Source organism: Malus domestica, chromosome 07, assembly GCF_042453785.1.
Source record: "Malus domestica chromosome 07, GDT2T_hap1".
Taxonomy (NCBI): Eukaryota; Viridiplantae; Streptophyta; class Magnoliopsida; order Rosales; family Rosaceae; genus Malus; species Malus domestica.
In genome coordinates, this window is record NC_091667.1 from 26,686,634 (window position 1) to 26,829,033 (window position 142,400).

Sequence of the window (142,400 nt, forward strand, 5' to 3'; positions counted from 1 at the left end):
ATTCAGTCCATGTGTAGGCCGAAGTAACAAGATGTCATCTTGAACTGATACTTGATATGAGGCGGTGCTCAAAGTGAAATGATGTTCAACTAGAAGTAGCACATGTTGCGAGGCTGCTCTGCTTGTGGCTTATGTTGCCTTGGTTGGCTCGGCTTATGGCGTTGATGGTGATAGAGTCCCTTTTATAGAATAAGGGCTCGCTTCTCAATACATAAATGATGGGCTAGAGTTGATGCTTGCGGCGAGTCGGTTGCTCAGTAGGCAGCGATGCTCTCTAATGAAGGTGAGTGAGTCCTTTTTGTAAGTCCCTTTTGTAAAATAAGGGTTTGCTCCTCAATACATGAATAATGGGCTAGAGTTGATGCTCTCTAATGATGGTGAGGGAGTCCCTTTTATATAATAGAGGCTCACTCTTCAATATATAAATAATGGGTTAAGTCCCCCAAGTATTTTTCATGAGGCCCAGTTGAGGCCCAATATATGGTACATAATATAGTCCCCCAAGTCTTCGATCAATAGAGTCTGTTGGCTGGAGACTTCAAATTGAATCCATGTATGGACCGAAGTGGCGGTTGCTTGGAGGCGGTATTTGTATACCCTATACTGAAGCTTTGTAGGTGAAGCTTTGCAAGTGAAGCTTTGAAGCTGAAGCTTTTGTAAATGAAGCTTTTGAAGCTAGAGCTTTGTAAATGAAGCTTTTGAAGCTACATTGTCATGAGTAATGCTCATAAATGTTTATGTTGATTGACATGAGTGATGTTCATGGATGTTGACATAAGTGATGCTTATGAATGTTGACATGAGTGATGCTCATGAATGTTGACATGAATGATGGTCATGAATGTTTATGTATGATTGTCATGAGTAATGCTCATGAATATTTATGTATGAATGACATGAGTGATGCTCATATATAATTTTGGAGTACTGGACGTACTTTTGATCACTTGGTTGGTGATAATAGCGACAGGCTGCCGAATAATTTTGGAGTACTGAGCATACTTTTGATCACCTGGTTGGTGATAATAGCGGTAGACTGCCGAATAATTTTGGAGTACTGGACGTACTTTTGATCACCTGGTTGGTGATAATAGCGGCAGGGTGCCGAATAAATTTGGAAGTACTGGACGTACTTTTGATTACCTGGTTGGTGATAATAGCGGCAGGCTGCCGAATAATTTTGGAGTACTGGGCGTACTTTTGATCACCTGGTTGGTGATAATAGCAGCAGGGTGCCGAATAAATTTGGAAGTATTGGTCGTACTTTTTTGGGCATATGGGCCTTTGCCCTCCACATAGCATTGCAGCCCATTATTTTGGGCTTGCCGTTTTTTTTTTAAATTTTATTTTATTTATTTTTTATTACCCTCTGATGGGTCCGAAAGATACGAAAAATAAATTACATCATTCAAAAATAAGGAAAGTAAATCACATCATTCTGGTGGGGTGTTTATTTCTTGCTTTTGCAGTGTGGGTGTTTATTCCTTACTTTTACAGTGTCGCCATGTGCTCTCGCAGAGGAAAGACTCTCTTTTGCTTTTTGTTTTTTCTCGGTTTTTTATGCTTTGCTTTCATTTTTGCTTTCTGCTTTTCTGCTTTTGTTTCCCACTCTTCCTCTTTTTCTTTTTTTGAAACATTCTCTCAACATCATGATTTTTTTCTTTTTCTATTATGTTCATTTATCCAGCAAGCCCACTTGACAGCGGATTGCACGTTACTCTCCAGCTCTTTCCTCTTTCCATTAGGACTTACAGTAGGCTGCATAATTCCCTCTATTGCAATAGGATTTACAGGAAGATCTCCTTGGCTCATACCATTTGCGGTCCCGAGAGATTTCCTTGGCTCATACCAGGCACAGCTTGACCCATACTAACACCACCTTGGAGGTTGTTCATTGGTTGTGACATCCCAAGGTTATTGTTGCCAGAGACATTAGAGGTACCTGAAGTGAATGAATTAAGACCTAGGTTCTGCGCAACCTGTGTAAGAGTGCCGGACCCTGAAGATGAAAATACATTTTGAGCGGCACCAACTGAAAATGCCATTCCATTAGATATCATGTTTGATACATGTATGGCCATAAGATTTTGACCCATAGTTGGGAGTCCTATAGAAGTTCCTCCAGTTAAGGCTGCTGCGTTCATCACGCGTGCTTGAGAGATGTTTATTGAGGATGCTACTGATAGAATGCGATGGATGTGTCACACCACTCACTACAGGTTTCAAATCTGGCACATTATCATTATTAGTGGCTATCTCTTGAGAAGTAGAGGTGGTGAAGAAGTCTGCAAGCCCGGGACTCTTTGGGAATGAGGACGGACAGACGGAATCTTAGGGTCGAACCAGAAGCGGCGTCCGTTGAAGGTAAGCCGTCGGTTGCCACTCTAAGCCTGCCCAAGCTTATTCGCCTCCTCCCGCCGCCGTCATGACCACCCATCGAAGTCAGGCTATAGCTGGGCTTGGCTAACCATAAATCCATCGGCTGCAATGCCCTAATACAATTGTTTTCCATCATCAGAACCCAGTGCAGCAAAGACATTGCCACCCTTGTTGTCATAGACAACAAAAGCAAAGCTTCTTTCACGATCTTTGACAACTTGATCAGCTGGGTATGGACCATGATCTCGAAGGGTTCTATAAGCTCTGGTGTTTGGAGTATGAGCCTTGATCTGGCTTAACATAAGTAAGGACAACAGCATCACCAAAATCCCATGGAAAGGGGGTTGTGAGGATGGCGGGAGAGGAAGTTTCTGAGAGTCTCTTCTGGGTAATACCCGCGACTAATACACCTTTTTTAGATCTTCCAATTCCTTGTAAATGAGGAAGCTTTTGATCGGTGAATAAAATGCAATTTCCTTTCCCTTTACCCAAATCTCCAGTCAAGACAACGAAAGACCCATCATTGCTCAAAATAAACACTTGATCTCCTAAGTTTTTCACATCAACCCACTTACCCTATTCTTGATCCAACTTATAAACTTTAAAATCCCCAGCTTCACCGTCAAAAGGAGCAGCGAGTGGATGAGCGAGAAAGCGAGCTGGAGTGGGAGTCGGAGACGGAGAAAGAGCGGGAACGCGATGAGGAGCGGGAGGATGAGCCAGATGGGGAGCCTGACGACGAGCGACGGGCTCAGGTTGGCTTCACCATGGCGGACAGAGATGGAGCCCTAGATAAACCCCCGCTGGTAAAGTGTCCAGAGAGAATGAGAAGGTGATGAATTTGGATAGAGAAATGGCGGACATGTTAGGACTCTGTTGTCATTTTACAATATTTCAGGAGTTAGATTTTAGAGAGAGAGGGAGAGAGGAAGTCCATGTAACTGGAATTACACAAAATAAAAGGGACATGATGTACTCGATGAATAAGGGATTTGCTCAGATCCAAAGGAAGATCCAGGTTTTGGATGTTGGGTTTCTGCAGATTGACTGCGGAGGTGAAAAAATGAAAGAGAACCGACATAGTTTTTTGTGTCGATTCCCATAGACGGCGCCAAATGTTGATGCACAAAATCGGAGGGGTCTTGGAATAACGTAAATCCAACCGTGAATCTGCAAGAAAGTCCATTTTATAAAATAAGGGTTCGCTCCTCAATACATGAATAATGGGCTACGTCCACACTGATTATTGTATTTCTCTGAGAGGATTGTGAGGGAGAGAGCTTCTGTAATGTGAGAGTGAAGCTTCTGAGGGTGTGAATCAGGCCTAAGAATTGGCCTCTCTTAATGAGGAGAGTGAGGGGTCCTTTTATAGAATAAGGGCTCATCACTTATTACATATTTGCCCCTTCATTTATTACATAATTACATTTAAGTCTCCCGAGTATTTATACGAGATCTAAATACGGAGGCCCTAAGTATGGTACAAACAGACTTCTTTATAGATAAAGAAAGAAAAGGAGGAAATAGAGAGGATGGGAGGGAAGAAGAATGAATTTGAAGTAGAGATAATCCTACTCCGAAACAAAAACTAAGAACGACCAATGAAAACACCAAACTATGAAAAATAAGGCATATAAGCCAAACTTTAGATTAAAATGGGAAAGTAGAAACTATTTTTTTTTTTTACTGATGATAGAATAATCTACATTAAATTTATCTAAACTATATGAAAGAGAGTTTTTGAACGCGAAACCCAATAAGTTGAAGAAGAAGACCATATTTTTATCATAGCAAATCTGCAAAAGAACATTAACTTTTTGAAATTTATCAGTATATATGCACATAAATTAATTAATCTATAGATTTTAGACAATTGTAACTGACACTCTAAAAATCTCATTTTGTATTCCAACATTTCTATAATTAAAAAGAAAAATACACTTACGAGTGCAGAATGAGATTTTTGAAGTGTTAGTAATAGTTCCCTATACTTTATGCTATATAAATTACACTTGGACTATTGTTTGAGTCAAGGATTTCCAAATCTCAAGAGAGTGATGTCAAGATATTAAAGAATGGATCGCAAAATGGAATATATCATATAAGTATTACAAAGATATGTTGAAGAAATTTGTAAATCTTTCTCATATGTCTTCGTTATACTCATGTGCAGCATTTTAAATCATTCTATCATACATTTTATGGTCCATGTTTTACTTAATAAAACAAAGCTAATAACGGTTATTAATAAGGGAAATCTTACTCCTATTGTAATTGACAATATTCTTTGGGTACTATTTTTCCCAACTTAGTGAAAAATGACCATGACAAATGAATATCAGTTGAGTGAAAAATATGAAAAAAAATTCCCACTCTCCTCCTTATCAGGTCCTGATGGAAAACGAGATACTAAGGGCTGGTTTGGAATTGTTACACTGTTGGTCACGATGATATACGTGGATTATGCGTTGTTAGACTGTTGATCACGATGATATACATGGATTATGCGTTGAAATGAATTTTCTTTGACAATGACATTAGTGTTATATAGACTTCTTCATGCCTCTTCACAAGAAGTTATAACTTCTCTGGTAGAGAGTATAAGTTCAGTTATATAATATATATCATTTTTTGGGTTTGAACCCACATCATTATGCAATGGCTCAACAACTTTCCACAACTGTGGTAAATGGTCACTTGCATATCATACATATCTTTTCAATATATTTAATTAATTAATGAATAATAATAATAAGGGAATTGTTATTGGTACTCCAAAATTCTCATTCTACACTCCAAACTTTTTATATTCAGAAAGAAAAATACACTTATGAGGAGTGTATAATAAGATTTTTAGAGTACTAATAACACTTCCCAATAATAATTATTATTTTTCTTATAAATTAATATATCTAGATACACTACAATAATGTATATGTAGGTACACCCTCAGTCCTTCAACCTCCTTCCATCGCTAGTGTCTTCGGGTTGGTTTGGAATGGTGGTGCTTTAAAAAAAAGCATATTAAAAAATGTGGAACATTAAATGTGTTTGGTAAAACAAAAAAAAAAGTTTATTTAAAAAAAAAACAACTTTTAATGAAAGTAGAAAAACATTAAAAACAGGATCAGAGTCTACCATGCTTCTAAAAAGGGAGGAGGATTCGCTCCTCTCCTAATCTCTCTCTCATTTCCTCCCCTCATACTTGAATGGTTACAGTTAAACCACGTCAACATCTTATATTGATTTTTTTTATAGAAATAATAAGACAAAAAACAAAATGTGAAAGGAGGGGAGGGAAGAAGATAGGAATATGAGGGGAGAGAATTCTATTCCTCTAAAAATAGTGTTTTTCTTTCTTTTCAAAACACAGTTTTCAATGCTCATTTAATGAATTTTTCAAATAGCAAGTATATCCCTACATGTTTTACAAAATTTCAACCTTTGCCATTAAATTATTGTCTTGGACAATTATTGTTGATGCACAAAACCGAAGGGGTCTTGGAACAACGTAAATCCAACTGTGAATCTGCAAGAAAGTAAAGAACACAAGATCTATCGTGGTTCACCCCAATGTTTGGGCTACGTCCACACTGATATTGTATTTTTCTGTTTGTGAGAGGATTGTGAGGGAGAGAGAGCCCTTTTGATTGTGAGGGTGAAGAGGCCATTTTATAGACTAAGGGCTCCTCCCCTTTTTACATATTTGCCCCTTCATTTATTACATAATTACATTTGAGTCCCCCGAGTATTTATACGAGATCTAAATACGGAGGCCTTAAGTATGGTACAAACAGTAGTCCCCCAAGTCTTCAGTCAAGAGAGTCTTTTGGCTGGAGACTTGAAATTCAGTCCATGTGTGGGTCGAAGTAACTAGATGTCATCTAGAACTGATACTCGATATGAGGCGGTGCTCAATCTAAAATGATGCTCAACTAGAAGTAGCACATGTTGCGAAGCTGCTCTGCTTGTGGCTTATGTTGCCTTGGTTGGCTTGGCTTGTGGCATTGAAGGTGAGAAAGTCCCTTTTATAGAATAAGGGCAATACATAAATGATGGGCTAGAGTTGATGCTCGCGGCGATGTGGTTACTCAGCAGGCGACGATGCTCTCTAATGATGGTGAGGGAGTCCCTTTTATAGAATAAGGGCTCGCTCCTCAATACATAAGTGATGGGCTAAGAGTTGATGTTCGCGGCGAGACGGTTGCTCAGCAGGCGGCGATGCTCTCTAATGATGGTGAATGAGTTCCTTTTATAGAATAAGGGCTCGCTCTTCAATACATAAGTGATGGGCTAAGAGTTAATGTTCGCTGTGAGGCAATTGCTCAGCTGGCGGCGATACTTTCTAATGATAGTGATGGAGTCCCTTTTATAGAATAAGGGTTTGCTCCTCGATACATGAATAATGGGTGCTCTCTAATGAAAGTGAAGGAGTCCATTTTATAGAATAAGGGCTCGCACCTCAATACATAAATGATGGGCTAGAGTCCCCTAAGCATTTTTCATGAGGCCCAGTTGTGGAAGCCCAATATATGGTACATAGTGTAGTCCCCTAAGTCTTCAGTCAATAGAGGCTGTTAGCTGGAGACTTCATATTTAATCCATGTATGAGCCGAAGTGACGGTTGTTCGGAGGCGGTCTTTGTATACCATGCACTGAAGCTTTGTAGGTGAAGCTTTTAAAGTGAAGCTTTGAAGCTGGAGCTCTGTAAATGAAACTTTTGAAGCTGGAGCTCTGTAAATGAAGCTTTCGAAGCTGATTGACATAAGTGATGCTCATGAATTTTATATGAGTGATGCTCATGAATGTTGACATGAGTGATGTTCATGAATGTTGACATGAATGATGTTCATGAATGTTTATGTATGATTGACATGAGTGATGCTCATGAATGTTTATATATGTTTGACATGAATGATGCTCATGTATAATTTTGGAGTACTAGACGTACTTTTAATCACCTGGTTGGTGATAATAGCAATAGGGTGCCGAATAATTTTGGAGTACTGGACGTACTTTTGATCACCTGGTTGGTGATAATAGAGGGCTGGCTCTTTTGGGTATATGGGCCTTGGCCCTTCACATAACATTCCAGCTCATTATTTTGGGTTTGCTGTTTTTTTTTTTGGTGTGTTTCCTTTTTTCTTTATTTATGATTACACTCTGGTGGATTTATACAGATGTCTGCAAAAGATAAGAAAAGTAAATCACATCATTCAAAAAAGCTGCTACGGAATGTGGGTATGGCAGATGGTTGGATAGTGGGATAGCATCTGCACAATTAAAGGAAATTTGAGCTTTTGCTTTTACTTTCTCTTTTCCACCGCATCTATCTCTGTCTCTCCACCTCCAAACATACTCACCTGTAGACTTGCTTTTGCTTTTTCTTTTCACTTTTGTGGGAGTGGTTGAGCTATCTGCGGGATAAATGCATGCTTTTTCTTTTCACCTACAGACATACTCACCTGCAGCCTTTCTTTTTCTTTTTTCTTTTCACTTTTTGCTTTTGCTTTTGTTTCCCCCATCTTGAGGTGATGGGCCACGAAGGCCGGTAGTTGTCATCGTCAGTAGCCGTTGCAAGTGTGGGAGATCATCTTATACATGCCCTTGGGTCCTAGGTTGGTTCGGACGGCATTGGCGAAGCGGGACAGGAGGTGTAGCAAAGGTCAGGGTAGAGGTTACCTTGGAACAGGTAGCTTCAGCAACTAGACATAAGATGAAGCAGAAGATGCCGTAGAGAATGGTTAAGACCATGATGACAACGCTTGTTTTGCTACCTAAACCGGTGGTTGGACGACTTGGTGAAAGGTCTGCATGTGTGATTGCCAGTCCCGATGATTGTCCAAGCTGCAAAACCGCTGGGAAGCCTTGATTTCACGTATTTTTTGAGGTTTTCAGTCTCCAGCACTTCTGTAGGATGAGCCGTCGCAACGAAAACCACTACCAAACGAGGGGCACGTGTGGCGGTTCCGCACACGTGCGAACAAGTCACTGATTTAGAGCCGGGAAATGAGGCAATGCTGGGCTTTTAAAAGGAAACGGACGATCGAGATAAACGGATGACGGCGACGACTGTTAGATCCTCAATACTACATCAATTACCGATCCTCACTTTCTTAGATCCTTTCAATTCATCGGCGATCATCGTGATGTACTCGCCGATCATCTTCAGAGCCTGGGCGCGATCGAGCTCCGCGCTTCGGAAAACGTCGTCGTCTTGGAGGCCGATGTGTCTCAAAGCAGAGGACTTGAGGCTTTGAGGCAGTGAGAGGTCGAAGAGGGATGAAGAGGCTTTGGAGACAGCGAGGTCCAGGACCTGAGCTCCCGTTAAGCTGGCGTCAGCTTCCGGCAGAGTGAGGTCGACAGCTCTCAGGTGGCTCCCGTTGAGGACCGTTAAAACCTCGTCCGACCTTTTCAGTTTAGAGTGAGAAAGATAGGAGAGAGAGTTTGGTTAGGGAAATGGTAAGGGAAACAAAACGGAATCCAACTGAATCTTTTTCTCTGTCACGCCTCTTTATTTTCTGTTAAGTTTTACTCTGATGAATCCTTGCTAATTTTGGAAGACAGAGAGAGGAGGAGGGAGAGGAGAGAGAGATAAAAGTGTTTAAGGGATGAGTTTATGAGCTTAATGAATCTTTTTTTGGAAAAGCCCAGTGAGGTTTTTGGGTTTCTTGCAGATTTTGCAGATTCACGATGAAGGTGAAAAAATGAAAGAGAACCGACATAGTTTTTTTCGTGTCGATTCCCACAGACGGCGCCAAATGTTGATGCACAAAATCGGAGAGGTCTTAGAACAACGTAAATTCGACCGTGAATTTGCAAGAAAGTAAAAAACACAAGATGTATTATGGTTCACCCCAATGTTTGGGCTACGTCCACACTGATATTGTATTTCTCTGTTTGTGAGAGGATTGTGAGGGAGAGAGAGCCCTTTTGATTGTGAGGGTGAGGAGGCCCTTTTATAGACTAAGGGCTCATCCCCTTTTTACATATTTGCCCCTTCATTTATTACATAATTACATTTGAGTCCCCCGAGTATTTATACGAGATCTAAATACGGAGGCCCTAAGTATGGTACAAACAATTATTATATCACATTAAATACTATAGTTTTTTAGTCATTTAACATATTTAAAACAATTTATATAAAAATTTACCAAACACTAAGATACAGTTTTTTATTTTATTATTTTTTTTATATTTAAAGAACTTAAAAAAAAAGGTTTACCAAACACTTGATTTTATTTTACAGTCGTTTATTCTCACATCATAGTAGAAACAATTTATTTATTTTTATAAGCACATCAATACCAAACTAGACATTCGTTTGTGACTCCCATATCCCATAACCTAGTAATGAACTCTCCACTGCCCCTAACACTAGGCGAGACCAGCAAGATCACTAACCTCTTAGTTGCCGACGAAAATGTGAAAGGAGAAGAGGAGAGCCGCAGGAGGTCGAGGGAGCAGATACGTGCATAATTAAATTGGCGTGAACAATATACTACTTTTTTTCTTTTTATTTTTTTATTTTTTTAAACAAATTATATTATTTACATTATGGGGTGAGAGAGTGAGCTAAGCCTTACAATAGTCTAGCAATAATGTGGTTCAAATTCGTCTTTGGTGAGAATCGAACCTAAGACCTCTCACTTATAAATAAACATGAATACTACTAGATCGTAGTATTAAGTTTTTATGTATCCCCTTCTTCATATTGAAGCTTGAATTGACTTTTTTTTTTCTTTTGATAGTTTCAAATTGCTTTCATCATAATTTGGATTTAAAATATAGTAAAATATTGCTTAAATAAAAAAAATTAATTGTTGAGCTTGAATGGGTAAACTTAACGTTAAATTTGTAAATAAAATTCGAGTTTCGACTGCAATTGTATGTACAACCGAGTAATATGAGTTTTATATAAGATTTAATTTTTGTAAAAAATTTATTAAATTCTTATATGCAAAATCTAACTGTTATATTTTTAAACCACTCAATAGCACACACCAAATGCGAATAGAAAACCTCAATTTTATTTACCTACAACCATGGAAGAAAATGCCGATATTATCGGTTTTTCGGGGGAGCGATATTATAAGTGGTATCCGAATGGTTTTCGGCCAAATATCGCGATATTATCGATAATATCGATAATATCACGATATTTTGGAAATATCGGCGAAATTTCCATGGGTTGGTGGAATCGGAATCCGAGGCGACGTCGGAGAAGAACGCCGGAGACGGTGTGCCTATTCCCGGGCCGGTTTCGTCCCAAAAACCTTGCAAAAACACGAATTTTAACATCAATTTCACATATATACTTCAGATTTCACGCATGCATAAACGATTCAAGGCAGGGTGAAGTCGGTTTAGGGTTTAAGGTTTCAATGGAATCTCACCTGACGAAGACGAAGACGAACGATCCTTGCTCAGCGGCGCACCGCCACAGACGACTGAGACAACTCTGACTTCGCCAGAGCCACGATCAACGGCGAAGGGAGAAGAGAGATCGAGAGATCTCTGTGTGTGTGTGTGTGTGTGTGTTTGGGAGAAGAGAGATCGGAGATCTCTCTTTGTATGTGGGTGTTTGGGAGAAGAGAGATCGGAGAAGGGAGAAGAGAGATCGGAGAATGGAGAAGAGAGATCGAGAGATCTCTGTGTGCGTGTGTGTGTTTGGGAGAAGAGAGATCGGAGATCTCTGTGTGTCCGATCTCTGTGTGTGCGTGTGTTGGATCCGATGTCAACCTGTGGAGCTCTCTGTGTGAGTGTGTGTGTGGGAGAAGAGAAGGGAGAAGAGAGATCGAGAAGGATGATCGAGAGAGAGAGAGACTGAGGAGCTCTCTGTGTGAGTGTGTGTGTGGAAGAAGAGAAGGGAGAAGAGAGATCGAGAAGGATCGAGAGAGAGAGAGACTGAGGTCGTGTCTGCGTGCGTGCGTTGTGTGCGTGCGATGTGTCATTTGTGTGTGTGTGTGTGTGTGGGTTCCTCCTGTGAGGAGGATACAACTCACTCAATATTCCCGACAAGTTTTACAATTATTTGGACAATTTCATGCAGCTTTTACAATTATAATTTGTATTCTTTTCAGACCATGAATGGTGGTCATTTGTGTGTGTGTGTGTGTGGGTTCCTCCTGTCAGGAGGACACATGACTCACTCCATATTCTCGACAAGTTTTACAATTATTTGGACAATTTCATGCAGCTTTTACAATTATAATTTGTAGTCTTTTCAAACATGGACGGTGGTTTCATTCAAAACCGTGTGCCGATATTGTTTTAAAAGGTGGAGTATCAGAGCTATTGTGATATTCTTTCAAAGTTGTCATTGTGAAAAAATTTCAAGAGGTGGAGTATCAGAGGAGCCTTTTCGATTATTTTATTTCCCTTACCCTTTTCAAAGTCATTCCAGATCCAGAGCTTAAACACAAAGGGTTCCATATTTAAAGTAAGTTTACAAACTTATATTTATATTCTTATAATTTATACAACAACAACAAAATTTGTGTGAACTCGTATGTTAAATTTTTAAGTAATTAATACTTGCATGTTAGTTTTTGTAAGTAATTAAGTAATGTTAACAATTGCATGTTAATTTTTTTAAGTAATTAAGTAATGTTAATACTTGCATGTTAGTTTTTGTAAGTAATTAAGTAATGTTAACAATTACATGTTAATTTTTTTTAAGTAATTAATACTTGCATGTTAGTTTTTGTAAGTAATTAAGTAATGTTAACAATTACATGTTAATTTTTTTAAGTAATTAATACTTGCATGTTAGTTTTTGTAAGTAATTAAGTAATGTTAATACTTGCATGTTAGTTTTTGTAAGTAATTAAGTAATGTTAACAATTGCATGTTAATTTTTTTAAGTAATTAAGTAATGTTAATACTTGCTTGTTAGTTTTTGTAAGTAATTAAGTAATGTTAACAATTACATGTTAATTTTTTTTAAGTAATTAATACTTGCATGTTAGTTTTTGTAAGTAATTAAGTAATGTTAACAATTACATGTTAATTTTTTTAAGTAATTAATACTTGCATGTTAGTTTTTGTAAGTAATTAAGTAATGTTAATACTTGCATGTTAGTTTTTGTAAGTAATTAAGTAATGTTAACAATTGCATGTTAATTTTTTTAAGTAATTAAGTAATGTTAATACTTGCATGTTAGTTTTTGTAAGTAATTAAGTAATGTTAACAATTACATGTTAATTTTTTTTAAGTAATTAATACTTGCATGTTAGTTTTTGTAAGTAATTAAGTAATGTTAATACTTGCATGTTAGTTTTTGTAAGTAATTAAGTAATGTTAACAATTGCATGTTAATTTTTTTAAGTAATTAAGTAATGTTAATACTTGCATGTTAGTTTTTGTAAGTAATTAATACTTGCATGTTAGTTTTTGTAAGTAATTAAGTAATGTTAATACTTGCATGTTAGTTTTTGTAAGTAATTAAGTAATGTTAACAATTGCATGTTAATTTTTTTAAGTAATTAAGTAATGTTAATACTTGCATGTTAGTTTTTGTAAGTAATTAAGTATTGTTAACAATTACATGTTAATTTTTTTTAAGTAATTAAGTAATGTTGTATAATTATTCCCTAGGATAATTTTAATATGTTTAATGTTATTTATTATTTTATTTCCCTTACCATTTTCAAAGCCATTCCAGATCCATTCCAAAGCTTGAACACAAAGGGTTCCATATTTAAGGTAAGTTTACAAACTTATATTTATATTATTGTAATTTATACAACAACAAATAAATTTGTGTGGACTCGTATGTTAATTTTTTTAAGTAATTAATACTTGCATGTTAATTTTTGTAAGTAGTTAAGTAATGTTAACAATTACTTGTTAATTTTTGTAAGTAATTAAGTAATGTTGTATAATTATTCCCTAGGATAATTTTAATATGTTTAATGTTATTTATTATTTTATTAATATTAGGTTTTATTATCAAATAGGATTATTATTCATTAATATTAGGTTTTTTTATTATCAAATTGGATTATTATTCATTAAATTAGATTATTATAAAATTGGATTATTATTCATTAAATTGGCTTATTATCAAATTGGACTATTCATTAAAGCCCACTCAATGTAGTCTCCAAACTTGACCTTAGGCCCAAATCTCAAATATAACCACACTTGGGTTGGGTTGGGTTGAACTAAAAGGTCCAAAACTTAGGAAAAAAAAAACGAATTATTCATTTTTATTCATTAATATTAGGTTTTTTTTTATTATCAAATTGGATTATTCATTAATATTAGGTTTTTTTTATTATCAAATTGGATTATTCATTAAATTGGATTATTATTAAAGTGGATTATTATTAAATTGGATTATTATCAAAAAGGAATATTATTCATCACTATGTTTTATATTAGGATTATTTTCATGAAACATAATTATCATCATTTATAGTAGGATTATTTATATTAGGATTATTATCAAAAAGGAATATTATTCATCATTTATATTAGGATTATTTTTTTATCAAATTGGATTATTATTCATTAATATTAGGTTTTATTATTCCATATAATTTTTTTAATTACTTAAATTTTTACAATCATTTTCTTTACTTCATATTGTATTCTTCTGTACAATAACTTTATTATTTAGGTTCTCTTAAAAAACTTTATTATTTAATTCTTTTGTCTAATTTTCATGAAAAATAAATGTAGGTACGTTTAAGATGTCTAGTGGAGCTACTAAACGTGATCCAGCTTGGGAACATGGCGATCCAATAGACGGAAACAAACATGGCACAATTTGCAAATATTGTGGTCGGGTAATGAAGAGTGGTGGAGTGACACGACTTAAGTACCATCTTAGTGGATTAGATCCAGCAAAAAATGTCCAACGATGCGATAATGTCCCCCCAGAAGTGAAGGCATTCATCAGCACATTATTAAAAAATAAAAAATAGCAGAAGGAAAAGATGACACAAGGAATGGAAAATATTCGAGCTGGGCTATGGGGAGAAGTCTATGGCCAAGCGGTTGACAGTGATGATGATGACGATGAGGACGAATGTGATGATGACATGGGACCTGAAGAACGACGCAGTTTGAAACAAGCATTACGTGCCTCCAAACAGTCAGCATGGGAAAGAGAACACCTTCATAAAATTCCTAATAGGGGACAAGGTTCCGGGACAAGTGGTGGTGCACAAATGAGACGGGGAGGCAGTCTTAGAGAATCATAACCAACACCACCAATAGCCCCAAGTTTATATAAGTCATCCAACGCACGTCAAAAGAGTGTTTGGAGTTATTTCAAGGGAGGTAATGTGAAGGAGGGAATGAGGCGTCTAATTAGCAAGTTCTTTATCTATGAAAATGTCCCTGCTGCGAAGGCATCATCACATCATTTCAAAAATATGGTAGTGGGATGTCAACAGGCCGGTGTTGGAGTACAACCTCCCACTCCCTATGAGATAAGAAACAAATATTTGGATATGGAGTATAAAGACATTGGCGAGTATGTTAACAAGTTGAGGTCAAAGTGGGAAACTAATGGTTGCACAATCATGTGTGACGGATGGACCGGCCCGACCAAATTATCTATCATCAACTTCATGGTATACTCCAAGGGAAAGACAATTTTTTTGAAGTCTGTTGATGCTTCAGACCATATAAAGAATTACAAGTATATTTACAAATTATTGAGGGATGTAATCATGGAGGTGGGAGAGCATAATGTTGTCCAAGTCGTGACCGACAACGGTTCTGCATTTGTCAAAGCTGGAAAAAAGTTAATGAAGCATCATAATGTGTTTTGGACATCATGTGCAGCACATTGTATTGATCTCATGTTTGAGGCAATGGGGAAGAGAGAGAATGTTGCTACTGTGGTCAAAAGAGCTAGAACGATCACAAATTATATTTACAATCACGGTTGGTTGTTAGCAAAGATGCGTGAATTTTGCAGAGGAGAAATTATTCGTCCAGCTACCACTCGATTCGCCACCAACTATATTGCATTAAACAGCCTACTCAAGAATAAAGCAGGGTTGAAGCAACTATTCACTAGTGACGATTGGGCCAACCACAATTTCAGCCGCTCAAATACAGGTCGTATGGTGGAAAGTATAGTGCTTGATCATGCTTTTTGGAGTCAAACAGAACATGTGTGTCAAGTGTTTGAACCTCTTTACAAAGTTTTACGGATCGTTGACACAGAAGTGTATCCTACTATGGGGGCAGTATATGAGTTGATGCGTGTAGTGAAGGATGAATTGGAAAGAAAACATGGTGCAAGGTGGGTCATAAAAATAATTGAAGACCGATGGTATAAAACATTATACCACGATTTGCATGCAGCAGGTATAAATTATGTCATAATTTGCAATTCATTTCTTTAGTTGCATAAGTATTATTTATCTTATTAGAGTATGTGTTTCTTTGAACAACATATTATTTGAATCCCCGATACCAATACAGACCCGGTGTTGGAGATGATGGTAACCTTATACGTGCTGTACATAATGTATACTCTAAATTAGACCCTGCATCACCAGCAGTTGGCCAATTTGGAAATGAGGTACACAATTACTTAAATTATAATAATTACTTTGTTGGATTAAACTAACACAATTTATTGTATTCAGCTAACATGGTTTAAAGATGCAAGAAGAACATTTGGAGAACCAACATCAGTTGCTGCTCGAACAAATATGTCTCCTAGTGAGTATAAACATATTTCACTATAAGTTTATAATAGAATTTGTTGGAGTTATTAGGCTTATCAACATTATTTTTCATTGTAGCTGAATGGTGGATCATGTATGGGACCGATGCACCAACTGTGAGAAAGTTAGCAATAAAAGTATTATCACAAACAGCTTCCTCATCTGCTTGTGAAAGAAATTGGAGCACATTTGCACTCATACACACAAAGCAAAGAAATAAGTTGGCTCATAGTAGCTTGGAAAAATTAGTTTATTGCTACTACAACATGAATCTTCAAATTCGAGATAAGGAAGCAGAAATCGATCATGTCGACCGTGGTGACCCACTAGATGTGTTTGATATTGTTGGTGAAGATGATGATACGGAGGGTAACCAACTTTTTCAATGGATTAGACCTCTTCATTTAGATGATGATGAAGGCAACCCAGCTTCCAGAGTTGCTGAAAAAGCACGTAATGAAGGGATAAATGTAGAAAGAGTATTAGAGGAGGAGGTGGGATCTAGCATCTCTGACTCTTTCGAAGAAATTTTGTACCCAAGACCAAGCAACACTGGAATTCCACCTTCTTCCAATCCTACACAACCACAACATCGTGCTGGTACTAATGATAGCTCTAGTACAAGATCAGGAGACTCACCTACCACCGGAGGTGGGAATGATGAAGGACATAGTGGAGCTGGAGGTAGTGGTGGTGGATATGGAAACTATTATGGACCACCACCTCCCGGATATATGAGCCCCTTCACTGGTGAGGCAAACTTCACGCATGCAACACAGGATGATGACCATGGCAGTAGGCGGGCAGGACCAGGAATTGGTGCCATAGGGAAGGACTATACTCGCAGAGAAAGAGGCAAAGGGATTTTGTCAAGTCAAGAAGATGACTCGTTATCTAGAACTTCAGACTCTGTTGGATTGGGAAGTAGTAACTATGGTTATACTCATAACCAACCATTTCCCTACTTTTCATATCCCATTCCTGTTGGGATGGAATCGAGCGACTCATGGAAACAATCCCAGCCTCAATCTTCAAATGATTTTTCTTATGGACAACCTCAACCAATCTCGGATCCATATGGGTGGCATATTAACAATTACATGCAAAACTATTTTGGGGATTTATCATTTGATAACTACTCTTCACAATATACTCATTCTACACATAGAGATGATGAAGATAGTGACAAATTTGAACCTCATAGGAACTCTATGTGGTACTAAAATGTAAAATATTGTACTAATTAATTATATATAAATGATTATGGTGTGTTTAGACTTCTTTCATTAATTACTACATATTTTCTACACTCATAATGTTTGTCAGATCGCTATATAATCAACTTGATAATGTTAAATCCATCATGCAATGCATTTCCTTCCATTTTTTTGTGATAAACTAATAGATAATTGACTAAATAAACATCCTACAAAGTTTCAATAAAAATTTCCAAGTTTTTCTTACAATTTCCGTGGTTTCCATGTAATTTTTATCGATATCGATATTTTACCGATATTTCCATCGATATTTCCGTATTTTCGGACTACCGATATTTTCTTCCTTGCCTACAACAAAGCGGTGGAAAACTATCATTTAAAAAAGGTGAGTTTTCAAAGATAAATTTAAACCACATGCCATTCGTATAGCAGTACCGTTAATAAGCCAAACACAAAGTCGTACTAAACCCGCAAACACGACCCAGGACCCAACCAAGACCCCCGGTCATTCAACCTCAAACCCTCCCTCCCTTCCTCCTCCTTTCTCTCTCATCTCTCTCCCTCTCTCTCTCTCTCTCTCTCTCTCTCTCTGCAATTTTCTTCCGCATATCACTATCGCTGTTCTCGCCAATCTGTCCCTAATAATTTTTATTAATTTTTCCTGCTTTTTATACAATTTCATTCGTGCTATTTGGTATTAAAATTTAGGTTTTTTCAGTACAAATTCTTGTTTTTCTGGTTCTTCTTGCTCGTTTTTGTTGTTGATCTCAATCTGTTTTCTGGGTTTTTCTCCACCCTCCGATCCCATTCATCAGCGTTCTCGTAAGTCAAACTGCGTTTCGATGTTGATACACTGCGCTTTGTCTGAAGGTACCGATTTTAATCAGCAATCAATTAGGGTTTTGGTATCTTGTTATTGAAGTTTTGTTTTGGGATTTTTACATTGGATTGAGTAGCATGTTTGGTTATTTTGCTTGTTTGGTTAATTTGAGTTTTGTTTTTGTTGTAGCAGGATGCTAAAGATACGATGAATCAAGGAGGTCATACTGAGACGATTGCCTCGCTGGACCCGAATTCGCTTGAGGTGATTACTACTATGTCAACTCTTCTATTACGATTTTTGTATTAAATTCCGATTAATAGTAGGAGATTCGATTTTAAGCAGATTTTGATGCCATATAGAATTTGTGTTAAATTTATTCTCATATCCATTCTCTAAGTATAGCCTTGTCCGCATTTGGTAGTTTAGTTGTAAAAAAAACTGAGGTGTTTAGTTTAGCTCGAGCGGTTATCTGGGTGCTGTTATCTTAGGGAAGAAATTATTTTACCAAGTGCCCTATACTGCTTTCCTACAGTGGATGCTATGTTGTCTCTGATTTTCCATTTGTTATATCCCGTTCAGTTTACTTGACATGTATACCACTTCGATGGTATCCATTTTCTAGTTGACTCTGTTTAATTTTTCTTATATATATTAATACTAATTGATTAGTGACTTTTGAATGGAAATGTCGATTAACACATTTTTGCATTTATGTGTGTTTTAGAATCGGTATATTGTTAATGCAAACCAAGGACAGACGCCTTCATATACTCTTTCAACAACTGGTTCAGAAGCTTCATCCTGGAACCTTCATAAGACGGACAATAGCTCGACAGATAATGGGGTTCATTCCCATTCAAATTATCAATATGATCAGCATCCACAGCCGCCTGGGAGTAGTACATCAAATTTGGGAACAGTAAATGCACCACAAGATTACAATAGCTATGCTTCGTACCAAAATTCTGCAGATCCATATGGTTATGGAAGTGCAGGGTACCCAGGTTACTATAACAACTATCAGCAGCAATCCAACCCTTCCTACTCACAGCCCGTAGGAGCATATCAAAATACAGGTGCTCCTTATCAGCCTATTTCCTCATTTCAGAATACAGGGTCTAATGCTGGGTCTGCAAGTTATTCAAGCACTTACTACAATCCTGCTGATTATCAGACAGCTGGAGGTTACCCAAGTAGCAGCTACAATAATCAGACAACTGCTTGGAGTGGCGGAAATTATGCAAATTATACACCTCATCAGTACTCACAGTACACCCCAGATACCACTGCTGCATATAGTTCTAGTACTGCGACTTCAACTTCACAAAATTATGAGCAGCACTATAAGCAATGGGCAGATTATTACAGTCAAACAGAAGTCAGCTGTGCTCCTGGCACTGAGAACATTTCTGTTACTAGTACACCCAATGTGGGATGTCCGGTTCCAGGTGCTACCACCGGGTATCAAACCTCGGACAGCCAGCTACCACCACCACCACCACTACCTTCATACGCTCCTTCTTGGAGGCCAGAACCCAGTCCATCTGAATTGTCATCAGTACAGGTTTGAATTTCCTTTCGTGGAGGGTTTTTTAAAAAGTTTCATGCCCTCCTATGCCTGCTCTTCTTGATATGCTGCCTTGTTCAATTCTAATAGTGATCTAAATCTTAGAATTCATAAGATTGAAACTGTCATTAATGTGTGATATAGTCATTAAAGAGTATTGCTAGTGCACATGGTAGTTATACCTCAGATTTGGTCTTATAGTGTGCATCATCACATATATAGCCTTTATTTTTGTGTTGTGTTTTGTTTCACCTTACAGTTAATCTTTACATTCTTAATCGAACCATTAGATCAAGTTCCATGATATTTCTGACAACTACAATTGATGGTTTATCTAATGATATTGATTTGATGTTAAATTCAAATATCTCTATAGTCATGACTATGCTGTAGAAATATGTTTGGTTAGTAAAATTATTGTCGTTATTTTTTGGTTTCTCAGTCTGGTGCTGTAGTTTTTGGTGCTCATGATGGTTACTGGAATCATGGGGCCCCGACTTCTCAATCTCAAGTTCACCACAATAGTTCTATGCAACCACACTTCCAAAAGCCTTTGGATGAGAAGACTTCTTATGATAGCTTTCAGGATCACCAGAAAACTGCATTTTCTCAAGCATCCAGCATGCAGTATCCTGCTTCTCAGCAGGTGCCCCATGCGACTCATACTTACCAATCACCCTCACAACCCGTTACATCCCATGCGTCTCATACTTACCAATCACCCTCACAACCTGTTCCATCCCATGTGTCTCATACTTATCAATCACCGTCCCAACCTGTTCCATATGGGTCTCATACTTATCAATCACCCTTACAACCTGTTCCATCTCATGCGTCTCATACTTACCAATCACCCTCCCAACCTGCTCCACCTGTAGGTACACAAAGAGTTAATAAGCTGCAGATTCCGACAAACCCTAGAATCACTTCAAATCCAACCTTTGGTTTACCAAAAAGCGACAAGGATAGCTATACAACCACTGCAGCAGCAAAACCTGCTTATATCAGTGTTTCACTGCCAAAGCCGGTTGAAAAGGTGACATCCAGTGCCACTGCTGATTCTCTGCTTAAGGTAGGTCGTCTTCTTTGATGGCTGCTGTTTTTTTTTTTTAAAGTATCAATACCCCATTTATTTCTTTCCACACTATACTAAAAACATAAAGATATGATGGTCGTTGCTTCCCATCTTTTCTTCCAAAAATATGTTAGGAGTGGATACTTTGAAGTTTGTTGCCTCTTATGATTCTCTTCTTAGGTTGCGAGCGTGCTATTCTGCTATGTTAACTATGCATTGGTTCTTAAATTGTAACATAACATAAATTGCCTTTCCTGTTACTAACCCTTTTTAAGTGCAAGCATGTACTGACATTTTACTACTTATAAGAAAACAAAAAGTTGATAGTGATGGGGCAGCATATAGTCCTACAATGAATAAGCAATTAAATAAGCAGTTGGCTTTGGAATGGGCGTGCTCTTATGAAGGGAAAAGTAAGGCAGTGAGATGACCTACACCTCTAAATATGAAGGATGATTAACTCTATAGCCGTTTGCAATTTCTCAGGGCTTGCCTTATGAAAGGGTTTGATAGCAATGAAATAAAATGTCATCCTTTCTTAAAATCCAAGAACTGATGCAAAATCTAGCGGACAGTTATACTTAAGCTATAGCTGCTCAACTCTTATTGTAGTTGATAGGTGCACTGCATGTTTTTAGCGTCTTAATTCATTTTGAATACTTAATTGTTTAAATTGATATATCAATGTGTTTTTGGAGATTACTGTAGCATCCTACCAACATGGTTTCCTATAATGTGTTTTTACTGTTCTGGATGTCGTGCATGTCGTTGTTCTCTCCTTGTATGTCATAACATTATGCACACAGAATGAGACTGTACTTCATGACTCTATAATCTATGCTGTAGCTAATGAATTTATATATTTATGCATCGTTTTTCATTTTCAGCCTGGTATGTTTCCCAAGTCACTGCGTGGTTATGTCGAAAGGGCTTTGGCTCGCTGTAAAGATGATACGCAGATGGCTGCATGTCAGTCTGTCATGAAGGAGGTAAGCCAAATTGGTTAGAAGTTTTTCTTTGCCAACTATGAAATCATACATGTTGATCCTCTTGCAAATTCCCTTTTCTGGCATGACTTTTGGCTTTTTTTTATCAGTTGTATCTTCTCTTAGTAACTGTTATCTAAGATGTTGTGATGATAATAAAACCACTATATACGTTGTTGTGAAGAGTTGAGTCTTGAGGTCTCTGCAAGATGCAATGTTTTTCTATGACTCAAAACCTGCATATTCTATGACTTACCTGCCACATAATACTTTATATGAAGTACCATGTACCTACCTATGAACATCAGTTTCCCGTTAAATGTCAGATTGCATCTTCTTCAAATGTTATGTTCAACTAATTGTATAAATCCAGTGCAATGTTTATGATTCATGGAAGCATTTTGCTTTCAAGTGTTTGTAAGTCATGAACTTTTGTTTGCAAATTGAGGCATATGCACATCTTGCTTGCTGCTCAACTCCATGTTAGTTTCATGGACATGAAGCACGCAATAGTCTATTTTTTTCTCTTTATTAACTCTATACTTCCCAGTGCAATGTTTCAAGGAAACATTTTCTTTTTGGAGTAGCAGTATGTCTTGGAACTTCTGTTGTAGCTGTATGTCTTGGAACTTCTGTTCACAAATTTGGTTTGCTGCTGAGCTGCTTAACTTTTTGTTAATTTCATGGGCATGAAGAACGCAATATATATTTTTCTCTATGCTTCTTTTGTGTGTGCTTTTTTATATGGGATGTACATGGTATGTAAAAGTACTTTATTTTCATTTCAGATTATCACCAAGGCAACAGCTGATGGTACACTTTACACACAAGACTGGGATACTGAGCCTCTTTTCCCACTCCCAAATGAAGACGCTGTTAATAAAGAGTCTCTCTCTCTCCCTCTCTCTCTCTCTCTCTCTCTCTCTCTCCCCCTCCATGGGCTTGTATGTTTACAATGCATTTATGCACCTTGAACTCATTTGTTGATGAATATTTTGGTAACCACTGTCTTTGTAGACCATGTTTTATGGACTATACGATGTGGTGGTTGATGGTTGACTTCTGTCTTTAAATCATTAAAGAAGGAATCCAACCATCAACCTCCACATCATATGGTCTACAAAATATGGTTTAAGTAGGTCTCTCCAGCATCACCCTTAGTTTAATGGTACAAATGATTGTTAAGTGTGGTTTCATGATAATATTTGTTGCAAGGATTTAGATCCCAGTGTAGACCATTGACCTTTAAGTGCTCTGGTTGTGCAGCGGTTTACATTCTTCAAACCTTGTTTCATCATTGCCAAAGTACAAAAGAAGTCCGAATAGACGATCCAAGAGTAGATGGGAACCTCTACCAGAGGAGAAGCCAGTTGAGAAACCGGCATCTGTCAACAATGACAGTTTAAAGTTTTCTTGGATGAATGTCAATGATAAGCAAAGAAAGGTAATTATTTTGTCAACCTGTCCTTTTTATTTATTCTTGGGAAGGAAACCCAATTGTCTTAATCTTAAGTACATATAGTTTTATGTATAGATGCATTTCCTTTTTACTTAGAATATCTGGATTATACATGATCTAAGCTTAAGCATAATAGTTGTCAAACATTTTTAGCTTAGCCTTATATAATGTGTGTTCACACATGCAGCCATGGATGGGGAGTGCTGGGTTCAAAGATGGTGATACAAGTAATGGAAAGTTTACTTCACAGGAGCAGAAAAATGGAAGTAAGATAACCCAGAAACCATTTAAGAAGCAGCGCCTTTCTTATGTAAGTACTGCTGAGAACGGTGATGCATCTAGTGATAGTGACAAGGAACAAAGTTCAACAGCATATTACACTGGAGCAATGGACCTTGTGGATTCACCAGAGGAAAGGAAGAGACGTGAAAATCGCTCTAGGCGTTTTGAAAGAGTGCAAGGACATGGGGCACAAAATAATCACTTCAAACCAAAAAAAGCTGGTGGTGGAAACTTGTATGCTAGAAGGGCTAATGCCTTGGTGCTTAGCAAAAATTTTGAAGATGGTGGCAGCAGGGCAGTTGAGGACATTGACTGGGATTCTCTTACTGTTAAGGGGACCTGCCAGGAGATTGAGAAACGTTATTTGCGCCTCACTTCTGCTCCTGATCCTGCCACTGTAATAATCTATATCTCATATCTTTCTCTTCTATGAACATTCCAATCAGATAAATCAAATGAACTGGTGGATTTGATGTGTGATGTGTGATGTAACTAATCTACTAAAGAATCTGTTCTACATGATAGGTAAGGCCAGAGGATGTTCTTGAAAAAGCTCTGGTTATGGTTCAAAATTCCCAAAAGAATTACCTATATAAATGTGATCAGTTGAAGTCCATTCGTCAGGATCTGACTGTGCAACGAATTCGCAATCACCTAACAGTAAAGGTAGATTTGATATCTTATGGTCTTTATTAATCCTTTATCATATGGGCTGTATTACCCTTTTTCTGCTGACTGACTACCATATCTTTCAAAACTGACTGATGACTACTTAAATCAACTTAACCAGGTCTTTTTGGCTAAGAGTCACTTACTTTGATCACCTATAATTTTTAACATTTCCTTCTTTAGATCCTAATACAATATTTAAACTTTAGACTTCCTGCTGAGGTTTTTGTTTTTGTTTTTTTTGTTTTTTCAAATTCTGTTGTCTTTAAAATTATCTTTTGTTTTCAATTCACATCAGTTTGTCATTCATTCTGCCTAATTTCATGACCAGGTGTACGAAACCCATGCTCGCTTAGCAGTGGAAGTTGGGGACCTGCCCGAATATAATCAGGTTAGTGATCTTAGTGTGATTGAAAACAATTTTGTCAATATTTTATGGCATGACCCAAATAAGATGACAGTGGAAGAACTTTATTAATACCTTGACAAGGGATGTGGTAATTCTCTGTGGGAATCAATAAATTTGATTAGTTTGGCTTCAATACTACTATTGTTTATAACTTTTTTTGTTTATTCATGGACATACGAATTTATACGATGCAGTTAAAAATATATATATACCTTTCTAGAAAGAAAAAAGAAACAAATATTGTTGAGCAATTTTAATATTTGAAGGTATTTATTCCTCAAAAGCTCGGGTGTCAAATAACAGTCTTTCATGTGGTTTTCAGTGCGCATCACAGTTGAAATCTCTTTATGCTGAAGGTATTGAGGGATGTCATATGGAGTTCTCTGCATACAACTTACTTTGTGTTATCCTTCACTCAAATAATAACAGAGATCTAGTATCATCAATGGCAAGGTGAGTAACTCTCAAGTAACGATGACTTTTCTTGTATGGATATTGTGGCTTTTTACTAATAATATATTAAAGTTTCTTCTTTTTTGATGATTAAAGTTCCATAAATATCGGAGTCGTGAGTGTAGTGAACTTTAGTTTATACAAAATACACATTTGGCAGATATTGATATCTGGACACTGTAAAGATACAAAGTTATGTTTTATTGTCTTCTACTTGACTACCAACAATGTTATTCTATATTTGAAATACTAAGTAGAAATAAATGTGTGTATGTTCACACTCTAGCACTCAAGCAAGTGTTAAGTCACATTTTTCATGTCCTATATTGCCTGGTTGTGTGAGATAACAAGTTTGGTGCGGAATCGAAATTTGAGAAATTAATGATTGATCACGGGATTTATGATAAGTTAGTAATGAACTCTTTCGCCAAAAAAAAAGAGATCATATTTGATGAAATATGAATCAAACCATTCTTGGTCTAAGGTTCTCGAATTTCACTACTTTTTTCTTGCTACTTTCCCCTTCCAGTTTATCAAACCATGTAAGGTAACCCTGAGATATAGTGTCAAATGTTGCTGAATGTAGCTTGTCAGTTGAAGCAAAAAGAGATGAAGCTGTTAAGCATGCTCTTGCGGTTCGTTCAGCTGTTACTTCAGGAAATTATGTTATGTTCTTCAGGCTCTACAAGACAGCTCCCAACTTGAGCACCTGCCTAATGGGTGGGCATCTCGTTCAAATGAAATGATCTTTTACTTTCTGAAATATAAATATATAAAGAAGGGATTATCTTATAACATTTTTCCTTCTGCAGATATGTATGTTGAAAAGATGCGGTATAAGGCAGTGAGCTGCATGTGTCGATCATATCGGCCTACGATACCTGTTCCTTATGTCGCTCAAATTCTGGGATTTACCACCTTTACACCCACAAATGAGGAAAGTGAGGAGAAGGATTCGGAGGGATTGGACGAATGCATTGAATGGTTGAAAGTACACGGTGCATGCCTCGTTGTAGATAACAATGGAGAAATGCAGCTTGATACGAAGGTGGGCTTCAATTACACCAACGGATATACACATTCGTAGTTCCAAATATATTTTCGATTGAATTGCGCATTAGCTGTTCAATATTTTGTATGTAGACAGTGGCTTGACCAAATGGTTATGTTTGATGTGCAGCCTACATCCTCGAGTCTCTACATGCCGGAGACTGATGCGGTGTCCCATGGAGACGCCACTCTTGCTGTTAACGATTTTTTGACGAGGACAAGTTTATAGCGAATTTGTTTGTACCCAGTTTTATTTCGAGTCGAGAGCAGCAGAAGATGATCCTGCCTTCGCAATCTAATGCGCAAGAAGGGAGTGGGCAACTTCCCAGGCTGGTAGGGCATTCGGGGTTCCCTGTAACATTAGAGAAAGGAAAGAAAAAGAAAGATAGATTGCTGATGTGTAATTGGAATATTTAGTGGAAAAGAATCCGAATTAGTTAATATCTAATATCCATTCTTTCTTTTTTGGGGCAAGTAAAGAATATGGTAAATATACAAAGAGAAGAAAGAATAAGAAATTTTAAAAACTTGTTTTCTTGGATTAATCCATTCTTTCTTTTGAGTGTGTTATTCTTGTGGGCAAATCCCTAGTGTCGGTTTGATTCGTTTTGGGCAAGGATAACGCGGAAGGAAGTGTCGTTACACAAATTCCATAAGAGGGAATTTTGTTTATTGTAACGTTGTCACGAGGTGATGCTGATGCACGTGTTATAACATGGAATATTGGTGTATTTTCTCAAACCCAGCTCTCGGATGAATGCCTGGAGAGTTGGGTTTGAGAAACATTCATTTCCATGTTTTACCTATGTTTAGACCACCATTTTAAACTTCTTGAACCCTATGCAGAATAGAAATCTGTTTTACCTATGTTTAGGACCTCGCTAGTAATTTTTATTTAATTTGGGGTTTTGCAAACTTAAATGTTGTATAAAAACAATGTTTATACGGCCTAATAAATGGTAAAACCGTTTCCAAATGGTTTATATAACGTATTCCTTAAGCAGCACGCAAAAAATATAATCTTAATTTTGAATGACTCAAACTCGAAGGATAATCTTAATTTTCAACGTTTAATGTTATAATCAAAGATTGAATTTGCATTACAAAAACAAATCCAAATTAATTAAAATTTAACAAATGAACAATCACATATATAATTTAATTTCTGTTCACTCTTTGGGCGGAGCGGACTGAGGCCATACACTCACCTTCTCTTTCTCATACTTAATATACACCGCCGCAACCGCCGCCACAAAGTAAACCTGCACCAGCACAACCGACGGCGTATGATACTTTAACACGCTCTTCCCAGTCGCCAGCTCCACCAGCAGCAACGCCGTTAGACCCAGAATTGCGATTCGCCCGTTTAACCTCTCGCTGTACGGGCTGAACCCGAAATCCACCTTCAACCCGCCAGACACCGGCTCCTTGAGCGGCACCGGTGGAAGGTACAAGTTGGACGCGGATGAGGATCCGGAACCGCTTTTGGACTTCTTCGTCTTCCGGATTTCCGCTTTCTTTCCGGTGCCGCTGCGGTATCGGAGTCGGACCTGGCTCAGCTTGCTGTCGAAGTCATCCGGGACGGAACCGGATTCGGACGATGGCTCGGGGGGTGGCGTTTCCGGGTCAGTGGCTCGGGTTGCGAAGTAGAAGGAGGGTTTGGGCGAGTGGGGTTTGGTCGATGAGGACGTGAGTGGGAATGGGTTGGGGAGTTGCAGGGAGGATGGTGGCATTGTCGCCATTTTTTGCTGCTGTAAAGCTTCAGCTTGTGGAGCTGTCTTGTTTTGGATAAGGATGTCTCTAGGAATTTTTGCTTTTTATTCAATTAAATAAATAAATACTTGAAGCTTTAATTTCTGACCTTTTGATTACTTTTTTTATTTTTGTTTTTAATTTTTTTTTTATAGATTTTTAATAAAATTTGTTTGCTTTTTAGCCAAAACGGTCTCTGAGATTTGTATAACACATCACTTTGATCTGTGAAATTGAAAATCAATAGAAGAAATAGTTCTGAGATTGTCCACCATTCATTATTTTGGTCATTTTATTAAAAATTCCGTTGTGTTCTACAGTTTTTTGCCTAAAATTTGGGCAATTTTCAAAACTTCGTAACTCAATCATTTCTTAACCAAATTCAACCCATAACATATCAAAATGAAGATAGGAACGTGTAGAACAAGATTATACCTATTTGGAAGCCCAATGATTGCCAGAGATGATCGGAAAATAACCTAAAAGGTGACTGATCTGTGGAAAAACTGGAAAATTCGTCGGAAACTGGATAAAATTTAAACGTTCATAACTTCTTCAATACTCAACTAAATCGAGTGATTCAATAATGAAAATTATACTTCTCGACGAGATGAAGAGAATGGTATCTTTCTTGATGGCTAACTATCTGTGATTTGACCGGAAAACGGCTCGAAAGTGGCTAACTCGATGACCAAGATAGCCAATTCTGAGCCGTTTTCCAGCTAAAAAACATCGATTTAGCCATCAAGAAAGATACCATTCTCTTCGTCTCGTCAAGAAGAATGATTTTCATTTTTGAATCACTCAATTTCGTTGAGTATTGAAAAAGTTACGAATGTTTAAAGTTTACCCAGTTTCCGATGAATTTTTCAATTTTTCCGCGAATCAGTCACCTTTCAGACTATTTTATAATCACTTCCAGAAACCATTGGGCTTCCAAATATGTATAATCTTGTTCTACACTTTCCTATCTTCATTTTGATATATTATGATTCGAATTTGGTTAAGAAACAATTGAGTTACGAAGCTTTAAAAATTCCCCAAACTTCTGGCCAAGAGCTCCGGGATACTTAACGGAGTTTTTAACAGAAGGACCAAAATAATCGATGGTGGATAATCTCAGGAACCATTTCTATTGATTTTCAATTTCATGGATCAAAGTAATGTGTTATACAAATCTTAAAGATTATTTTGGCTAAAAGGCCAAATTTGTTTTGAGTATTTTTAGTATGGGGCTCATGGGGGTGGCGGGAACCACTTGGGCTGCTAGCTTTTGGGGTTCGGTGAACGTATTTATGAAATGTTAGGGGCCCAATTTCCAACTCACAAGCTTTTGACACGTGCAATCTTTAGACAGAGAAGAAATCAAATTGAAGAACTCATACTAATGAATCTGAACCATACAATCAATTAAACAACAATCAAATTGATCAAACATTTACATTTACAATTTAACGACATAACATGACGTCATATAGTCTCAAGAGTGATATAGCCTTGAGATATTTTGAGTTTGATTTGACCATAGAGGTCTTTCAAGCCAAGCCTTCCTAAGTAAGTTCATTGAGTTAGCTAGTATCATAATTAAATGTACATACTTGCATACCTAACCAAGTACTCCTCATTGAAGTTTTGGTCCTTTTTTACTTAGGTACCTTCTACTCCTAGCTAGCTAAGTAAGATTGTTCATCACTATCACACTCTCTCTAATGCCCATTTCCTCAACTAAGGGGCACATATTCCTCTCTCTTTTTTCTCCGAGTCTCTGTTTCATAGTCGCATCGTCTAACCGAAGTATCAATATATTTTTGATTTACATGTTCAACCATCTTAATTGATTTTCTCTTATCTTATCTTCACATGATTACCTTTCTTGATTGAATTAATTTTGTGGCATAAAAGAAAATGACTAGAGATTTTGACAAGACAGCATCAACATGTGATTAGGTTTTCTGCATCGCTTAATTTTGGATGCCATTAGTTCTCTTCTGAGTCCCAAGTCCTACCCATACGGTTCTCAACATTAATTTGGAGATGGATTGTCTGCCCTCCCTTCTCCATACCCTTTCCATACTCTCATGTTTTATGCGGTCACGGTTAAGCTACGTCAATATTTGTTTTATATCTTATTATTTTTATAAAAAAATTAATATAAAATGTTGATGTTGTTTAACCGTGATCGCACAAAACAGGAGGGCATGGGGAGGGTATGAGAAGGGAGGGGCAGATAATCCATCTCCCATTAATTTAGCACGCCTTCTGTCTTGTATAATCCATGGAGAGAGGGACAGAGAAACAACTCAAGTACATAATAAATGAAACTTAATTAGCATGCACTCCGCTAACAGTAGGATCAAGTGATATTTCTTTTTACATATAATTTAGAGGTCTTAAGTTCAATTATATAAAAGAACAAGTTCGATAACTAACCAATAAATCTTAAGTTTGACTTTTATAAATAGCAAATTCGACATCAAGTATCTTCGGCTCATTGGTTACTCCAACCCCGTTCCCAATTTGATTAGTCCGTTAATATGTTGTTGTAGTTTCCCCTACTGTTTCCGCACTCAATTAGTGCATTAAATAAAAACTCTTAAAGAAAAACCCCAAACTTAACTAACAGGCTGAACTTAAAAGAAATTTTTTAATGTGTTCGAACACGGATGATACACTATATGTCAGTATATAAGTGTCCAAATACGAACGGTACACTGTATGTGTTCGTATTCTGAACACAGAGAAAAAATCTCTCGAAGTCAAGTGATGGGGAAAACAGAAAGCAATGAAGTCAGAAATATTAAATAACATGTACAGAAGTTGGCAAGAAATTTATTTCTTTTGTTCTAGATATTAATCCCCTAAAACCTACTAGCTCAGCTCAGCTGAAGTCCCTGACTTTTGAAGTGTATGCGATCAGAACAGGCTAGCTGCGATATCAAACCCATCACTTATATATACCGTTATGTGATAATGTCAATTGAACTTGAGAAATTTTCTAACCAAACGAAGAGAAACCACTAATACTACCGCTAAACCTGAGATAAGCCTCGCAGTTGTGTGCCTAACAACTGGTGTCTTCGTAGTTCAGACCTAACGATCTTGAACGCCCATGTTGAAAGGGGAAAGTAGTAGTACTCTCCTTAAAATTATGTGTCAAACATTCGCAAAATTAATTAAGGTACCGGCAGCTAGCGACCCAAATTTAATGAATTTACTAGACAATCTAGCAAACAATGGCCAGACAGAAAAGTTAAACTCTTCGGCCTCGTTTGATACAGAGGGTCGTACCCAGTGTACAAGGCTCCCGCTTTACGCAGGGTCTAGGAGAGGTGAATGTAGAAGATGATTACCGGCCCATTAAGAAAACTTATCAATATTTCGCACTCCGTAGCTAAAATAGTATGATTAACGAAAGGGAGAAGTTTCATTCATGTCTAATTCTCTTGTAATCGCCTCAAAAATAAATTAAAAAATGGTTCTCCTCTATTAACCTTCAATGGTAGACCAAACGAGGCATTGGTTACACTCTAGGATATGTGTTTCTTGAACAGATTTTGTTAATTAACATTATCATCAGAGATATAAGTGATCAGATTATGTATCACAATCGGCCAGTTATATGGTAGAATCTCTCTTTTTCTATGACCACTCTCAGATCCAAATATCTTGAAAAGCTTTTTACAGAAATTAAACTCTCCAACAATCAAATATGGATTCATTTAAAAAAAAATCAAATATGGATTATTGAATGGAGTAGTATACCAATTTATATATGCAATTAATCAGCTAGTTTTAAATTTTAATGACGCAATATATACATCATTTGAAGTGTATACTATCAGAACATGCTACACTGAGATTGACATAACTTCTCATTTCGTTCATTGTCAATAATTTTGGTCATTCCATAAAAAATATATTCATTGAATGGAAAAGCAAGTGGAGAGATTGATTGGACACAAATACCCTTAATTTAACCAAATTTTTTCACAGAATGACCAAAATTATTGACAGTGAACAAACTCATGAACCACTTCTATCAATTTTCAATCACAATGACCAAAGCGAAGAGTTATGACAATCTCATAAACCATTTTAACTTGAAAGCTTTATTTCAAACGAGGCCTTGGTTACACTCAAGGGATATGTCTTTCTTGAATAGATTTTGGTGACGTGATTATGAGAGATATCGATGATCAGATTATGCACGTATCGCAATCCGCCAGTTGTAAGATAGAATCTCTCCTTTCCTATGGCCTCTCTCAGCTCCAAATATATTGAAGAAATTAAAGTCGCCAACACTTAAATACCGACAATTGAATGGAGTAGTAAATACCAATTTATATGTGCAATTAATTATTCTGCAGAGCTTTTAATCTGCCATAGGACCAATACCCATATGAAACACCCACAGTTATTTTCTGTATGTGGGTGCATGCAATATTAATCAACCCCTCACCACCCACATACAACTGGTGGAAAAAGTAATTAGAGTTTGTATTAACTTACCTAATTACCTCCTACAAAAAATAATTAGAGTTTATATTAACTTACCTAATTACCTCCTATAACTTCCAGGTTTGTATTTCACACGACACGTCTGAGTTTGATTCCTGGTCCTGGTGAATCGCACTATGGTGGCTAGAGAGAGGCTAAAATACCTCAGTAAGTTTTTCCGGCTCCTTAAACAGCTACGTAGAGCCAAATCTTATAAATAAAAATAAAATTAGGGCTAATTTAGAACCAAAATGATATAGCTTAAACAAATTCAAATTAGGGTGAAAGCGTGTGAATATATAGATTAATTTGTGAAGGGAGAATAATTATGTGCTGGATTGAGTGTGGGTGAACCGATTAACCCCTTAAATATATGTACTGTTTGATTTTGGTCCCCTCCAAAAATTATTTGTCAATCATGTCCTCTGTGTGGGAATTAAATTTAGATAGGGTTGGTGAACAAAGTGGGGAAAAGTTAAAGTTTTGTTCTTATATAAGTTTCATGTTTTTAGACTTTGAATTCTAAAACATATGCATGAATGAAGCATGCCCGCATTTCACTTCAAAACTAAATCAATTATACAAAACCAATAATAGTTATATATACTGTCACACACAAACTTATTATATAAACCCTTAATTTCTTATACAAAATAGGATTAAGTATCCAAAACCTCCCAACGTTTTAATGTCATTTCAAATTGGTTTCAACATTTTAAACATTTTAAACAAGTACCCAACCTATTGAAAATATCGCATATGTTAGGTCCCAGATAAATTTTCCGTTAAATGTACATGTGACACCAATGGATCCCACTTATTTGCTTACTTGAACACTGAAATAATTATATAAAAAAAAATTCATAAAAGACATGAAGATGAAAAAATAAAAATAAATAAACAAATTCACAATAAAATGGCAAATAACAAAAATGAAGATCGGATAATCTCCTAACAAAGAAGAAGGTTGAGAATTATGATAGGGTTCAAGGATCTTGTTTCTACTCATGTGATTTCCTAATTCACCAATTTTCGGCAAGTAAAATTTCTAGTTCTTCTTTGTGGAAGATGATGGTAGCTGCATCATGGCAGTTCATGCCATTTTAGCAACATCCATGTGTCCATGACCTTCTTCTCAATATTGGTGGCTTGACTTGTAGGGTGGAGTTTGCGGTTATGCCCTTGGTTTGGAGGTGATGGCTCAAAAGAGTACGTAGTGAAGACCGTTACTTGGTGAAAGCCATGCTTCCCTGACTTTCTATTGATATTGGAGGTAAAGTGGACCCTAGTTAATTTAACAAAAGTTTAATTAGGGCTTAACGGATGTGATATTTTCAATAAATTAAATACTTTTTGGCAATGTTTATAAAAATTGAAACCAATTTGAATTGACATTAAAAATTTGGAGAGTTAGGTACTTAACGCTACAAAATATATGTTTATTAATCTAGAATACACTTACACTGATATAATATAGATAAAAGACGATTTTTTTTTTTTTATGATATAACATTAATAACAATATATAACATTTGAGTTATATATGAATGAAACATTATTTTAATTCTCGCGATTAGTATATATCATATGTAACAGTCGTACAATCTGCATGAAACACCAACAAAATCAAGACCTTCCGATACAGTACTTGGAAAACTCTAAAGTTAAAAAAAAAAGTAAATAAAATTTGACACAAGGATTTCATAGTTTCGCACTCACCAATCGTCCTCGCTCCCGCCAAATAACCAGAGCTTATTTTTTCCTTTTTTTTTTTTTTTTTTTTACCGCCTCTTGTTCTTGCTCCCAAGCAACAAGGCAAAGTAAAACAGAATCCTAAACAGAAACCCCCAAGCCACCGTCACCCACAGGCAGTTCCACTTGCTCAAGTCCGTCACTCCCTGCTGCTCCAAAATATCCGTCCCCGTCGTCAGACACGTGGACCGCGTGATCCGCATCCCCAGCGTCTCGCTCATGCTATCCAGCAGCTTCAGCTTCATCGCGTCCGGCACCGTCCCCAGCGGCGTGTTGTCGAAGATCTGTGTCCCGCGAACGAAGCATTTCGCGGTGTTCTGAAACTCGTTCTGCAGCACCCCCTCGTAGGGATACTTCACCAACGACAGGTAATGGAACCAAATCCAGTACGCCGGGATTCTATCGCGCGTGATGAAGAAGCCGCTGAAGAGGAGGAAGTAGGCGAGTATCGCCACTACGATTGTGTACCCGAGCATCACTTGTGGGACCACCCCGGAGAGAAATGTGACGAACGAACTCCCCGCCCAAAACGACGCGAATATTATCAGAAAGTAGAACAGAAACCCGGACAGTCCCCCGTCGAGTCCCACCGCCCAAAACGTCGTCACTGAGAACGCTATAGAGAGAAAAACCAGCGACGGCAGCACCACCAGAGAATGCGATAACACGTAGGAGGACCGGCGGTAGGCGTTGTAGGCGGTTTCGCGCATGAAGATGTAGCGTTCCTGGAGGAAGACGGGGAGGGCGTCGGCGCAGGTGTAGAAGGTTGTGGACATGGCGAAGGCGATGAATCCGAGGCGTTCTTGTACGCCTTTCGGGGAGTCGTCGAGGTTCCAGAACATGGTGGCGAGGATGAATCCGGTGACCATGACGGTGCCGAGCCGGATACCGAAGAGCTCCGGCATTCTTCTGGCGTTTTTCATCGAACGGTTGGCAAGCACCGCCATCTCGACCCAGATCGGGTTCGCGAATGTGGGAACCATCGAGTTCGGGCTCGGGTTGTTGTTAGGGGCTCCGGATACCAACTTCCCGCGAGAAATGCTAGCACTTATCGCCTCCTGGAGAGGAACGACATGTCGCGCGTCGGAGGCTCCTCTGTACGACGCGTCGTTAGGGTTGGAGTGCTTCCTGCTCTGCCAGGTTCTGCTGAACTCCACCAGGCTCTTGGTCCCTCCGGGCGAGCCTTCGAGTTCTCGGATTACGTCGAGGGCGAACTCGGTCCGGTTCTCGGACTCGGGTATCGGGTACCCGAACTCAGCGAAGTAGGAAGGTAAGTTGGCGGGGGAACCACTGTAAACGGTTTGACCCCGGGTCAGGAAGAGTAACCGGTCCAGGAGTCCGAGGATCCGGTAACTGGGCTGGTGTACGGACATCACGACAATGCTCCCGCTCTGAGCGATTCGCTGGAGGACTTTCACCACCATGAATGCGCTGGTGGAGTCGAGGCCGGAGGTCGGCTCGTCGAGGAAGAGGATGATCGGGTCGTGGATGATGTCGATTCCGATCGAAACGCGGCGTCGCTCGCCGCCGGAGACTCCGCGGTGGCCTTCGTCCCCGATGATCGTCTTCGCGGCGTTCCGGATGCCGAGCTGGTCGATCAACGCCTGGACGCGGGACTTCTTCTTAGATTTTGACAGCGCGCGGGGGAGGCGGAACTCAGCGGCGAACATGAGTGTCTCTTCGACTGTGAGCATCGGGAAGAGGAGGTCATCCTGCATGACGTAAGCGGAAATCACCTTCAGGAGCCGAGATTCAAGAACCTCGCCGTTTAAGCTGACGGTGCCTTTCAAGCTGCCCTTCGCTATCCGATTCGCCAAGGCGTCGATCAAGGTGGATTTACCCGAGCCGCTCGCGCCGAGAACAGCAAGAATCTCGCCCTCGCGCGCTTCTCCTGAGATGTCATTGAGCAGCGTCCTCGTCTTGGAGAAAAAATTCTCTCCACCGCTGATGGGGTCGGAAGCCGTGGCGGCGCTGAGTCGGTTATTGCAGCCGGATAACATCCCGGACAAGCTGAACTTGCGGCGGACCTTGACACTATACGTCAGGTTGTTAAAGGAGAGGACGAATGGCAAGGAGCGAGGCTCGAGGCTGGCTTCGGAGATGTCGAGTGCGTGGTGTGCCGGAGTCTCGCCGCCGTCGCCAGTGGCCTCCTTACGTACATCACCAACATGCTTCAGTAGCTGGCCGAGCGAGGGCGAAGCGCCGTGGGTGGCGCGTGGGAAGTCGTCTAGCTCCATGGAAGTGAAAAACGGCGATATCTGATTGTCCGCCACGCGAGACGACATCCGTATCGGTTTCTTTCTCTCCAAGTCTCCTGATACTTATAGTTTCGCAGAATGTGATGCAAGTTAGGAGTGAAAGCGGTTAACGGCGTGTTTGGAATGGGCTTAATCTCTCAGAAAAGTGCGTTAAATCAGAGCATGTTGTTTCGTCTGGCCTCTTCAACTCAACAATACTTTCTGTCTCTCTCTCTCTCTCTAAAACTCTCTCTCTCTCTCTCTCTCTCTCTCTCTAGAAGTGAGAGAAGTACGTGAGTGTTGGGCTTCTGCTTTATGGAGTTATGGAGAAGTGCTTTTCAATATATAGAAAGATAACAAACAGGAAAATGGGTGAGGTCTTGATGGTGTGGATGTGTGGGTGTAGGGTTTACTTACTTTCCTCTGTTATTTTTTCTGTTAGTAATCTGATTTTCTACCGGTTTATAGGGGGAGGTGAGAGAAAGGTGACCTACAACGCCTAATCCCATCTCCATACGTCTTCTCCTCCGATCCTCCAGTTCTGTTTCTTGAGCAAGGATCGGAAGACACGTGGGTATATAGGCTGCTGACACGTGGAATTATGATTTTTTTAGAGAAAGATTTTTCAAGGTTTTGGATCCTCGCCGGATCCCCTGGGATTCTAGGGATCAACGAACACGGACCGTTGATAAAAAATCATACGGCCACAATTATTTTTTATATATATTTTTTATGCAAAACGATGTTACTTTACTTTTAAAAATATAAAAAGTATTAATTGGGACCGCACAATTTTTTATCAACTGTCTGTGTTCATTGATCCCTAGGATCCAGGGAAGGGATCCGGCAAGGATCCAAATCCATTTTTCAATAGGATCAGAACACAGAGTAGTACACCACGTGTTACTATACAAGTGGTAGGATACTTGTGTTAAAAAATTAACAACTTACAAAATAAAACTTTCATCCACTTAAATAATGACACGTAATTTATCACTTGTGTTTTGAGTACAATGAAAATTTTCTCATTTTTAGCAGGGTTGACAAGTTTTTGGGGTCCATGCGGAAATTAGGTTGGGTGTTGATCAAGTTGTGCGTCAGCAAAGTAAGGCTGCATGTAATTGTATCCACTTAGTCCATAATCTATAATTGAGGATCGATGGCTTAAAGGACCACTGTGATTTAGCTGCCCACTTCATGGTGTTAAGCTATCGAGTCATATAAATTTGGAGAAGTAAGCAAGCGACAACATGATTGATACGTTTCATTTCTATGATTTTTTACTAAAACAACAAACACAATTTGTTATAATTTGACTTATGCAAAGCCTTTATCCACTTGGTATAAGGATTAGTTATGGGACTCATTATACATTGAACTTCAACTATTTGAATCGTCAATTTTGTAAGTCTTTATTCATATATCATCCTTGTAAAAAATCAATTTAATATGAAATTCTTTACTCATTTAATTATCATGATGAAGTTTCAATATTTCACAAGGTTGTAAGCAGTTTTAACAGAGAAGGTTCCATTAGTCGAACCCTGCCAGATATATCTATCATCATCAGAATCAATAAGTCCAGCAAGGATCCCAATAATCTCTTCCACAATATCATTAGGTAGCACCTCTCTCAGCTTGTTAACATTCCATTGGCCGTCGGATAGAAAAGAAAATAAGCAACTTTTTCCTCCTCATTTATCTGAGTATTGGGGATCAAGGCAACATCTCTCAAATTTATTTCAGAGAAAGAGTATAATGTGCATCAGTTTCTTTGAACTCAATTAGATGTCTCAAACATTTTCGATTTTGTTAATATTTTGCAAGTATGATCTCTAAATTGCAACTTGAAAAATAAACGGTTCAGATCATTGAAAAACTGCAACTTGAAAAATAAACGGTTCGGATCATTGAAGTTTGATGTTGAGTGAGTCCCACCACTAGTCATCCTCATTTTTCCCAAGTAAAGATCTTTTTTTTTTTTTTAACAAACGATATTATCTATACTAAGGAGTTGGGGGAGTAGGCTAAGCCTCATAATGAGCTAGCAATAATGTGATTCAAATTCGTCTTTGACGAGAATCGAACCTAAGACCTCTTATTTACAAGTAAAAAGGAATATCACTAGATTGTAATACATCTAGATACCCCGAAATATTAGTCGCAAACTTGGTCATTAAGCGATAGGGTTACAATTTATGAGGTGCATACATGTGGTTAGCTGGAAGCGACAGGTTACTGTTTTCATGTGTAAACCAGAAATACTAGCTAACTGTGGGGGCACATGTTTAATGTTGCAATTCAATTTCCAGTTTTCAGATCTTCCTTCTTTCTTAATAAATTTACATTTTCTGGGACGAGTTTAATTTATTGGGTCATTGATTTTAATTGGGGTTATATTGTGATAACTTCCAAGTATAGATATGTTTCCACATGGAGGCATTTGCTTTGGGATTGATAAGTCCTTTGGTAAGACCATCTCCAAAAACGAGACGTCAAATACGTCAATCAAGGCTAAAAGACGTCAAGGTGTTATTCAAAGGAAATGTTATATATGATACTCCAGCTAAGTTATTTGAGTCCTTACTTTTTAACGGTCTTTTATTTTTTTATTTTTACAACAAACAAAGATGGAGATGCATGCCTTTGATTTAATTTTTAAACACATAGGTCGCTTTGACAATCATATTGCTGATAGGATTAGAAGAATAATTTGTCTTCTATATATACATTTCTAATGGATGATGCTATTCACACATCCATTTTTATATTTCATATACCCCTATCAATTTCCAGTTGTTGGATAAAATGAATTGAAGAAGATCGATGAATAAAAATTAACAATAGTCTGTATAAGTTAAAAATGAATGTGTGAATACACTATCTTTTTAATTTCAATAGCAAATGTAAAACATATAATAATTCAGGTTATACTTGTATAACACCCCAATTTATATTACATGATACACATAAATCCAGAACAAAATCTAAAAGAAGAATGAAAAATCAAATTTGGTAGCTTTGACAAGCTTTTGACCCATTAGCTTCTAAAAAAGAAGAATGACTTGTACAACAAGAGTGCACCGTCATTATAAAAGGGTGTGATATTCACACTTCTTTTTATTTCTCATACACATTTTTAATTTTTGATCATCAGATTAGATGAATTGAAAAATATCAAAGGACAAAAATTAACAAGGGATGTGTGACGAATAAAAAAGAGTGGATAGCACAACCCTATTATATCTGTATCAATAATACATCGATATGTGAAATTTCTCTTTACACGACGTTGCATCATTGACACAAAATGCTACAATAATGATATACTCGTGACATGGAAGTTGTTCTTGTCGGAAAAAAAAAAAGTAATAAACAAGGGAAAGATTAAAAATTTGCTATAGTAACGATATACTCGTTACATGTAAGTAACTTGTCGGAAAAAAAAAAACAAAAAAACAAAAAAAAACAAAAGGGAAAGATTAAAAATTTGAGAGGTTGGTAGTTAAATATAGATAGGCTACCCCGTCCTTCACCGAATCATAAGCTAATTCAAACAACCAATGAAGAGATGGGAAGGGAGGGAGGGGCTGACGTGTGAAAAGCTAAGCCCCCAAAAGGATTTGGATCCTTTACTAAGCCAATGGAGGGGATGCTTCTGACCAAGCATCGTGGACCGTTGAATTTTTATCCAATGATTACAAATAGAAGGTTCCTTTAAAGTTATATTAATTATAACCGTTGGATGAAAATCCAACGGCCTATAATGCTTAATCAGGAGGATCCTCTCCCTTGACTTAGGAGAGGATCCAAATCCCCCCAAAAGTCAAAACAAAAAAAAAGTTAGCATGCATAATCAGCATGTGCTCCTCCAAAAGCTTTTGTCTTTTATTCCTTGCTGTCCTTGTCTTGCATTTCTTGTGGTTCTTCACTCCACCCACTCATGTTATGCCACTTTTGGCGGGGGAACTGTGTTATTGTTTGGGAGAAATTCTGGTTCCGGATGACGGGACCACGTGGCCGTCCGGTTGAAGACACATCCGGTGGAGCCAATCTTTGGATGGTTGGGTCGGGTTAGGTTGGGATAAGAGAGCGATACAAATCTCACCCTTGCTTAGCGAACTTAGATGCGTTTCGGACTAAAACACAAATTTTGAACCGAGTTTGCAGTGCTCAAAGCGTGCTCCACCCCAAGGAAGCCACGAGCGTAATCCGATGACGTCCAAGGCAAAGCAGCACCAAATGGGTGCTATTGCGTGCCGGACATTTTTAAGAACCCCAAAGTTATACAAAGCATGGTCCAGAACCCCACAGTTGAGAGGCATAGCTCAAAACAATGAAACAGAAGTTGCTCTGGTATATATATAATTATACATACGTGTGTGTGCGTGTGTGTATGTGAAGCTAGGACTCCACCTCTGTTTGGTGGTTGTGATACAGAACAATCATGCATTGCATAGCTTTAATGAAATGGGTCCAAGGATCAAAGTTTTGGCCTCCGAAAACATCTGCGGATAACCGACTCCCTGGAGATACTATACATTAGTACAAAGCATGAGTCCGGCTTTAACTTGGCGCAATGTCAGTTGGCCATCTACTTAATTTCTCTCATCGGATCCTCCGCATTCTGGGTGTACCTTTTCTGTGTGTCTTTCTCGTGGCGGGATCAGAACAAGAAGGAAAGACCCAGCCAGCCTGCCCAGGGCTCGAATCACCCACTCTCAAAGTTTCAACTTAATTACAGCATCTTGAAATGCAAAGTGTTCTCATTGAAGCAATTCAATTTGTGCCACCCATTGGACAGAATGGTTCACTTTAGATAGGCATATGCAACATAAAAGGTGCCGTATTAAGAAATCGCACAAGGCAAATTTTAGAACTACTACTCAGTTACCAAAATGTTGTAGAGATGTGGCCACGTTGAGCAAATATAAGACAAGGAACACGGAATACTTCATCGAAGCAACATCTCCAAATGCTAATTATCATCTTGAAAGTTGACCGCAAGATCCCAGTAATGAGCAACGCCAGCATCGGCAAAAACCTTCCGGGCAGCGGCTTCAGTCATGCATTCATGAACAGAAAACCTATTGAAGCTCCGTCTTGCAACACTTCCTTGCCATACTAACACGCACTTGTTAGGAGGCTTGTCATCGTCAGCATCATCATCTTCTTCCTCTTCTTTTACTGCCTCAGCCCAGTTTATGCGCCTAAGCATAACCTTTGCATACCTCTTGATAGACTTGCTTCCACCTTCAACAACCACAACATTAATACCATCTGATATCACACAAGATCCAGTCAGCCGGTTCTCTCGCGCATTAACATCTATCTTGAAGCGGGCCTTTGGATGTGACAGCTCATTGATCCTGTAAACTGAGACGATTGTCTCCACGTTATTAGGGTCATCAAAAAGCTTCCTTTCTTTCTTCTCACGACGCTCGGCAGGAGTGAGCTTCCGTGCTATATTCCTGTCTACATGAGCTTGTTCACGTTCAGCAGCTGCACTCCTGATCTCCTTTTCAAGCCTGGTTGGATCTTGGGTTGCTTCAGAGCCAAGAACTTTCATCAAATTACTCATTTTAACTTTTGGCTTTGGGGGCTCAAGCAGGCCTTGTCTAATCATCTCTTGCCTATCTTTCTCTCTGGCCAGACGTTTCTGTGTACGTAGTTTTTTCTGCTCCTTCTTGGTCAGCTTCAGTGGTTGAGGCGGTGGAGGAGCTGGCTCAGTAGGGGGCTCAATAGGTTGAGGATGCTCAATATAGATTGTGATTTTCTCTATCTTTAATTTATCTTCAGCTACTGTACCATCAACAACTTCCTTATAAGTACCAGAGTGCAACAGTGGCACATCCCTGACAAAATTAACAAGCATCGTTAGGGAACATCTTTAACATAAAATTACATAAATATCGGAACAATGAGAAAGCAAGAAAAACAATCATTCAGCAAACCATAGCAAATGAAAAGCAATCTACTTACCACCACTCGATTTCAGGAATTGGATCCTTTGGTTTTTCTTTGGTGATAACTCTCTCTCCTACTTCTATCAAATTTGGATTAATATCTGGCGCTGCCTTTGCCTTTGCAAACTGTTGCTGCTTTGCTCTTTGCTCTTTGGCTTGTGCTTCTCCAAATTTAGTCTGTACAGAGGTGGGGTTTTTTTTTTACAAAAAGACAGGTACATAACTCAAAAAATGATCAAATGGGTTAAAGAGACATCAATAAATACCTTTAATTTTATAAGCTCAGCATCTCTTGTCCATTTTCCTTCCTCTACAAATGCGAAACCCATCCTCTTTGGCCTCAAAAATTTTTTACTAATGCCCACATCCGGATCAAAATGAGGATTCTTTTCAGGATCCACATCCAATTCAGGTTTAAGAATCTGGAATGCATCTTTCTTCTGTTTGTTAATGTTGACCTGAAAAAGTAAGAAACATCAGACTAAATTTCTAACAAAAAAAGTCCATATAAAATAAGGCAACTGTCTGACAGGTAATAGCCACTACACCTTTAGGGTACTGAGGTTGTTTGGTTTCGTCACATTCACTAAGTTTCCATGTTCATCTATTTCCCTTCCAAGAGCATCAAGACGAAGAACAGGGGCTTTAGTAGGCTTCTGCGGGGCAGCAACATCAGTAGCCACCTGTCCTGGAAACGAGTTTATGAGAGGAGAAAAATCAGGGTCCTGACGGAACCCCATCTGAGCAGCAAGTGCTTGTGCACGTTTTACAGCTTCAAAGTTGGGAACGGCTGCTGCAGATATGGGTAGGGCAGACGAGTCAAATGTTGCCACAGAAGCAGCTGTAGTAACAGCTGTTGATGGGGTCGGTGCATGTAGCAACCCAGCAGTAGTAGCTGGTGGTTTCAGTCCCTCCTTCGATTCCAAGTTCTGGCTAGCATCTTTGCTTGAATTGCCTTCCTTCTTCAACTGTATGACAAGAGTGGTGGTAGTACGTTTATCCAAAGAAATATACGTAATTAAGAAATAGTATAACCCTGAAATTTGTTGCACACAAGCATCATACATTAAAAAAAATTTATGTGGTTATATTACCTGGTTAAGCTTCTTCAGCTTCTCAGTCAATTCCTTCTGCTTCTGTAAAGTTCTCTTGATTTTTTCTACATCACCAAGAGACAGATTCGCACTTTTCCCAGCAGTTGAAGATGTTCCATCTGTACTAGATTTTCCATGAACCTCATGAGATCTGGTAATACTAACTCCCTTATTTTCATTTGTTGTAGGAATTGAAGATACCTTGGTAGGAAGGGGATGAATGGGAGCGAAAGAGGTCTCAGGCACAATCCTTGATGTCATAGTAGGTTCCAGAGCAGCGCCCTGTAAGTGTTAAAATTAAGCAAAGTTACTATGCATACCCTGAAAGATCTTGCTCATGGTGGAGAAAAACACAAATATGAAGAATCAAAATAAAATGAAGGGATACATTTCACACAGATGGCCTTGGTCCTCAGCTAATGGTGATGACCTACAAAGGATATAAAGCATAAAGGATACTGAGCTATTTTCTAACAGCAAGCCCGGATAAAGGAGGAGGGGGAGGGCGTCAGGTAGTCGACAGCCGGCACTCCATGATCACGTCGAATCCTTATGAAAATTAAAGTAACAGCAGGTAGTCTGACCAACATTTTCTGTTTGTCTCTTACTCCAAAAATATAGTTTACTTCAACCTAAGTTGTTATTAGAGAGCCGTATGGCTTCAAGTACGAGGGAGAAAAACAGACTATACAGACCTATAACATAAAATCACATGGAGCAATAGCGTAAGAAGGCACAATCCTTCAAACTACAACATTAATTCCATATCTCAAACTATGATATCGAGCCGGGTTGGAAATTTCAGTTTCAAAAATTGAATCTTCAGATTCTTTATTGCAGTTTCATTAGTGATTAAGAGAATAACCTACACTATATCCTAAATGTGGAATATTTTCACAGGTTTTCGCAATTTCAGCATCAAAGTAACGCAATTATCAAATGCAACTAAGAGTAAAACAAATAGTAAGCTAACATAATACTTACATTACCCACCCGACCACTCCCATTTGGGGTGGCGGCGACGCTCTGGAAATTGCCAATATGATCATCCCCAACTTCTTCTTTCTTAACATTAACCTCACTCGCATTCACATTTAATTCAGTTCTCCGTTCAACAACTTCGCCATTCTCTCCGCCCTCTTCCTCCTTTACTCGGCGGTCACCAAACCTCCTACTCTTTTTCTGACCACCATTCACTTCCTGACCATCTTCCTCGAATCGCTTCCTCTCTTTCCTCTCCCCCTCCGAAACCCTAGACCTCTTCTTGTCTTCTAAATCATCACCCTCTCCATCTCGACCCTCACTCCTCTCCCTTTCTTTCCTCTTACGCTTCGATTCTTCTCGCTCCTCTGACCTCTCGCGCTTCGCTTCCCGATGCCTGGACCTCTCTCTGCTCCCTTCCCTCTCGTCCCTCGGCTCGTAGGACCGCTCACGGTGGTCGCGCGAGACATCCCGGCCGTCTTCGCTCGGCTCGCGCGACCGTTCGCGGCGAGATTTGTGGTCGCGGGGCTCGCGAGAGCGCTCACGCTTGGAATCGCGGTCCGATCGGTGGTGGTGGCGGTAGTAATCGGAGTCCTTTGACGATCGCTTTTCGTCGGCATCACGGCTGCGATGTTTATCGTAGTCTCTGTCTCGATCTCTGCGGTCGCGTTTGCTCGATTTGTCTTTCTCCATAGCTAGGGTTTCCAAGTTTCTCACTCTTCTCTCTCTCCCTTCAGATGGGGTTCAGGAGGATGAATTGGGCAGAATGCAACGGATATGATTTATATGTTTTTTTTTTTGGCGAATAAAAACTTTGATTGATTTTTTAATATAGTTCACCTGATAATCTCTACTAATTAATAAAATACTCATTATGAACTAAAATTTTATGAAATTATCAATTTAACTCTTTAATTAAAACAGAACATAAATAAGAAATATGAGGCAGAATTATGATTTCACACAATCAAATTTTGCTATTTTTTTTCAAAATCTCACCTACATGTAATCCTAACATATGTTTAATTAAAAAAAAAACCAAAAGAATTTAGTGTCTCAAAAGATTTAATCAGCTCCCAACTCCAAACACTTATTATAGTCTTTGTAAATACTAACTATTATTTATTATATGGGTAATGCTAAGCAAACCATGTCACATCCGGGCTGTCATTGTATCTCAGGCTCGATTCCACCATAGCATGATATTGTTTGCTTTTGGTCTCAACCACACCCTCACAGTTTTGTTTCTGGGAACTCACACGAGAACTTCTCAGTGGGTCACCCATCATGAGAATTCTCTCGCGTGAACTCACTTAACTTCGGAGTTTCGATGGAACCCGAAGCCAGTGAGCTCCAAAAAACCTCGTGCTAGGTAGAAATGGGAATATACATATAAGACTTACAATATCCACCCCCTAGGCGATGTGAGATGTTACAATTTACCCCCCTTAGGGGCCTGACGTCATCGTCAGCACACATCTGGCCAGAGATTGATTCTGATATCAAATTGTCAAATCCCGACCCGGGCAACTACCATATCCCAGGGTCGATTTCACCGTAGCACAATATTATCCGCTTTGAACCCCGACCACGCCCTCACAGTCTTGTTTATGTGAACTCACACGAGAACTTCCCAATGGGTCACCCATCATGGGAATGCTCATGCGCGAACTCACTTAACTTCAGAGTTCCGATGAAACCCGAAATCAGTGAGCTCCCAAAAGGTCTCGTGCCAGGTAGAGATGATAATATACATATAAGGCTTGCATTATCCACTTTATTGGGCGATGTGGGATGTTACAGACCAACCATTTAGATAAAATTTGAAAATCCTATAACATGTTTGTTGACAATTAGATTATAACTTAAGCATTGATCAACATATTTATTTTCTATTAGTAACACATCACATGATTGACAAATTTGGTTTGAAAATTTTGTCTACATAACATTACTCTTATTATACAATTTTAACATGAAAAGTATTTGGTCCCTAGTTACTAATGTTCATTGACTAAAACCTTATTAGTTTTCAGATTTTGATCAACATTAATGTAATAATGAATTTACACGTCAGTTACATAATTTTTTTTTTAAAGTTAACAATTGATTTAATATTTTAATATTCACACCTTTATTAAACTCTTAACTAATTTTCAATTCAAAACATTTCAAAAAAAAAAAAAAAATTAGAATAAGTTTGTACCTATTAGTTTTTATAAAACAGTTTTCAATTTTTTAATCTTATATGTACCCATTCATGTAATTTTTTTATTCTTAAATATACAATTTGTTATATGTAAAATGTACCCCTTTTTTTATATATATAAAATCAATCAATTTTTTTCTAGCCATTTCTAAACTTATATGGGTATATTCTTTTTCTTTGATTTGAGAATGTATTCATGTCAAGTTTAATCGAAGAAATTTACTAATGTTATTAAGTCTTATATCTTTTTTTTATTATTATTTTTATTTTGAAGAATGTTGACACACCCCGATCCTAGAATCAAGGTGTGCTGGTCGTGACATGAGCGTGACGTAACCAAAAGTGCGATGCAGAAGCAAAAGATATGAGAAATACGAAGGAATAAAAGCCAACTACTAGCAATAATATCCAACTAGCATGCTAGAGTGAGTTTAAGAGTAAAACACACAAATTCAGAGCATAAATATTAAGTGCAGTCAAGTAGGACCATAACTAAGTTACAACACCCGCAAGTGAGTCCTACATTTATGTAGTCTGTCAGTACGACGTGAGAATCCTCGTGGGCCACCAACGCTGCTATCTAGAACCTGGAGGGGCGCAAAACAAAATTGAGTGGGTCAGTAAAACCAAAGTTTCCCAAAACATTTCATTTAAAACATTTCTAACCCCTCACTGTAAAACCTGTATACTTTCCCAGAAAATAACATAATAGCATAATATTTGTTCATATCTCTCAAAACATCAATCTTTATCAAAATCCAGCAAATATGCCATGCTATAAATGTCAATGACAGAATATGGATGCATCAATATAACATGTGACATAATGAAACAACCGGAGACCCCGCAGTTGGTCCTGTACGGTTAATTCTGTAACTCAATATCCAACCCAGCCGGAGTCATCATGGTGACCTGTACGGCGCTACTCTGCACATAAATCGGAACTGCCTAAAGTAGTCTGTACGACAAGAAAGGTGTAAGAATACGCTCTAGTGCTTCTTTCATCAATCATCTGCGTACATAATCTAAGCTCACCTACCAGTCGGAACCACCTCTAGTGATCTGTACGACAAGCATGTCGGAACCCTCTCATGGTCTGTACGACATGCACCTACTTGGATCCAAGGTGAGCGTGCGGTGCAGTGAATACTATAAGCACTAATACCAGGGGTGCAGGTTATGAGCTCTCAATACAATTCACATCATCAATGATTCACATAAATAACGTAAAACTCACCTGATACTCACATGTGCGTCCACAGCACCAATTCACACACACACACACATATATATATATATATATGCATCAATTATCAATTCATATATCTCATAATATGCATGCATGGCATTTTAAAACGTACTTTCATTTAAACTCAATTTCTGGGAAAAATATCAATAGTATATAGGTATAAATAGAAATAATGCCCACTCACTGATAAGTCGAAGGGTCGTAACCCCCGTGACGTCCCTGGATGCGCTCGTCCTCGGGATAGGTATCACCTATATGCGAAACAACTAAAACAACGTTATTTAAAGCACATAACCGACAATTCATAATAACTTCTCATATGATGCTGAATTTGGGTATATGAATATACCACAGTGACCTACTCGACGTCACGGACGTTGACATATTTTTAAAATATTTTTTGGGCTTGTCACGCGCCCCTACGCACAGGACAGGCACGGGTCCACGCGCATCATCCCCTACCTCCAGTCGCCAGGAAAACTCGATGGCGCCGGAAACTGGGCATACCTGTAATCGGTATTTTCTCGCTCGATTCTCAACCATTTTCCATGAAATTTTCACCAAAACTTCACAAATTACGAGAGGAAGAAGGCTATACCTTTAAAAACCTCCAAAACCTTCGAAATCACGTCGGGAAATTTCACCAAAACCGGCCACCTTCGAACCTTGTGATCCCGACGTCCAAAACTTTCAAACGAACGTCTCCGAGCTTCATGAGAACCTCCTAAAGCTCACTATGAGCTTGGATTGTCCTAAAAACGAACCAATACAGTCCGCTTTCAGGTTGGGCAGTAAGGGTCGGAGAAGGACAATCACTCATTCTTAAAACCAGCAGTCAATTCTGTTCCACTTAATCCCTGTTTCATGGCCACATATCTTTCCGGCTAAGGAATGGGAAACCTTTCTCTTGTTACATGAATCCAATTTTCATTTCATCCGGGAAAAGCCATCTTTTTCTCAACAATGTCTTTGTCATGAACAGTGCCAAACTCGGTGCTTGTGATTTCAACGTGAAATCGAAAGATTTCTTACCTGAAATGGGTGTGGTTGAGTTCGTAGAGTCCTCACGAGCACGATGGTACCTTCAAAACCTTCGATCCGTGCTTGGAAGCTCGATGGTGAGTGTGTCCGTATGGTTTAGAGAGGGAGAGAGTGAACTAGGAAGAGGAGAGAGAGAGAGCACGGGGGAGAAAGAAGGAAGATGCCCCGTGTGGTCCAACCAAAACAATCCAAAAATCCAAATTCCTTTAATCCCTAACCACATAAAATACAAACCAATTTTAATCCAACTTAAATTATTTTTCCAAAAGTTTAGGAATGTATGTATTTAGTCTAATAATATGTCACACACACATACCTTAGCACCCGTCAAGGGTAATACCGTTATTTCATGTCCTCGATAAATAAAATCCAGGGACGGGCTGTGACAATCTACCCTCTTTATAGAATTTCGTCCTCGAAATTCATACAACCAAACAATCCACTTAATACTTATAAAACGACCTCGGATACATCTCTCTCATTCGATCTTCTGTCTCCCAAGTAGCTTCTTCCACTGAGTGGTTCCTCCACAATACTTTTACTAAGCTCACTGTCTTATTCCTTAGAACCTTGTCTTTCCAATCCAAGATAGTCACTGGTTCTTCATCATACGTCAAATCCGGATTAATCTCCAAAGGTTGAGGAGGAATCACATGTGAAGGATCTGAAACATAATGTTGAAGCATCGAGACATGAAACACATTATGTGCCCTAGATAACGCCGGAGGCAACTTCAATCTGTAAGCAACTTCACCAATCCTCTTAGTGATCTCATAAGATCCTATGTACCTAGGACTTAGTTTGCCTCTCTTTCCAAACAACACTACACCTCTCCAAGGTGACAATTTCAAGAATACCAAATTACCCACATCATAAACTCGATCAGTATCATGTCTATCTGCTAAACTATTTTGTCGATCCTGGACCGCTTTCAGGTTATACTTAATCACCTGAACATTTTGAGTAGTCTCATCCACAATCTCTGGGCCTTCAAGCACTCTTTCGCCAACCTCTGACCAACACAATGGCGTACGACAAGCTCTACCATAAAGTGCCTCAAATGGTGACATACCAATACTTGAATGAAAACTATTATTGTAGGCAAATTCCATCAAATCTATGCGATCATGCCAAGAATCAACAAACTCTAACACTGAAGATCTCAACATATCCTTCAACGTCTGAATAGTCCTCTCTGATTGTCCATCGGTTTGAGGATGATAAGCAGTGCTGTAAAGCAATTTCGTACCAAGAGCTTCCTGAAAAGCTATCCAAAACTTAGAAGTAAATCTTGGATCTCGATCAGATATAATATTCACTGGAACTCCATGATACTTCACAATCTTCGTGATGAACAACTTAGCCAATTTATTCAGAGGATATTTTTCCCTCACTAGAATGAAGTGTGCTGACTTAGTAAGCCGATCTACAATCACCCAAACACCATCAAATCCATTTGGTGTACGCAGAAGCTTATACACAAAATCCATAGTTATATTTTCCCATTTCCACAGAGGAACGGGAAGTGGTTGCATCCGACCAAAAGGTTTCTTTCTTTCAGCTTTGACTTGCTGACAAACAATACACCTACTTACATATTCTGCAATCTCCCTCTTCATACCCGGCCAATAATAAAATGGTCGAATGGTATGGTACATCTTAGTCCCTCCTGGATGCATCGCATAAGCTAAACAATGTGCTTTATCCAAAATTTCCTTCTTTAATTCCTCATTATTCTGCACATACATTATGTTCTCCTGTATAAGCATGCCATCTGATTCTCGAATCCTGAGGTCTTTCTTTTTCCTTTCATTTCTCAATTGGATCATTTCTTGGATCTCTTTATCAACCATTTGAGCTTCAAGTACATGATCAATCAAAACTAGCCTGACTTGGAAACTAGTAAGAAAAGCTTCTCTTCATTCTTCTAACTTCAACGTTACTCCAGTAGCTCTCAAATCTGCAAGAAGAGGAACACGACAAGCATACAAAGCATTGAGTCGACCTTGAGGTTTCCTACTCAGTGCATCAGCTACCACATTTGCACGACCCGGATGATACTCAATAGTGCAGTCATAATCACTTAGTAACTTCATCCACCTTCGTTGACGAAGATTAAGATCATGCTGAGTGAAAAGATACTGCAGACTCTTATGATCTGTGAAGATCTTACACTTCTCACCATAGAGGTAATGCCTCCAAATTTTCAAAGCAAAAACAATGGCTACCAACTCAAAATCGTGAGTAGGATAATTCATTTCATGAATCTTCAACTGTCGAGAAGCATAGGCAATCACTCTATTATGCTACATCAAAACACATCCCAAACCATTCAAAGAAGCATCACTGTAAATCTCAAAGTTACCGTTATCATCATGAAGTACCAATACTGGAGTATGAGTGAGGCAATATTTCAACTGCTGAAAACTTTGCTCACAATTCTCATCCCAATCAAACTTAACATCCTTCCTAGTTAACTTCGTTAATGGCAAAGCAATCATAGAAAAATCTTGAACAAACCGTCGATAATAACCTGCTAGACCCAGAAAACTCCGTACCTCAGTGACGGTTCGTGGTTGTTCCCAATTCTCCACTGCTGCTATCTTTTGATGATCTACTTGAATTCCTTGTGCCGATACTACATGCCTAAAAAATGCCACTTCATTCAACCAAAACTGATATTTACTGAACTTGGCATACAACTGATGTTCCCTCAATTTCTTTAATACCAAGTTAAGATGTCGAATATGATCTGCTTTAAACTTAGAGTATACCAGAATATCATCGATAAAAACAATGACAAATCTATAAAGATATTGCTAGAATACCTCATTCATTAGCCTCATGAAAGTTGCAGGTGCGTTAGTCAATCCAAATGGCATCACCAAAAACTCATAATGTCCATAACGGGTCCTGAAAGCCGTCTTAGGTACATCATCTTCTTTAATCTTCAACTGATAATAACCAGATCTCAAATCAATCTTAGAGAACACACATGCACCTTTAAGCTGATCAAACAAATCATTGATACGAGGTAAGGGATAACGGTTTTAAATCGTTACCCGGTTCAGTTGCCTATAATCAATACATAATCTCAAAGTTCCATCTTTCTTTCTCACAAACAACACCGGAGCTCCCCAAGGTGAAGTACTAGGTTGAATGAAACCTTTATCAGTTAATTCCTGTAACTGAATTTTCAACTCTCTCAATTCAGCTGGAGCCATTCTATATAGAGTCAAAGATATAGGATCCGTACTTGGAAGCAAATCGATAGAAAACTCCACATCTCTGTCCGACAGCAATCCAAGCAAATCATCTGGGAATACATCAGGATAGTGTCTGACTACTCCAACTTCCTCCACACTACTAGGAACAACATCATTTAACACCACATGTGCTAAGTATCCTTGACAACCTTTCGATAATAACTTCTTTGCTCTCATGGCAGAAATAACACCATTTCTCATCCCAATTCTTTCACCCACAAAAGTAACCTCTGGTAATCCAGGACGATAAAAGGTAACAGATTTCCCGTAACAATCTATATGGGCACGATTAAAATGCAACCAATCTGCCCCTAGAATCACATCAAAATCCACAATATCTAACGGGATAAGATTAGCTGGCATAACTACACCATATACCATCACTGGACACCCTGGATAAACACTATCAACATAACATTTGTCCCCTCTAGGCATAGCAAACTCTAAATCAAATCCTAGAAGGGTAGGGTGAGGTATTTGAGCAAACGTATGAAAAATCACAGAATGTGTAGCACCACAATCAATCAAAACTCTAGCAAAGGGACCAAGGATATTTAATGTACCCAAAATCAAGTCCGGATGATTCTGAGCATCTTACAGTGAGATGTGATTAACACGTCCCTAAGCTTGCTGTCTTCCACCACGACCTATGTTGCCTTGGTTACCTCGCCCTTGAGAATTACGTCCATGTCCTGACTAACTAGACTGCCTAGGCGGTCCTGCACTGCTAGCAGCAACCTCTCCCTGTCGGGGCTGACCTCCCTGATGCCACTGAGATCCACTAGCTGGGATGGAAGAATAAGAAGTATAACCTCCAGGGTCTTAGGAATACCCAGTCAGAGAATAAGGATCCTGGGAATACTGATACTGTCCGGAAGCATAGGGAGCAGTATCACCCTGGTAGTGTAAGCACTACCACAACCCATCTGACCATAACTGCCTGATCCGAAGTTCTGCTAAATCGGTGCTGGAGGTGGCATAGTAGACTGCTGAGATCTCTACTGACTTTGGGGACACTGGGCAGCCTTATGTCCCATCTGTCCACAAGTGTAGCAGGCACCACCACTTCTCCTACACTCTCCATGATGTCTGAAGTTACAACAGCGACATAACGGAGCACCAGAACCACCAGCACCACCAAAATCTCTCTGTCTCTGAAACCTGGGTCCACCAGCAAATCTTCCACCTCTCCTCGGGCCTGTGACACTAAATCCTCCACTGGAAGAATTCGAGCTCGCTCCACTTTTCTTGAAATTATGTGTCTAACGGGGTCCTTGAGTGGAGATACCTTTACCCCTATCATCTTTCTTTTGATTAGCATTCTTATCTTCATCATCCTCACTATTACTAGGAAGGTTGTCGGAATCCTCAATCCGAACCAAAATCTCAGAAAACTCATGATAATCGGTGCAAGGAAGCGCACTAGCAAAAGTCTGCCATTTCTTCTTAGTTCCCAGCTTAAAACGGCGAAGCATCTCTGCCTGATTACCAGCTGTATCAGGATCATAATGAGATAAGTCTGTAAATTTCCTATAATACTCATGCGCCGACATATCATTTTGCTTCAGATGAGTAAACTCCTGCTTCTTACAATCAATGTACTCCGGCGGAACAAATCTTTTCATAAAATGCTCTTTAAATACTTCCTTGTCAGCTACCATCTCAGGTGACATAAACTTAGTCTAATTTATCCACCAACCTGCTGGCCCTCGTCCTAAAAACCAAGTAGTGGTCTCCACCCATCTATTAGCAGGAAGGTTCCATTGACTCTGCATCACCTGGAAAGTCTTTTCAATATGGTCTAACCATTTTTCTACCCCTTCATGACCCTCATTACCCATGAAACGGTCCAATTTCATATTATACATAGTCTCCAGGGGTGTTCTCTGAGGAGGAGGAGGAGGAGGAGGATGGACTGCATTCTGAAAAGCATGGGCCATCGCTTCCCTTAATTGAGCTATATCAAGGAAATTAGACTCAGAAGCACGGTGTGATTCCCTACGAGGCGACATAGTTCTGACAGAAGACACCAAAAGATCATTAGAACATTAACAATTTATACAGGACTGCAACCTAGGCTTTGATACCAAACTGACACACCCCGATCCTAGAATCAAGGCGTACTGGCCGTCACATGAGCGTGACGTAACCAAAAGTGCGATGCAGAAGCAAAAGATATGAGAAATACGAAGGAATAAAAGCCAACTACTAGTAATAATATCCAACTAGCATGCTAGAGTGAGTTTAAGAGTAAAACACACAAATTCAGAGCATAAATATTAGGTGCAGTCAAGTAGGACCATAACTAAGTTACAACACCCGCAAGTGAGTCCTACATTTATGTAGTCTGTCAGTACGGCGTAGGAATCCTCGTGGGCCACCAACGCTGCTATCTAGAACCTGGAGGGGCGCAAAACAAAATTGAGTGGATCAGTAAAACCAAAGTTTCCCAAAACATTTCATTTAAAACATTTATAACCCCTCACTGTAAAACCTGTATACTTTCCCAGAAAATAACATAATAGCATAATATTTGTTCATATCTCTCAAAACATCAATCTTTATCAAAATCCAGCAAGTATGCCATGCTATAAATGTCAATGACAGAATATGGATGCATTAACATAACAGGTGACATAATGAAACAACCGGAGACCCCGCAGTTGGTCCTGTATGGTTAATTCTATAGCTCAATATCCAACCCAGCCGGAGTCACCACGGTGACTTATACGCCACTACTCTGCACATAAATCGGAACTACCTAAAGTAGTCTGTACGACAAGAAAGGTGTAAGAATACGCTCTAGTGCTTCTCTCATCAATCATCTGCGTGTATAATCTAAGGTCACCTATCAGTCGGAACCACCTCTAGTGATCTGTACGACTAGCATGTCGGAACCATCTCATGGTCTGTACGACATGCACCTACTTGGATCCAAGGTGAGCGTGCGGTACGGTAAATACTATAAGCACTAACACCGGGGGTGCAGGTTATGAGCTCTCAACACAATTCACATCATCAATGATTCACATAAATAACGTAAAACTCACCTGATACTCACCTGTGCGTCCACAGCACCAATTCACATATATATATATATGCATCAATTATCAATTCATATATCTCATAATATGCATGCATGGCATTTTAAAACGTACTTTCATTTGAACTCAATTTCTGGGAAAAATATCAATAGTATATAGGTATAAATAGAAATACTGCCCACTCACTGATAAGTCGAAGGGTCGTAACCCCCGGGACGTCCCTGGATGCGCTCGTCCTCGGGATAGGTATCACCTATATGCAAAACAACTAAAACAACGTTATTTAAAGCACATAACCGACAATTCGTAATAACTTCTCATACGATGCTCAATTTGGGTATATGAATATACCACAATGACCTACTCGACGTCACAGACGTCGACATGTTTCTAAAATAATTTTTGGGCTTGTCACGCGCCCCCACGTGCCGGGACAGGCACGGGTCCACGCGCATCATCCCCTACCTCCAGTCGCCGGGAAAACTCGCCAGCGCCGGAAACTGGGCAGACATGTAATCGGTCTTTTCTCGCTCGATTCTCAACCATTTTCCATGAAATTTTCACCAAAACTTCACAAATTACGAGATGAAGAAGGCTATACCTTTAAAAACCTCCAAAACCTTCGAAATTACGTCAGGAAATTTTACCAAAACCGGCCACCTTCGAACCTTGTGATCCCAACGTCCAAAACTTTTAAACAAACGTCCCTGAGCTTCATGAGAACCTCCTAAAGCTCACTATGAGCTTGGATTGTCCTAAAAACGAACCAATACAAAGTTCATGAACAGTGCCAAACTCGGTGCTTGTGATTTCGACGTGAAATCGAAAGATTTCTTACCTGAAATGGGTGTGGTTGAGTTCGTAGAGTCCTCACGAGCACGATGGTACCTTTAAAACCTTCGATCAGTGCTTGGAGGCTCGATGGTGAGTGTGTCCGTACGGTTTAGAGAGGGAGAGAGTGAACTGGGAAAAGAGAGAGAGAGAGAGAGCACGGGGGAGAAAGAGGGAAGATGTCTTGTGTGGTCCAACCAAAACAATCCAAAAATCCAAATTCCTTTAATCCCTAACCACATAAAATACAAACCAATTTTAATCCAACTTAAATTATTTTTCCAAAAGTTTAGAAATGTATGTATTTAGTCCAATAATATGTCACACACACATACCTTAGCACCCGTCAAGGGTAATTCCGTCATTTCACGTCCTCGATAAATAAAATCCAGGGAAGGACTGTGACAAATGTACCCATGTTTTGGTACAATAATGTTTTGTTAATTTTGATGAATGTACCCATGTTTATATATATACAATATATTGGAGAGTATAATTTATATTTCAATATTTTTAATTCCACAAATTATGGGTTATTTTATTTAAAATCTCATTAATATAACAATTTTTAATTTAAGAAATATAGTAACCTACATAGTAATACATAATCATATTAATTTCAGGGACTTTGATAAAGAATCAAAACTAATAAGGTTTCAGTCAAAGAATATTAATAGATAGGAATCACATCCAGAGTCTCCCCTTTAACATTTATGTGAGGCTTCCTCACGTAAAACTTTGACTCCGCCAATGTTTATCTAATTAAGTCTTTTAATAAAAATGCCGTCAAACTCAGTTTTTATAAACTATAATAAAAGTGGCATTAATAATTTGGGTGTTTTATTTTAAGAAGTAATGTATCGCATAAGATCTAGGAGATATCTGTCATATGTACAACTATTAGAACTATTAGATACAATAAGAAATTTTTAAGTGTAGGAATGGTTGGCATTTATAGTTAGCCACATGCATAGATTACAATCTAATACAAGGGACAAAGAGCACACAAATCTAAAGAAGCCATTAGTGAATGATCGAGGAAGAGTCTTCTACTCAATGGGGACCTTATGTTCTCACTAGAATAGGGCTAGTATTAGAAGAAGTGTGTATTTGTTGTTAACCTTGTTTTAGGGGGATGGGTTGATGTACCATGTAGAGTGGGCTGTTTTCTGCCTTCTTGTACATTGTTGTCACCAATAATGTTTCTTGTTGTCAATCCCCTTAATTCAAGGGATGTGTATCTAGTAGTTGTTTACTTTTGGTTCTTAGCTTTTAGGCTTAAATCAAGGAGGGATAGGGGGCTTGTTCCTTCTCTTCGACATACATATATTGGGTAGGTCTTGTAATCTTTTTCCTTACAATGAATATACAACTTGAAAACTCCAATATGATATCAGAGCAGTGACCCTAACCAGCCTGTCTCTGTGTACTATCTTGAGAGATTTTTTGAGCTTTTGTTTGTTCTTCAAAAATGGCTGAAGAAAGTTCAGTACATGGCGAATGAGACAGCTATCATACAGCTCCATCATCACCTCGCTCAGACGTTGATGTTAACCCAAATCAACGTCTTAGTTCTGTCTTACTAAATGAGATTAACTATCTTCCCTGGGAGAGAGCAGTCACACTTGCTTTGGGAGGACGATCAAAGCTTGGCTATGTCAATGGTGTTATTCCAATGCCTGAGAAGTCCTCACCAGATTACGATGCTTGGCTGTGCAAAAATCAGTTGGTCATGTTGTGGCTACTTAACTCTATGGATAGTAAGATTGTAGAAATTTTCAGTTATGTTGAATCCTCCTTGACTCTTTGGAAAAATCTCAAGGAAATGTATGGGAATCAAAATAATGCAGCTTAAGTGTTTCAGTTAAAGAAGGATATTGTTGGCATGCAACAAGAAGGAAATTCATTTGTGCAATATCTTGGAAAGTTAACCACCATGTGTAATGGGTTGAATGTGTACCGACCACACACCATCGATGTTGCTGTGTTAACTAAGAGAGCTGAGGAGGACAAGATATTCCAACTTGTAGCAAACCTGAGTTTTGAATCGAAGGCCTTCGAAGCCACATCCTCATGAATCTAGATATGACTTCTTTCTCAAGTATGTGTGCCACGATTTAAAGGGAAGAAGTTCGCGGAAAAGTCATGACCGTGGAAGTTAAGGCAAATATACCAAAAGCTAGGGTATATTTTTCTAACCACAAACCTGGTGAGGAGAAAGGCTACAAAGGAAGAAGATATGGTCTGAAATGTAGTCACTGTGATGTTGGAGGGCATTCAAGAGATCATTGTTGGATTCTTCATCCAGAACTAAGGCCAATGTTCCCTAGGGACAATAACAAAGTTCTTTTAAGGGCTCATACAACTCTTCTTACAAGGCAAATCATGTTGCCACCACTTCATCCGAGGGAGCACTGAAGTTCACCTTCAATCCAGCCACTCTAATCAATGAATTTGTTGCCTTCCTTCACAAGAAACAAGGTCATGAAAACAGTGAAGGACCAACAAATCAATGTGACAACAATCAAACTACCTTACTAGGACAATTTGCTGGTTTTCTAGCTAAGAATAAAGGTGTGATACAACAAGATATCTCAGGTATCTTAAACTCCTTCTCAACTACTCTCAAAGTAGGTAGTGTGCATGATTATTGGATTATAGATTTAGGAGCCACTAATCATATGACCAACAAGTCTACAAACTTGCATAACTTTGAAAAACTTTCAACTCCATCTTAAGTGTCAGTTGTTAATGGCAGTGGTGATATGGTTGTAGGAAAAGGAAAAACACATTTAATCTTAAGTGATGTCGAGTCTGAGGCTCTTTATGTCCCTTCATGCCCCTTTTAACTTTTATATGTTGGCAAGATCATAAACTCATTAAATTATCTTGCCATTTTATATATAAAAAATGTGATTTTTCAGGATTTAGTCACCAAGAAGATGATTGGTGAATGATTTTTCTTAAATGGCCTCTACTACCTTTCCAAGCATACTCAAGTTCCCAAGGTTTTTCAAGTCACTTCAAGCTTCGCTCAAGAACAACAACTTTGGCATTAACGACTAGCACATCCTTCTGAAAAAAGTTTTATCCACTTTGTTCCCAAACTTGTGAAAAATTACAAGCTCTTGTGACATGTGTCACTTCTCCAAGTTTACTAGATTACCATTTACCTCCTCTTTGTCTAAGGCTAGTTATCCTTTTGAAATCATGCAATTTGATGTTTGGGGACCAATTCTAGAGTCTTTTGATGGATACAAATACTTTGTAACTTTTGTGGATGATTTCACAAGGATCACTTGGTTGTACCTTTTGAAATTTAAAAATGAAGTGATGAATGTTTTTCAAGAATTTCAGACTTGTGACCACATAATTTGCTTCAAAAATTCATGTTTTATGATTAGATAATGGCACTGAATATATGTCTCATAACATGTCACAATATCTGAGCATGCATGGTATACTACACCAAACAAGTTGTGTTGGAACACCCCACCAAAATGGGGCAGCCAAAAGGAAGAATAGAGATCTACTTGAGAAGACTATAGCTTTTATGTTTCGCATGAATGTGCCTAAGAAGTTTTGGTCTCAGGGAGTTCTCACTGCAACATATCTCATTAATAGATTACCTAGTAAGGTGTTGAACTTTAAATCACCTTATGAGGTCTTGAAAGACAGAAATATCAATTTATCACATTTGAGAGTCTTTGTGTGTACATGCTTTGTTCACATTCAAGCACAAAATCGTGACAAGCTAGACCCAAGGGCTGCCAAATGTGTCTTTCTAGGTTATTCATCCACCCAAAAAGGTTACAAGTGTTACAATCCAACAATTAGAAAAATGGTTGTTTCAAGGGATGTTAAATTTGAAAAAAAAAGTTCCTTACTTCTCACAACCATTGGATGATTCTAGATAGGGGGAACATTCACTGGATTTGTTTCCAACTCCATATCCAAATGAAGAAGATGCAACATGCATTTCTAGTGAGCATGAACTGGATGCTAGCAACCTTCACTCCGTGACACATCCTGAAGATGAAGTCTTTACTCCTTCAGAGTCTCCTCTTGCAGAGACTCCTTCTAACAACGACATTACTCAGTTGCCTGCAGTCCACTTTCCTCCAGTTTGTCGCAATTCTACTTGTGAGAGGAAACTTCCCTCCAAGTTACATGACTATGTGACATACACTACCAGGTATCCTTTGACTGATGTTATTGATTATAGCAAAGTCTCACCATGTTTTGTTGTGTTCTTAAGTGCTATTAATGAAGCTCATGAACCACAAAGTTTTCAAGAAGCTAATCTTCATAGTGAATGGATAACTGCCATGGCAAAAGAGTTTCAATCTCTTCATGAAAATCACACATGGACCATAGTGAAACTGCCAAAAAGGAAAAAGGCAATGGGGAGCCGATGGGTGTACAAAACCAAGTTCCATTCAGATGGCACGATTGAAAGACATAAGGCTCGCTTAGTTGCTCGAGGGTTTACACAAACCTATGGGGTCAACTATAAGGAGACATTAGCTCCCGTGGCAAAAATGAACATTGTTAGGGTGTTGTTGTCAGTTGTTATCAACAATGCATGGTCTCTCTTTCCAATGAATGTTAAAAATCCTTTTCTACATGGTGAACTTGAATGGTGTGCAAACCTTATAAATCCATTTATGGTCTTAAGCAGTGTCTACGTGCATGGTATGCCAAGCTAAGTCATGTTATAGAAAGAGTTGGTTTTCGTCGAAACATTGCGGATTCCTCTCTATTTGTTTGTTATAGCTCAGTGGGTAAACTCATTGTGCTAATATATGTTGACGATCTAATTGTGATATATGATAATATGTTAGAGATCAATGCTCTTAAACAATATCTCTACAACAAGTTTGCAATCAAAGATCTTGGCACTGTAAAATATTTTATGGGAATCGAGATGGCACACTCTGACAAAGGCTTCTTTCTTAATCAACGCAAGTATGTTATTGACCTCCTTCACGAAGCAAATATGACAAATTGCAAGCCTGCTCTCACTCTTTTGGATAACAACTTGAAGCTAAAACCTTATAGTGATGTCATTCCAAACATACATTACTATCAAATAATGGTTAGCAAACTCATTTATCTGACTATCACGGGTCCTGATATATCACATGTAACCAGTTTATGCAATATCCAACCACAGATCATTTGAAGATTATTCATCGTGTGCTTCGTTACCTCAAGGGTTCTGTTGGTAGAGGAATTATTATGCGCAATAATGGTCACACTTGCATTTCTGGTTATACAAATGCTGACTAGGCATGCAATACTCTCGATCGCAAGTCTACCACAAGTTTTTGTACCTTTGTAAGAGGCAACCTAATTACTTGGAAAAGCAAGAAACAAAGTGTTGTTGCACGCTCTAGCGCCGAGGCAGAATATCATGCTATGGCATCCACTGCGTGTGAACTAATTTGGCTCAAACACCTTGACATGCCCCAATCCCGATATTTCCCAAATACCAGGATAAGCATGTGCTGGCCGACACCCAAGGGTGACGAAAGTCATTTATTGAATGCAAATGCTGAGAATAAGGAGTAAATAAGACTTATAAATATAAAAGACTAATGAATATGCATTTCAGGAACGTGTTCAGAGCATACAACTAACTAGAATACTAAAAGAAATAATATAAAAATTTAATGAAACAAAGGATGGGTCCTGCACCGAGAGGACTTAAAGATGCCGATGCGGAAGTGTCTGAATGCCGAGATTGTATGCCTCGATTCTAAGTCCTGAAGGGGGCGCAAAACAAACATGAGTGGACCAATTTGATATATAAATAGTAAAACAGTTATCAACGTACTAACCTCCAGGTTTTATGAAAACACATATATATCATGATAAACATAGGTTTTCTGAAACCTAGCATGCCATGCAATGTCTCAAATAATAACTTGTATATATAATAATCACTAGTTAATTGTCCGATAACCCCCAGGCCCCATGCCGGCTCCCCGTCTCTGAGCAGACAGTCAGAGGAAAATACACTTCAGGCCTCATGCCAGCTCCCCGTCCCTGTGCTAAATAGCCAGAGAAAACACACTCCAGGCCCTATGCCAACACCAAACCGTCGCCCAGGACGAACCATAATCTATCCCTATGTCCCGCAGCGGAAATGACCACTAGGTAAGTACAAAACCACTGAACATATATATATTGAAAAACAACTTCATAGTATAAAGTCATCAATCATCTATACTATAAAGAGGTGTTCGAAACATGTTCTAAATATCATATCGTCATCCATCGGATATTCTATAAGAACATGGGTTATAGGAAAAATAGTAATAATTTAAACTAGCCTCAATAAGCATGTTATCTCAAAGCGTCTCATAAAACATAATTGTTAAATCATGTTTTTCATGTATGCATTTCTACTATCAAAACATGCATTTTAGAAGTGGTCCACTCACTGATACTTAGCCGCCGAAGAGCCACGCAAACTAGCGAAGACAGAAACGCCACTATAATTACCCCTAAGCACATAAAGGGCCCAATTAATAAAACTATATAATAGCAATTGAATTGGGGGAAACGAACATTGAAAACGGATTCAGAACGTTGAATTACCCTAAGAAGGGTCCTGGATAATTTCGTAAACGTCAATAGAATATTCCAAAGAATATTCCCTGACGGAATATTCTCTGATGGAATATTTCCGTTTGAGCCGGCTAGGGTTTAGGGTTGGAAGGGTTAAAGGGTTTAGGCTTAGACTTTTTGGTGGGTTGGGTTAAGGTTTTTAAACTAAAAGGGTTTAGGGCTTTAACAAGGATTGAGCTTAAAGGAGTTTGGACCTAGGGTTTTAGGGTTTTAGGTCTTGGTTCTAAGGTCCAAAGGATTGAGGGTTTTAAGTAAATGGGCCGAAGGCCCTAGGTGGATGGCCCAGAGAACCTAGGGTTTAAAAGGTTAGTGGATTAGGTTTTAATAATTGAGTTAAGGGCTTTGAATTGGTTCCGGGTTGGGCTTAAAGGCCCGTGGGTTTGGGTTCTTAAGGGTTTTGGGATGAGTTCAAATGATTAAAGGGTTGGGCTGCCCAAAAGGGCTGGTTTTTGGCCCACCAATTTCATGGGTCGTTGGACCCAATGAAGGAGAAGGCTGGATTTCGGCCGAAAAACTAAATAACCTTTAACTGTTAATAACTTTGTCAATACTCAATGAAATCGAGTGAAACAAAAACGAAAGTTGTAGTTCTCGACGAGACTAAGAGAATGATACCTTGCATGACATCTAACTCAACGTGGTTTGGCCGAAAAAATGCCTCAAAAACCATTGGGGTCGCCGGAAACTGGGTGAAATTCCAATGAGTATAACTTCTTCAATACTCAACGAAATTGGGTGAAACAAAAATGAAAGTTGTATTACTCAGTGAGACGAAGAGAATAATACCTTCCACGCAGGCCAAATCACCATGGTTTGGCCGGAAATTGCCTCAAAAGTGGCGGTGCTCGCTGGAAAATTTGGAAAAGCTTTCCCGAGCTATTTTCCATGATTCAAACATATACACAACTTAAAACAAGCTTCAATCTAACCCTAAAACACATCCCAAGGGTTTTTAGAAGCTTACCAATGTTGAAAAATCAAGAAACTCATCGGGGAATATGATGAACAGTACCGGCCGAATGGAAGAGAGGGGTTTGGGGTGTCCTTTCTTCGTTTTTGAGAACACAAGGGTGATGGTGATGATGTTTTGTTGTTGTTGATGATGAGGAGATGAGGGTGTTGGTGTGTGTGATGATACACGGGGAAGGAAGGAAAGAGTGCAGATAGAGTTGAGAGAAGAAGGAGGAAAAAAAAAAAAGTCATGGGGAGGGAACACAAATAAAGGGGTGGGCCTCTTGGGCTCACCAATTAAGAACTAAAAACCATTTTTTAAAAGCAAGATAAACTCAAACTTAATGAAAATACAATTTAACTTAGGGGTGGGTGTAACAATCTACCCCCCTTAAAAGAATTTCATCCCCAAAATTTAAAATCACTTACTAAACTGAAATACTAGAAAATATGAAGAAGAATATATGTATAAAGAGAAATCAAGTCAGAGTGGGTGCATCAAAGAGAATATGCCACACCGTCGCGAGCGGGTTGCAAAATTCTCTATCATGTCTCCAAGCTCTTACTTTCTTCCCCATCAGTGTAAAAGTAGAAACATACTTTATAAAGATATAAGGTCGAAAACATATATTGACGTAAGGTCAAAAGTACGTACGTAAAATACGATAGCATCAAAATAACTATGTACTAACATATAGGTTGAAAACTCGTGTTGAACTTAGAACTGAAAATGGAAAATACTTCCCCTAAAACATTTGTAACGAATCCAGCACTGTGATAACCCATGTTCCTGCACTGTGATAACCAGGCTGCAATGCACATTGCATCGAATCCGGTATTCTATGAAAGAACTAAACATATTGAGATTGACTGCCATTATGTTCGCAATCAAGTTCAGTCGAAGGTGATTCAAACTCACTACACACGCAGTCATGATCAACTAGCAGATATTTTCACAAAATGATTAACGTCTGCTGTTTTTCAGCATCTTTTGTTCAAGCTTGGATCAATTGACCCATTTGATCCAACTTAATTGGGAGTATTAGAAGAACTATGTACTTCTTACTAACCTAGTTTTTGGGGGATGAGTTGATGTATCGTGTGAAGTGGGCTGTTTTTTGCCCTCTTGTACATTGTTGTCACCAATGATGTTTCTTGTTGTCAATCCCCTTAATTCAAGGGATGTGTACCTAGTAGTTGTTTACTTTTGGTTATTAGATTTTAGGCTTAAATCAATGAGGGATAAGGGGCTTGTTCCTTCTTTTTAACATACATATATTGGTTAGGTCTTTTAATCTTTTTCCTTACAATGAATATACAACTTGAAAACTCCAATAGCTAGTTAGCAAATAAAGAACGTGTTCCTCTTGAGCAGGGACTAAACCATTTTATAGACGTGTAACCACAATCATTTCCACCTATCACTGAAACTGCTTGGCAAAACTGCACGCCCATTTACATTCCAACATGGGATATCACCTCGCCAACATGTTTAACCTTATTGTCCTACTTTAAAGGAAAGAAGACTTATTCAAATATTAACTCTAACTGATTCTAGTTTCAACTAAACTCCAAACCCTAATGAGATAAGTTTAGAGTCCAATAGGCTTCCAACATTCTCCCACTTAAACGTAAACTGATCATCCTTGTTTCGAGCCATGTTTCCACCAAAACCAATTCCTTAGTGATCATGTGAGTTAATAAACGAATAACCAATTCCTCACTCATCCACCATGAGTGATTCGAGACATAGAACTTCAGAAAAGACATGTACCATCATAACACAGCCACTATGAAATCACCATATCACAAAACCATTCATGTATAATGCAAAAACATGTTGGCCAGAAGGGAGTTTTACTTTATACTCCCACTAGATAAACCATTACCTTATTGTTGTTTAGTTTTAACACAACATCTTCAGCTGTCTTTCACGCTGAAATAGTTAAAACCACCTACAGTTTCAAATAAGTAAACAATGCTACAAGGGATAGTATAATGTATAGAAACCCCAACAGCCAAATATTTGATTATTACTAACAATTCATGTCAAAACCAACACATAGAACCAAATCAGCAAGTTTTCTCACATTTATTTGCAGAAATAGCTATAAAGTAAATAAAATCAAATTATAAGTTTATTATCACATGGCTGCTGAATCGAATAATTCCAGCACCCCATCCTTGCAACATGCTCTTTAAACACAGAGACTTTGGTCCTTTATGAAACTCCAACAAGTTTGCCTAAATACTTCCAATAAAGCATCAATATTGCCATATGCAACTATGAATTTAATTGAAATTCTTAAATAGAAACAACATAGTGCGAACAACCACTAATTCAACATATCAACAATGTAATGTCTAAAAGACTTTCTCATAGTAGTAGAATTAGATAATTATTCTAAGTGGTTAGCCATAAGGATTCTTTATTGCACGCATCCTTTAAACAAGCCGAAAGAAATCCTTACGACATAAGAGTACCTTTGGGCAAGATGAAGCTTTCACAAACTCTTGTGAAATAGAATCCATACTATGTCATCTTAATTGAACCAAAAATAACGATCTACACCTTTGGGCAAGAAGATCATTCCCTTGTTATAATTAAGATGCAAGTTTGATCAAGGAACTTTGACATCACCGGTCCTAATATCAACTAAAACCATTGCACTTTGCTTAGTTGATGCAAGTGTGTGGTAACTTTGATCAAATTCAACCTAAAATTAAATAAAAAACAAGCACATAGAATGAATGGCAGGTATAGGTGATTTAGGTGCAGAAAGCAATGGTATGTTCCATTATTTTGTATTCTAAGTCACCAAATTAGGCACTTGATCAGACATGCTTTCCGATGCTTCAAAGCCAACACTTCGCATGCTGCAAAGGCCAAGCAAGTAGCATAGCGTAGACTATAGACTAGATAACTAGCCATCACACCTTAACACACTTCGAAACAAATTCTATTTCCAGAATGTTATGAGAAGCACAAGGCAACTGAAATAGTATGCAGTAATTAAGTTCACCAATAAATGTTTAAGTAAAAACAATAATAAGAACCCAACTCAACATGTAAAAATTGAGTGTTACAATTAAACAAATGGAAGAGGTAAGACTCACTTTGATATTCAATTAATTTCAATTTTCAGCATGCTTGAAAATGATCACATCATATATTATCAAGTACAAAGAATAAAATATCATGTACGATATAGTGGTTTTTGCTGGCTTTGGTTGTTAAGATTCATACAAATTTCCTACGTATAAGATTTTATCAAAATTGCCTACATTCCATCATAGCCCTCCAACTTCGTTTTCAAATTCAAGTGCATGCAGCAATGATTTAGTTGTATATTATCCAGTCTAATCAGTTTTGAAATGAAAAGGTTTTGATGTGTGTACGCACTTACTTACCAATTAAATCATGCTCACATTTCACAAACACAATAAAAATATATTGCTTTACCACATCACTGCTAGAGTGAGATTCATAATATATGTATACAATCACCGGTAAACATATTAAAATCAGACAACAAAACCTTACTAACCTACAATTGCACTAAACCAATGGCTATGTGCCAATACATATTTATAATGCAGTCAAGAAGACATTATCTTTATGTTACACCTTTGGGCAAGAAATATAAACTGTCAAATATGCATTATGCATCCTTATTTGTATAGCTATTTCACAAAATTTACATTCCAACTTGAATCACATCTTTGGACAAGAGACTAAAGTTGCCTTATGAAATCATGAATACTATACATAGTTTGAACCAATATAACAAAACATATATATGTTTAACCTTTACGTTTATCACCAACATCCTTTTATCAATACAGAGGAAACAATATGATAATAGCCATAGCAATGGAATGCCAGGATCTATTAGTTGAATAGTATAATGATAAATAATTAGATAAGCCCTGATACTTAAGAGGGACCCACCGTTACTTTTCAGAGGTGTTTTAGACCTAGTTTGGGAGTGAGGTGCTTAAAAAAAAAGCACCCATGAAAAAAAGCTGTGAGGGTTTTAGGTGTTTGGTAAACTGAAAAAAAAAGGCTTATTTTGGAAGCTGCTGTGAGAATAAGCTGAAATCAAAGGAAAAAGCTGAAGCTGCTATTTGTAGCTTTGGAAAACTGGCTTTTTTTCAAAGCACACGGAGCTACAGTGCTTCTTTAATGAAAAGACCTACTATTAGACTACTTTTTTTTCCAAAAGCACTTTTACAAAAAAGTTTACCAAACACTCTGCTGATTTATTTCACAGCCGCTTATTCTCACAGCACAGCCGCTTATTCTCACAGCAGCTTTTTTTCAAAGCACAGCTATACCAAACCAGCCCTTAGAATCACCGACGACAAGCCTTGATATAATCCCAGCGGATCTTGCACTCGCACAATCTCTGAGGCGACCCGAAATGCGCGTTGGCACGCCAACTTGTCGTGCAGCAGAAACCACATCTTTGTTACCTCTACCGGAAACATCATCGCCTCCGTCACCATGGTCAAGACCGACGCCATCAAGATCTTCGAGTTGTGCCATGGCTAAGGTTCGGCAAAATCCCTCAATTTTTCCAGGAGCTCTCTCTCCCTTGTCGTGTATCAACTTTCCTCTCTGTGGATGCTTGCCCCTTTTGTTTCTTGGGAGAGCTGAATGCTCTCACCTCTCTCACTCTGCTTCCCTCTATTCTTATTCAACCAAAAGCAACAACCTTTTTCTTTTCCCTTAAATTAAGGCACGGAAAGGCAGCCTATGCCTTTCATTCATCTTTGGTTTTTCACATTAGCTTTAATCCTACACCTGATAATAACTTCAAGAAGCAAGACCTCAAATAAACACAGCAAAAGCAATAATCTAATTTATACGTTGCCAGTAATCATTAAAAGAATCTATGTAGAGCTAGCCGAAGCTCTGATACCAAATGTTGGAATTTATAGTTAGCTACATGCATAGGTTACAACCTAATACAGGGGACAAAGAACATGCAAATCTGATAAAGCCATTAGTAAATGATCGAGGAATAGTCTTCTACTCAATGAGGACCTTATGTTCTCACTATAATAGAGCTAGTTAGTATATAAAGAACATGTTCCTCTTGAGCAGGGACTAAACCATTTTATAGACGTGTAACCACAACCGTTTCCACCTATCATAGAAACTGCTTGGCAAAACTGCACGCCCATTTCAAACTTGGGATATCCACTCACCAACATGTTTAACCTTATTGTCCTACTTTAAAGAAAGAAGAATTATTCAAATATTAGCTCTAACTAATTCCAGTTTCAACTAAACTCTAAACCTTAATGAGATAAGTTTAGAGTCCAATAAGGTTCCAACAGGAATTATATAATCTAGAAGATATATTTTCGATAAACAAATGTATGAGTAATATATTAGAAATATTAGATTTATTAGGAAATTTTCAAGTGTAGAAATCCTTTAGATATAGAAGATAACTTTCGTATGTACAACTGTATTACTATTCTTGAAGGACAAGTAATCCTTACCACGAGCTATTATAAATTAAGGAACAAGACTAGAAAGAAAAAAAAAGGTTGAGAAGGGCTTCCTACGAAAAACAAAAGGATATATTCTAGTTAGGGTTTAACGTACTGTTTCCTTTAACGAAAAACCATATTTTTACACTAAAAAGTCAATCTTGATACTATTCACTTTACTCTTTATTTTGTCTTTATCGTTAAAACTCAAAGTTTTCAAGCTATTTTTATTAGTTTTCTTATATTCTAGTAGGGTTTCTTCTGTATACCAGCCAAAACAAATTAGGTCATCCAATCCAAATCAAAGTATTAATCCAGATTCAAAAGTGACGATATATAGTTTAGATATGCGTAAAGATTTTGTACGTTTACCTTTTCGTTGTCTTTCTGTTTCTTTTGCTGCTGGAGATTCCTCCAAATTTAAGTTTTGAAACTCTCGGTATTCGACTGTTAGATAACTACTGATCATCATGTTGGATTTTGTGGCTCAATACTTCTTGGGCCTTTAGTTTTTTATCTCAAGCCCAAATAGGTTTGGCCTTTTGTTACCCATTTGAAAGCCACATGGTAGCTAGGTTTTGATTAAAAGACACCAGCCTTATATAAGGCAATTCATGCCTTTTGGTCAGTAGAGAGAGCAGAAACGCAGCGGCAGCAGAGAGTAGAAAAACAGAGCAGCCGACAGAGAAGAAAGTTGAGTGCTGCTGTTTTTTCTGTCCTCCATTTGTCCTAAACGATTCCGGTATTTGTGAGGATTTGTGGTTTGAAATTCTGTGCAGATTACCACAGCTGGATCTGGTGCGATTCAAGATGGTGTCCAAGTCATGGCATCGAATAACCTCCCAGGTTTGGTTGCGGAAGTTTTGGCTGCAGTCTCCAGTTTTAGGTATTTATTACTTGACATTAGTACACTCAGAGGATGAGTATCATTTAATCAATTATGCCTCCGTTAATTTTTGTCATAGCCACACATGCATGACCTCCGATCGTTACGTCGATTGTTGTAATGGATTACTCTTGTTGTTCACCCCGTGCGCTGATCAATTATGTGTGAGCAACCCCATCACCGGTCGTAACCTCTTTTGTGCTGCCTTGGCTTATGACCCTATTGAATCTAATCACTACAGAGTTGTTCGAATTAACTTTTCCCAATAATCCACTTCGTCAACCCCATCACCAACGGCTCTGGACATGGATTTTTATTGCAATATAGGCAATGGGTTCGACATGGGTTGCAACTCGACCCCATCTTTATCGAGGGTTTCAAAAGTTTCAAGCTTTGCAGGCAGTTTGTCTACTTACGTGGGGTGTTGTATAGCTTAAGCTAATTCACGGAAACTTCTGTCTATTGACCTCAATTCTATTAGAGTATTACTAGATCCACCTTATTGTCCTATTTTCCCAACCACCTTATAATCCACCGTAGAAATTTAAAAATACTTAATACTCTTTCTCCACCCACTTTTATTCCTGAAATACCCTAGATACAATTAACATCATCCGACTCAATTCAACAACAACCTCTTTCCCACCAGAAATATTTTTTTCTCTTTGGAAATTTGGAGGGGAAGGCCTTGACGTGGCCCATTTTGACTAGGAGTAAGATGAGCAACATCTACGGTTGAAGTTGAGTTTTATTATTTGTGAGTTCGATTGAGATGGAGGAAGGAAAATATTAGTTTGAAGGGTCAAGCCGGTGGAGGATTGCTGCCATCAAATTGGATGGGATGGGTAGCTCATGGATGTGGGGAGTTGGTTGTTGGGCTCTCCGTTTTTCTTCTAAATTTTCAACTTTTCACTTTTTTTTTCTTTCAATTATGGAATTCAAAGGAATTGGGTCTTTCTGGGTTTTGCAAAAACAAAGAGAAGAAATTGGTTAGAATTATGGATAAGAAGATTCGTGGGATGCGAGTTCTAGAGAGTGGAGCTGGACAGCGAGAGGTCTGAAAGAGGGAGGGAGAGAGAAAGGTTATAGATTATTTAGGTATTTACGTCATTTGACCTAGGGGTAAACATGTCATTAAAAATAAATTAATAAAGGGGTGGGGAAATAGGATTTTGGGGGTGGTATTAAAGGCCGTGCCTTGGAGCTTCCTTGCATCGCAGAGGATGTTGATGATCATACGGGTGCAATGATTGTTGAAGCAATATTAGAAAATATGAAAATAACACAAGAATTCCATTAATAATAATCATAAAAAAATTCACAACATCAATTTATGTATGAGATTAATATAAACAACCAGAGAGAAAGAAAGAAAAACTGACAAACTTGGAGATCGAGGCTTGCATAAATGCAATGTCCTAAAGATAGAATTTCGTGTCTACTCTTGTGTTTGTAGTTTGGTAGGCGTTCGTCTTCTAGGATTCAACAATCTATAATCCGAAGTCAAAACACTTCAATCTTTGGACTCTGGCGAATTTCATATATTCGGTACTCTCAAGACACAACTCGGATTTTTACAAAAACATTGGAGAAAATTCTTCTCTTTTAATTATGTTAGACAAGTGGGATGCTTGAGTTTATATAGAACTCAAGCCACCCTTTTTGAAACATTATGACTATTGCCTAAAGTTCCAATGAACAGATACAATTCATGAATTTGAATTCAATTATGACACATGACTCTTATTTTTCATTCATACAAAAATTAAATATTATAATATTAATACATTTGAAGAGACTCGGTTGCTAGGTATGTAAGTTTCTGTATGTGTTTAATCTGTTTCTATGGTTTTTGTATTGTTGAACATTGTTTGCTTATACAGGTTTTGGTGCATTTGCAACTGTAGCTCTATGTCGGCACAAGGTTGATGGTTCTGATTATGCAGTAAAAAAAATACCAACCGGTCGATATGTCTCCTTTGATTATGAAAGAGTTCGAAGGTTTCATTTAGTTTTTTTATATATTCTATATATACTAAAACCCAAACATCTGATTACTGTTCTAGGGCAGTGTTCTTCCGTTTTTGCCCTTCAGTTGTTCTGTAAGTTTGTCTTTTTGTGTTTATTATACAGTAAAATGACGTTTGTGCCCCTGCTGTGCAATAGAAATCTCTCGATTTCTTCGTGTTGTGTGCTTCCAGGATCTTCCACTTTTCACTTTCCTCTTCTTTTATTCTCTTTCCGTCTCTCTCTCATCCTTCTCTTTCCGTTTCTCTCATCCTAGAACTGAAGAAAGATGGAAAATCAGGGCTCTTCCATTTGCTTCCACAGATTTCTCGATCTCTCTCGAGCTCCGGATCGCTAGCCTCTGTATGAAGGTTCGTCTCTCTCTCTCTCTCTCTCTCTCACTTTTTTTTTTTCAATTCGTGAGCGAATTTTTTTTCCAAGAATGTTACATCTGTTGCCTTCGGGAAGAAAGTTTAAACCTAAAAAAGCTTGGTTTTCAGGAAATCGTCAATCCTGCAGAAACCTTGGGTTTCCTGGTGAGTTCTCCAGCATATTTGTTTTGGGTTTGGTTTTTGAGTTCTCTTTTATTTGTTCAAATTTTTGTACTTTTAAAACCTCTCGGTGGGTACAGATTTGATCGGCTATTTCATCAGTTTTTCGATTCGATCAGGATCGGGTTTTCACCCACGAAATCTAGCGGCTTCTGGTAAGTTTCGTGACTTTTTCGTGTGGCTGTTTCGAATTTTGTTTTTGTGGTTTTCAATGTTCACATGGATTTTTTGTTTGAATTTTGTATTTGTGATTTTGCGGGTTGTTTTGAATTTACAGATGGCTTTTTCGAGGTTCGGTGAATTTACAGGGGAGAGGGAGAGAGAGGCCTGTTGAGGTAAGCTCTCTGCTAAAAGCTTCTAATTCATCCTTTATTTCTTTTTTCATCTGGGCAAAATTTTTGATGGATTTATGTTTTTTTTTTTTCCGTTGAATTCGAACTCGAATCTGAATTATGGATTCAGAAAAAAACAAATTGATGAGTTTTTTATTTGCGTGCATGTCGGTCCTATCACCGCATGATTTGATAATCCGACCGCGAAGCTAATCGTTTCTGTATGTTTTTGGGTTGAAGATCTGGACTGTCGAATGGAGAGGATGAAAAGCAACTGCAGGAAAGCGGCAATGGAGACCCGGCAGCAGCATATTCAAGTCGATCTGTGTAATCTCATGGCCTTCGACCCTCATCACAGCTTCCCCTCCATCCCCTTCTCTAAGTTATTTTTCTTTACTTATTCAATATATCTCTATTTTTTGTTAATATTTTTGTTTAGTTCTGGGCTTTTTGAAATTATTGCTTTTGAGAAATTAATTGAAAATTTACTTTTGGAAATTGGGATTTTATTTGGATTAATCCCATCAGTAAAGTGCCAGTCATAAGTGAAATAGTGAATTTATCACACTATGCTGATGGGTTTTTGTTCAGTGGGTGAAATTCTGATTTCTTTTTTTCATGGTATTTAGGGAGGAATTAGTGAAGAATGTATAACGAAAGGGACCGAGTTGGTTTAAGCTATTGCAAATGGTCTTTTCAACTCACATTCAACTGAAGACATAGACGGTCCCATTGTGCAGTTGTTTGCTTCCTGAAACTAAACTGCCAAGATAGAAGCATGTAAGTCATTCCTCTTAGTTTATGATTCTCCAACGTTTTTTTTTAATTTATTTTTTAGGTTTGATCATGTATATGAGCATTTGGTCAAAATTGAAAAGAAGTGGAATGGTAGTTTTAGGTAATTGTCGAGATTTTTGTTGATCCTCTTTTGTTGTGTTGCCAATTTACGGTTCCTATCATGTAAATTGGTTGACTAAAATGTTAGAGTATGCAAAAAGCCTTTTGCCATAACAAAAGGTAAATCATTACTGACACCGTAGGAGTTTTGAAACGTGTAGGTGGATCGTATTTGATTGAGAATAAGATACCGTGCATTATCGATTTTGGTATGAATGTTGGGGATGAGGTATATATCTTAAAACTCTTCTAAAAAAAAAGGTATATATCTTAAACCAGATTACTTAATTATAGTTAAATTAACTTCTTTTTTTTTTCTTTTTCTGTTTTGAATCAGTTGTATATATCACCCAATTTACCCGTTCCTAAGCCTTTAGCTGTTTTTGTTATGAAATAGTTCATTGATTGCATATTGTTAATTTGATACATTCTGTTTGTGTTAGCTCAAATTTCTTCCTTTAAGAAAACCACTTGGTTGGTTTTAAGTTTTTCGTACTTTTTGTTGTTCTGTTTGCATAAAAACATGTTTTGCAAGCTTGGAGACTGATCTGAAATCATTTTTGGAGACTGATCTGAAATCATTTGGTGGATGTTTTTAATCCCAATTGGAGAAGACTCTTTTTGCTCTAAAGTTTGTTATTTGACAGAGATTGCAAGTCTAACATGGTGTTCTGTTGGATTAAGGATAACCTGAATACAGGACAACTATATAATATGATTCAAAATAATGAAATGTTGCACTCAACTGCCACCACATAAATTCAAATCTAAACTTCTGTCGTAAAATAAAATGCTAATGTAAATGGACACAGATAGAGAAAACCTATAATATAGAATTGGCTCTTCTTTCTCTGAAATGTATATTTTTTGAGAACTATTATCAATTAACTTATTTTTGTAATTCAAGCTATCTATAAACATCTTTGCGTTTTTGTAATTGTATTCGTGAAATTAAAACAATTTTGGACATCTTTGGTTTAAATTTTTATAAATGATCTGTGTTGGCAGTTTAGTTCACTCTTTTGTTATTTTTAATTGTATTATAAAGTTGAAATATGTGCTGGTTATAGATTTTGTGTTCCGCTATATAGTGGTTAAAAAATGAGATAATTTTCATGAATAAAATTTCTGCATTGTAGGTTTTCCCTTTGTTTCTATCAATTTACATTTACTTTCTGTTTTACTAAACAATTTTATACTTTGTTTGATAACATTGGTTTTCATGGCTTGCAGTTAAGGATTGGTACATAGGAAAACAGCCAAAGAATCCTGTTGTTAAATTGTCCATTCCTGCCAAATTTTAAACGGTGAGAGTGCAACAATTTTATTTTAAATATTTTTTCCTTATTTTACACTCCCATTCTCACAATATAATCTTTTTCTCACTCAGTGTAATTTCGTTGTTTTTTTTTTGTTTTCTTTGTAGAATTTCTGTGTGTTTCTCTCTCTTATTTTCACTCTTGCTCACAATCTTACAATATAATATTTCACCTTGGTCTTGCTCTTAATCTTACTGTGACTCACAATTTCATACTTTCTCATTACTTTTGTGGGGGTATTAAGTTACTATAAATTTTTGTCAACGTTTATTCATATTAATTGTTCCGTGGCAGAACCGGAGCGTGTGTTCTTTGCAATCTTAAGCCAGAAAACATGTGGAGTACTAAGTCAGAATGGTTCTTGCTGCTTCGGACAGCGGCCACACCACAGTAAGCAGCCCATAGACCTTTAATAGTTTTTGCATGATTATTCACTTTTTGAGTGACACCAAACAAAGGACTCTACTAATTTTAACTTTTGGTCTCCGACATGGTTTCAATTAAAGACGATTGTTTTTCACAACATAATGTTAAACTTGTTGCTGTAGAAGAGTTAATTTCTGGTAGACAGATGATTATAGTGTTGTTCCTATTATGCATAAGGTCTTGGTAATAATATTGTTCAGGTGCTTAAAGATTTGAATTTTTAAAGTGGTTCCACAAAACCTGTAAAGTGGTTCCTCAAAATCTGCACAGTGGTTCCACAAAACCTGCAAAGTGGACGTTATGTTGCTTGCAGCAATAGATTGTTCTTTTCTGTTTAAGTTGTAAGCTTTGTTTCCCCTTGGTAACAAGAGACCTTGCTCCGTACAAAAAAGACTAGGTAACTATTCTTTATTATTGGTTGTTTCATGCTATGAATCTATATAGTATAAAAAATTTATTACCGGTGATAAATTTGGCATGTGTTATCCAAAACAAATAAGTATTGGATCACATTTTTGTGTGTGTAAATAGTTGATCCAAACATGAATTATCAAGGCGGAATACTAGGTTAACCATTTTTGTATAATAATGATAAGGCATTTGATAATGCCTTTTTTTGTAAATTATATAAACTTCAACAGCTTTGTAAAAATATTTATTCCATTTTCTGTTTAGTATTTATAACATTTTGCATATTTACATGTTAAAAACATAATCTATAGTTATATTTTCGCTCCCGCAACAACGTGCGGGTAAAATTTGCTAGTAACTTTCTATTTGTATTTGTTATGGTTTATATTTTTATGTTTTTTGGTTTCTTGGTTATTTTGTGGGAGGTCGATTATATGTCTAAACTAAACCATGATAATATTGTTAGATACAAGACTGTAAGCTCTCTGTATATTGTATTTTTTTTAATGATTTTTATGTTGTTACTTTTTAATTGACCATTGATCATGTATTAGTCATTTGTCGATGGTATCCCTCGAATCTACATTTGCAGAATCTGATATTTCAGAAGAAGATGTTAATCCTGACCAGTGCCATTGTTTGTGCATTGTTCAGGAGGTCTGCGATGGTTAAGTACAATAAATATTATGATTAGTTTGTGATTTTATGTAAAGAATTTTGGTTTAAAATGTGTCTTAATCTGTTATTGTCTTAATCTATTATTGTTTTAATATGTTGTCTTAATATGATAATTTGTATTGCAAGGACTCTTGGTGATTATATTGGTAGTGGTCATTTGAACAACTTCTGTGCTCCAAATTACTGAAGGCTTTAGCTTATTTGAATTCAAATGATATCGTCCATGATGATTTAAAGGCAAATAAGCTAAAGCCTTCAATAATTTGTTTTAGAAATTGTAAACGTTTTGGAACACACAAGTTGATCAAATGACCACTAGCAATATAATCACCAAGAGTCCTTGCAATACAAATTATCATATTAAGACAACAAATTAAAATAATAATAGATTAAGACAATAACAGATTAAGACACATTTTAAACCAAAATTCTTTACATAAAATCACAAACTAATCATAATATTTATTGTACTTAACCATCGCAGACCTCATGAACAATGCACAAACAATGGCACTGGTTAGGATTAACATCTTCTTCTGAAATATCAGATTCTGCAAGTGTATATTCTAGGGATCTTTCACCAGGAAAGATACCATCGACAAATGACTAATACATGATCAATGGTCAAATAAAAAGTAACAAAATTAAGTGTGACTAAACATAACCAGAGCGTAGGTATCCTAGGTGCAATTCAGCAGGACAAATATTAATTATACAATACTAAAGATGGCCCTACAATTATGATTGATTTGTCATAACCACCGTCAAATCCTCATGAGCCATCAACGAGCACTCCTACCTAAAACCTGAAGGGCTCAAAATAGAAAGTGTGAGTGGGCAAAAACAAAGCTTTTTAAAATCATTTTACTATCAAAAGTAGTAATCCTTCGCTGTAAAACCTGTATAATTCCCAAAAAATAGCATATATGATTATATCTCAGAACCAAATTCGAAATGACAATTCTATAAGATACCATGTCAAATCTCAACAAGAAATAAGTATGCCAAGTGAAATAAACCAATAGGAAATGGTATGCCAGCCGAAGTCACCTAACGTGACCTGTACGATTGGGTTTGTAACTCATTAACTAGTTATCTGCACATAAGTCGGAACTACCTAAAGTGGTCTGCATGACAGGCTGAGTGTAAATAAATACGCTCAAGTGCTATTGTCACATGAAGGTTGTGCCAAGTATCGCAAGTCACTTATAAGTCAAAACCACCTAAAGTGGTCTGTACGATAGGCTAGCACTTACCTTGGATCCAAGGTGAGCGTGTGGTGCGAGAGGTGAACCATCACGTGAAGGCTAGACCCTGTCATCGGGTGGAGCACTAACACCGAAGTGCAGGATAACAATCTCTAAATGCATCTCAACACAATTACTCACCACCATCACTATCATCAATATACTCACCTGAAGTTTACCTGAGCGTCCACAGCGTCGAGCCATAATATATACGTAACCATGATAATGCACAACTAAACATAGAGAGTATTTGACATGACATTTCAAAGTATCAAACCATTTAATTAAGTTTTATGGGAAAAATACCAAGTGTATATATATATATATATATATATATATATACTGAAAACCAAAAGCTCACTCACTGATATGTGGAAGGGTTGTAACCCCCGAGCCTTGCTTGATTGCGCTTGTCCTCAAGGTAGGTCTCACCTATATGCGAAACAACTATTTAAACGTTATTTTAAAGAACATAACCAAAACTAGGTAATAACTTCTCATACATTGCTCAATTGGGGTATTTGAATATACCACCAAGACCTACTCAACCTCAAGAACATCCCTATATTTTTAGAAAAAATTTCCAACCACTCACGCGCTGGCTAAGGCACGGCAAGACACGCAGGCACGTGTCTGGCACACCAAATGGAATCCCTAATGGCTTTAGGGAATATTCCGTTAAATAAAAACATATGCCGTTAAATATACCTGACGCCGTTAGCATATTCCGTCAACTTTGAGGGAATATTCTATTCCTTCAATCTCAGCTCGCCGAAGTCCGATGCCGGTGACCTCTACAACTGCCAGTTTCTGGAAAAACTTCTAATCGTCATATCTCACTCATTTCAACACCAAACTTCACGAAATTTAAACCAAAATGAAGCTTAGGATGAGAGGAACAAAACCTTACCACTTTTAGGTCCTAAAACTTAAGGGATCTCGCTGGAAAAATTACGATAATTCGGCCACCTCTGCAACTTGATGAACTTGGATTTTCCGACGTCCAAAACCTTTCAAAATCCTTCCCTAAGCTTCGTGAAGCAGTTCTAAGTCTCACTAGAACCTTAAAACTCGATGAAACCTCCGTGATCACGACGGAATCATTGTGCACCTCGTCGGGGGTTTTTGGTTCTCGGGTTTTCGAGGGCCTCATGTCCAACCAAAACTACAACTCGACTCCTGAGCTTGAAAGAAGCACGAAAATAACATCCACAACCTCGATCCGTGAAATATGATGAGAGCTGAAGGCTTGTCCGTACAATTGTACGAACGAATGGAAAAATTCGAGAGGGAGAAGAGAGAAAGTCAACGGGAGAGTATGTGTGAGGGTGTGTGTGGTCCAGCTACCAAACAACAACAAAAACCATTAACTTTACATTCCAAAAACTTAGGAATAAATTAGATTGGTCCAAAACCTAAGTTTAAACCACACCACCATATAATATACTCAACGTCCAATGGTATAATCAACATTCCACGCAATCGAAGACAAAAATAGCTTATTTTTCAGGACGGGCTGTCACCTGGAATGAATGGAAAAAGCATCCAAGGAAAAATGATATTGCAATATGACCTAGAAATCAAAATGTATATGATATATTTAGACAAGAATGTAGTCAATTAAAAGCTAAGAGACAAATTAGGAAACAATTTTATATGAGCTATAAAAATATAAACTTACCACAACAGTATGGTTGTCATAAGAAAAATAAACATAAGAAAATATACTGAACGAAATATAAGTCATATAAACCATACAATCATCATAAGAATTTTAGCATAAGACTTTCAAGAATATATAGGAAGAGAAAACATATTCCAAAACAATTTAGGAAAAGAAGTGACAGATCTTGGATTAAAAAATTTAAAGCACCAAAAGATAAAAGTAATTGTGAATGTTATCTATGTGGAGAAATTGGATATATTAGACCTAAATGCCCAAAATTAGGAAAACAGCCGAGAGATAAAGTATATTTAATTGAGTTGTTTAAATTAGAAGAAGAAGAATATATTTAGTCAATATATAGTTTAGATGATTTAAGTGATAACGAGTGACACCCCGTCCCGAATGAGGGCATGCTGGCCGTCACGTGAGAATGACGTAACCATTTACACAGTTCGGAAGCTTTAAAGATACAATTACTAAGATGTAACACCCGAGGTAAGTCTTACTTTTGTGAATTCTGTCAGAACACCGTTGGATTCCTCGTGGCCACCAAAACTCTGCTATCTTGAACATGGAGGGGCGTAAAACAAAGTTGAGTGGGTCAGTAAAACAAAGTTTTTCGAAAATCATCTCATTATCAAAACACTAACCCCTCGCTGTAAAACCCGTATACTTTCCCAGAAAATAGTATATACATAACCATATATAACAAACTCAAATCACCAGTCTTTAACACCTTTCAAGAAATATGCCATGCTATGCTTTAAAACATAATAAGGATGTATCAATATAACAGGTGAAATAATGAATCAACTGAAGACCATGCAGCTGTCCTGTACGGTTAATTCTATAGCTCAATATCCAATCCAACCGAAGTCACCACTGTGACCTGTACGGAACTACTCTGCACATAAACCGGAACTACCTGAAGTAGTCTGTACGACAAGAATGGTGTAAGAATACGCTCTAGTGCTTCTCTCATCAACAGCTGTATAACAATCTAAAGTCACCTACAAGTCGGAACCACCTCTAATGCTCTGTACGACATGTCGAAACCACCTCTAGTGATCTGTACGACATGCACCTACTTGGATCCAAGGTGAGCGTGTGGTGCGGGGTGAATAATATAAGCACTAACACCAGGAGTGCAGGTTATGAGCTCTCAACACAATTCACATCATCAATAATCACATGAACAAAATAAAACTCACCTGATACTCACTTGTGCGTCCACAACACCATTTAACATATATGCATCAAATATTAATTCATATATTTCATATATTATGTATGCATGACATTTTAAAACATACTTTCATTTAAATTAAATTTCTGGGAAAAATCAATAGTATATAGGTATATACAGAAAATAACTGCCCACTTACCTGGAGTTCACCCTACAACTCCCTAGCACAACACATCAAGGCGTCATGATGATCGGCGCCTAGAACAATCATCAAATCAAACCTCAAAAATCATATCGATAGAATATATAATTTATATAAAACACGTCACTACGTAGTTCGATCCGGAAGATCTGCAACTCAGATTTCCAATCCATAACTTTCAGATGTCCATAATATATCTCTAGAACATCCTAAAATTTCCTTACCATCCAACGGTCGGATCTTCGTCAATTGTCAAAACCAAGTGACGGTTAACATTCTATTTCATGAACTTACAACTCCAATTCCGGAAGATCCGTAAATCGGATTCCCAATCAGTAAGTTCCTATAATCCTCAAATATTACGTATTACAACGTATCAAAGTTTGGTGACAATCCAACGGTCGGATCGTTAATTCACATTTTCACCTAACCACGAATCGTAACGAACTTAGGTTCAATTACCCAATTTACGTCAATCAATTATCAAAACTGAACCTAGAACATTAAACACATGCTAAGAATGACATTGGCGGGCCACTGGCCACGCACCACCGCACGGGCCGCCGCGGGTGGCGGTCGGCCATCCCGGCTCGCCGGAAAATTCAACTATTTCTAAAAATTACCAAAATTTGTATATTTGAAGATCTCAATGATTAGAACAACTTTCATACTTGTGACCAAGGTCAATTTGGCTTGGAAGCACTTCAATTTCACCAAAATCCGTGCGGACCCTAGAATTTGGTGTGCTTCGATTCGACCTCCAAACTTGTTCCAACGCCTCCACCACTACTTGGGCTTTGTTCCTGGGTTCTAGGAAAGTCTAATGGTAGTGGTAATTGAAGGAAAACGTTTCACAAGTGGTGGATTTCGAGTAATGTTCTTCACGGCACCCACTTTCGGTTTTTGAATAAATTACTACCAAATTCCTTCTAATTTTGAATGGGAATGGAAGAGGGAAGGCTAGGAAGTTTTTTCTAGGTCGTGGTTCGAGACAATTCATCGAAAAGTGGCTGGGAAATAGGTGAATTCGGCCTTGGAGCTCAACCGGGTCGCGCGGGTCAATAAGAAGACCCGGCTGTTCCCCTCATTTTCCTTCTCCCTCCTTTCCCTCCTTCCCCTTTTCTGGTTGGCTATCCTCTCCTTCTCTCTTCTCCTGATTGGCTAGCTCTCTCTCCTTTCTCTCCCGGAGCTCCTGCTTTCTTCCTCTGGTTGGGTAGCTTTGCCCAATCTCTTCTTCTTCTTATTCTCCAGTCACACACACACACACAAAACCTTCCTTCATATTTTTTTTTCCTTCGCTTACATCCGAGCCATCCATTTCAGATTTCCTTGGCACACCAAATTTTAATAATAAAATTCATAAAATGCCCAAACTTCAAACTTTAAAATCTTTTTCGTTATAACTCCAAATCACGAACCGTCTGTGCCCACGCTTCCGTAGCGACGAGTACTACGAGGATATGTCAAGAAAACAAATCTTAGATAGCATGACACAACGATTAACCTCGAATAATGCACGTGCCTCAAAGGGCATTTTTGTAAAATTCTTTATTAAAACTTTAAAAACTCTTAAAATCAAGGACGGGTTGTCACAACGAGAGTATTTATAGTATAGAAAGTATAAATACGATAGATTCAGACTCGAAAAATTCAAGTAGTTCAAATAATGATTTAGAAGGGTATATTTGTGCATTCATATAAGAACAACATGAAGAAGAGTACAAATACATTAATTTAGGTTGGCCAGAAAAATGTCACAAGTGTAGTAAATTAGTTGCAAATAAATACTATAATATATATTCAATATTGTGTGAAAAATGTTATAGTAATAGGTTATTAGAAATTAATTCAGCAGAATCACAAGAAAGTACTGAACTATTAGGAAATATTGTTCATAATATAGAAAAACCAAAAAATAGTTCCTTAATTACCATAAATTGTGAAATAAAATTAGCAAAAAAAACACAAAATACAAACAACCATGATAGATACATGAAGTACAAAGAGTGTGATAAGAGACGAGTTAGTTCCGGAAAAATATAGACAAAAATTAGCAAAACCAGTTAAAATAACACAGTTTGATAAACCAGTTTATTTAACATATTGCATTAATAATGAGTCTATTAAAGTAGAAAAACAACAATTTAATTTACCATTAACATTTGTTTCACTAGTAGGATCATACCCATTCAGTTTAGGTTTAAACTTTTTGAAAAGTTTGCAAAGTTTTTTATTTATGAATCCTAACATAACATTTTTTAAGAAAGGTATTATAATAACTGACCAAATTAATATTGAAGCATACAAAAGCATAAGTATAGAAAAGTCTAATGGCCAAACTAGTTATTATTTAGAAAACTCAAAAGAAAATGATGAGCATAATAACATAGAAGAGTTTGATGAAAAAATATTTGAACATGAATATCCAATTTTAGAAGAAGGAACCAGTATAGAAATATTATAGTCAGATAGACCAAAGAGTTTAGAAGAGTGATTACAATTAGCAGAACAAACTAGAATCATAGGAGAAGATCCACAATTGCATTGGTGTTAAAATAAAATATTAGCAAAAATAGATATAATTAACCTAGATTTAACCATTAAGACAGCTAATATACCTTGTAGTTTATTAGATAAACAAGAGTTTTAACAGCAAATAAAAGAGTTGTTAAATTTAAAAGTAATTAGACATTCAAAGTCTAAACATAAATCAGCAACATTTATCGTAAGAAACATTCAGAACTAAAGAGATAAAATGTTAGAATAGTTTATAACTACAAGAGGTTAAATGATAATATATATGAATATAGTTATGAGTTACCAAATAAGGATGAACTTATAAATAAGATTCAAGAGAGTAAATATTTTAGTAAATTTGATTGTAAATTTTTGGCAAATAAGATTAGCAGAAGAATCAATTAAGTGGACAACTTTTACTTGTCCATAATGACATTTTCAGTGGTTTGTTATGCCATTTGAACTTAAAAAATGCTCCATCGATCTTTCAAAGAAAGATAGATCAAATTTTCAAGAAATATGATAATTTTTGTAATGTTTATGTATATGATATTTTAGCACATAGTAAAAATAGAAATGAACATAGCAAGCACTTAGAGATAATTTTACAAGAATTTGTCAATAATGAAATTGTGATTAGCAGAAATAAAATAGCATTAGAAATGCAAGATATAAAATTTTTAAGAATGTATATTAAGTCAAGTACAATACAATTACAAGATCATATAGTTAAAAAAGTCTTAGATTTTCCAAATAAGATAAAAAAACAATTGCAAACATTTTTAGGATTGTTAAATTATGCAAGAAATTTTATCCCTCATTTAGGAAGAAAAATAGCAGTATTACATAGTAAAACTAGTAAAACAGGATACAAGTATTTTAATAGTGAAGACATTAAATTAGTCCAAAATATAAAAGAATTACTTTAGTCTAAAGGAAGCATTGCAATTGACACTGTTATTTACTGTTCATTGTACCTGGATTTACAGTCAAGAAAATGCCCTTTGATTTCACCTTATTTACAAGAAAGCCATCTAATTTGGGGCTGGGTTGGAGGGTAATTATGAAAAGATAGGAGGGTAATTTTGTGCGTGAGATTTGGGTGCCTGCTATACACGTGTTGGGCTGACCATTACATTGGGTTGCATTCGTGGGATCGACGGCTGTGTGTGGTGGGATTTGGTGAGGGGATGGGTTAGAGTGAGCCTTCAGCCAACTTTCTGGCTTCATTTCCCCTTTCTCAAACCCTAGCAGCCACAACACCATCTATGGAATAGCATCGGCTTTTGCTTCCTAAAACCAAAACTACACAAACTCGGCTTTATTTCTGTAACTCGAGCTTCGGTGAGATGAAGGAGAAGAGCAGAGAGATGGGCTCGAGTCGCCGGGCGGAAGAGATCTTCAGGGATTAACGGTACTCCGATCTCTCTCTCTCCTGTTTCTCTCTCTTAATTTCCTTTTGGTTTTGCAAATCTCTGACCTTTTGGGTGATGTTATTTTCTCATGTGGACAGAGAGAGAGAGGTCGAGCAAGGTTTCGTCGATTTCAGTCAACTTGGGCTACCCCCAACGTCCAGTGAGGTAGCAATATCTTCCTATCCTCACGCTTCTCTGGTTTTCGCTTTGATTTTTTTATGGAAGGTTTGAGATTTCTTTAATCATACAATCAGCTTGCCCTTAATTATTCTTTCACTATATTTGACTGTTGTAGTCCTCTTTTAGCTACTCAAATGACACATTAAAAATCCCAAGAATTTTTTTCTCACTCTGTAAGACAAAAAGGTTTCGAATCGGACGATTGGAAGACAAAAAGGTTATAATTGTTATGACTGGATTGAGCATGGTATGTTTAATTATGCAGAGGGAAATGATTTTACATCTATTTGTTTGTAAATGTGATTATATTCCTGGAATTTTTCTTTTGATAAAACTAGTGATAAGAGCAGAGAAATTCGAAGCTAAACACCGATTAATTTGGGGAGACAATGCCTTGGAGAGAAGAAACAATTTTAACTGTTCTCCAAGTTATAGTGTTGTGTGGTGATTTTGGATTTGAACTGAATGGTGATGAGTTGTGCAGGAAAAACCACTTTCGTGAAGAGGCATCTCACTGGTGAATTCGAGAAGAAATACGAGCATAAGAGACATTTCTGACATTTCCGTCCATTGCGCCGTGTTGTTAGTTTGTTGTTATAATTAGTTTGACCTTGATATGTTTGCTTATACTTAACATTCATTTTCTGTTACTTTTCTATGCAAACAGCCACCATTGGTGTGGAGGTTCATCCACTGGACTTCTTCACAAATTGTGGAAGGATCCGCATTTACTTCTGGGACACTGCTGGGCAAGAGAAGTTTGGCGGTCTTCGAGATGGTCGCTAGTAAGTGAATATTTTCCTGTTGCTTTTGTTCTTCATATTTCATATCCACATTAAAAATCATTTGATACCTCACTGATTTTGTGTATATTTAATGTCTCCCAAAGCATTTTACAGTATCTTATAACTTCTTATATATGTGATTACCTATCTGAGTTATCTGCCCTTTCACTGTGCTGCTTAGTTGATGGTCTCATCTAAAATTTTCCGTTGAAATATGCAGCATTCATGGGCAATGTGCAACTACAACTTAGAAACCCTCCTCTACTTGGCAAGGAAGCTTGCAGGGTAATTACAAACATTCCCTTTTTTATTTGGTTGCTATAGCGTATCGATAATAGTAATTGAGGTTAACGCTGCTGTTGTTACTTTAGTGACGCAAATCTTCATTTCGTCGAGTCTCCGACCCTTGCTCCTCCAGAAGTGCACTTTGACATGGCTGCCTAACAATAGTAAGTATTTTGTCTATGTTAATAAACTTGACTCTTCTTTGATGTTAACGTCGTGGATTCAGCATGAAGCTGAAAATTGTCTCATCTCGGTTATTATTGCTTCTTGCAGGCATGAAGCTGAGCTTGCGGCAACAGCTGCCCAACCTCTTCCTGATGACGATGACGAGGCATTTGAATAGACGGGGAGATGATGCATTTCAATATACCGTGGCATATTTCTTCTAGGAGATGGCTTTCATTCATTCTGTCAAGATTTGATTTTCAAAGTGTCATGTCTTAGAACAAAGGGCCTCTTTTAGTCAGATTCAACTACAGCTACTATTAGGTATTGTTTATTATTGGTTGTGCAATTACATGTCTAATTGTCCCCCTTTTTTTTTGTTAGGTGATCTATCATTGGTTGTGCAATTACATGTCTAATTGTCCCCTCTTTTTTTTTTGTAAGGTGATCTTTCAATGGGAATTTCAAGTCATAATTCTAGCCTATCTAAAGGTGATGGAGGAACATATAAGCATGTCAGCTCTTTGGAATGCTCTTCTGATGAATCTTCGCAGGGTAAGCGAGTATGCAGAAATTTTTTTTGTTTGTTTTGAAATTTATTTTTTTCAATGTTTTTAGGTTTAATTTGTATCTGTTTTGGAATGATGTTTAAGTTTATTGAACGTATTAGGATTCGGTATTATTGAGTTGTTTGAATATGAAGAATCTCTTGACATAATTGGTTAGTATTTTTATTTGTTTTCTGTATTAGCTTTTTTTTTTTGGGTAATGTGAGCTTCTATTAACTTTTGTGTTCCATTCAACTCTAAATAAAATTAAATGTCCGAGATTAGGGAAGTTAATTGCTGACTTAAAACCTGATAATGTTTTATTGCTTGATGATACTTGGGAAGTCACTGATTTTGGTTTAGGTGAGTTTTGTGGTTTTATATGTTTTAACATAATGCATGTGAGAAATCTTTTGTCTTTGTTGAAATGGAAGAAATTTCTATTGAAGACTTTTCTACGAAAAAGTTCATTTATGTTTTTCGTAGTCTTTTGCATAAGTGAACAATTTGGTAAAGATAATGAAAAACATAACTGAACTTTTTCGTAGAAAAGTCTTCAAAAGAAATTTCTTCCATTTCAACAAAGACAAAAGATTTCTCACATGCATTATTCTAAAACATATAAAACCACAAAACTCACCTAAACCAAAATCAGCGACTTTTCAAGTATCATCAAGCACCAACACATTATCAGGTTTTAAGTCAGCAATTAACTTTCCTGACCTCGGACATTTAATTTTATTTAGACCTGAATGGAACACAAAACTTAATAGAAACTCACATTACCATGCTAATACAGAAAACAAATAAAAATACTAACCAATTATGTCAACTGATTCTTCAGATTCAAACAACTCAATAATTCTGAATCCTAACATGTTCAATAAAGTTAAACATCATTCCACAGATACAAATTAAACCTAAAACACTGAAGAAAAAAAAATTTCAAAACAAACAAAAGATTTTCTGCTTACCTTACAAGATTCATCAAAAGATCTGTCATGCTTATATTTTTCCTCCATCACCTTCAGATAGGCTAGAATTATGACTCGAAATTCCCATTGAAAGATCACCTTACAAAGAGCTGCCATGCTTATATTTTCCTCCATCACCTTCAATTACCATTAGGTATTGTTTATCAGATAGGCTAGAACACATGACCTTTTAAGTCAGATTCAACACAGCGCCTATTTCAGAGCTTAGGAACAGAAATTTGAAAAATTATACGTTTGAAACACAGGGCCTCTTTTAGTCGTTTCATTCTTTTCTGTAATTTTTTAACAATTAATATGGACTGTTGAATTTTAGAAAGTTTGAAATCCAACAGCCCAAAAGTGGACACGTGGCCAACGGTAAGATTTCTGACATTTTTTAATGTTTTTTGGCCTAAAAATCTGGACCGTTGATCAGGAAATCAAACGGTTCAGATTTTGACACATCACTAACCGTTAGATTTCAAATTCAATTTATTTTTACTGTTGGAAATCCAAACTATCCAGAAAACTAGCTGTTCGAAATCCAACGCCATTGCCGAGCCATGTAGCCAAATTCTGGCATTAGTTAGGGCGCTTGCAGCGCGGGCCTCACCTCTGCGAGATGTTGGGAACGCATGATCACGCCCGCGTGTTTCCCATGCGCCAGTTGCAAAAAAACACTCGACTCGTGGTTGACGTCAGATGGGCTAGTTCCTCATTTTGCAAAAAAAACATTCGACCCGTGGTTGACGTCAGATGGGCTAGTTCCTCACTCGGTCCATTCTTGCCCGGCCTAGAAGCTAGAGTGAACTTTGGGCCAACATATTTGGTGGGGTGGAGTGGATTTTTGGGGGGCTAGGCTATTTTAAGGACTTTCAGCTAGCCTATTTGGATGGGTGGACTTGCTATAATGAAAGTAAGATTACTTCCGGAAGAAGATACTTGAGATTCCTTAAATAGCTTTAAAATATTAATTTTTTGAACTAACATGAATTAATGACTTATCATCTAAATAAAAGTTTAAGGTGATGAAAAATGGATAAAGTTCTAAGAAAGCCAAATGAAGCATTTCTCTACATTATTACAAGCTCAAAGATAAATACTCACGGACGTTTTATTCATAATCAAAACATTATATGACTTGAAATTGAAATATTATTGCTTCAATTATCTCTTTTGAACAAAAAAATATCTAAATTTGTATCTTTTAAGAAATATTTAGAGCATCTCCAAAAAAGATGTCAAATATAATATATCAAAATTTTATTTGATGGCTGATGTGGCAAATTGAATATAAGTACTAAATCCTCTTCTTTGTCAATAGATGTGTCAGATATTTATTTTATTAGGCCTAGTGTTGCATTAACTGTTAAAAAATAATCAAAATTAGTTTTAGTTTTTATTCTATTGGATGTTAATGGGATCTATGCATTAAAAAATTAAATTAAATTAATTGACTCCTTTGTTTGCTGTCAAAAAGACAGCTAGAAAGTAAGGAGTCAAATGACTCACATGTCATATTATATATGACATATCCATTGGAAAACACTTGAATGTCTTTTAATTATATTTGGCATATTTGACATTTCTTTTGGAGATAATTTGAGATGTATCTAAATATGGTACATAATAAGGGAATTGGATCCTCTCTAAGGCAAAGCCTCGAGATTCTCTAGATTGAATAACATAGATCATTAGATTTTGACTCAACAGCTACAAACAGGGGGTTCTTTAAAAGTTATAATAATTATAGCTGTTAGATTTGATCCAACGGTCTGTGTTAGTCGATCAGAAGAATCTCGAGACTTTGCGGAGGATCCAATTCCCGTAATAAGTACGTAGGCCAAGCCTTCGAGGTGACTTGAAGCCGCCTTCGAGCTGACTTGAAGCTGCCTTTTCGAGAAGCACATCCAATCGTCGATGTTGGCTCCCAAGTATATGTCAAAAATGCCTCTGAGAGAAGAAAAATCTTCATTTAGCTTCATGTGTATTTTAATTTTTAGAGGAAATTTTTTCTTTACACCTAAATTTAGCCTCTCGACCCTCTTATTTTCTAAAGATCTAATTTACCACAAACATTTTTCTGAACAACTAAAATAATTTATTAAACTTATGAGAATTACTTTATAGATTATGAAGACTTTCACCTATATTTCTCTTCCTTTGTGTCACCCTCTTTTCACATATCAAACATATGAAGACTTTCAGATAATCAAAGGAAGTCACCATTAGATAAGCAAAAGGTTCTGATGAATTGAAATGAGTTTTTTGTTTATGTTTGGAAATTTTCTTGATGGAGAAGATGATTGGGTTACAACGGGAGAAATAAAATCAGGGTTTCAGGGTATGATGATTTGTTCGCAAAGAGAGGAGAGAGTGTTGCTGCTCGAAATAAAAGTTGATGTTCTTGGGCGACGCGAGCGTGACACAAGCGTTGGGATGGTGGTTAGCTGTTGGGGTGATAAGTTATGAAGTAATTAAAGATATATGAAATGAATTATATCGTTGGAAAGAAAAAAAAAACACGTTAGAAGACTTCGTTAGATTTTATTTTCTTTGATTGAGCCAAAATTCAATTGTGATATAGAATGTACTAGCAACGGTGCCAGCGCGATGCTGCGGGTTTTAAAACTGTATAAAATATGCAGAAAGTTCTAAATACATACAATATGCAATACTATTTACATGTAGAAATCTATTTACAACCATGGTTTGGCGGTTCTATTGCCATTGTTCTAATATTTACATCTTTTACAAATTAAACTCCTGTCCTTAACCGTACAAATTTTTTTGTATGTAATTTTATTTACATACAAAAAATAATATTTGATGTGTATATACATACTATTTACACACACAAATTTGGTAGATTGTCCCTATTGATATTCTCATGAAATATGCAAATAATCAGCCTATTTACCCAATCATAACAAAACAGTGTAGTTGCAATTGACTTTAAGTCATCAATAGAACAAAATACCTGAAGTCGAAGATAAACCTGATGAATGTAGAAATCTTCAAGCCCTAAACAGAGTGGCCCTGCTTTTTGCAACAAAACAATCCTTTTATTACAAAAAATTACAGGAAAACCTTTCAGAAGTGGAAACAAAATTAAGTCAAATGATTAGGGTACCATAATTTTCCTTGACCATACACAAATAAAATTTAAATTAAAAAGAAAAAATGAAAAGAAAAAAAAGCAATCTCAAATACACAGATTGAAAACTCATTAAACAATTTATTAAGCATATATAGGTTCACCCAACAGATGATCTTATTTAATCACACCATTTTAATTTATCAAATTGATTATTTAATACTGTCATGCTAAACAATTGTTCTGATAATACCCTCTCATCACACCATTTTAATTTATCAAATTGATTATTTAATACTGTCATGCTAAACAATTGTTCTGATAATACCCTCTCATCCCAGTACGATGAACAAAAAATTCTTCAATCTCTTGCATGTCCATTTCAATTCTTAAAACCGAAAGAAAATATTAAAGTTTCTTTCTTACCGAAATCTACCAATTTGAATCAAATCCACCAAAGAAGCATACATGTTCTTTCCTTGAATTATACATATATTTGAGAAGATTCAAATAAAGACTAAAAGGTCGTACCCAGTGCACAAGGCTCCCGCTTTACGCATGGTCTGTCAGAGGTAAATGTTGGCTAGCCTTATCCCCATTTATGGAGAGGCTGCTCCCAAGTCTCGAACCCGAGACCTACCGCTCATGGACAAAAGCACTTGCCATCGCATCAAGTGCGACCTCTAAACGAAATTCAAAATTCAAAATTCTTTCTCCCCTTAAACGAAATTATATACATGCATTTAATTATCTTAATTTCCTAGAAGCAAGTTGGATAATGTGTAAACGTAGACATTATAATGCTCAGCAAATAGGCTATCTTTTACAGCGAGAAATGGTAAGCTTAAGAAATTAAATTACCATATCACTCAAGAAGTATAAAGTTCGAAAAGGGTAAGTAAATAGACACACAGATATATATCTTTGATGCACAGTCCACCCTAGTCGTCAATGGATGTACAGCACCAGGAACACTAAAAAGCCTAGCAAATTTTTGTAATGGGGCTGGAAAATTGAAAGTTTAAATAGTAAGTTAACAACTTAAAATACTAATTGGGATTGTAGCATAGCTTGTAATTTAATGATTAAATTGCGAAGCACTTGAAAAAAAAAATTAGAGGAAAAAAAAAGTCATTAGCAACCCCCATAGTTGTTGTTAAGATACATATATCTACAAATATAAACTTTATCTCACCTCAAAGAGAACGGCAAACAACCACACTCATTCGCCTAATGAAAAGAAATTGAACAAATTAGGATTCGGTTGGTATTAAATTGAAATGGGTTGAAAAGAAATTGAACAAATTAGGATTCGGTTGGTATTAAATTGAAATGTGTTGAATATTATATCACAATGATTAAAGAAAACACATAATTTATGTCTTTTGAGGGAAATCAAATTACCTAACTGAAATTTGTTGGAAATCAAAGGCTTTAACCTCATATTGGAAATCAAAGCAGAAATATGTAAAAGAGCGGTGACATACCTGTGGAACTCTCGAGCATGGAAAGGCTCTGGTTTCTTGCAAAACAACGGAAAATAAAATAAGAAACCTGCTAGAAAACTTGACAATAGATTGGTTAAAAAACACTTTGAAATACAGTAAATATTCTTTGTGCCACTTGGTGATGATAAACACTATTTGTTTCCGGATGAAATTAAGCATCCCCAAAAAAAAAATAAAAAAATAAAAACAAATCAACTTTACATAAAAGTTTATATTACCTGTCCCAAATCAACTGGAGAACTCATAATAGAATTTCTACCTTCCAATTTATCGTAACCTTTTCCATCTTAGAACATTCAAAATTTTCAACAGAACATGAATTCTATAATGTTGGTTAAATTATCTACACTACACACATGCAGATTAAGGCAAATACATAGCTAATTACGGAACAAAAAAACCAAAACTTGTGTTTAACATGCATAACATACTTTAACTTACCAATAATGAATTTACATGTCTGGCATGGTTGGGGGGTTTGGGACAGAGACAAAATAGTTGCCTCAGCTGCAATTTAATTCATATGCATCTGCTCAAGGATAACTCATATGTAAGAGAGGGTGTTCGTGCCCAAACGCACATACCTTTAAAAGCACAGATATATGTATGCATGTATAAATAAATGACAAAACAGAACCAACCATCCAGAAAAACAAAAGTATAAAATGGAAGTGCAAAATCAAGCAAACATTCAAACCATTATGCAATGTTGCCAGAAATAACTAAAAATATTCATTCAAGTTCAAACTTTTCCACAATAAAATACACATGCAAAAGGTCAAGAGTCGGAGACAGTGGGAGGGATAGAAGAGAGAGAAGTGATCTGAGAGATGAGAAGCGAGAAACGCAGAGGGGCTTCCCCGATCAGAATTTATCCCAATCAACAAATAAAACCCAGATTTCAAAAATTAAAATCATAAAAAATTCCAACAAATAAAAGAGAACCCAGAAACCAAACCCATCAATCTTTCCTAAAAAGGGAGAACTCACCAGGAAACCCAAGCTTTTTCTGGGTTTCAAAATTTTCCTCGAATCCGAACGGGATTCAGCTGCGAAAGGTAAGGCTAAGTTTCTGAGATGTTTTCATTTTTGAGATAGGGAAGGAGCCATTCACGATACTGTATGATTTCCATTTGAGGTTGAAGATTGGAACAATCCGGATGAATTTTGGTTTCGGGATTGATTTGGTTGAACGCAGGTTTTTGTTTTAATTTCAGGCGTCTGGAACAAATGAAAAAGCTTTGTTCTGGAAACAAATGGAAAAGCCACGATGACCAACACGTGTATATTAAGGGCAAATTAGTAAATTTACTGTGGAACCCAGGGAAACGAGCTAAAGATGGTAACAGCTGGAAGGGCAAATACGTCAAATCACTGTTAATGACAAAAAGTAATTCAGCAGAATCACAAGAAAGTACTGAACTATTAGGAAATATTGTTCATAATATAGAAAAACCAAAAAATAGTTCCTTAATTATCATAAATTGTGAAATAAAATTAGCAAAAAAACACAAAATACAAACATCAACCATGATAGATACATGAAGTACAAAGAGTGTGATAAGAGACGAGTTAGTTCCGGAAAAATATAGATAAAAATTAGCAAAACCAGTTAAAATAACACAGTTTGATAAACCAGTTTATTTAACATATTGCATTAATAATGAGTCTATTAAAGTAGAAAAACAACAATTTAATTTACCATTAACATTTGTTTCACTAGTAGGATCATACCCATTCAGTTTAGGTTTAAACTTTTTGAAAAGTTTGCAAAGTTTTTTATTTATGAATCCTAACATAACATTTTTTAAGAAAGGTATTACAATAACTAACCAAAGTAATACTGTAGAAGCATACAAAAGCATAAGTATATAAAAGTCTAATGGCCAAACTAGTTATTATTTAGAAAACTCAAAAGAAAATGATGAGCATAATAACATAGAAGAGTTTGATGAAAAAATATTTGAACATGAATATCTAATTTTAGAAGAAGGAACCGGTATAGAAATATTATAGTCAGATAAACCAAAGAGTTTAGAAGAGTGATTACAATTAGCAGAACAAACTAGAATCATATGAGAAGACCCATAATTGCATTGGTGTTAAAATAAAATATTAGCAAAAATAGATATAATTAACCTAGATTTAACCATTAAGACAGCTAATATACCTTGTAGTTTATTAGATAAACAAGAGTTTTAACAGCAAATAAAAGAGTTGTTAAATTTAAAAGTAATTAGACCTTCAAAGTCTAAACATAAATCAGCAACATTTATCGTAAGAAACATTCAGAACTAAAGAGATAAAATGTTAGAATAGTTTATAACTACAAGAGGTTAAATGATAATATATATGAATATAGTTATGAGTTACCAAATAAGGATGAACTTATAAATAAGATTCAAGAGAGTAAATATTTTAGTAAATTTGATTGTAAATCAGATTTTTGGCAAATAAGATTAGCAGAAGAATCAATTAAGTGGACAACTTTTACTTGTCCATAATGACATTTTCAGTGGTTGGTTATGCCATTTGAACTTAAAAAATGCTCCATCGATCTTTCAAAGAAAGATAGATCAAATTTTCGAGAAATATGATAATTTTGTAATGTTTATGTAGATGATATTTTAGTACATAGTAAAAATAGAAATGAACATAGCAAGCACTTAGAGATAATTTTACAAGAATTTATCAATAATGAAATTGTGATTAGCAGAAATAAAATAGCATTAGAAATGTAAGATATAAAATTTTTAAGAATGTATATTAAGTCAAGTACAATACAATTACAAGATCATATAGCTAAAAAGGTCTTAGATTTTCCAAATAAGATAAAAAAACAATTACAAGCATTTTTAGGATTGTTAAATTATGCAAGAAATTTTATCCCTCATTTAGGAAGAAAAATAGCAGTATTACATAGTAAAACTAGCAAAACAGGATACAAGTATTTTAATAGTGAAGACATTAAATTAGTCCAAAATATAAAGGAATAAATTACTAAACTTAAGCCATTAACATTACCATTAGATGATAGTTATAAAATAGTCGAAAAAGTTTCTTCATCATTAAGATGGACAAGTATACTGTACCAGAAAAAACATAAGGAGTCACCAAAGTCTGATGAAAAAATTTGTAGATATTCATTAGGAAAATTTAGTGATGTACAATCAAGGTTACAAGCAACAGAGTTAGAAATTTTAGGAATAAATAACTCGCTTGAAACATTTTTTTAATTTTTATATAATAAAATATTTACAATTAGAACTGTTAAAATACAGTTTCTCATTATAATAAGATATATGATAATAAATAGGCAGCCGCAGAATCAGCCAAGCCATATAAAAGTAGGCTCCCTGCCCACCTCCATACTTAAATCGCCGCCTTCGTCTACGTCTGTCTCTCTCACTCAGCTGCGACTTTTAGATTCTCTCTCTATCGCCACTCGCCGCCTCGAAGCCGCAATGGTAACTCTCTCTCTCTCTCTCTCTTCTCTTCTCTCTCTGGTATTAGCTGGTGATCGATGATTTGGTTCGAATTTGAATTTGTTCCTGTAGGCTTTGTCGAACCAACAGACTGTTGATTATCCAAGCTTCAAGCTCGTCATCGTCGGCGATGGAGGCACTGGTAATTTGCAGTTTCCTTGTTCTGTTTCTTATGTTCTGAGTTGATGTTTTCATCGACTGTGTTGGCATGATTATTGCAACTTTAAAATTAGGGTTTTGATAAGATTTTGGATTTGGGGTATTGTTGGCACAATTATAACACACTCCCTCCCTAAGAAGAATTTGATTCAATTGTTCGGATATTTACAATTTTGACTAAAATATTTAGTAAATTGAAAAGGCACAATATTTGGTTTGATATGTGATACTATCTAATTAAATTGATATTGATGGAAATAAACAATCTTCTTAGGCCTTCTCCAACCCTGGGCTAAAACCCAAATTTCCCCTTCCCCCACCCCAAAACCCAACCCAACCCAATCCAAGTGCTAAATAAAACCTAAAACCTAAAACTCACAAGAGGGCCAAATACCGGCTATTTTTTATGCCAGAAATCAAAATGGGGCCCACCGGTATGAGTGAAAAGTGGGTTGTGAAGCCCATATGCCGTCGCCCACTTGCCCAACGCGCAGCACGCGCCAGGGCTGATCCCAGCGAGACCCCACCCACGTGGGCGTGTCAAGCCAAATTCAAATCGGTCAGGTAGCCTAACGGCTACTTTTCTGATCCAACGACCAGATTTATTGAATCCAACGGTTTAGATCAAATATAACGGTAAAAAATAAAATCTAGTGGCCCAAATTTAAATCCGACGGCTAAAATAATTATAAAAAAACTATTGAAGGTTTCATTGTCATGTGTGTTGGTTTGTGTTTCATGCATTTCATGTGTTTTGTATGTATGTTTGTATGTTTTTCGTGTGTGTCATGTGTTTCACAGGTGTTACGTGTGTGCTTCATCTTTATCATGTGTTTTGTATGTGCTTCACATGTGTTTTGTATGTGTTTCATATGTGTTTCACATGTGTTCTATGTGTTTTGTGTGTTTCATGTATTTTGTGTTTATACATCTCTATCATGATTTTCATATTCTTCCATAGTGTTTCGTGAGTTTATGTATCGATTTAGTGATTTTTCAATATTTATCGGAATTTAAATATTTTTAGATTATAATGTTCATAAAATTAATTTATGATAGTCTACATTTTAAGAAAAAAAAGTATCCCAAATTCATTCTTTAATAATATAGTGCTAAAATTTTAGGTCTGAAGAGTTGGAGCAGAAAAGCTGTTTCTGGGCTAAAAATTTTAGGTTTTAGGCCAAGGTTGGAGATGGTCTTAGAGGGAAATGATTTTACATCTATTTGTTTGTAAATGTGATTATATTCCTGGAATTTTTCTTTTGATAAAACTAGTGATAAGAGCAAAGAAATTCGAAGCTTAACACCGATTAATTTGGAGAGACAATGCCTTGGAGAGAAGAAACAATTTTAACTGTTCTCCAAGTTATAGTGTTGTGTGGTGATTTGGATTTGAACTGAATGGTGATGAGTTGTGCAGGAAAAACCACTTTCGTGAAGAGGCATCTCACTGGTGAATTCGAGAAGAAATATGAGCATAAGAGACTTTTCTGACATTTCCGTCCATTGCGCCGTGTTGTTAGTTTATTGTTATAATTAGTTTGACCTTGATATGTTTGCTTATACTTAACATTCATTTTCTGTTACTTTTCTATGCAAACAGCCACCATTGGTGTGGAGGTTCATCCACTGGACTTCTTCACAAATTGTGGAAGGATCCGCTTTTACTTCTGGGACACTGCTGGGCAAGAGAAGTTTGGCGCTCTTCGAGATGGTCGCTAGTAAGTGAATATTTTCCTGTTGCTTTTGTTCTTGATATTTCATATCCACATTAAAAATCATTTGATACCTCACTGATTTTGTGTATATTTAATGTCTCCCAAAGCATTTTACAGTATCTTATAACTTCTTATATATGTGATTACCTATCTGAGTTATCTGCCCTTTCACTGTGCTGCTTAGTTGATGGTCTCACCTAAAATTTTCCGTTGAAATATGCAGCATTCATGGGCAATGTGCAACTACAACTTAGAAACCCTCCTCTACTTGGCAAGGAAGCTTGCAGGGTAATTACAAACATTCCCTTTTTTATTTGGTTGCTATAGCGTATCGATAATAGTAATTGAGGTTAACGCTGCTGTTGTTACTTTAGTGACGCAAATCTTCATTTCGTCGAGTCTCCGACCCTTGCTCCTCCAGAAGTGCACTTTGACATGGCTGCCTAACAATAGTAAGTATTTTCTCTATGTTAATAAACTTGACTCTTCTTTGATGTTAACATCGTGGATTCAGCATGAAGCTGAAAATTGTCTCATCTCGATTATTATTGCTTCTTGCAGGCATGAAGCTGAGCTTGCGGCAACAGCTGCCCAACCTCTTCCTGATGACGATGACGAGGCATTTGAATGGACGGGGAGATGATGCATTTCAATATACCGTGGCATTTTTCTTCTAGGACATGGCTTTCATTCATTCTGTCAAGATTTGATTTTCAAAGTGTCATGTGTTAGAACAAAGGGCCTCTTTTAGTCAGATTCAACTACAGCTACTATTAGGTATTGTTTATCATTGGTTGTGCAATTACATGTCTAATTGTGCCCTTTTTTTTTTTTGTAAGGTGATCTATCATTGGTTGTGCAATTACATGTCTAATTGTCCCCTTTTTTTTTTTGTAAGGTGATCTTTCAATGGTAATTTCAAGTCGTAATTCTAGCCTATCTAAAGGTGATGGAGGAACATATAAGCATGTCAGCTCTTTGGAATGCTCTTCTGATGAATCTTTGCAGGGTAAGCAGAGTATGCAGAAATTTTTTGTTTGTTTTGAAATTTATTTTTTTCAATGTTTTTAGGTTTAATTTGTATCTGTCTTTGCAGGGTAAGCAGAGTATGCAGAAATTTTTTTGTTTGTTTTGAAATTTATTTTTTTCAATGTTTTTAGGTTTAATTTGTATCTGTTTTGGAATGATGTTTAACTTTATTGAACATATTAGGATTCGGTATTATTGAGTTGTTTGAATATGAAGAATCTCTTGACATAATTGGTTAGTATTTTTATTTGTTTTCTGTATTAGCATTTTTTTTTGGTAATGTGAGCTTCTATTAAGTTTTTTGTTCCATTCAACTCTAAATAAAATTAAATGTCCGAGATCAGGGAAGTTAATTGCTGACTTAAAACCTGATAATGTTTTATTGCTTGATGATACTTAGGAAGTCACTGATTTTGGTTTAGGTGAGTTTTGTGGTTTTATATGTTTTGTCATAATGCATGTGAGAAATCTTTTGTTTTTGTTGAAATGGAAGAAATTTCTATTGAAAACTTTTCTATGCAAAAGTTCATTTTTGTTTTTCGTAGTCTTTTGCATAAGTGAACAATTTGGTAAAGATAATGAAAAACGTAACTGAACTTTTTCATAGAAAAGTCTTCAAAAGAAATTTCTTCTATTTCAACAAAGACAAAAGATTTCTCACATGCATTATTCTAAAACATATAAAACCACAAAACTCACCTAAACCAAAATCAGCGACTTTTCAAGTATCATCAAGCAGTAAAACATTGTCAGGTTTTAAGTCAGCAATTAACTTCCCTGACCTCGGACATTTAATTTTATTTAGACCTGAATGGAACACAAAACTTAATAGAAACTCACATTACCATGCTAATACAGAAAACAAATAAAAATACTAACCAATTATGTCAACTGATTCTTCAGATTCAAACAACTCAATAATTCTGAATCCTAACATGTTCAATAAAGTTAAACATCATTCCAAAACAGATACAAATTAAACCTAAAACACTGAAGGAAAAAAAATTTCAAAACAAACAAAAGATTTTATGTTTACCTTATAAGATTTATCAAAAGATCTGCCATGCTTATATTTTTCCTCCATCACCTTCAGATAGGCTAGAATTATGACTCGAAATTCCCATTGAAAGATCACCTTACAAAGAGCTGCCATGCTTATATTTTCCTCCATCACCTTCAATTACTATTAGGTATTGTTTATCAGATAGGCTAGAACACATGACCTCTTTAAGTCAGATTCAACACAGCGCCTATTTCAGAGCTTAGGAACAGAAATTTGAAAAATTATACTTTTGAAACACAGGGCCTCTTTTAGTTGTTTCATTTTTTTCTGTAATTTTTTAACAATTTTTATTAAGTAATTAATATGGACCTTTGGATTTTAGAAAGTTTGAAATCCAACAGCCCAAAATGGACACGTGGCCAACGGTAAGATTTCTGACATTTTTTAATGTTTTTTGGCCTAAAAATCTGGACCGTTGATCAGGAAATCAAACGGTCCAGATTTTGACACATCACTAGCCGTTAGATTTCATATTCAATTTTTTTTTACTGTTGGAAATCCAAACGATCCAGAAAATTAGCCGTTCGAAATCCAACGCCATTGCCGAGCCACGTAGCCAAATTCTGGCATCCTAGTTAGGGCGCTTGCAGCGCGGGCCTCACATCTGCGAGATGTTGGGAACGCAAGATCACGCGCGCGTGTTTCCCATGTGCCAGCTGCAAAAAAAAACACTCGACCCGTGGTTGACGTCAGATGGGCTAGTTCCTCACTCGGTCCATTCTTGCCCGGCCTAGAAGCTAGAGTGAACTTTGGGCCAACATATTTGGTGGGGTGGAGTGGATTTTTGGGGGGCTAGGCTATTTTAAGGACTTTCAGCTAGCCTATTTGGATGGGTGGACTTGCTATAATGAAAGTAAGATTTCTTCCGGAAGAAGATACTTGAGATTCCTTAAATAGCTTTAAAATATTAATTTTTTGAACTAACATGAATTAATGACTTATCATCTAAATAAAAGTTTAAGGTGATGAAAAATGGATAAAGTTCTAAGAAAGCAAAATGAAGCATTTCTCTACATTATTACAAGCAAATACTCACGGACGTTTTATTCATAACCAAAACATTATATGACTTAAAATTGAAATATTATTGCTTCAATTATCTCTTTTGAACAAAAAAATATCTAAATTTGTATCTTTTAAGAAATATTTAGAGCATCTCCAAAAAAGATGTCAAATATAATATATCAAAATTTTATTTGATGGCTGATGTGGCAAATTGAATATAAGTACTAAATCCTCTTCTTTGTCGATAGATGTGTCAGATATTTATTTTATTAGGCCTAGTGTTGCATTAACTATTAAAAAATAATCAAAATTAGTTTTAGTTTTTATTCTATTGGATGTTAATGGGATCTATGCATTAAAAAATTAAATTAAATTAATTGACTCCTTTGTTTGCTGTCAAAAAGACAGCTAGAAAGTAAGGAGTCAAATGACTCACATGTCATATTATATATGACATATCCATTGGAAAACACTTGAATGTCTTTTAATTATATTTGGCATATTTGACATTTCTTTTGGAGATAATTTGAGATGTATCTAAATATGGTACATAATAAGGGAATTGGATCCTCTCTGAGGCAAAGCCTCGAGATTCTCTGATTGGATAACATAGATCATTAGATTTTGATCAAACAGCTACAAACAGAAGGTTCCTTTAAAAGTTATAATAATTATAGCTGTTAGATTTGATCCAACGGTCCGTGTTAGTCGATCAGAAGAATTCTGAGACTTTGCCTTGGAAAGGATCCAATTCCCATAATAAGTACGTAGGCCAAGCCTTCGAGGTGACTTGAAGCCGCCTTCGAGCTGACTTGAAGCTGCCTTTTCGAGAAGCACATCCAATCGTCGATATTGGCTCCCAAGTATATGTCAAAAATGCCTCTGAGAGAAGAAAAATCTTCATTTAGCTTCATGTGTATTTTAATTTTTAGAGGAAATGTTTTCTTTACACCTAAATTTAGCCTCTCGACCCTCTTATTTTCTAAAGATCTAATTTACCACAAACATTTTTCTGAACAACTAAAATAATTTATTAAACTTGTGAGAATTAATTTATAAATTATGAAGACTTTCACCTATATTTCTCTTCCTTTGTGTCACCCTCTTTTCACATATCAAACCTATGAAGACTTTCAGATAATCAAAGGAAGTCACCATTAGATAAGCAAAAGGTTCTGATGAATTGAAATGAGTTTTTTGTTTATGTTTGGAAATTTTCTTGATGGAGAAGATGATTGGGTTACAACGGGAGAAATAAAATCAGGGTTTCAGGGTATGATGATTTGTTCGCAAAGAGAGGAGAGAGTGTTGCTGCTCGAAATAAAAGTTGATGTTCTTGGGCGACGCGAGCGTGACACAAGCGTTGGGATGGTGGTTAGCTGTTGGGGTGATAAGTTATGAAGTAATTAAAGATATATGAAATGAATTATATCGTTGGAAAGAAAAAAAAACACGTTAGAAGACTTCGTTAGATTTTATTTTCTTTGATTGAGCCAAAATTCAATTGTGATATAGAATGTACTAGCAACGGTGCCAGCGCGATGCTGCGGGTTTTAAAACTGTATAAAATATGCAGAAAGTTCTCAATACATACAATATGCAATACTATTTACATGTAGAAATCTATTTACAACCACGGTTTGGCGGTTCTATTGCAATTGTTCTAATATTTACATCTTTTACAAATTAAACTCCTAACTGTCCTTAACAGTACAAATTTTTTTGTATGTAATTTTATTTACATACAAAAAATAATATTTGATGTGTATATACATACTATTTACACACAAAAATTTGGTAGATTGTCCCTATTGATATTCTCATGAAATATGCAAATAATCAGCCTATTTTACCCAATCATAACAAACAGTGTAGTTGCAATTGACTTTAAGTCATCAATAGAACAAAATACCTGAAGTCGAAGATAAACCTGATGAATGTAGAAATCTTCAAGCCCTAAACAGAGTGGCCCTGCTTTTTGCAACAAAACAATCCTTTTATTACAAAAAATTACAGGAAAACCTTTCAGATGTGGAAACAAAATTAAGTCAAATGATTAGGGTACCATAATTTTCCTTGACCATGCACAAATAAAATTTAAATTAAAAAAGAAAAAAAGAAAAGATAAAAAAGCAATCTCAAATACACAGATTGAAAACTCATTAAACAATTTATTAAGCATATATAGGTTCACCCAACAGATGATCTTATTTAATCACACCATTTTAATTTATCAAATTGATTATTTAATACTGTCATGCTAAACAATTGTTCTGATAATACCCTCTCATCCCAATACGATAAACAAAAAATTCTTCAATCTCTTGCATGTCCATTTCAGTTCTTAAAACCAAAAGAAAATATTAAAGTTTCTTTCTTACCGAAATCCACCAATTTGAATCAAATCCACAAAAGAAGCATGCATGTTCTTTCCTTGAATTATACATATATTTGAGAAGATTCAAATAAAGACTAAAATTCAAAATTCTTTCTCCCTTTAAACGAAATTATATACATGCATTTAATTATCTTAATTTCCTAGAAGCAAGTTGGATAATGTGTAAACATAGACATTATAATGCTCAGCAATAGGCTATCTTTTACAGCGAGAAACTATTTAAGCTTAAGAAATTAAATTACCATATCACTCGAGAAGTATAAAGTTCGAAAAGGGTAAGTAAATAGACACACAAAGATATATATCTTTGATGCACAGTCCACCCTGGTCGTCAATGGATGTACAGCACCAGGAACACTAAAAAGCCTAGCAAATTTTCGTAATGGGGCTGGAAAATTGAAAGTTTAAATAGTAAGTTAACAACTTAAAATACTAATTGGGATTGTAGCATAGCTTGTAATTTAATGATTAAATTCTTGCGAAGCACTTGAAAAAAAAAATTAGAGGAAAAAAAAAGTCATTAGCAACCCCCATGGTTGTTGTTAGGGTAAATTACACAGTAACCCCTCAGGTTTTGAGGTCTATTACAACCCCACGTAACAACTTTAAAACATTTCACTTTCATACCTCAAATACTATTTTATTTCAATATAATACATCCGTTAGATTTTCCATCCATTAATCCGTTAAATGCTGACGTGGCTGCCACATTTGTGCCATGTGGCTGCCAAATGTCTGCCACGTGGCAAAAAAAAATTAATTTTTTATTTTTTTTAAAAAAACCTAAATTTTCTCAAAAAAAAAAAAAATTGAAACCCACATCTGCAAGAAGAAGAAGAGGGAGGAAGAAGGAAAAAGAAAAAAAAATTGTCCCTTCCCCCCCCCCGATGACCCAGAAAAAGAAGAAGAGGAGGCAGGAAGAAAAGAAAAATAAAATAAATTGAAATGAAACCCACATCTGCGACGAGAAGAAGAAGGAGAAAAAGAAGAAGAGGGAAGAGGGTCGCCGGGCCAGGAGGGGAGGATCGGAGGTGGGTTGCTGGGCCGAGGGGGGTGTGACGAGAAGAAGAAGGAGAAAAAGAAGAAGAGGGAGGAGGGTCGCCGGGCCGGGAGGGGGGACCGGAGGTGTGTCGCTGGGGGGGACAGGAGGAGGGTCGCTGGGTGGGGGGGGGGGACAAATTTTATTTTATTTTGTTCTTTTCTTCCCCCCCCTTTCTTCTGGGTCGCTGGGTGGGAGGGGGGAGGGACAAATTTTTTTTTTCTTTTCTTGGGGGGGGGGACAATTTTTTTTTTATTTTGTTCTTTTCTTCCTCCCTTCTTCTTCTTCTTCTTCTTCTTGGTCGCTGGGTGGGAGGGGAGGGACAAATTTTTTTTTTCTTTTCTTTTCTTCCTCCCTCTTCCTCTTCTTCTTCTTCTTCTGGGTCGTTGGGTGGGAGGGGGGAGGGACAAATTTTTTTTTTCTTCTTCTTCTTCCTCCTCTTCTTCTGTGTCACTAGGGTTTTGGGGGGGGGGGGGACAATTTTTTTTTCTTTTCTTCCTTCTTCTTCTTCAGGGTCGCTTGGGGGGGGGGGAGGACAATTTTTTTTTCTTTTTCTTTCTTCCTCCCTATTCTTCTTCTTCTTGTAGATGTGGGTTTCTTTTTTTTTTTTTTTTTTTAGAAAATTCAGGTTTAAAAAAAAATATATATATATATATATTTTTTATTTGCCACGTGGCAGACATTTGGCAACCACGTGGCATATATGTAGCAGGCACGTTAGCATTTAACAGATCAACTGATGAAAAATGTAACGGATATATTATTTTGAAATAAAATAGTACTTAAGGTATGAAAGTAAAATGTTCTAAAGATGTTGTAAAGAATTGAAATGGACCCCAAACTTGAGGTATGAAAGTGTAATTTATCCTTGTTGTTAAGATACATATATCTACAAATATAAACTTTATCTCACCTCAAAGAGAACGGCAAACAACCACACTCATTCGCCTAATGAAAAGAAATTGAACAAATTAGGATTCGGTTGGTATTAAATTGAAATGGGTTGAATATTATATCACAATGATTAAAGAAAACACATAATTTATGTCTTTTGAGGGAAATCAAATTACCTAACTGAAATTTGTTGGAAATCAAAGGCTTTAACCTCATATTGGAAATCAAAGCAGAAATATGTAAAAGAGCGGTGACATACCTGTGGAACTCTCGAGCATGGAAAGGCTCTGGTTTCTTGCAAAACAACGGAAAATAAAATAAGAAACCTGCTAGAAAACTTGACAATAGATTGGTTAAAAAACACTGAAATACAGTAAATACTCTTTGTACCACTTGGTGATGATAAACACTATTTGTTTCCGGATGAAATTAAGCATCCCAAAAAAATAAAAAATAAAATAAAAACAAATCAACTGGAGAACTCATAATAGAATTTCTACCTTCCAATTTATCGTAACCTTTTCCATCTTAGAACATTCAAAATTTTCAACAGAACATGAATTCTATAATGTTGGTTAAATTATCTACACTACACACATGCAGATTAAGGCAAATACATAGCTAATTACGGAACAAAAAAACCAAAACTTGTGTTTAACATGCATAACATACTTTAACTTACCAATAATGAATTTACATGTCTGGCATGGTTGGGGGGTTTGGGACAGAGACAAAATAGTTGCCTCGGCTGCAATTTAATTCATATGCATCGGCTCAAGGATAACTCATATGTAAGAGAGGGTGTTCGTGCCCAAACGCACATACCTTTAAAAGCACAGATATATGTATGCATGTATAAATATATGACAAAACAGAACCAACCATTCAGAAAACGAACAAAAGTATAAAATGGAAGTGCAAAATCAAGCAAACATTCAAACCATTATGCAATGTTGCCAGAAATAACTAAAAATATTCATTCAAGTTCAAACTTTTCCACAATAAAATACACATGCAAAAGGTCAAGAGTCGGAGACAGTGGGAGGGATAGAAGAGAGAGAAGTGATCTGAGAGATGAGAAGCGAGAAACGCAGAGGGGCTTCCCCGATCAGAATTTATCCCAATCAACAAATAAAACCCAGATTTCAAAAATTAAAATCATAAAAAATTCCAACAAATAAAAGAGAACCCAGAAACCAAACCCATCAATCTTTCCTAAAAAGGGAGAACTCACCAGGAAACCCAAATTATCCCTAGCATCAGTAGATTAACAATGAAAAAATGAAAATTTGTGTACGTTTACATTTAGTATAACATGAACATGCACGTGCATAGTAAATACTAAGCAGAAAGTATTACTAGTATATTAGATTCAACACAACATAGAGAACAATTCAACGACTATACGTGTAACTCTATAAACTCCTTACCACATCAATCTTGAGAGGTCCAATAAGTCTAAAAGCCTACAAAACTTATCCATATTCAGCTCCAATCGCCTGAAAACACCAAAAAACTGAGGAGTAAATATAAATTCATCAAAATTCCTTACTCAAGGATAAGCTAAAAATGGAAAAGATTCGCATCCCAGAAACTCTTTGGTAAGATCCAAGAAATTCTATCACAGCTGAAATTTTCATTCTTAGATTGCATGGACAGCCTTTTTTGTTTTGGTAAGATCCTAGAAATTCTATAGCGGCTGTAAATTTTCATTTTGAACCTTAACTCATGCCGATTTAAATGTGACATTCATGCCCAATCTGCATCATGTGTCTATGGACAATTAGTTGTAATGCTAAAACTCAAATTCTGTCCCAAGTATACAAAGGTCACAAACATATATATACACCTCGAACTGAAATTTTCACCAAGTGATCTACCCTAGTAGCATTAATGTAAACCTTCATTCTGCACTTCAACCGCCTCATTGTTTCTTCCTGCAAGTTTTCAAACAAATCTGTAAATAGAACGAAAGAGAAATAATAGATTATAATGGCAACAATTTAAAAAAAAATTAAATAAATTTCTGTACCTTTCTTTTTCTCATCCTAATAAGTTCTCTCAGCCTAGGCAAAAGAAGAAAAAAAATCAATGAATTTAGATATGAAGAAATTTATACTGTAAAGAATGCAAACGTAGACTTGAAATGATAACTCTATTGGTAGAATGAAAATGATGTCTACTTTAAATCACATCCTTTCCCTAATAACATCTTACTTATCTTTTTAAAGAAATGTAAACAGACATCTTAGAATGAGTTGGAACTTGTTGGTACCATATATTGGGTCTCGTCTTTAGGCCTCATCTCTAAACCCATGACAAATGTAAAAGGGGAGGGAGCCCTTATTCTATAAAAGGGACTCTCCCTCACCCTCATTAAGGACACATTCAATCTCACCTTCACTAAGAGAAGGACTCACATTCAGAGCCTCACATCCAAAGGGTCTCAGATCCATCCCCCACAATATAGAGGGCAATACCCTCTTAGCCAAATAGAGAGAAAATGGCAAGGGTTACATCCACAGAGAGCTCCCTTGCCGATCTATTGTAATCAATACATACATACATAATCAACATCAGTGTGGACGTAGCTCAAACATTGGGGTGAACCACGATAATCTTTGTGTTCTTGGGCGTTTGTGTGATTCACGGTCGGATTTACGTTGGTCCAAAATCCTCTGGATTTTGTGCATCAACATTTGGCGCCTTCTGTAGGAATCGACACAAAAAGCTATGTCGGTTCTCTCTCAATTTTTCATTTCACCACCGTGAAACCTTCACAACCTCACCACTGTCCACTTGGATTTGCAAAACCCAAGAAACGACCAACTCTTCTCTGCTCATCTTTCTCGCTCCACCACCGTCTGCGTCGAGCACGGCCCCTGTACCTCCTCAACCATATTGCACTGACCCTACAGGTACCCTGACGATGAAGAGTCATCGACCTAGTCCAAATACCAAAGTGAAGAAAATCCAGAAAGCAACAAGATTTGAATGCAAGTGCAACTCGGGTAAGTCAGTGACCAAATCAAGAGGACCCTGTCAAGTCCGAGTTCGAGGGTGGCGGTAGAAAAGAAGTGGGTGGGCAGAGAGTATATCTCTCCCCGCGAGCTGGAACCTTCTCCCTCCTTCCTTCAATTTTCTCTCGTTGTCTCTCACTTTCCCACCAAGCCAAAACCAGAAGAAAACTAGAAACAGTTGGTTGCACGATCTTTGAAGCAAAATCCTTCACACCCAAAAAAGCAAAGAGCAAGAAGGAGTAGACCACACACACACTCTCTCTCTGGAAGCATCCATGGCCGACCGTCACCAAAACCCAACACAAACCCAACAGTAACAGTCGTAGAGAGCTCCGAGACCCAGCCCTAACAACCCCACAAATTCCTCAATATTCCTACGTAAACTCCAAGGCCATGCACCCAACTCCACCCAGCTCGTCAGCTTTCTCACCCTCCTCGTCTTCGGCGTCATTCTCCTCCTCCTCACCGGTCTTACCGTCACCGCCACCGTCCTCGGCCTAGTCATCTGCACCCCTATCATCATCATCTCCAGTCCCATATGGGTCCCCCTCGGCGCTATCCTCGTTCTCACGGTTGGCTTCTTCGTGTTCATGTGCGGGTTTGGCGCCGCGACCGTGGCTGGTTTGTCTTGGATGTATAGGTATTTCAAGGGGATGCACTCGCCCGGTTCGGACCGGGTTGACTACGCCAGGAGCTGAATTTACGATATGGCGAGCCATGTTGTTGATGCCTAAACCTAATCTGGGTTGGAATCGATCATGATGTTAGAAAAAAAGAAAAAAGGGAGGTAAAGAATAGAAAAAGAAAAAGGGAGGAAAAGAATAGAAAAAGAAAAATGATGTCTGGAGATGGAGAAAAGCCGAGACAGGAAGTAGAAAGCATGGTTGTGGAAAGCATGGCTGCCCACTCCGTCTAAAAAGATAAGTTTTCTTATAATAATTCTATTATTAATCCTATTATTATTCCGTCTGCCATCTGCCGAAAGAAAAAATAAAATAAAATAAAATAAGTTTTACTTTTCCTTTTCAGCAGACATCATTATGTTTTCATAATTTATTTAATATGTTATTGATATATGTGTTATGATGAAAGTAACCTTTATTATTTAAACGTTATGATAAAACTTTGTCTAGAGTATTATTCATCACCTAGTGACATATATTTAACCCAAGTACTTGTACAATATTTATTCATGGCCTAGAATATTGTGACTGTCATTAAATTATGTCACTTATACAACATGTGATTTACCACATGACTGAATAAATTATTTATTTATAGGAGGCACATGGTACAATATTCTGCCTTGACAAACTTTGTCAATTTGATTTATTCATTATACGGTCATACTTATACTGTCATTTATTGTCAGGAATTATTGAGCAACTAAATCCACTGATCGACATTGTTGCTGATTAAAGAAGCTTACCAACACTATTGATCAACTTATGGATCATTGAGCCACATGCTTATGGTGACAAATATTTAGTCCAAACAATGATCTCTTGTCTAACCTGACAAGCGAACCCGAGTCATGTCGAGAATCAACTCATAATGAGTGCATGTCGACATAAAGTAGATGCTTGCAATGAGGAATACCACGAGTCGAGCCGCCTCGCAGTGAGCATAGCCTCTAGCCGAGCAGCCTCGCAACGAGCATCGCCTCCAGCCGAGCAGTCTCGTAACGTGTGATACCTCTAGCCGAGTATTGCTTTATGTTGAGCATTGCCTTGTGTTGAGTACTGGTTCAAGACATCTAGCTACCAACGTCATCACCGTCCTCGAAAATAAGTGACTGGGAAACTTGTTAAAACATAACACCAATATTAGGTAAATGCTAAGGGGTCATTCAATGACCATTTTATTTTTGTGTTATATTGTTTTGATTCAGGTGGTACATGAGTTGGGTTTATAACATCGTGAAATAGTTCTATTCCTATATTTTCCCTTATTGAAGGGAGAACTGCAAAGAGCCAACCCTAGTACGAGATGACTGAGTTGGGCCAACCTATAGTGTAGATATAGGAGAAATACATAAGAGAAATGAAGGATATAGAAGAATAGAGGAAGGATGGTAGCAAAGATGTAGAAGTGTACAAGGAAAAGCATACCAAATGAAAACTAAAAACTAAAAACTAGTCGTTTTCACTTTCAAGATTTTGTTTTTATCCTTCACATTCTATTTTAGTTCTTCCTATCACATTTTTTCATCCCTTCATTCATATACTATTTTCATATTTCCAACACAAAAGTGAACTTAAAATTAAAAAAAAAAATAACTATCAAATGAGTTATGAGATTAATTGTCATATGATTGATTTCTAAGTATTCATGTTTGTAAGACTCCCAAAACAGGAATGACCAGAATCAGCCTTCACTTACGTGGGTGATCCTATAGCCCTCCTCTTATTGCTAATAGATCATGGGCTTAGAAAAAGGGGGTGTGCTATCCACACACTTTTTTTTACTTTTTACACATCTTTTGTTAATTTCTATTATTTGATTCGAAGACCGAAAATTAAAAAGATGTATAAATAAAAATAAATAAATAAATAAAGGTGTGAATATGACACCCATAAAAAAAAAGTACTCTTCTCCTTGGAGTCCAGAATTTATGCGACCATATATTGGGGACTATATAATAAAGAATGATGACAGTGATGGGGGATCGAAAATGAGGTTAGTGACGATGGATGAGACACACAATTTAATTTTTAGGCAAAGTCAAAGGCAATTAAGTATTGTTCATACTATCTTATTAGCCAAGTAATTAAGTTCAGCTTATAAAAAATCCTTTAGACTATTTTGCCCATGGTATTTATTTACCGAGGGAAGGGGAGTCATCACACTAATAAGTGCTACTCGTTTTTCTTATTTTCTTTTAGGTGGGGAGGGGGAGGGGGGGGGGAATTCATCAACAACTCGTTTTCCCATTCTTGGTAAGCTTGATTCTGTTACTGCGTCTTTATTTGGAATCTTTCATGCATCCATACATTGTAATAGGGCATTATTTGATGGACAAATTCATGATGCATTTGCATTAGATTACTATTATTCATATTAGATTTGTAGCTCCAATAATTAAGAGTATTTACTCATCTATCTAAAATCTTTTATACATGTTCAACAAAACGCACATCGTACAATTTCCAAATTCCAGAAGCTCTTTGGAAGTGACCAAATTCCATGTTCAATGAAACGAAATCTCTTCCCTTGTCTTCCCAAAAAGTTAAGCAAATCATTAATGTTGAGATAACGTGTATAGACAATAGGAAGTGATCCTAAAAAAGACTTGCACGAAAGCAACCCTAAGATACGAATTCCATTAATATATGTCTTGAAACGGCATCATGTTCTGACTTTTTTGAAACTTTTAATCCTCCCACTTAAGAAGCGACTTGGGTTCAGAATTTATTTTCTTATTGTTGAAGTGGTAATCTATCTTGCAAAATAACGGAGAGTTGGATGGAGACCTCAATCATAAAATACAAGTTGGACGGATGAAGTAAAAGAGTGCATCAGACGTGTTGTGTGACCGTTATATGCCACTAAAGCTCAAGGAAAATTTTTATAGGACAACAATAAGGGCATCAATGTTTTATGGCACAGAATGTTGGGTGATGAAGCATCAACAGTACATAAAATGGGTGTAGCGGAGATGAGAATGCTTCGTTGGATGTGCAGGCACATGAGAAAGGATAAGATTAGGAATGATGATATTCGAGTTAAAGTAGGAGTAGCCAAAATTGAAGGAAAGATGAGAGAAAATCTGTTACGCTGGTTTGGACATGTGAAACGAATGCCTACTGACGCTTTGGTTAGAAGATGCGATCACGGGACAGAGGTTCAGGACCGAAGGGGTAGAGGAAGACCTAGGAAGACTTTGGAAGAGACTCTAAGAAAAGACTTAAGAGTACTTTGATCTAATGGAAGGTGTGACATAGAACCGATCACAATGATATTCTAGGATTCATACAACCTACCCCACTTAGTGGGAAAATACTTTGTTGTTGTTATTATTTTGTTGAAGTGGTAATGCTATTACTAGTTAAAATGGGGAGGTGGATTTGATATAGATGTAAGAGTAAACTCTCTTAACCACTTAAACTATGAGTACTTGTCATTTGGGACGAATGGCAGAAAAAGTGGCTGCTGCTTTAGACAAGAAAAAGTTTTTTACTAATATATGATTTTATTTTGCAACTATATATAGTGGATAATTCTAGGGAGACTAATTTTTTTAAACAAAATTGCAAATCAAATGATGTTTCACCAATAAGAAACAAGCATGTTAATCAACATTTAATTAATAATCTAATCATCTACAACTCCATCATTTGATTTTAAAAAAAATTGATCTCCCTAACATTATCCATATATATAGTGATTAATTGAAGAAAGATTCTCAACCAATAAACACAAGATGTTGACTCACTTTGAATTAGCAGCTTTTCAAATCTGTTTTGATACATGTTTATGTGCTATAGGCATGCCTTAGACGATATCGAACTAATGAACACATTTTATTTGATTTACGTTGATTATTTTCATTGCCATCAGAAATTACTTATTGATCAATATGTTCAAGAGATCAGACCAAGTAATTCTGGTAATCGATCTAATTATGTGAGGAAATTAATTACATGCTTTGATCAACTGATCACGACCGTCTCCTACTTAATAATTTTTTTTTCTTTTGTCTTGTTTATCCACAAACTCATAAATTTCGTAAATAATAGGTCAAGGATCATGTACTTAGTGTATTTTGATCCCTTGTTTCTCCTTTATTTTAGTGGATAAAAGACAAAATTAATAAACAATGGGGCGCATGGAGAGAAAAAATGGTGTTTGGAGATCATTTCCCAAATAATAAACAAAACCAATAACAATACAAAGGCATGAATATTGTGTACAAATTCTACAATGAACAAATACTGATGGATCGACCTTTCGGTGGAACCAAAAAGAGAGGAACCGCGGTAAACCTCATCAGCAAACCCTACGTGATTAATTACAATCATAGAAATGAATTAACGCACCGATCATCTCTATATATAATTAGAAAAACCCAACAAGTGGAGTTGCGTAGAATCTCCAAGTCATTCTCTAATGGCGTCAAGTTCAGATCCAAACACAGCTCTCCTACCGCTATTCGTCTTCTTCAAAACTTGAAATACTTGCGCAGGCTGAGGATTCAGACTCATCGAACTCGAATAATCGATCATGAATATTGCTATTAGTATTACTACTTCTCAAGGCTGCCCCGTGCCTCCTCATGTGACCCCCCCAACGCCTGCCCTATAGCAAACTCTAGGCCACATATGTTGCACTCGTGCGTCTTGGGCTTTGGTGGTGACCCCCTTTGACGGGCTCTGATCAGAACTATTGCTGTTTCCATCTCCTGATGGCCCGGTTAACCTGGGCTTCTTGTGGCTGGCACGATGACCTCCAAGCACTTGGAACGAAGGGAACTGGCGGTTACAGGTCTTGCACTCGAAAACCCGGCTAGGTATTAAGGCTAATATTGTAAAAGATAAAACTTAGAAGATATTTTTCTGATATAGTTAGTTTTCATGAGCTGTAAATCAGTTAGATGAGCTGTCATTTTTATAGGTTTATTAGTTGTATATATAACCATCTGTTGTAATCTTATTGACAAAAGAAAATACAATCATAAATTTTCTATCGTGGTATCTCTCGCCATCTGTCTTACGACTCTCTCTCGATCCTTTCCCTAAACACTGCTTTCGCACCGCCTCTTTCTTCCCAATCGTCACCCTAATCGTTTTCTCTTTCTTCCCAATCGCAACCCTAATCATCTTCCATGGCGGCGTCTCCTTCCTCTGGTCATGACTCGTCTTCTCACGGTGTTTCTCCGTCACCTTATTCCATTACCATCCAGAATATTGGTTCAATGGTCCCGATTAAGCTCACTACCACCAACTATCTCACCTGGAGTGCATTATTTGCTCTGATCTTCCGGCGCTATAATCTTACTGGCATTGTCGATGGATCTCAGGTGGCTCCGCCGAAGTATCTCTGTGATTCTTCTGGAAATCGCACGTCAATCTTGAATCCTGAGTTTGTTTCTTGGTATGAAAATGATCAGAACATCCTAATCTGGATAAATTCAACTCTTTCTGATTCTTTGATCCCTTATACTGTTGGTGTCAATTCTTCTCGCGAGCTCTGGTCTAAACTTGAATCAAGACTTGCAACGGCGTCGCACTCTCACATTCATGAGCTCCGATCTCGGCTTCGCACCATTACCAAAGGTGAATCCTCCGCCGCCTTATTTCTTCAACGGATTGAAGAAATTGCTGATGCTTTAGCCAGCGCTGGTGCTCTGGTTGATGATTCTGAGTTAATCTCTGTTACACTTCATGGTTTACCTCTTAAATTTGACTCATTTGTGGATGATGTTCAATTCCGAGTCGGTTCTACAACTCTTGATGAACTCCACGGTCTTTTGTTGAGTAAAGAGATTCAGATCGAAAATCGGAAGAAATTTTCCTCTGCACCGATCCAAGCCTTTAATACTTCTACTGGTATTTTGCCTACACCTACTGAACCTCCTCCCTCTCAGGCTTACATTGCTCAGAGTTTCTCCACTTCTTCTTCAAATCAAGGCCGTGGCTCGCATCTCCGAAGTTCGCAAAATCGTGGAAATTTCAGGGGTAATATTCAGCGCAATCACTACACCAGGCCTAATAATCAGCGGTATTTTCAGAATCGTGGCTTCAGATTCAACAACAACTCAAATTCCTTTAACTCTGGCAAACGACTGACTTGTCAAATTTGCAAGCAATTTGACCATGAAGCTATGGAGTGTTCCCAATCTGCTTTTTGTGCTACTACATCTTCATCTCCCCACACCTGGTTGCTTGATTCTGGAGCTTCTTCTCACATGACAAACTCCTATGCAAAACTGCAAAATCCTGAATCCTACTCTGGTCCTGAACAAGTCTACATTGGCGATGGCAAAGGTTTGCCTATTCTCCATCTTGGCTCTTCTCGTGTCTCTACTAATACTCACTGCTTTGATCTTAAGAATGTTTTACATGTTCCTGCCTTAAAGCAAGATTTGCTTTCTGCCAACAAATTCATTCTTGATAATCAATGCTCAGTTCACCTGTATCCTTTCCACTTTCTTGTGAAGGACCTTTCTTCAGAGAAGGTGCTTTTTAAAGGACCTGTACGCGACGGATTCTATCCCTTTTCTACTACAAATTCTTCTGTTGGTGCTCAACATGCTTTTGCAGCAACATCCAAGGCCTCTCAGGATATATGGCATCAAAGATTAGGCCATCCTTCATCTCGAATAATGAATAAGATTGCTTCAACTTCTTGTATTTCTTTTACTGGTAGTTCCCTTCAGTCTATGTGTTCTAGTTGTGCGATGGGAAAATGTTCAAAACTACCATTTTCTTCTGTTTCTTGTTCATCAAGCAAGCCTTTGGAGCTTTTACATACTGATATATGGGGTTCCTCACCAGTTAGTTCTGTTCACGGTTTCCGCTACTATATCATTTTTGTTGATGATTTCTCCAAATATTGCTGGTTCTTTCCACTTAAATACAAATCTGAAGCTTTCACTGTATTTACTCAATTCAAGTCTATGGTTGAGAATCTGTTGTGTACTAAGATTGTGACTTTGCGATCCGATTCTGGTGGGGAATTTACTAGTACTCAATTATCATGTTTCTTGAAAACACATGGCATCATACATCAACTTACCTGTCCTCACACCCCCGAACAGAATGGTTGTGCTGAAAGGAAGCACAGGCACATTGTTGAGACTGCACGCACCCTTCTTGCTGCCTCTAAAGTTCCCCATGAATTTTGGATTGATGCTTTTGCTACATCTATATATCTGATTAATCGGCTTCCTACTGCCTCTCAGTGTTCTCCCTGGGAATCTCTATTTCACAAGTCTCCAGATTATCATACACTCAAAATATTTGGCTGCCAGTGCTTTCCCTAGTTAAAACCTTATGTTCACTCGAAACTTGATCCCAAAAGTCAGCCTTGTGTATTTTTGGGGTATAGTTTGCAACATAAAGGATACAAGTGTCTCGATGTTGTGACAAAACGGATTTATATCTCCCGTCATGTGCTCTTTGATGAACTTCATTTTCCTTTTCATCACATTCCTTCCTCTTCATCTCTGTCTCCACTTCTTAGTACCTGTCCCAATCCCATTCCCACATCTTTAACATTTACCACTCCTATTATCACATCTTTGTCTCCGTCCACTTCTTCTTCTTCTTCAACTCCTCATCCTGGACCTTCTACTTCCCTTCCCTCCTCTCCTTCTCTGCCACCTCAAGTCCCTCCTCCTCCTTCATCTCCGGTTAATAATCACCCTATGCAAACTCGCTCTAAGTCTGGGATCTACAAGCCTAAAGCCTACACCGCAACTAAGCATCCCCTTCCCTCTTCTCTATCTCTAGACTATATTCCTAATACCTACTTACAAGCCTCCAAACACCCTCATTGGCGGCAAGCTATGCAGGAAGAGTTCAATGCCTTGCTCAGTACTGGCACTTGGTCTCTTGTTCCATCTCAGCCTTCTCAAAACTTGGTCGGTTGCAAATGGGTTTTCCGCATTAAGAGGAACCCTGATGGCACTATTGCTCGGTACAAAGCCCGGCTTGTTGCGAAAGGGTTCCATCAGCAACATGGTCTGGATTATACGGAGACCTTCAGTCCTGTTGCAAAACCTGTCACTATTCGGTTACTTCTTACTTTGGCAGCTCAATTCGATTGGTTTCTAAATCAATTGGATGTTAGCAATGCTTTTCTGCATGGGGACCTCTCTGAATCTGTGTTTATGGTTCAGCCATCAGGCTTTGAAGATCCTACAAAGCCAACTCATGTCTGTAGACTGCACAAGTCCTTGTATGGGCTCAAGCAAGCCCCTCGGGCATGGTATGAGAAACTCTATTCTGCTCTTTCTTCTCATGGTTTCCATGGTTCACAGAATGATCATTCCCTCTTCGTTAAAAAGGATCCTACATTGGTATTCATTCTTGTTTATGTTGATGATATCCTTGTTACCGGTCCTGATGCTCGAGCTTGTCAAGCTACAATCTCTCAGCTCAGTGCTTTGTTTCCTATCAAGGATTTGGGCCCACTGCACTATTTTCTTGGCCTGGAAATACACCGGTCGTCCTCTGGTATTTTTCTTTCTCAGACAAAATACATTTTGGATCTACTTCAGAAATCCAAAATGGATGGTGCCAAACCTTGTGCAACTCCCCTCAATACATCTCCTCTGGATCATGCTTCTCCATTCTTATCTGATCCCACAGAATATCGGTCCCTCGTTGGTGGATTGCAATACCTGACTTGGTCTCGGCCTGACCTGTCCTTTGCAGTCAACTTGGTGTGTCAATTCATGCATCAACCACGGGAATCCCATCTTCAAACTGTCAAGCGGATTCTTCGGTACCTCAAGGGTACTCTTGAACTTGGATTGTGGTTTTCTAAAACTCCCACACCTCTTAGCATCAATGCCTTCTCTGATGCTGATTGGGCCGGCTGCTCCCTGGATCGTCGTTCCACTGGTGGTTTCTGTATCTTCCTTGGTACATCTTTACTTAGCTGGAGTGCTAAGAAACAGCCTACTGTGGCCCGCTCTTCCACTGAAGCTGAGTATCGTTTTCTAGCCAACTCTGCTGCTGAACTCACCTGGATTTGCAAGCTTTTGATTGATGTCGGTCTGACCCTTCCCTCTCCTCCTAAGCTCTGGTGTGACAACATTTCTGCTATGCATCTTGCGAAAAATCCTGTCTTCCATGCTCGGACAAAGCATGTTGAACTTGATTACCACTATATCTGAGAGAAGGTTTTGTCTAAAGCTCTTTCGGTTCACTTCATCTGCACCCAAGATCAGCTTGCTGATATTTGCACAAAGCCTTTGTCTAAAGCTCGGTTTCATCTTCTCCGTCACAAACTTGCTCTGCGACAACCTCCGTTTAGTTTGAGGGGGGATATTAAGGCTAATATTGTAAAAGATAAAACTTAGAAGATATTTTTCTGATATAGTTAGTTTTCATGAGCTGTAAATCAGTTAGATGAGCTGTCATTTTTATAGGTTTATTAGTCGTATATATAACCATCTGTTGTAATCTTATTGACAAAAGAAAATACAATCATAAATTTTCTATCACTAGGGGAGGCGGAGAAGGAGTCATGTTGAGTATCGTTGTTGTTGATGCCACGGGACAGTAGCATCAAACAGTTGGCCATGGTTAGGCCGTGATCAAGCTCTTCCACATCTGCGATGCTTCTCTTCATGTTCATACACGAGATTGTGTAAAATGAGGATGTTTGAACAAAAGGGTAACACAAGAGATGCACTTCTCATGTTGAGGCGGCATAGGATAGATTTCAATACCATTGTTGACTATTGTAGTTGGCAAGTGTTTCTCCAGTCAGCTTCAGAATATGTCAAGCAGGTTAATAATTTGAACTACATAACTGAGTTTGTTTGTGCGATAAACAACGAAAACATTACAGAGACGCAGCTTGTTGGACATGCTTGTCATGCGCATGAAATGTGCATGTGATGCCTGTGGATGGGAGCTTCCTTGAAGCTTAGGCAAATCTGACATCTATTTAGATGGTAGCTTAAAAATTCCCTTGCAATGGAATGCTCCAGTTTTCGGATACCCTGTTCAGTCCCAGATTGTCATGAATGTCGATTCACATAAACTGTTATCTGCTGCTGTGTGGAGTTGCGCACGTGCTGTCATCTCATCTGGACGCCGGTTGAAGAAGGGTATAGGAATGGGGTCAGGAAAGGCAATCCATCTGAGTGGCAAACTGATTCTCCATTTTGTTTTTCATTTATTGGATCTTGTATCAGATGATTGATTATGTTTTACTTACTGTAATAAACTAACAAGTATAATTTAGGTTTTCTTTGTGACTAACCAGTAAAATTATACATCTTCTGAGGAATTCAAAAATGTCCCGGTTTTTGCAATACCGGATTTCTGATTGGAATAACAAAATCATTTCTAAACTCAACTTAACAATAGCTTGGCCTCATGACATCTTAATGAAATTTTAGTTTTTTTTTTTTCGAAATTTATGCCTGATAATTATAAAAATCCAGAAAACTGGTTTGAAAAAAAAAATTAAAAAAAAAACCGGGGGAAAACTGAAAGTGAAAATGAAATAGTGATTTAGTGGGAATCACGATTACAGGAAGTTCGAAAAACATTATTATGGTAATTTATGTACTGGAGTATTAGGAAAAAGCTTAAAAATTAAAATTAATCACAAAAAAGAAGACCCAACCGGGTTCGAACCGGTGACCTCTTCATCTGCAGTCAAATGCCCTATGGATTAATTATATATCATACGTAATTAAAGTTGTATTTTTCACACGAGCGGTGAAAACTAAATATAATATTTAAATATTGGTTTTCTTATAATTTAGCACAATCGTCCGGTGTAGCTCACTACATTCTCATGGTTTAGAGTTTCCAGGTTCATCTCCTGGCACCGGATTATTCTTTTCCTTTTTTTAATTGAAATAAATCATCATCTAATTCGTTGTTTCTTTTATTTCAAACTTAGTTTTAAGAGTAAATTGTAGCAATAGTCCCTTAATTTTAATCAAATTGAAGCAATGATCCCTCAACTAAAAATTCATTACCATTGGTCCATCAACTTATCAAAATGTGTAGCTATAGTCATTTTCATCAATTTCGTCAAAATTTTGTCAAAATAAGTTATGTTGGAATAACCATTTATATAATTAGGGTCCCTCAACTCATCAAAGTATGTAATTATGATCATTTTCGTCAACTACGTCAAAATTTTTGTCAAAACGAGTTATATTAGAATGACCATTGCTACAATTGGGTTAAAGTTGAGAGACCAATGGTAATGGATTTTTAGTTGAGGGATCATTGCTCCAATTGAGTTAAAGTTAAGGGACCATAGCTACAATTTACTCTAGTTTTAATAACATTCTCTTTTTTCTTTTATTTAAGTTCTAAACTTACATCAACTTACTCTAACCGGTGGGGCAAATTTGAGTTAAAACTCAAAACACATTTCTAGGTCAAATTTAGCCCATGATTCCCCCTGGATAGTGGGACTGGCCCACCATATATGTATATTTTTTTTAGATTTTTTATTTATAAATTCATTGAATCCAACAGTTAAGATCTAATTTAATAAAATCCAACGGTAAAAAAAATATCTAACGGCCAAATTTAAATCCAACAGTTAAAGTAATTAAAAAAAATTCTTTTACGTGTTTCATATTCTTTCATAGTGTTTCATGAGTTTCAAGGTGTCGGTTAGTGACTTTTCAATATTTGTCAGAATTTAAATATTTTTAAGTTAAAATGTTAATAAAATAAAATTAAAATAGTCTACATAATTTTTTTTCTTTTAAAAAAGTTTAAGAAAAAAAATTAGCCTAAATTTATTCTTTAATAATATGGGGCTAAAATTTTAACACATAAGACCATCTCCAACCCTGGCCTATAAAAAAAATCCAACCCAACCCAAGGTTAAAATTGGACCTAAAACCTAAAACAAAGCCAGATTTAGCCCAGGATTAATGGGGCTGGCCCACTATATATATAAATTTTATTTAGTTTTATATTTATAAATTCATTGAATACAATGGTTAAGATCTAATTTGATGAAATTTAACGGTCTAAATTTAAATCTAACGGCTAAAGTAATTAAAAAAATATATTTTATGTGTTTCATATTTTTTCATAGTGTTTAACGAGTTTCATGGTGTCGGTTAGTGATTTTTCAGTATCTGTCAGAATCTAAATATTTTTAGGTTAAAATGTTTATAAAATTGAATTTTTTTTTTTAAGTTTTTTGTTCTGGGGTTCGAATTTTTAGGGTTCTGAGGTAGGGTTCTGTGGGTTTGGTTGGATGCATTTGTGGGAGAAGGAGGGTGGGGCTGATTTGGGGTCAAAAATGGTGCGGTTAGTATGTTTGCAGTTTGGGGGCGGCTGAGAGAGGGGTGGCAGTGGAGAGACTGGAGGGGAGAAAGGTTGTTCCTTTTTAGCAATTGGGTTTCCATCATTTTTTTATGTTTTTGCAGGGAAGGGCTGAGACATTTGCAGGGAGGGAGGGGTTCGTTGGGAGAAGGGGGTGACCGAGATTTTTTTAATTTTTTAATTTTTAATTTTTTTTTAATATCCATGTGGGCCTATATTGGCACGTGGTGCCCAACCATTGTCCACATAACTGCCACGTCATCAGTTAACAGCTGATTTAACAGCAACCTTAAATGATGCATGAAACTATCCAAAAATTATGACTTCAGGTATCACTCTGAGATAAAAAAAAGCTTCATGTACCAAATGTTGAAAACCAAGAAACTTCAGGTAGTGAACTGAAATTAACTCATTTTTTAATTACCAAATAATACTCATTTTCTAGTATTTTTATATTTTTTTGTATGTCTACATTTTTTTTCCGTTTTTGACATATATTCAAATTTGGCACAAACTGGACTGGACTAAAGAGATTTAAGATTAAATCTTTGGGTTAGAACCGATTTTTAAATTCTCCGTTTACTGAGAAATTTGGGATTTATGGCCCATTTGGACTTGGCCTGATTTTTTAACTCTCATTTTTTACAGCGCTACAATATATAGGGGTGGAAAAAATATCGAAAATTTCAAACCGAACCGAAAAAATCCCAAACCGAAAATCCTGAAAATTTTCGTACCCAATCTCGAACTGATCCAGAAATTTTGGTGCGGGAATCAGTCTCACATTTTCATTCGTTCAATAATCCCAAACCGAACCAAAATAAATAAATATATATATATTATTTAATTTTAAATATATATTTGAAATTGTAACAGCCGTCAAATTGTTGAGATTTAATCTCAACCGTTGAATCCAAATAAAATCCTCACTCAGTCAGTTGATGAGTAGATTTTATATTATATATTTAACCATATTCTTAGTATATTTTGGTTAAAATTTTGGAAGAATTTTGATACTTTGAATTGAATTTCCAATATAGGACTTTCGATTTCCTCTGGAGCAAAATGTGGTCAAATGGAGGAATTTTGGAGTAAATCCAGTTGGAGGACGTTTGTGGGTAGGGATGGGCAACGGTTATGGCGGACAGGTAACCGCGATTATTTACCCATAACCGTTTATGCTCATACCCGCATAACCGTTTACCCGTTGGGTAATTGCCTAAATGGTTATACCCATACCCATAACCGTTTATAAACGGTTAACCATACTCATGACCGCATACCCATTTAACTGTAACCGTTTAATACTCGTTTTCCCATTTACCCTTTTTAACCCCGTTTATCTTTTTTTTTTTACCATTATCCCTTTTTCAACCGTATACATGTTTTTTAAAAATTAAAAAAAAAATTGTCATAATTTTCTTTTCTTTTTTGACAATTAAACACCGTTATAGGTACATTCATCGTACATTTCCGTATTTTAGTTTTTTAAGTTCTTATACCATTCCAATAATTGAAATAATAGTTTACAGACAATATTTTAAACTGTTACCAATGAAGGTAAATATAATATTTGCTAAGTATTATTGGGTTACAAAAATTGTTTAGAAGACATTTCTGTTAAAACATTTTTGTCAATTTCACAGTTACCCGCAAAGAATTTAAATTAATTTGGCGAATTCCTTGATGATGAGAATCATCATTCCTGCAGCAGTGTTATTGAGAGAAGAACCGATGAATTCCTTGCTAATTTATTGGGTGCTAAGTATTATTGGATCAAGAACATGGTTTGTGTTAGTTTTACATATATAAAATAAATGGGTAAACGGTTACCCATTTATAATTGCAGTTAATACCCATAACCGACCATTTAAATTTCGTGGGTAAACGGTTATATCCATAACCGTTTATTTATCTAAACGGTTACCCATAACCGTAACCGTTTAATTTAAATGGGCGGGTAACTGCGGTTACACATAACCAATGGGTATTTGCCCATCCTATTCGTGGGTCACTCAGCTTGATCGTGTCAAAATATCATATTTTTCTACCAAACGATGATTTTCTGGCAATAAAATAAAGGAGCGATACGCAGTGCTGGAATAGTCACGTTTTGGGCTTGAATTGCGTTTTTAGAGCCTAAGATGACCTCGGATAGGTTCATAGCCTTTTGGAGATATGTTCAGAACGTCCTAATATTTAAAACAAGCTATTATGGGCTGGATTTGGAGGATATCTGAGGCTAAAACGTGGCTTGACAAGTGCTTGGCAGATTCTCCTAGTTTAATTATGATTTTATTTTCTAAGATATTTTATTATTATTTAGTTTCCTAGTTGGAGTAAGAGACCTATGTTTTAGGGTTTGTGCGATGGCTTAGAAAATATATTGCTTTGTCGTTCTTAGTTATTTCTACGCTTTCTTTTATGCAACTTTGGAGACAGATAGAATTGATAGGGTTCTTGGAGATTTTCTACTTTAAGGTGTTTTGAATCCTTTTCTTAATAATATTTTTTATGATTTTAATTATGAATATGCGTAACTAATTCCTTTTACTATGGCGAAGCCTTGAGCCTTAGCATGAATATGTGATTTTTATTTAATTGCTTATGATTGATTGCATGCATACTTTGAATTATTGATCACCTTGATTAAAACTATCTAATTGTATTAATGCCTGATCACTATTAGGATCTTTAGACAAGTAATTTGATGCAATTTTGATCAGAAGGTTCCCTGAAATTGATGCTGGCTTCTTGTGATTAATAATTGTATTTCACTTAGGATGAACACCACGTCTTAAGGGTTGCATGGTTTTTCAAAGGGTTTTCATAAAGCATAATGAGTCTTTTATGTTCAGATTTGATCCAAACGTCCGGACGGGTTGTATGTTAAATATACATTATATGTTGGAGGTTTCAGGTAGAATATAAATTAGGAAAACCTAACCTTCAAAGTGGCATGTGTAGATCATAAGTAATTGGTAAAAATACATATGATTGCTAGATGATGGTGAAACCCTAGTGCTTTTATAAATTGGCATTTAAAACTCTTTTATTTTGGCATATTAGTTTTTAATTAGAATTCATTTTTAATATTACCCAATTTCATAATCTCTTTTTTGAATTTTTAGTTCTAAGTATTTAATTAGGAATTGTTTCTACATAAATTATCCAAATAGTCCTTGAGGAGAACGACCTTACATGAGCATCTATACTACAACATCCTTATATTCTTACAAGTATTTCAAGTGATTTTGACCCTATTTGCATAGACGTTAAAAATCTTATCATCAGTCATTATCTCTCTCGACCTCACCTCACCGCTCACCTTGCTCTCTCATCCAATCATCCTCGCTCGACATCTACGCCCCTCTCGATCGCTTCTCCGAAGCCAAAGCCGTCAAGGACGTTCGAGCGTTGGCCCATAAGATCGACGGCCGCCAAGTGAGCTCATTTTTCAATGCCCTCACTGTTTTTTCTCCATTTTTTGTCCAAATTGAAAAGAAAAACAATTTGTGATTTTTTCTGGGTTTGATTTGAATTCGTCATTGTAATTTCTATTGGAGAGATTGGGGACAAGTTTTGGGTTGAGATGCTTATTTGCAATTTCCTAATTTGTTGATAGGAAGGGCGTCTTGGCTTGACCGAAGCCGCTCGGTACATTACAGGGCAATTGGATATGATAAAGGAACGAGCTAGGTCCAATGTTAGGTCTGTAATGTAAGGTGGACTAATACAACATGGTTCTAGGATCACAATTGCATCATGATCATTACAAGAAGAAGATGAATGACACTAACCTGCACCGATAGGAGACATGGTGGCTTGAGTTCACAAGTTGTCTTCTACTTCCAGTACTTCAATAATATCTCTCTGCTATATGAATAGGGTTCAGCGTATCTGAAAGATTAAGTGTATGGAAGCAGGGACTTAACCATAGTATTTATATCATTAGAGTTTAATCACAGCCAGCCTATTATTGGTTGTGAAAATCAAACCCTATCACTTAAGTGATTGAGTCCTACCATGATTCTATATCTTTGTAGTGAAACCTATTAGATTTCTTTGAGGTGAATTGCAAAGGTTAAGACTCCATAATCCTTATTTCACCAGGACTATCAGATTACTTATGTTGTTAACAACTCGATAAACTAGTGGCTTACAACACAAGTAATCCAATACTTAATTCATTGGCATTCACAACTTTACATGTAATACACTATAAAGATTATTTCTTTTTTTTATTTATTCATTGTTTATCCGAGTTTCGTGTGGCAATGGTGCCTAAATTTTTATACTTGCAGAATTGAGATAGAAGATTGTTTCTCTTTGTTACAGAAACCACACAAATGTTGTGATGAGGTAAACTATACACATTTTTCGATTACTTTAATTTCTTGTCAATATTTGACCCAAAAAAACATAAAAAATTCTTGTCAATATGCTGCCGGTCTTAGTTTTGTCACTACTCATTGCCGTCGCTATAAGTATCTATTGTTTTGGTCAAAGTTTTAAGAATATTATGAGTAATGTAGTGGCATTGATGTTTTCATCTTGCTGCAGTTTAGTAAATTTCACTTCACATTAAGTTGTATTCAATGGCAGGATATCGTCAGTATATTCACACGACAATGAACCATAAGTTTTGTTAAATGGACATTTTGACAGTCCACTTGCTTCCCCAGGTGCTACTGATTGCGGTTCATGTGTAGGTGTGGAAACAAACTTTCACTTGATTTGAACCATTTCTTGCATGTTCATGTCATTTTCTTTATTTTTCTATTCTTTTGCACCATCAATGCTGGAAATAGCAAGGCTAATGGTGGATTCTGGATGGGGTCCTCCTCGACCTGTTATTTTTCTTTTTAATGGGGCTAAAGAGCTTTTCTTGTTGGTAAGTTATTTCCATAATATTTAGTCTGGAAGTTATTGCATCATTTGCTACCAATTCAGGTTTTATAAAGTTATTGCGTCTAATTGAAAAAGAGCTCGAGGGATTTGGCATAAGGTCAGTCAGCTATAGCTTTGTCATTTGTTACTTCAATTTAGCAAATCTTAAGGCAATTTATGCATTGGTCACTATTTCGGGATTCCCGAATTGTCCAAAAACTATTTTGGGTTTGGAATCGATCTTAAAATTGGGATTCACAAAAACTTCGGTTTGGGACATGGTTTTCGGTTCGGTATCCCATACCAAACCACAGCCCTAACAATATATATGTTTCAGATGTACCATTTTTCATTTCCCTCTCTATTTCTGAGCTTTGAAAACTTCAGCAGGTTGAATCTTCTTCTGATTTTCTGGTATTTTCTCTCTATGAACTTTGATTTTATGTTCTAGTTCGCAATTGTTTCTTATGAGTCTAAGACTTTTCAAATTTTCCTTTTCTTGCTTGATCTAAGAGAACTCCAGGAGATTCGATCTTTATTTGATTTTCAATTTTTTATTCTTTTATAAATTTCAATTTTAGGTTACATGTCTAATTGTCCTCTTCTTTTGTAAGATGATCTTTCAATAGAAATTTCGAGTCGTAATTCTAGACTATCTGAAGGTGATGGAGGAAAATTTAAGCATAGCACATATTTGGAATGCTCTTCTAATGAATCTTCGCAGGGTATGCAAAAAATCTTTTGTTTGATTTGAAATTTATTTTTTTCAGTGTTTTTTTTTTTAGGTTTAATTTGTATTTGTTTTGGAATGATGTTTGTTTTATTAAACATGTTAGGATTTGGTATTGTTCAAAACTCCTAACATAATTGTTTAGTATTTTTATTTATTTTATGTATTGGTGTTTTTGTTGGTAATGTGAGCTTCTGAAATATAATTATTATTTGTTTGCATAATGTTTTATATTATCTATTTATTTTATGTATTTTTGTGTTTATTTAAAATTCGTACGAAATCAAATGCCCAAGAACCGGGAGGTTAATTTGCAAAGTGTCTTTTCTTGGTGGTAAACTGAGTATCTATCATACTTTGTTTGAGGAGATTAGATTTCTTTGTATGCAGTTAATTCTATTTGTCTTTAAACAAAGTATGATAGATACTTAATTTACCACCAAGAAAAGACACTTTGCAAAACAAATAGAATTAACTGCATACAAAGAAATCTAATCTCCTCAAACAAAGTATGATAGATACTCAGTTTACCACCAAGAAAAGACAATTTGCAAATTAACCTCCGGTTCTTGGGCATTTGATTTCGTACGAATTTTAAATAAACACAAAAATACATAAAATAAATAGATAATATAAAATATTATGCAAACAAATAATAATTATATTTCAGAAGCTCACATTACCAACAAAAACACCAATACAGAAAACAAATAAAAATACTAACCAATTATGTCAGAATATTCTTCAGATTTGAACAACTCCATAATACCAAATCCTAACATGTTCAATAAAGCAAACATCATTCCAAAACAGATACAAATTAAACCTAGAAAACACTGAAAAAAAAAATTCAAATCAAACAAAAGATTTTCTGTATACTCTGCTCAGAAGAGCATTCATGCTTATATTTTCCTCCATCAACTTCAGATTGGCTAGAATTACGACTCGAAATTCCCATTGAAATATTACCTTACAAAAGAACAGGACAATTAGACATGTAATTGCAAAATTAAAACGAAATCTATAAAAGAATGGAAAAATTGCCGATAGGATGATTAAACATGTAGATGCGAACTTAAAATTGAAATTTATAAAAGAATAAAAAATTGAAGATCGAATCTCCTAGAGTTCTCTTATAGATCAAGAAAAGGAAAATTTGAAAAGTCTTAGACTCATAAGAAACAATTGCGAACTAGAACATAAAATCAAAGTTCATAGAGGGAAAATACCAGAAAATCAAAAGAAGATTCAACCTGCTGAAGTTTTCAAAGCTCAGAAATAGAGAGGGAAATGAAAAATGGTACACTGAAAAATGATGGTGGTGAAATGGATCGAAAAAAAAAATGAGAGTTTAAAAATCAGGCCAAGCCCAAATGGACCGTAAATCCCAAATCTCTCAATAAAAGCAGAATTTAAAAATCGGTCCCAACCCAAAGATTTAATCTCTTTAGTCCAGTACAGTTTGTGCCAAATTTAAATATACGTCAAAAACAAAAAAAAAATGTAGACATACAAAAAATGAGTATTATTTGGTAATTAAAAAAATAGTAATAAAAAGATTGTAAAAATCTAGCAAACCTTAGGCCTCCAAAATTCACTCTTCATGGTGGAAATCGACGGTGGTCGGTCAAACGTGATGGAGCGGTGCAGTGGTGGATGAGGAGATGATTTAGGTTGGCAAAAAGAGAGTGGACAAGCAATTGGGAGAGGCGGTGGAGAGAGGTAATAAGGCAGAGTGAGGAGGAGGAGAGAGGGTGGTAGGGTTGGTAGAGGTAGTTGAAGATTTGTAAATGGAACGGGAGAGAGTTTAAATAGAGGCAGAGTGAGAAGTAGGAGAGAGGATGGTAGGGTTGGTAGGGTTGGTGTTGAAGATTTGTAAATGAAACGGGAGAGAGGGCTTAAATAGGAGAGAGTTTGGAGAGAGATGCGAATACACGTTGACCAAGGTGAACATACATCTAATTCTAATTAAAATTTTATCATTAAAGTAATATTAAATGTCTACTAAATATAATTAAGAGGTCCCTGCCTTTTGGTCTGCTAAATATTTCGTTGGTTGGATTTTCTCTACGTTATTTTTGGAGGAATTGGAAAGCTATCTATAATTTAAATCTCTATTAATTAATAAAACATTTATTGTCAATTTAAATCTTATGAAATTACTAATTTAACTCTCTAATTAAAACAGAACATGAATAAGAAATATGAGACAGAAATGTAATTTCACATAATCAAATTTTACTGTTTTTTTTACTAAACCTCACATACATGTCATCCTAACATATATCTAATTAAAAAAAATTAAAAAAAAAAACTTCACACTCCCACATTCTCTATCACTCTCTTCCTCTCTCATTCTATCTCAAAAACAAAAATAAAAAATATTCTCACACTTTATGTGGGCCCCATATGCTAGTTATATATTAATAAAACTCCACTCACCAAATTATTGTATTAAAACCCCCACTAATTACTTTTACCAAATAAAATTTTCAAAACGTTTTGTGCAAATCTGCAATTATTATTACTATCCCACCCAGTTACTCTCTTTATATTATTTATTATTGGATTGAGAAAAAAGAAAATACAAATTAGTGGTTAAAATTGGGGCTGGTTCAGTATGAGATACTGAATCGAAACTAGTATCCTGAATTTCAAATCGAAATTTTTCAGAACAAGAATTTGAAGACCAATTCAAAACCAAATTTTCAAGAAACCCGAAATATTTTCGAGATTTCAGGACAAATAAAGAATTCCAAATTGAAATATGAAATGGAAAAAAATTGAACTTTCCCATCTGCGGTTAACATGATTCTGCGAAAAAACCCAAAATATTACCGAACTACGCGCAAAAATACCTTCTTCAGTTTCTTGTATTCAATAATCATAGGCAAGAAAAATATACCGTTTCTTATTTTATCAAACAGGTGGTGAGCAACATATAAAAAAAAACCCCACAATACAATTTACTGCATAATTTCACAACAAATCTATTTTACAAAGTCACTGTAACTAAAGTAGATCCAACCCCACCCCATACAAAAGAGATAACAGAGAACTACAGATTTTACCCATTTGACAATGAACAGCAGGCAGATAAGCTAACATTCTTCAATCCCGCAAAAAAATGCAAAAAATAGTATCCGAATTATGAAGTTCAGAGACACAGAAGCCCACTTAAACTAAACCGACTAAATTTAAGCAAAGTTCGCTCCAGATTCACAGTCCTGAGGTATGAACTTGCAGACTGAAATGGCAACAGAGTGGGGATAAAAGGCCAAAATAAATGGAGGGTTTGGACAAAGGGTGAGGCAGAAGAAATGGGTATTGTTTGGAATGTCAAAAGGAACAGAACACTTACTTGATTCGAGCAAGCTAAGTAGATCTTCGTTTTCCGGTCGGGAGAGAGAATTCCCTGGAGTCGTAAATGCTTCAAAATTGAAATGAATGGAGAGAACTCAGAGAAGGCTGGAGAACCCTAACAATGAATGGATGGCACAGATCAATTTGAAACAATCCAATGGTTGAAATTAACTCTAATTATAATTAAAAAAATAATATACTGTTGTAATTATCATTCAATTAAGCAACTCTACCCATAAAAAACGAACTGGCCCAAAATTCATTTAATCCACCTTAATGAATAATAATTGACTCTAATAGACAGTAATTGGCCAAATGCATCTCCATCCTAAAAAATGAGCTGGGCAAGAGTCTAGTCAATTCGTATTAAATTTTTTTATTATAAAATAATCAAAATAATTTTATTTTTAATTTTGAATATGATTTTTAACTGATCTTGTAAGGCCACGTGTCATTATCCAAAAATACTACTTTTGTAGATAGATTTCCGATAAGATTTTAAATCAATCTCGTCGCGCCACATGTCACTATTGAAATGTGGTGTAAGATGGAAGATAATGGTCAAGTATTTATAGAAAAATAATAATAAATTTTCGTTCATTTTTAATGTAATTTTTAAACAAGTTTTAATAATCTTTTAACAATTTTTATTAAGTAATTAATATGGACCTTTGGATTTTAAAAAAGATTGATATCCAATAGCCCAAAAGTGGATTTGTCAAAAAATCTAGACCGTTGATTTGGAAATTAAACGGTCCAGATTTTGACACATCACTAGCTGTTAGATTTCAAATTCAAATTTTTTTTACCATTGGAAATCCAACACCATTGCCGCGCCATGCAGCCAAAATCTGGCGTCCCAGTTAGTGCGACCAAAAGAGTTGAAAATATCAATTTCAAGGGGTAAAGTGAGACAAAACCAGTTTCGTAGGGTAAATTGAGACTAAATGATAGTTTTAAGAGGGCATTTCAATTAAGGGAGCTGATTTTCACACATCTTTTATAGCTTTTCCCACACCCCTCTTTGTTCCAGGGCATCGAATTGAATAAATCAAATGAAAACAACGAACATGATTAACTAGGGGTGTGTAGGACGTTATAAAAGGTGTGTATTTATCATTTCCCTTCAATTAATAAGCCTTAATTAGAATACCATTTAATGTAACGCCTTATCAAATTATAATTTGTGTAGACTATTACTTGTATCGGAAAAAAATACATATGAGAGTTCAGTCCGCACAGGAAAAAAATTTGGTTTGGCAGGACACCCAAGCAAAAATTGTCGAACATCCAGTAACTTGCGATGAGCATGGGACCTAATCGCAGCCAAAGGTTCTTGCCATAGGAGACGAAAAATATCTTGAATTGGTTTAGTCGTGTGTGAGAAAGATGTAAAAGAAAAGTAATTTTACGTCCTTCTCTCTTTCTTATAGGGTTTTGCCCTCTTTTTTACAAATAATTCTTTTTTTTTTTTTTTTGGAAGCAAACACGCATAAAACCGATACACGCGCACCAGAGCTATGGGAGAAGACAAGGAAACTGGAGGATCCTCAAACCATACTCGCACTTGTAATACAGAGCGGGAGATAACAAAACTGAATCTCCGCCACACTTGACTAAGGCTCGGGTTATAACCTAAATAAGTTTATAACTAAACTGAATGTCCCCCACACGTGACCAAAAAGCTAGACAAATGCTGTGAATCAAAGGAAGTGACCGCATGATCTTACTTTTATGCCAATGTCACATTCCTCCTCGAGCAAAATTCACAATCGAGTGGGAATTCTCGACAAACCACTCATCACTTCCCTTCAAATAATTGGTGTTTGCACCTAAAATGTACTTATTTTTACTCATTTGGGCAATTCGGGCTAAATATGTTATTTGGAGGATTATCTGAGAGAAAGACTACTTTGAAAAGATATTTGGATGCAAGTGGGGTAGTTTGACATTATAATATTACTTTTCCCTTTTGTTTGGGTGGTGGAGGTTTGCCAAGAGCTTTCTTTAATCAAAACAATTGCATGCTTTCAAGTGAATTGGAAGGCACACAGACATTCCTGCATAAGACATGTGAAAGAAGCCAGCTTGCTTCTTTTAATTATTTGTTTATTGTAAATGGTGGAGACATGTGCTAGAAATATGTGGTGGAAAGGCAAGTTGACATTTTTAAATATTATTCCACATGCAAGCTAGCCAAGCTTCTTTCGGGCAAGTTCATTGTTCTTAGCAGGGGGCTTTTTCAGATCTCTATATAAAGAAGCAGAGGCAAAAGGATTATGGATACTCAATCAATCAAATAAACAAACATATAAACTCTACTCTTAAGTCAGATTTGCATTCAAAAGCTGTAATCAGCCAAAATCTCATATTTTTAGCAACAAGCTATCTCTTGTTTAGATCTCCTTAGAAAGCCTATCTTTCTCTAGTTTAAAAGCTCTGCTACTCATCCAGTAGTATCGATCTCCTTTGTAGTTTATGTACAACTCATTTCCAGTCATTTAGTTCACAAGCATTCTACAATACCAGTCATTTACTTTCCTCTGTCATTTAAATTTCCAACAACCTTGTCATTTAGTTGTTGTTACATTTCTCCATATAAGTAAAGTCCTTATCTTTAAGGCAAAGAAAGAACCTGGATTTGAGCCACTCCCACTCAATGGCACAATCTTTTGGTTAGAAGTTGAACTCAGGCGCAATCTCAATCATTCAAATCCCGCCTACTAGCGGCATCTAGTAGTGTGGCACGCTCTCAACCTGCCAGTTCCCTGTTCGAGTAGATTCCTGACATGTCTGCGATGCCCATGACGAATTTAGGGTGCGAACAATTGGTGTTAACAAAATTCCTCGTCTACGTAAAAGAGACGGTGCATGAGTAATTGGATGTGCCAAGTGCAATCTCAATCCAGGTACAAAACGTAGAAATAGAAAACTTGCCTCCCAATTTAAAGTATTGAATATATGGGGAAAAAAAATCCACTATAGATGATAGAAATTCAAAAATATTATATCTTGGGTGAGGGACCAGTAGTGCATATTGAACCCAAGAACAAATAATGGAAATGAGCCAACAAATTATTACTTCTTATAAATCTTAAGAGATGTAACAACGGGCAAAGCCTCGACCATTGGCTGCCGAACATAATGGTCGAAACTTCTTTTGAGCTGCCTTAGCTTGTAACCCTATTGAATCTAATCACTACAAAGTTGTTGGACTTGACTTTTCCCAACAACACCCTCCGGACATGACATTTCATTCCACCCTTCGACACGGGTTGCAACTCGACCACTTCTTTATCAAGGAGTTCAAAAGTTTCAAGCCTTGCATGTAGTTTGTCTACTTATGTGAAGAGGTGTATAGCTTAAGCTAATTCACGGAAACTTGTATTTTTGTACCCAATGGAGTAGAAATACAACAATTTTAAAGCAAAGTCAACTATATACTATAGAGATCTATAGATCTTCAAAGAAACAACTTTCCAAGACTTACCAATGTCAACTATATACTATATAGAACTTCAAGAGAAACAAGTTTTTTATACCACAATCTATTGATCTTCAAAGAAACAACTTTCCAGACTTACCAATGGCAACTATATACCATATATAACATCAAGAGAAACAAGTTTTCAGACTTACATACTGTAACATCAACAACTATATACTCTAGAAATTCAAGAGAAAAAAGTTTCCATACTTATATATTGCAATATCAACTATATACTCTAGAACTTCAAAAGAAACAAGTTTCCAGAATTATTGTGCAATGTGAACTATTTACTCTATTGAGATTCAATATCTATAAAACCTATAAAGCTTTCCATCAAGTACTTTCACCTGCTACTGCTAACTTCTTAAGTCCACCGAAACATGACAAAATAGAATCAGCAGTAAGGTGTCCCCCAGAGCTGCCGAAAAGTTCCTCCAATATCCCACGAAACACTCCAGGACGAAAAAGCTTTGAAACCCCTCCAAAAGACTTCAACATGAACATATTTTGTGAATGCTCTTCCACAGAATTATCGGTCACCAACATAACTTCACCGAATATCAAACCAAGATGTTACAAGTCATTCTGATAACCTTGGACATGTGCTCCTCTATGCGCTGCACAAAATTAAAAAGAGAAAAAAAATCTAAAAACAAGACATTATAATAGAGACATACAAACAAAATCTCAACTAAGCCAAAGTCCCCAACCTTCCAAACATCATCCAGAACAAAGATATTATCTGCCTTTAAATCACCATGGACAATATCTTTTGAATGCAAATAAGCTAAGCCTTCAGTAATTTGTTTCAGAATTTGTAAACGTTTTGGAACACACAAGCTGTTCAACTGACCGCTAGCAATATAATCACCAAGAGTCCTTGCAATACAAATTATCGTATTAAGACAACATATCAAGTACAGATTAAGACAACAGACTAAAACAATAACAATGCTTCCATTTACAAAGCCAAGCTTTCCTTTCCCTCATAGGGCAAGTGAAACTGCACGAGACCAAGGTGGGTAGTTGAACTCATTCAGCAAGGCTGAACATAAATGTTGATTTGTGTTAACCTCAATGTCCGAGAAATTTGAAGGAGATGTATGAGAGATGTCACTCTCAATATTTACTTAATCTTCTTCAGCCATGGCTTAAGGTTGAAGGAGAGATGCAGCAAAAAAAAAAAAAAATGGCCAGAGGCAGGTTACAAAACTTGCTCCAATACCATGTTGAAATTTAAGTTGGTTTGAAATGTATGTTTCATAGATGAATAAATGAAAGTACAAGGCAAAATATAAAGAAGCAGAAAGGGAACTGGTTACAAGCAACCTTTCCCTAAACAACTCTAACAACTTGGTAAACCCTAAGCTATCAACATACTTAAATCAAGGGATTACATCAAACAACTAAAAACCATATCAACAAGTCAACTAATCCTTAATTTAAGGGAGCCATTACGGGAACCATACCCATGTCAACTAGGTCCATCAATCACTCCATAGTGTCCCATGCATATCTTCCCATGTCTTCCCATCACTCCAATATCTTTCAATAATTATACTTCATCTAAATCTATTCAGAATCTTTTGCTGGGCTAGCTAAAGTGAAGATCTAGCCTTGTCTAAACTTCAGCAACAAAACTATATATGACCCTGGACCATATGATCCAATTGAGATTTCATTTATCACCTTTCTAACAAATGCACCGCTTTTGTATTGACCTCCTTAATATTACTTGTTAATCATTCCTTAGCAGGAATTCTCTCACAAGTATAGGAAATATTATCAATGCACTTTATGTTTTGAAACTATACCTACAGATTTTGTGAGGGTATGTGCATTTTTGCATAAATAGAAGTTTCAAATTTTACCTTGGACAAAAATCCCTAAAACCACGAAGGCCAATATTGAACAATTATAGCAGGAGACGCCATCACTGAAGGATGCCATTAGATTGGAGAGGAGATGATCATAGAAAGAAAGTTAGGCGCTGCAGAGACTGAAAAACAGTTGAAAGGGGGTTAGGTTTCTCCTTTTCTTTTTTTCCCCTTTCCTGTCTCTCTGGGTTTTCGGAGCGTTGAAAAGGGATCTGTTTTAAAAGAATAGAAAAATATTACTTATATAGAGTGCTGAGAAGTATAAAAATAATATACAACTCAATAATAGGTAGTTAAATTGAAACAATATATTTGCGATCCTAAATGTTCTAACGTGTGGTTTCTCAGCTTCCAACAATCCCCATTATCTACAGTACACAGTAATAGATTTTATATTCTCTTACAAAAGGGAAATCATTTTTCTTCTTTAAAATTCACAGTAGTATATTTACAGTACAAATTAAAAAAATTATGCTAATTCACATTATGGACCAGTCATAAGAAATTAGTATCGAACTTTTTATACAAGAGAGTTGAAACTGAGGCCTCAATTGCAAGCTAAAAAATTAAAAAATAATAATAATAATCTAATTGAACAAGTTGAAAGTAAATTAAACTTCTAACCTCATATATAATTCAATCTCATTCTGTCTACCCTCTTAACTATCTAGTTCGCAAAACCTATATAAACAGTAGAGGATGAGCTTCAAAAAATCAGTAAGAACATAACCCTACTTATCACAATAAATTAACAATACTAACTTGAGTGTTGTGGCAACACATAATTCAATTATAATATATAATCAGTCGTGAAGATTAAAGCAATGGGCAGAGGATTTGTGATAAGTGGCAAACAACTGGGCCCCAATTGGCAAGGGGCAGCAACTGCAAAACGATAACATTTTAGGGGATTCCGAGCCGTTCGATAGGACGTTGGTGATCAAGGATCCATATTAAATCCCTTTTTTGGTAATCTTTATTAGATTTTGTTATAACGGTTCATATTTTTTTTTTCCTCAAATCCAATAGTAAAAAAAATAAATCCAAAGAATAAAATTTGAATCCAACGATCAAAATAATAAAATAAATTTTTAGAACAGATTATATTAATCACACAAACTTAATATATCGACATTAAGAAAAGTACATAATTTGGTTGGTGTGCGTACTGAAGTATGTGGTTGGTTTAAATTTTAAAGTTTAGTTGGTGTGTATTGAAGTTTGATTGGTTGAGTAGTTGGTTGTTGTGATTTGTACGGTTTTGAAAATTTTGTCGGGAATGTAATTTTTTTTTTCAGGTTAAAACATTTGTAAAATCAAATTAATATAACATAACTCAAAGTTACAAAAAAAAAGGGTAATGCTAAAAATACCAAATTTTTAAATTAAATTTTGTAAATCAAATTATGTGATTGTTGATGGTTTGATTGTTACTTAAATGTTGATTAACGTATTTATTTTCTATTGATGACATATAATTTAGTTTGTAAAATTGATCTTCTTAGCAATATCCAAAAAAATTAGGATTACTAGCATCCATCAGGCTTATCTGTCACTTTGTGTTTGGTGAAGGAATCTCTTCGTTTCGTACAGAATACGGAGATATTAAGAGCAGGCTAATACAGATTAAGCACCATAAATCAACAGCACAGCAGGCAGGCAGCAGAAATTAGGAAGATCAATCGAGCAGTGAAATGGCAGGATTGTTTGATAAGCAAGCGGATTTGTACTTGGATTCCAGGCCAACTTATCCGACGGAATGGTATTCCAAGCTAGCAGATCTCACCCCTCACCACACTCTCGCTTGGGATGTCGGAACCGGCAACGGCCAAGCCGCTGTCAGCGTTAGTATTGCAATTCTCCCCTCACTCACCATTTGTCAATTTGTTGCATTTCTTAGACTTGAATTTTTCCACACACTAGAGTTGGAATCTCCGTAAATTTGAGTAATTTAGAATATTATTTGATCGTATAGTCAATTGGAAGAGAGCCCATGATTCTTTAAAATATTATGCATCATTTTGCTTTCTGATGTGAGATTTATGCTTTTAAAATACTCGATAAATGTGTTTCTTTCTCTGCATTTAAGTTTAAATCCTTTACATTTTTCGTAATTTAGAGCATATTAAAATATTGCTTTGTCAAAAAAAAATTATAAAATGAAAATTTGGTATATAACATATACAATGGTTGCATGTTTGGACTATTGATCAAGTTGATTATTGCTTTGGTATTACCTCAAAGTTTGTTTGACTGTCTTAAGTCTGACAAGAGAGCATTGATAATGTGTGTGGTTTGATTTGTTAAACAGGTTGCTGAGCACTATGAACAAGTAATTGGAACCGATGTGAGTGAAGCTCAGTTGCAGCGTGCAATGCCACATCCTCGTGTTCGATATGTCCACACACCGTTAACCATTACAGACGACGAATTAATAGCATTGATCGGGGGCGAAAATTCAGTCGACCTGGTGACTGTGGCTCAAGCTGTGCACTGGTTCGACCTGCCAAAGTTTTACAATCTTGTTCCGCGGCTTCTGAGAAAGCCAGGAGGTGTGTTGGCCGTTTGGTGCTACAATGACATTGAAGTTTGTCCGGAATTTGATCCTATTATGAAGCGATTTCATGACACAACCCTGCCCTTTTGGGACCGTAACATCCAGTACATCTTTGATGGTTACAAGACGCTTCCATTTCCTTTTCAGAGTGTTGGTTTCGGATGCGAGGGGAGTCCATTGCCGCTGGACATTCCAAAGAAGCTGTCGTTCCAAGGGTTTTTGAAGATGGTAGGGTCATGGTCTGTGGTCATTACAGCCAAACACCAAGGCGTGGATTTGTTACCGGAAAAGCTGGTTGAAGAGTTTGAGGGTGCTTGGGGTGGCTCTAAATTGGTCAGGTCAGTCACCTACAAGGCTTTTATGCTTGCCGGAAAAGTTTAAGGTGTAACCTTGTTAGGACTATGTACGTATGTGTGGTAATCAGTACTAGACTACTTACATTCTACGATTCTATCAATTCTGAATGCATAAGTCTGGAACCTTGTTGCTCTTTAAGTTAATCGAGTATAAAGTTGAGACTTGCACTATCATTCTTGCATTTCTGCATAAAAAGGACACATCAGATCCTTGTAGAAATGAGATGTTAATTCGTTTTCTGCAAAGGAATCATCCATCAGGACATTTTCATTTGCTTTTGCCGACTGAGGGAAGGAAAGGAAAAACTCATAAATCGAGTGTAGCGTAAAAACCTTGATTGCTAGAGTTCGAAGCCTTAGAAACAACATCAAACGTTTTACAAATAGTGTATATTTATAGACTTGTGAGAACTGACTTGAATCTCACATGGTTCCGTATATTACTCACTCATTCAGGATTTTCACCATCCAAATATTACATGAGAAAAACACAGGAAAAAATAAAACCGAAATTCTTTAGCTTCAGCAGTTTACCTCATGTCCTCTTTCACCATTTGGGCGAAAACCTTGCTCATCGAGAAGCCAGCAAGGTCCCCTGCACTTCCCATGCTAAATTCTGCAATAGATACACTGGTCTCCAGGGGGTTGACGTGATCAGCTTGCGAAGATAGCCTGCCGTTACTTCCTTCACTTCCTTCGAGTTGAAGCACAGATTCCAGGTTCCATAGCACATCTCCCACCGTAGGTCGATCAACACCATGTTCCGCCAAGCATTTTGCAATTATTTCTCCAAACTTCCTCAATGACTCCGGCTTCACTTGACCTGCAAGGCAAGGATCTACAATCTCCTCCAACTGCCCTTTATTATGCGACTTCATTGCCCATTCAACCAGATTCACGCTTTCCCTCGGGAGAGAGGGATCAATAACAGGTCTTCCACAAAGGACTTCAAACATCACAACTCCGAATGAGTACACATCTGATTTCTCCGTCAGCTGTTGCCTTGTTAAGTACTCTGGATCAAGATACCCGAAGCTTCCTTTTACCGCAGTACTGACATGCGTCTGATCAATCTCAGGGCCGGTTTTTGAGAGCCCGAAATCAGCAACCTTTGCCATAAGATTCTCATCTAGCAGTATATTTGCAGTCTTAACATCACGGTGAATGATCGCCTTTGTAGAGCCAGTATGAAGATAGTGAAGTCCTTTGGCAGCTCCAACACATATTCCAAGCCTTTGCCTCCAACTCAAGCTCGGAAAGTCCGAACCGTAAAGGTAGTCCTTCAGGCTCCCATTTCCCATGTACTCATAAATAATGATCATCTCATTGTGCTCGTCACAGTATCCAATTAATGACACCAAATGACGGTGGCGGAACTGAGATAACATTTCAATTTCTGTCATGAATTCGGCAAGACCCTGCCTTGATTGAGGAGCTCCTCTCTTGACTGCCACTTTTGTATTGTCCTTCAAAACTCCTTTGTAAACCTTCCCAAAACCACCAACTCCAATAACCAGGTTCTCGCTGAAATTATCTGTAGCCTCTCGAATTGCCACAAAAGGGAAGCGATACCCAATTTTTGAAACAGAAAACATCGCTGTACTGTCGGTGATTTTACTTTCCGTTTCATTCAACACTCCATCTTCTGCATTCGAATGGATGGCGTGCGCTAGTATTCTTCTTCTTCTGCACAGCAAGAACAAGACTGCAGCCACCACGATGGCAGTAAATAGTCCAACAGCCAAGCCAACTACAATAGCAACTTTCATCTTAGAGCCTGTTTTTGAAGAAGAATCCAAGACATCAAGGCTGCTCTTAGAATTACTTACTTTCATGATCTCCAGCCCGTTGAGAAAGATGATAGGATACACAATTTCTGGCCTAGAACCAACACTAACGTTTAGCTTCTCGCTATCACTTGCCCTAATCACGACATCCATATAATATGGGGTGCCATAGATATTCGATGTCAGACTTCTAAGATCAAGACTATCAGAAACAGACAACGAATTGATATAAACTTTGAGGATGAAACTTTGAGCATTGTTACTGACTATGTCACAGAAGTGAAACCGAACCAGATACTCAAAACCAGGATCAACATCGAAATGCCATGTCAGATTGGCATTCAACATAGGTTCTTTCATCGTTTCCAACTTAGTTGCCGTGCCGTAGACAGAAGAAGGAGCAACATCCTCTGTTAGCCAGCGCGTGTAATGGACAGCGCTTTCATTTGACACAAATCTTGGAAGACCGTTGTGCGTCAAGTACAAATCATCAGAAACCCAATGTCTCCACAAGGTATCATTGGGGGGAGACACTGTTTGATTACCCATGTTCACCCTCAAAACTGTCTCTAATGCTTTGTTCGTCAAACTTTGGTTATTTTCCTTTGAACCAATGGTTCTAGCAGCCTCAGGGATGATCGTATCCGGTATCGAAACAACTTCTAAGGCATTTACAAAAGCAAATGAGTTGGAGGCAGGAGTAAAAGTGAGAACAAGAGTTTCAGAAGTTACGTTCAAAGAGTATTCCATAACAAAGGAATCGCTCTCCATTCGTAACTCCTTGACAAGGGTGAAAGTTTGAGCAGAGACAGAGAATTTCGATGTGCTCGAATTGTAGCTCCCATGAACAAAAGGAGAGAAATAGAGGCGAATCCAGTGCCGCCCTTGTTTTGTAATCGGAAATGTGTAAAGGGAGGTTTTGTCAAATATTCGTGCACTTTGGTACAAAACTGAATCAAAGGAGGAAGAGTTGGATTTTGAAATTGCATTGGCTGAAATAGTTTGAGGAGCTGAAAGGAGATTTGATGCAGACTTATCAGATACAAATACACGACCACCAACTGTTACATTGCTTGAAGATCCACAGTTTATCAGATAACTATCTTCAGGATTAAACCCCAATGAAACACAAATCGAAAACAAAATCGAAGAAACCCCTATGAACAATCTGATAGTCCCACTCCCACCAGCCATCAAAACTAGGACTTAAGTAAAAAAAAAAATATGGGATCTTTGGGAACAAAGCTGAGGGTCTTAAAAGCAGAAATTTGGAAAACTGAGATTATAAAACCAAAAGCTGCAACTTGCAAGTGGAAAAGTCGGATTACAGTAAGGAAACAGCTTCTCACAAGTGACAAAGGCTCAGATTATAATATGAAATTGATAAAAACTCCTCTCCCATCTTTTTCATGATTTCATCACAACACCAATACAAAAGAACCCAACAAATTAGCCAAAGCGAACCTGAGTGTAGCCAAATTGGCTGGAGCGGTGTGCTCTACCCACCCTTTGTATCCAGGTTTGAATCCCCTACGTAGTTTGGATGAACTTGGTGTAATTATCCTATCATTTATCAAAAAACAAAATTAGCAATAAAGTAATAAAAATAATCAAAAGGGTAAAGCTTTAAACCACCAAATTAAGCAAAAACACCAAAAGGGTAAGCTTAAACCACCAAATTAAGCAAAAAAAAAAAAAAAAACCGAAAGGGTAAGCTTGAAATCACCTGAAAATATCAAACTTGAAGAAGCAAATCAAGGTTCTTGAATCTGATTAAAACCCAAGTGAGAGAATCAGAAATCAGAAGAGCTCAGTGCTGCCTCGCTGCAATGAGCTGCTGAATTATGCTGGTACAAATAAGTGAGAACACGATAACAACAATGTGGACCAAAACCACCATTGACCGGAAAAACCAAACACAGTCGTTTTTTTGTAATGTGATATTCATACAACTTATTTTACTTTTCATATAATTTTAATTTTCGACCGTCAGATCGGATGAATTGAAGAAGATCTACTAACATAAATTATCAAAAAATATGTGAAAAGTAAAATAAGATATGTGGATAACATATATATTTTTTTTTATTATTTTTGCCCTACGTGTAGTTTGACAAATTCATGGGATCGTAAGCAAGATCCACGAAGTCGGAGGGGGAGAACAACATGGTGGATAGCGAGTAATCAA

General features: G+C 36.8%; 7 protein-coding genes and 8 long non-coding RNA genes across 28 annotated transcripts in view; 6 read left to right on the top strand and 9 right to left on the bottom strand.

Moving 5' to 3' along the window:
- Positions 1-15,661: 15,661 nt before the first annotated feature.
- On the top strand, positions 15,662-16,293 carry LOC139197874 (uncharacterized). 2 transcript variants are annotated; one of them, XR_011583248.1, is made up of 4 exons: positions 15,662-15,715; positions 15,833-15,932; positions 16,000-16,075; positions 16,159-16,293. It is a non-coding gene; the product is annotated as an uncharacterized lncRNA (long non-coding RNA). The 2 variants fall into 2 exon arrangements; XR_011583247.1 differs by lacking the exon at positions 15,662-15,715 and having other exon boundaries at positions 15,808-15,932.
- Positions 16,294-17,730: 1,437 nt separating this feature from the next.
- On the top strand, positions 17,731-26,615 carry LOC114826089 (SAC3 family protein A-like). 2 transcript variants are annotated; one of them, XM_029105853.2, is made up of 14 exons: positions 17,731-18,167; positions 18,310-18,381; positions 18,845-19,684; positions 20,130-20,759; positions 21,650-21,751; positions 22,537-22,634; positions 23,015-23,192; positions 23,395-23,886; positions 24,015-24,155; positions 24,490-24,549; positions 24,890-25,020; positions 25,607-25,740; positions 25,833-26,068; positions 26,201-26,615. In XM_029105853.2, exons 2-14 carry the CDS (start codon positions 18,325-18,327, stop codon positions 26,297-26,299), a joined length of 3,198 nt encoding a protein of 1,065 aa, XP_028961686.1. In that variant the 5' UTR covers positions 17,731-18,167; positions 18,310-18,324; the 3' UTR covers positions 26,300-26,615. The 2 variants fall into 2 exon arrangements, with proteins under 2 accessions (XP_028961686.1, XP_028961688.1); XM_029105855.2 differs by having other exon boundaries at positions 17,844-18,167; positions 18,307-18,381.
- A 511-nt stretch (positions 26,616-27,126) lies between these two features.
- LOC114826090 (uncharacterized) lies at positions 27,127-28,006 on the bottom strand. The gene has a single exon (XM_029105857.2). The coding sequence runs from the start codon at positions 27,810-27,812 to the stop codon at positions 27,240-27,242; it is 573 nt and encodes a 190-aa protein (XP_028961690.1). The 5' UTR covers positions 27,813-28,006; the 3' UTR covers positions 27,127-27,239.
- A 5,192-nt stretch (positions 28,007-33,198) lies between these two features.
- LOC103427796 (ABC transporter G family member 6-like) lies at positions 33,199-36,768 on the bottom strand. Of its 2 annotated transcripts, none has more exons than XM_070825259.1 (2): positions 34,039-36,768; positions 33,199-33,604 (listed from the first exon to the last, which is right to left on the bottom strand). In XM_070825259.1, the coding sequence occupies exon 1, from the start codon at positions 36,354-36,356 to the stop codon at positions 34,101-34,103; it is 2,256 nt and encodes a 751-aa protein (XP_070681360.1). In that variant the 5' UTR covers positions 36,357-36,768; the 3' UTR covers positions 33,199-33,604; positions 34,039-34,100. The 2 variants fall into 2 exon arrangements, with proteins under 2 accessions (XP_070681360.1, XP_070681361.1); XM_070825260.1 differs by lacking the exon at positions 33,199-33,604 and adding an exon at positions 33,875-33,924.
- A 3,975-nt stretch (positions 36,769-40,743) lies between these two features.
- LOC103427797 (protein RDM16-like) lies at positions 40,744-45,141 on the bottom strand. Of its 3 annotated transcripts, none has more exons than XM_070825261.1 (7): positions 44,353-45,108; positions 43,570-43,650; positions 43,369-43,487; positions 42,823-43,242; positions 42,541-42,732; positions 42,291-42,451; positions 40,744-42,163 (listed from the first exon to the last, which is right to left on the bottom strand). In XM_070825261.1, exons 4-7 carry the CDS (start codon positions 43,012-43,014, stop codon positions 41,287-41,289), a joined length of 1,422 nt encoding a protein of 473 aa, XP_070681362.1. In that variant the 5' UTR covers positions 43,015-43,242; positions 43,369-43,487; positions 43,570-43,650; positions 44,353-45,108; the 3' UTR covers positions 40,744-41,286. The 3 variants fall into 3 exon arrangements, with proteins under 3 accessions (XP_070681362.1, XP_070681363.1, XP_008364102.1); XM_070825262.1 differs by having other exon boundaries at positions 43,369-43,492; positions 44,353-45,103; XM_008365880.4 differs by having other exon boundaries at positions 43,369-43,650; positions 44,353-45,141.
- Positions 45,142-72,156: 27,015 nt separating this feature from the next.
- Positions 72,157-84,414, top strand: LOC103408786 (uncharacterized). 5 transcript variants are annotated; one of them, XR_003774949.2, is made up of 10 exons: positions 72,157-72,345; positions 72,475-72,510; positions 72,606-72,680; positions 72,803-72,860; positions 73,098-73,239; positions 73,487-73,637; positions 73,916-74,015; positions 74,988-75,061; positions 75,368-75,463; positions 84,396-84,414. It is a non-coding gene; the product is annotated as an uncharacterized lncRNA (long non-coding RNA). The 5 variants fall into 5 exon arrangements; XR_011583055.1 differs by lacking the exon at positions 84,396-84,414 and adding an exon at positions 75,700-76,192; XR_011583056.1 differs by lacking the exon at positions 84,396-84,414 and adding an exon at positions 75,700-76,192 and having other exon boundaries at positions 73,098-73,184.
- A 36-nt stretch (positions 84,415-84,450) lies between these two features.
- LOC139197570 (uncharacterized) lies at positions 84,451-88,151 on the top strand. The gene is made up of 8 exons (XR_011583057.1): positions 84,451-84,820; positions 84,920-84,986; positions 85,486-85,583; positions 85,669-85,786; positions 86,007-86,071; positions 86,158-86,235; positions 86,345-86,560; positions 87,913-88,151. It is a non-coding gene; the product is annotated as an uncharacterized lncRNA (long non-coding RNA).
- A 2,266-nt stretch (positions 88,152-90,417) lies between these two features.
- On the bottom strand, positions 90,418-93,600 carry LOC103431025 (uncharacterized). Of its 5 annotated transcripts, none has more exons than XR_528822.4 (4): positions 93,354-93,600; positions 92,805-92,892; positions 92,343-92,377; positions 90,418-92,085 (listed from the first exon to the last, which is right to left on the bottom strand). It is a non-coding gene; the product is annotated as an uncharacterized lncRNA (long non-coding RNA). The 5 variants fall into 5 exon arrangements; XR_011582871.1 differs by having other exon boundaries at positions 90,418-91,860; positions 92,051-92,377; XR_011582869.1 differs by having other exon boundaries at positions 90,418-90,797; positions 91,387-92,377.
- A 2,083-nt stretch (positions 93,601-95,683) lies between these two features.
- LOC103408787 (GTP-binding nuclear protein Ran-B1-like) lies at positions 95,684-100,180 on the top strand. Its single transcript, XM_070825263.1, has 9 exons — positions 95,684-95,830; positions 95,921-95,990; positions 97,428-97,484; positions 97,611-97,728; positions 97,949-98,013; positions 98,100-98,177; positions 98,287-98,502; positions 98,624-98,734; positions 98,822-100,180. The coding sequence occupies exons 1-5, from the start codon at positions 95,828-95,830 to the stop codon at positions 97,977-97,979; spliced, it is 279 nt and encodes a 92-aa protein (XP_070681364.1). The 5' UTR covers positions 95,684-95,827; the 3' UTR covers positions 97,980-98,013; positions 98,100-98,177; positions 98,287-98,502; positions 98,624-98,734; positions 98,822-100,180.
- Positions 100,181-102,675: 2,495 nt separating this feature from the next.
- Positions 102,676-105,924, bottom strand: LOC114826092 (uncharacterized). The gene is made up of 4 exons (XR_003774962.2): positions 105,836-105,924; positions 105,413-105,447; positions 105,173-105,207; positions 102,676-102,793 (listed from the first exon to the last, which is right to left on the bottom strand). It is a non-coding gene; the product is annotated as an uncharacterized lncRNA (long non-coding RNA).
- Positions 105,925-106,946: 1,022 nt separating this feature from the next.
- LOC139197443 (uncharacterized) lies at positions 106,947-107,724 on the bottom strand. Its single transcript, XR_011582872.1, has 3 exons — positions 107,552-107,724; positions 107,186-107,219; positions 106,947-107,090 (listed from the first exon to the last, which is right to left on the bottom strand). It is a non-coding gene; the product is annotated as an uncharacterized lncRNA (long non-coding RNA).
- Positions 107,725-127,438: 19,714 nt separating this feature from the next.
- On the bottom strand, positions 127,439-130,316 carry LOC139197571 (uncharacterized). Its single transcript, XR_011583058.1, has 2 exons — positions 128,361-130,316; positions 127,439-127,751 (listed from the first exon to the last, which is right to left on the bottom strand). It is a non-coding gene; the product is annotated as an uncharacterized lncRNA (long non-coding RNA).
- Positions 130,317-133,725: 3,409 nt separating this feature from the next.
- LOC103454425 (uncharacterized) lies at positions 133,726-135,786 on the bottom strand. The gene is made up of 2 exons (XR_531999.4): positions 135,507-135,786; positions 133,726-134,252 (listed from the first exon to the last, which is right to left on the bottom strand). It is a non-coding gene; the product is annotated as an uncharacterized lncRNA (long non-coding RNA).
- A 1,252-nt stretch (positions 135,787-137,038) lies between these two features.
- On the top strand, positions 137,039-138,599 carry LOC103454426 (uncharacterized). The gene is made up of 2 exons (XM_008394015.4): positions 137,039-137,356; positions 137,824-138,599. Exons 1-2 carry the CDS (start codon positions 137,207-137,209, stop codon positions 138,448-138,450), a joined length of 777 nt encoding a protein of 258 aa, XP_008392237.1. The 5' UTR covers positions 137,039-137,206; the 3' UTR covers positions 138,451-138,599.
- A 145-nt stretch (positions 138,600-138,744) lies between these two features.
- Positions 138,745-142,400, bottom strand: part of LOC103454427 (probable receptor-like protein kinase At2g39360) — a 3,679-nt gene continuing 23 nt past the window's right edge. Inside the window, exons 1-2 of the mRNA XM_008394016.4 lie at positions 141,939-142,400; positions 138,745-141,775 (exon numbers count right to left, since the gene is read on the bottom strand). The exon at positions 141,939-142,400 is cut by the window's right edge and continues 23 nt beyond it. Of these exons, the coding sequence (XP_008392238.1) occupies positions 138,956-141,406 (2,451 nt within the window). The 5' untranslated portion in view covers positions 141,407-141,775; positions 141,939-142,400 and the 3' untranslated portion in view covers positions 138,745-138,955. The remainder of the gene's footprint in view (positions 141,776-141,938) is intronic.

What these genes read in the sequence shown, in the direction of transcription:
- LOC103408787 (XM_070825263.1), top strand. An exon ending in CGTCGGCGATGGAGGCACTG is followed by an intron (nt 95,991 to 97,427) that starts GTAATTTGCAGT and finishes TGAGTTGTGCAG; the next exon opens with GAAAAACCACTTTCGTGAAG. An exon ending in GCTCTTCGAGATGGTCGCTA is followed by an intron (nt 97,729 to 97,948) that starts GTAAGTGAATAT and finishes TGAAATATGCAG; the next exon opens with CATTCATGGGCAATGTGCAA.
- LOC114826089 (XM_029105853.2), top strand. Translation starts at nt 18,325, where the DNA reads ATGAATCAAGGAGGTCATACTGAGACGATTGCCTCGCTGGACCCGAAT. An exon ending in GTCAGTCTGTCATGAAGGAG is followed by an intron (nt 21,752 to 22,536) that starts GTAAGCCAAATT and finishes TTTTCATTTCAG; the next exon opens with ATTATCACCAAGGCAACAGC. An exon ending in CTTGAGCACCTGCCTAATGG is followed by an intron (nt 25,741 to 25,832) that starts GTGGGCATCTCG and finishes TTCCTTCTGCAG; the next exon opens with ATATGTATGTTGAAAAGATG.
- LOC114826090 (XM_029105857.2), bottom strand. Translation starts at nt 27,812, where the DNA reads ATGGCGACAATGCCACCATCCTCCCTGCAACTCCCCAACCCATTCCCA.
- LOC103427796 (XM_070825259.1), bottom strand. Translation starts at nt 36,356, where the DNA reads ATGTCGTCTCGCGTGGCGGACAATCAGATATCGCCGTTTTTCACTTCC.
- LOC103454426 (XM_008394015.4), top strand. Translation starts at nt 137,207, where the DNA reads ATGGCAGGATTGTTTGATAAGCAAGCGGATTTGTACTTGGATTCCAGG. An exon ending in ACGGCCAAGCCGCTGTCAGC is followed by an intron (nt 137,357 to 137,823) that starts GTTAGTATTGCA and finishes TTTGTTAAACAG; the next exon opens with GTTGCTGAGCACTATGAACA.
- LOC103427797 (XM_008365880.4), bottom strand. Translation starts at nt 45,042, where the DNA reads ATGGAGAAAGACAAATCGAGCAAACGCGACCGCAGAGATCGAGACAGA. An exon ending in GGAGTGGTCGGGTGGGTAAT is followed by an intron (nt 43,651 to 44,352) that starts GTAAGTATTATG and finishes TAACACTTACAG; the next exon opens with GGCGCTGCTCTGGAACCTAC. An exon ending in ACAACCTCAGTACCCTAAAG is followed by an intron (nt 42,733 to 42,822) that starts GTGTAGTGGCTA and finishes TTACTTTTTCAG; the next exon opens with GTCAACATTAACAAACAGAA.